The following is a 105,151-nucleotide window of genomic DNA, read 5'->3' as shown; positions in this document are numbered from 1 at the left end:
AAACTAGACTGGACTACTGCACTGGACTGCCCGTCAAATTTAAAATGCCTGTCAAGGTTTACCCCAAGATTCCTAATAAAATCTTAGATGTCCTTATCCGGGGTTTTTCAATATGTTCAGTTCAAGCCATGGATGCATGCAGTATTCCATTAAATAGCATAAGAGTTATAACAGGACGCCACTTTTCCAAGCTTTCCACGTGCACGCCATTAAAAAATCTATAACTTATAATTGCAAATGAGACAATCAATGAAAATTTGTACATTTTGGACCTGAAGTTAATTTTGGTACTAAATAATGCTCCACGATAATATCGGACTGGAAAGTCTAATAAAGAGTTTGTACAATCTGTTGTTCAATTTATTTGCAGGTAAAACTAGTTCTGTAAATTTGTTGAATACATAAGAGCCGTTCACTGTTACTTTATACTTACCAATATTTTTTTCTTAAGTATTTTAAAAAAATCGGTTGAGTATTGGTATCGGCCACAAGAGGCAAGAAAATATCGGGTATCAGTATCGGTTGTAAAAAGTCATTATCGTGCATCACTAGTACTAAACTGCTTTCTTTTTTTTATCAAGATGGCAGCCTCTTCCCGAGGTCAAAGTTTGACGAGGTGGTTGTAGACTTTTGACTTAACGCTTGCATCATGTACAAGAAATTTTGTTGAAATCGATTAAACAAAAAGGTAATTTTCCCATAATATGGAAAAACGTGATAATCGCGAAATCACAGGTTTTAGCTCAAAATGGCCGCCAAACCGTTGGCCGTGTCGCCATCCCATAATGATTTATACAATTTTTCCCCCGACAAAGTTATGTAGGTTTGTTATGCACCTTATGTCTAGGGGTGCGGGGCATAACATAAATAAGAAGGAAAATGCCCTAAATGCCAGAAAGTAAGCCCTCAAAATCACCAAATTTAATAAAGCTGCCAAAACTAATGTCTTTACAAATAATAGAAGCGTTTATTGTTCCAAATGTAAAGATGACAAAAGGTAAGAAAAGTAGAAAAAGAAATGACAGAGTCTGGCCTGTCTCCCTGAACATGAACCAAAACCGGACAAAACAGTCACAAACAAAATGGCCATTCACCCATACTGCTTTACAACATCAACAAAATATCCTGATGAAAGTTACACAATGTTTGAGAATGGTTCACACAAAAGCTCACCAAAAACTCATGACCTGAGGGTGTGCACGTGCCACTAACTTTACCACTGACCTTTCTGTCTAGCTCCCTTAAGCGTACGCCATTACTTAAATATATTGTTATTACCGACATGAGGAGGATTGAAGGCTTGGTTTGCCGACTGCGGAGTTTCAACATGATGAACGGAGCAGAGATGTCGCATCATGGAGGATGTACTGTCATTAAATGCCAATTCATGTTTGCAAATCAAACATTGCACCTAAAAAAGAAATGGAAAGAATAAAAATGATTCCTTTAAACTGACAGACATACCTATAAAACTGACATAATCAGCAATGGCTACTAATAAAATAGCGTTATTATAGCTTTATACCTTATTAGGTGAAATTAAGTTGAAATGATCCCAAGCCACAGAAGGTTTTTTACCGGGTGCCATGATGTTGATTTCATATTGCATACCTGAATGTGAACTTTTGTAAAATGGCATAATGTGCAATAAAGTTTATTTAAAAAAAAAAGACAAAACAAAGAAAAATAACAAAAAAACATTCTGCTTTGACAATATGTGATGATGTCATATTATGTCACATGATCTCATTTGACACAGATCTTCTTCCTCTTTCGGCTTCTCCCATCAGGGGTCGCCACAGCGAACAAGTCGCATGGTAAACTTGGCAATGTTTTACGCCGGATGCCCTTCCTGACGCAACCTTCTCAAACCGGGCTTGGAACCGGCACAGAGGTAGAGAAGGGAACAGGGAGCAGCCCAGAGTTGAACCCTGGTTTCACGGACGGAAGGTGCTGAAAACCAGCACGAGCTAAACCGGCTCCCATCTCATTTGACACAGATGAGGTCACATATCATACATGACTCAGATGATGTCACATGTCATCATACATGACTGAGATGATGTCACATGTCATCATTTGTCACATGAACGAAAACGGAAAAATGTCCTTAATATAGGCAATTTGCTCAATTCCATACTGACTGTGTCCATAGGGTTTTTGAGAACAAGAAGGTTGGAAAGAAAGACAATGGAGACAGGACATTTTCTGAGCGACATGATAGGTCCGGAGCTAATGGTTGAGAAACTGACTCATTATCTCAACCAAATGACAACGGATCAGTTGTGTCAAATCATTGCTGGAACTCCCAACAAGGCCACAAAAGAGCATGTTGGAGGCTTTGGGGAAGAGGTGATTACATTAACGTTGGATACCATGGTCAAGACAATGTTAGAAAACGTCTGTCACTCCGTGGCAAATAACTTGGCCAAAGAAATTAAGAGCCACCAGAACAAAATGGGTCTTGGTAAAAAAACTGTGGATAGTTTTAAAGAAAATTCAATTATCTACAGAACTGCCAATACCATTAAAAAGTGTTTGGAGAAACCCGCACATGTCCAACACAGTGGCAAAACTGAAACACACCGTCCAACGAGCGATGCGTCTTCTCCAAAACTCCGTCCAACGAGCGATGCATCTACTCAAACACTTAGTCAAATGAGCGATGCACCTTCCCAAAAGCTCCGTCCAACGAGCGATGCGTCTTCTCAAACACACCGTCCAACGAGCGATGCGTCTTCTCCAAAACTCCGTCCAACGAGCGATGCATCTACTCAAACACACCGTCCAACGAGCGATGCGTCTTCTCCAAAACTCCGTCCAACGAGCGATGCATCTACTCATACACTTAGTCAAATGAGTGATGCACCTTCCCAAAAGCTCCGTCCAATGAGCGATGCATCTACTCAAATACACCGTCCAACGAGCGATGCGTCTTCTCAAACACACCGTCCAACGATCGATGCATCTTCTCCAAAACTCCGTCCAACGAGCGATGCATCTACTCATACACTTAGTCAAATGAGTGATGCACCTTCCCAAAAACTCAGTCCAATGAGCGATGCATCTACTCCAACACACCGTCCAACGGGCGATGCGTCTTCTCCAAAGCTCCGTCCAATGAGCAATGCATCTACTCAAACACACCGTCCAACGAGCGATGCGTCTTCTCAAACACACTGTCCAACGAGCGATGCGTCTTCTCCAAAGCTCCGTCCAATGAGCGATGCATCTACTCAAACACACCGTCCAACGAGCGATGCGTCTTCTCAAACACACCGTCCAACGAGCGATGCGTATTCTCCAAATCTCCGTCCAATGAGCGAAGCATCTTCTCAAACACTTGGTCAAATGAGCAATGCGTCTACTCAAAATACATTGGTCAAGACCCAGGACAGACAAACTCAGACCCAAACCAAGGAACCTCAAAAAGTCAGTGTGGCAGTCCAACAACGAGTCCAAACACAGAACGGATGGACTCAAACATACGTGCACACACAAAACAAAATGGCTCAAACACATGAGGTCAAGACAGAAGTGGAAAGAGTCCAGACAAAGGAGGAAAAATCATCTGGGCTGTGGGTTGTAATGCAGAGCTTAAAGTCTAAGGGACATCTCAAAGGTTCCACAAAGGATGGAGACGAGGTTTCCCAAGAGAAGCAAGAAAAAGTCAGCAACGATGCTCCAGATGGGGATCTGACAGCAGCTGACAGTGGTGCACCTGCTAGAGGAACACTGTCTGCCACTGCAGTAGACCAAAATGACCAAATACAAATAGTCATTCAAGAGTCTATTAGAAAGTTGGTTAAGCTGACAACCTCAAAATCCAGCCGAAGCATCAGTGAACTTGAGATCCATGAGATCACTCAGCGACTTTGTGACACGTTTTGGGACACAGTTAAGGCAGAAGAGATCCTGATGAGCAAAATGGACATTTTGACAAAACTTCCTGAGCTTGTTTACAAAGATCTTAAGAAAAGATGGCTGAGTTCAGAAATTGTGTCTCTTCTGACACGTTTGGGCAAACAAGCAAGCGACAGAACCATTGTGTTAGTTTTAAAAAATTATCTGGTGAAAGAGAGTCGCTCCAAAAAGTGGTTGTCTCGGTTTTTTAAGAGGCAGCAAAAGGCATAAAAAGTACGATTAGTTCATTTTATAGTAGGACAAACATTATTCATTAGTTTAAGGGGGACAAAATAGACTCAGTAGGACAAACATTAGTCAATAATTTAAGGGGAAAAGGGATTTATTTCAGTGTAGGACAAACTTTAATTAGTTTTAGAGGGTAACCAACATACCATCTTGACCATGCCTCCATGCCTAAATGTATAAAAGTTACTACCATGTGATTGGCTAATTAGAGGTTTGTGTTAGACTGCTGGACAATGTGCTTCATAGGTTGATTAGCGACTCTTACAGTATACAAAGTAAAAATATAAATTTACAAAGCCTAGAACAATAAAGATTAATTCTAGCCGCGAGCGGCGTTGTAAGGTCGCAGGCGCTACCCACGCCTTGCCGCCCCAAAGCTAATGTAGATAAAAGTGCTAGCATTGCTCACTCAGAAAAACATTCTGCTTAAGATTATCATTTTGGTAAGAGCTACATGTGCTATCAACACAGCGAGCAATAGCGTAAAAAAATGAATGGGCTGAAAAACCATTCAACTCTATAAAATTAACTTTTCTGTTTATTTTATTTCTATTTTATTTTATCTTCATAACCTCCCCCCCCCCTTTTTTTTGGTCACCTGGGATAACGAACAGATCAACATCAGTTTTGGACAAATAGGAAACTGAGGTTTTTTTGCTAACCCCGCCCACATTCCTTAGGCGTCCTCATCCAGGGTTTTTCAATATGTTCAGTTCAAGCCATGGATGCATGCAGTACTCCATTGAATAGCATAAGAGTTATAACAGGACGCCCATTTTTGCAAACCTGTACATTTTCGACCTGGAGCTAATTTCGGTACTAAGTAGTGCTCCACGATAATATCGGATACCGATAATTATTGGCCGATAATGGACATTATGATGTCATGCCGATAATTCCGATAAGAAAAAAATTTGCAGATAAAATGGACCGTCGTCTCTCAGCGTCTGCACTAGAGAGCTCTGTCTGCAACATGGCGCAGCTCTCACCCATGTGGCTTATTTAACCGTGTGTGAGAACAACAACTCACTCGCTGTTTGCAAAATTTGTTCGACAGAAGTGTCACAAAGAGAAAAAAGGTCAAGCTTTAACACCACAAATCTCACAAGCTATTCAAAAATTCACCACCGCAGTGTGTGGAAAGAACATGAAGCTCCCGTCATTGATTGCGCTCATTCTGGAAAAACAAACAAACTGCATGGAAATAGCTGTCAGCGCCCTGCACTAGCATTGAGAGTGAGAGTTTTTTTTCTTCTGATGCAAATTTACTGGATGAAAAACATCAACAGCTAACCTGTCAGAAAGCAGAGATGCTACTTGTTGTCAGGAAAAATCTCTCATTGATCCAACCACAGTAAAAAACAACAAAACAATTGTAATTGTGGTGGTTTATTTCTTTTCATTCTGGTTTTTAAAATTCTTGAATGCCTATGCTTTTGAAAAGTTTATTTCTATGAGCAACCATGATTAACTTTGCACATCAGTTAAAAACTTTACAGTTGTTATTTTGCATTTCAGTTTCAAACAAAGCAATTGGTATTTACACTTTAAGATTAAACTATTTCTTTTTATATGTATTGAACAAAATACTTGTTACATTGGTATTTAAGTTAAAGTCTTAGTATTTGTTCTGACCATTGAAATGCACTTTCTCTGTTCACAGACGTATGACAGACTGGAAAGTCTAATAAAGAGTTTGTACAATCTGTTGTTCAATTTATTTGCAGGTAAAACTAGTTCTGTAAATTTGTTGAATACATAAGAGTATCGGTTGTAAAAAGTCATTATCGTGCATCACTAGTACTAAACTGCTTTCTTTTTTTTATCAAGATGGCAGCCTCTTCCCGAGGTCAAAGTTTGACGAGGTGGTTGTAGACTTTTGACTTACGCTTGCATCATGTACAAGAAATTTTGTTGAAATCGATTAAACAAAAAGGTCATTTTCCCATAATATGGAAAAACGTGATAATCGCGAAATCACAGGTTTTAGCTCAAAATGGCCGCCAAACCGTTGGCCGTGTCGCCATCCCATAATGATTTATACAATTTTTCCCCCGACAAAGTTATGTAGGTTTGTTATGCACCTTATGTCTAGGGGTGCGGGGCATAACATAAATAAGAAGGAAAATGCCCTAAATGCCAGAAAGTAAGCCCTCAAAATCACCAAATTTAATAAAGCTGCCAAAACTAATGTCTTTACAAATAATAGAAGCGTTTATTGTTCCAAATGTAAAGATGACAAAAGGTAAGAAAAGTAGAAAAAGAAATGACAGAGTCTGGCCTGTCTCCCTGAACATGAACCAAAACCGGACAAAACAGTCACAAACAACTTAGCTAGTCATGGGTTTGTACCGGTTGGGAGGAAACATAGTGCTAAACGCAAAAACTTAGAGCACCCGAGACTCCACGTTAGTAATAGGTTCTCCCCCCTCGGCGACACACCCGCTGAACACTCAACTCTGGTTATTGGCTCTTCTGAAGTTAGAAACGTGGAGCTCCCAGCGGCTACAGTCAGGTGTTATCCGGGGGCCAGAGTTGGTGACATCGAGGGGAACCTTAGGATGTTAGCTCAGAATAAGTCCAGGTTCCGGACAAAACAGTCACAAACAACTTAGCTAGTCATGGGTTTGTACCGGTTGGGAGGAAACATAGTGCTAAACGCAAAAACTTAGAGCACCCGAGACTCCACGTTAGTAATAGGTTCTCCCCCCTCGGCGACACACCCGCTGAACACTCAACTCTGGTTATTGGCTCTTCTGAAGTTAGAAACGTGGAGCTCCCAGCGGCTACAGTCAGGTGTTATCCGGGGGCCAGAGTTGGTGACATCGAGGGGAACCTTAGGATGTTAGCTCAGAATAAGTCCAGGTTCCGTCGAGTCGTGATTCACGCAGGCGGTAATGATGCCCGACGGAGACAGTCAGAGGTGGTTAAGTTAAACGTAACTTCGGTGTGTAAACTGGCTAAGACGATGTCCGACACTGTAATTTTCTCTGGTCCCCTGCCATCAGTGATGAAATGTACAGCCGCTTTTCATCATTTAACCGCTGGCTTTCTAGATGGTGCCCAGAAAACGGCGTTGGTTTTGTGGATAACTGGAGCGCGTTTTGGGGGAAGCCCGGTCTCATGCGGAAAGACGGCGTCCATCCCACCCGGGACGGTGCCGCTCTTCTTTCTAGAAACATTTCTGCTAGCCTTAGTCTGTTAACCTGACAATCCAGAGACGAGACCCGGGCGCAGAGCAGCAGTGGAAAACGCTCCTCTGGCACCGGCACTGGCACCGGCACTAACCCTTAGGGTTAGTGCCGGTGCAAAACCCATGCAGGGAAAGTCAAGCAGGTCATAGCTTTAGCTTATGTGCTGAAAGACAAATGAAAGGAGCGAGTCTTAGAAACCTTAAAGTGACAGACAGCAGTTCTCACAAGCAGAATTATGATGTCATTAAATGCGGTTTATTAAACATTCGATCCATTTCCTCCAAGTCCCTCTTAGTCAATGAGTTAATCATTGATAACAACCTCAGTCTTTTAGCCTTAACAGAAACCTGGCTCCAACAGGATGACTATGTTAGATTGAATGAAGCAACCCCCCCCCCACTTATGCTAACTATCAGAAATCCAGGATTTCAGGGAAAGGAGGTGGTTTGGCAGTAATATCAAAGTCTAGCTTACTTCTCAGCCCTAAAGTTAAAAATGCTTATAATTCATTTGAAAGCATCATATTGTCTTTAAGTCACCCAAACAGGAAAACTCGAAAACCTGTTTTACTCATAATTATTTATCGCCCCCCCCCCCGGCCCATTCAGAATTTTTAACTGAGTTTTCCGACTTCCTATCGACTATTGTCTTAGATTCTGATCAAACTATAATAATAGGGGATTTTAATATTCATGTTGATGAACCCAGTGACTGTCTAGGAAATGCTTTTGCAGCTTTATTAGATGATGTTGGTTTCACCCAAAGTGTGAATGAACCCACTCACTGTCATAAGCACACCCTGGACCTTGTTCTAACCCATGGTATAGAGATCAGCCAGCTGAGTGTCCTTCCTCTTAACCCCATCATTTCTGATCACTTTCTGATTACCTTCCAGCTTACACTGGAACATCCTTCTGCACCAGTGAATCAGAAACAGCTTAGAAGAACCTTAACTGACCGTTCTGTGTCTGAGTTTAAACACACAGTTCAGCCAGTACTTAGTGATATTCTGAGAAAATACTCTGAGTCCAGCTCCCATAGTATCAGTCCTAGTATAAATGACCACTTTGTTAATGATGCCTTACAAGCCCTCAGGAGTACACTCGATGCTGTTGCCCCCTTTGAAACCTAAGTTCGTCAGACAAAACCGAGTAGCACCGTGGTTTAACGCTGAAACTTATTCTCTTAAACAAGAAACCCGTAAGTTGGAAAGAGAATGGCGCCGCTCCGGTTCAGAGCAGTCTCTGGATATCTGGAAACATAGCCTATTAAATTATAAAAAAGCTCTGCGTAGAGCTAGAAGCCAGTACTATTCAACCTTAATATCAGAGAATGGAAACAATCCAAGATTTCTTTTTAGCACCATTGCTAAATTAACTCGCAGTCAGAGCTCAGTAGAACCACATGTTCCTGTTTCTCTCAGCTCTGTTGATTTTCTTACATTTTTCGACAGTAAAATCTCAAATATTAGACATAAGTTAAATCAAGTTATTCCTACTATCAGCCCAGAACAGGCTGAAGCGGTAGAAATGGAGGCATCCATAGAAACCTCTGTAACATTAGACTGCTTCACTGCTGTGGATCAAGTGGAAATAGCATCAATTATTACGTCCTCCAAATCCTCAACGTGTCTGTTAGACCCAATTCCCACTAGACTTTTTAAAGAAACTTTTCCCCCTAATTAATGATCCCATATTAACAATGATAAATGCCTCTCTGGAAACGGGTTATGTGTCACAGTCTTTTAAATATGCAGTTGTTAAACCTCTTCTGAAAAAGCCCAGTTTGGATCCTAGCATCTTGGCCAACTATAGACCAATATCAAACCTGCCCTTTATTTCTAAAATCCTAGAAAGAGTTGTAGTTAAGCAGCTTTACTGCCACCTACAGGACAACAGCCACTTTGAAGACTTTCAGTCAGGGTTTAGACCCCACCACAGTACGGAAACTGCACTAGTTAGAGTCTCTAATGACTTGTTATTGGCCTCAGAAAAGGGACTACTTTCTATTCTGGTCCTGTTGGACCTCAGTGCAGCCTTTGACACTATCGACCACGGTATTTTACTCCATAGATTAGAGCAGGACATAGGAATCAGAGGATCTGCTCTCCAGTGGTTTAAATCTTATCTGTCCGATAGGTATCAGTTCGTTAATGTAAATGGCCATTCCTCTCAGTGCACTCGAGTCAACTATGGAGTCCCACAGGGCTCAGTCTTGGGACCGATCCTGTTTACGCTTTATATGCTACCCCTAGGAAACATAATCAGGAAACACAGCATTAATTTTCATTGTTATGCCGACGATACGCAGTTATATTTATCCATGAAGCCTGACCAGAATGACCAGATAGAGAAACTGAACGCCTGCATCAGTGACATCAAGACCTGGATGACAATTAATGACCTCCTCTTGAACCCAGAAAAAACTGAGGTCATTATACTTGGTCCTAAAAACCTCAGAGATACTCTGTCTGCTCAGATAGTCTCCCTGGATGGCATAAGTATAGCCCCTAATTCCAAAGTTAGAAACCTTGTGTTGTGGTTCTGTTGAGCATGCCTCCTCCTTGGAGCCCAACACCTGCTGCTCATCTCTACAATCAGCACCTCCACACCTGCAGGCCATCACAGACTCTATTTATTCCTGAGGAGGATCTCCAGCCAGCGCCAGATTATTGTTCACTCTGTGGTAACAAGTCCTTGGCTTTGAACAATCCTTCACACTCAAGAGCAACTAAAATAACTTTTGCATCTCTTTCCAGTCTGCCTGCCTGCCTGCCTGCTTCCAGTCTGCCTGCCTGCCTTCCAGTCTGCCTGCCTGCCTGCCTATCAGTCTGACTGCCAATTCAAATTAAAAAACCTAACTTCTATCAGTTTGTGTCTGCACTTGGATTCAGTTATTCATTCCCCTCTCCCAACACCTTGGGGTTTTATTTGACCAGGATTTATCATTTAAGGCTCATATCTCAGGCTTGTACAACTGCCTTTTTTCACCTGCGGAATATTGCTAAGATCAGAAATCTACTTTCTAAGAGTGATGCTGAAAAACTCATCCATGCATTTGTTACGTCTAGACTGAATTACTGTAACTCCTTGTTAGCAGCGTGTCCTAAGAGTTCCTTAAGAAGTCTCCAGCTTGTTCAGAACGCAGCAGCTAGATTGTTAGCTGGAACTAGCAGAAGAGATCACATCACTCCTGTGTTAGTTTCGCTCCATTGGCTCCCAGTTGATTCTAGAATTAAGTTCAAGATCCTCCTGTTAACCTATAAGGCCTTACATGGAATGGCCCCGTCCTATATTAAGGACCTCATAGTCCCTTACCATCCAATGAGAACACTTCGCTCGCAAAATGCAGGACTGCTTGTGGTTCCTAGAATTAGTAAAAGTACGGTTGGAGGTAGAGCGTTTAGCCACCAAGCCCCTGTCTTATGGAATAAACTCCCAGCTCATGGAAGAGAGGCCGACTCAGTTTCTACATTCAAAGTTAGACTGAAAACATTCCTCTGTGGACAGGCTTATTGTCAAACTAGTTAGTATTCAGAGATTATTTAACTTAATGTTAATTTGTTTAAATTAAACTTAATAATAACTATTTCTTTTAAAAGGCTGCTAGAAGTTGAAGGTGGGGTAACTATGGTGCTCTGGGGTTCTGTCCTCTTTCCTTTTTTTACTTCTACCCTTCCTCTCCTCTATTCTTGATCATAATTTATCATTTAGTTCTCCATGCCTCTGTTTGGTGCAGTGCGATTCATGTATTGTCCCTCTTTTCCTCTCCCCTCCTGGGGAGTGGGAGTGCTTCCAGACTCCAGTTGTTTCATCCGTGCTCCTGTTCCTGACCGTTTACCTCGCCTCTGCTCCTGCTCCTACACCTGGCTGTGGTTCCTGTCTCCGGCTCGATTCGCGCCTTTGACTGTCCCCCCAACCACGGCTGGATGAAGCTCGTCTGCTGGACTTTTATATATGTAGTTGTAGATTTAGATAAGTTAATTCTTCTCTAAGAGTTCTGGTAAATCGCCTGTCCGTCCTGGGGGAGGATCCCTCCTTCATGTGGGCACCCCTGAGGTTTCTTCGTTTTTTCCGGAATCCGGTTTTTTTGGGAGTTTTTCCTTACCGCGAAGGGGGGTCTAAGGGCAGGGATGCCAGTATAGCTTAGTCAGTTTGTTAGTTCATTTTAGTATTTTTCTATTGAACTCTTTGTATTCGTGATCCTTTTGATTTCATGTTTTACTTCGAAGCCCATCGAGACGACTGTTGTTGTGATTTTGGGCTATACAAATAAAATTGAATTGAATTGAATTGAAAAATATGTGGGAATAACATCAGCCTTTATTTTGTCGGGACACGACTGTAAACACAAATCGACGTGGTCGTTTTTACGGTTTTGTAAGGAAACCGTAAAAGCTGGAAAGTTGGAAACATCTTCTCCTGCTGCTCTTATAGAGCTGCGGGGCCGATGGCAGTCTGAAGGCTCCCACAAGTAACAACGCATCCGCCCCTCATACACAAAACGTACAGTATTAAGTCCGATTGCTCGGCACAGACACGATTTGCTCCGTCCACCGGCGCAATGGGGACGAAGCGCTCCTCCTTGAAGCCGCCCTGGCCAGAGGTGTCGGAGTAGATAGGAAAGGGAGACAAGGAGCGCGCGGGGCGGGAGCGGAGCGCAGAGGCTTCTGACGCACGCCCCGCACTGAGGCGCGCGTATCGCTTTTCAGTCGCCGCTGCTTTATTTTACCGGTGTGTTTTTTAACCAGTCCTGTTACTCCCATAACGCTGCCGCGACACAAGCGGAAGGAGAGCTTTACCCCTTCACCCCTCCATGCACTGCTGCTACTTGCTCATTCTTAAACACGTACAACAGTATGGCGAGCCGGGCGTTGGCCCCGCCTTTAGCCCCTAAGACTCATGGGAAATGGGGAATCGCGGATGTAAATTTCCTCATCATAACTGAGGGATGTAATGTTGATTATATGGTTACTGTTTGTAATTTTATGTATGATACCTAGATTGTCAATAAGTAAAAAAAAAAGAAAAAAGAATGAAATAAAAACACCATAACTGAGGAACTTGTGAACAGAATAGAGGTCCATGCTGTTTGACAGATGTTGATACACTCAAATACATGAGCCAGAGGCAAAGCTGACTCCACCCACAGTGTGTTAATGAATTGCACTCACTCTGGGATGCTGGCTGCGAACTGTCAGGGTGACAATATCGCCTAACACATGCGCGGCCTGTACTCTGATGCGGCTTGTGTATGTATAAAAGCAGTTAAACACGTGAAAATGCGTGGAATTTACGGTATGTAGTTGTAGATTTAGATAAGTTAATTCTTCTCTTTGAGTTCTGGTAAATCGCCTGTCCGTCCTGGGGGAGGATCCCTCCTTCATGGGGGCACCCCTGAGGTTTCTTCGTTTTTCCGGAATCCGGTTTTTTGGGAGTTTTTCCTTACCGCGAAGGGGGGTCTAAGGGCAGGTATGCCAGGATAGCTTAGTCAGTTTGTTAGTTCATTTTAGTATTTTCCTATTGAACTCTTTGTATTCACGATCCTTTTGAGTTCATGTTTCACTTCGAAACCCATCGAGACGACTGTTGTTGTGATTTTGGGCTATACAAATAAAATTGAATTGAATTGAATTGAATTGAAACAAAATGGCCGTTGACCCCTACTGCTTTACAACATCAACAAAATATCCTGATGAAAGTTACACAACCTTTGAGAATGGTTCACACAAAAGCTCACCAAAAACTCATGACCTGAGGGTGTGCACGTGCCACTAACTTTACCACTGAGCTTTCTGTCTAGCTCCCTTGAGCGTACGCCATTAGTTATATATATTGTTATTACCGACATGAGGAGGATTGAAGGCTTGGTTTGCCGACTGCAGAGTTTCAACATGATGAACGGAGCAGAGATGTCGCATCATGGAGGATGTACTGTCATTAAATGCCAATTCATGTTTGCAAATCAAACATTGCACCTAAAAAAGAAATGGAAAGATTAAAAATGATTCCTTTAAACTGACAGACATACCTATAAAACTGACATAATCAGCAATGGCTACTAATAAAATAGCGTTAATAGTGTATTACCTTATTAGGAGAAATCAAGTTGAAATGATCCCAAGCTACAGAAAGTTTTTTACCGGGTGCCATGACGTAGATTTCATATTGCGTACCTGAATGTGAATTTTTGTAAAATGGCATAATGTGCAATAAAGTTTATTTAAAAAAAAAAATGACAAAACAAACAAAAAAAAAACATTCTGCTTTGACAATATGTGATGATGTCATATTATGTCACATGATCTCATTTGACACAGATGAGGTCACATATCATACGTGACACCGATGAGGTCACATGTCACACACATGACTCAGATGATGTCACATGTCATCATTTGTCACATGAACGAAAAACGGAAAAATGTCCTAAATATAGGCAATTTGTTCAATTCCATACATAGGGTTTTTGAGAACAAGAAGGTTGGAAAGAAAGACAATGGAGACAGGACATTTTCTGAGAGACATGATTGGTCCGGAGCTAATGGTTGAGAAACTGACTCATTATCTCAACCAAATGACAACGGATCAATTGTGTCAAATTATTGCGGGTACTCCCAACAAGGCCACAAAAGAGCATGTTGGAGGCTTTGGGGAAGAGGTGATTACATTAACCTTGGATGCCATGGTCAAGACAATGTTAGAAAACGTCTGTGACGCCGTGGCAAATAACTTGGCCAAAGAAATTAAGAGCCACCAGAACACAATGGGTCTTGGTAAAAAAGCTGCGGATTGTTTTAAAGAAAATTCAATTATCTACAGAACTGCCAGTACCATTAAAAAGTGTTTGGAGAAACCCGCACATGTCCAACACAGTGAGAAAACTCAAAAACTCCGTCCAACAAGTGATGCGTCTTCTCAAACACTCCGTCCAAGGAGCGATGGGTCTATTAAAAAACTCCGTCAAATGAGTGATGAGCCTCCTCAAGAAATCCGTCAAATGAGGGATGCGTCTTCTCAAACACTCTGTCCAAGAAGCGATGAGTCTACTCAAGAACTCAAACAAACAGAAAATGTAGACGAACAAACCGAAATTTCGATGAGTAAAATAAAAGTCCATACAGAAAATACAATGGTCAAGATCAAGGACAGGCAAACTCAGACCCAAACCAAGGAACCTCAAAAAGTCAGTGTGGCAGTCCAACACAGAGTCCAATCACAGGATGGACGGACTCAAACATGCGTGTACACACAAAACAATATGACCCAAACCAAGGAACCTCAAAAAGTCAGTGTGGCAGTCCAACACAGAGTCCAATCACAGGATGGACGGACTCAAACATGCGTGTACACACAAAACAAAATGACCCAAACCAAGGAACCTCAAAAAGTCAGTGTGGCAGTCCAACAAAGAGTACAAACACAGGACGGACGGACTCAAACATGCGTGTACACACAAAACAAAATGGCTCAAACACATGAGGTCAAGACAGAAGTGGAAAAACCACTAGGGCTATGGGGAAAGACATTACTCAGGCTCACAAAGCCTAAGGAGCATCTTAAATGTTTCACAAAGGATGGAGACGAGATTTCCCAAGTGAAGCAAGAAAAAGTCAGCAACGATGCTCCAGATGGGGATCTGACAGCAGCTGACAGTGGTGCACCTGCTAGAGGAACACTGTCTGCCACTGCAGTATCTGCTACCACGGAGACCAAGGGCAACTTTCACAAAGAGATGAATAAAGTTACTCTTCCAGAAGGATCAGAGTCTGAGAAAGTTCCCAAAGACCAAAATGACCAAATACAAATAGTCATTCTAGTGTCTATTAGAACATTGGTTAAGCTGACAGCCTCAAAATCCAGCCGACGCATCAGTGAACTTGACATCCATGAGATCACTCAGCGACTTAGTGACACGTTTTGGGACACAGTTAAGGCAGAAGAGATTCTGATGAGCACAAAGGATATTTTGACAAAACTTCCTGAGCTTGTTTACAAAGATCTTAAGAAAAGATGGCTGAGTCCAGATATTGTGTCTCTTTTGACATGTTTGGGCAAACAAGCAAGCGACAGAACCATTGTGTTAGTTTTGAAGAATTATCTGGTGAAAGAGAGTCGTCCCAAAAAGGGCTTCTTTTGGTTTTTTAAGAGGCAGGAAAAGGCATAAAAAGTACGATTAGTTTATTTTATAGTAGGACAAACATTATTCAATAGTTTTAGGGGGAGAAAATAGACTCAGTAGGACAAACATTAGTCAATAATTTAAGGGGAAAAGGGATTTATTTCAGTGTAGGACAATTAATATTCATTAGTTTAAGAGGAAAACTAACACAACATCATGACCATGTCTACATGCCTAAATGCATAAAAGTTGCTGCCTTGTGATTGGCTAATTAGAAGTTTGTGTTAACAAGCAGTTGGACAACATGCTTCATAGGTTGATTTGTGACTCATAAAAGGGTAAAAAAAAAAATATATATATATATATATATATATATATATATATATATATATATATATATATATATATATATATATATATATATATATATATATATATATATATATATACAAAGCCTGGAACAATAAAGGTTAATTCAAGCCGCAAGCGGCGTTGTAAGGCCGGCAGGCGCTACCCGCCCCCTGCCGCCCCAAAGCTAATGTGGCTAAAAGTGCTAGCATTGCTCACTCAGAAAAACAATTTGCTTACGTTTATCATATTGGTAAGAGCTACATGTCATAAGTTGATAGAAAATTCATTTTTCTATCAATACAGCGAGCAATACCGTAAAAAAATGAACGGGCCGAAAATCCATTAAAATCTATAAAATCAACTTTTCTGTTGATTTTATCTCCATAGCAACCTTTTTATTTTCTGGTCACCTGGGATAACGAACAAATCAACATCAGTTTTGGACAAATTGGAAAAAGTAAACTTTTGGATGTCCTTAACAACTGAGTTTTTTGCTAACCACACCCACATTCCTTATATGTCCATATCCAGTGTTTTTCAATATGTTCAGTTCCACCCATGGATGCATGCATTCAAGATTCACAGTACTCCATTAAAAAACATAAGAGTTATAACAGTATGCCACTTTTGCGAGCTTGCCACGCGCTCACCGTTAAAATCTACAACTTCTATTTGCAAACGAGACAATCAATGAAAATGTGTAAATTTTGGAACTGGAGCTTATTTGGTACAAGATAGGGTTCCACGATAATATCGGACACCAATAAATATTGGCCGATAATGAACAGTATGACGTCATGCCTTTAATTCCAATAATAAAAAAATTTGCAGATAAAATGGACCGATAAGTAAAAGCTTAAACTGTCGTCGCTTCCTCTCTCAACACTCTGTATTTGGTTATGCCAGCAAGGTGTCTGCTCACCCCGCCCATCCTGCAAGGTCTGTCGCATGGAAGTGACATCATCTCTCAGCGCCTGCGCTAGAGAGCTCTGTCTGCAACATGTCAGCTCAGCACTAAGCGGGTCAAAGACCAACGACTCACTCGCTGTTTGCAAAATGTCTTCGAACGAAGTGTCACAAAGAGGGAAGAAAGGTCAAGCTGTAACACCACAAATCTCACAAGCTATTTAAAAATTCACCACCGCAATGTTTGGAAAGAATACGGAGCTGCCGTCATTGCTAGCTCATTGCTAGCGCTCATTCTGAAAAAATAAATAGAAACTGTAGGGCCTGCATGTAAATAGCTGTCAGCATCCCGCACTAGCCAGCAGACTGAAAAGGCTAATAAAGAGTTTGTACAATCTGCTGTTCAATTTATTGCAGGTAAAATTAGTTCTGCAAATTTGTTGAATACATGAGAGCTGTTTGCTGTTATTTTGTACTTAATAATATTTTTTTCTCAAGTATTTGAAAAAATATCGGTTGAGTATCGGTATCGACTACAAGAGGCAGGAGAATCTTGAGTATCGGTGTCAGTTGTAAAAAGTCATTATCGTGCATCACTAGTACTAAAGTGGTTTTGTTTTTTTTAAAACAAGATAGCGGCCTTTTCCCAAGGTCAAAGTTCAACGAGGTGGTTGTAGACTTGTAGACTTAAGCTAGTGGCAAGTACGTGAAATTTCATTGAAATCGCTCGAAAAAAAGCAATTTTGTCATTTTAAGGAAAAACGCAAAAATCGCGTAATGTGTCGACGTCCCATAATGATTTCAATACTTTGTTTGGATATCCCCCGACAAGGTTGTATAGGTTTGTTGTGCACCTTATATCTAGGGGTGCGGGGCATAACATAAGTAAGAAGGAGATTACCCCAAATACCAAAAAGTACGGCCTCAAAATCACCAAATTTAATAAAGCTGCCAAAACTAATGTCTTTACCAAATAATAGAAGGGTTTATTGTCCCAAATGTAAAGATGACAAAAGGTAAAAAAATGTAGCATCTAACTTCAGGGTGAACCCAGGCCAAAATAATTAACAAAACATAGCTAACTCAGATGTCAAATGCTTCAGAAAAAAACAAAAGAAAAATAAACAACAGAGTCTGACGTGTTTCCCTGAACGTAAACAGGAGAAAACAGTCACAAACAAAATGGCCGTTCACCCCTACTGCTTTACAACAACAAAATATCCTGATGAAAGTTACACAAAGTTTGAGAACTGTCTACACAAAAGCTCACCAAAAAGCTTACACAGCCTAAGGCCTCACTAAAGCACTTAATTGTTGTCAATGGGGGGGAAGGAGAGACAGAGGCTACAGCCAAAAACTTCTTCCCCCATGGGGCAGTGGAGATGCCAGGTTTTTTAAAGTTCCATCCTCCAATCATGTGCAGCCACCAATCTTCCTCCCTCCAATCCTGAGCCAGCACCAGTCACTCAAGGCCACAAAGCCTTGTGCAGCAACCCAGGTCACCTGAAGAAAATAAAAAATACACACATACAAAATCCCAGTATCATCTGCAAACATCATAGTCCATGGTGATTCCTGTCTAACCTCGTCTGTCAGCCTGTCCATTTCTGTTGCAAACAGGGAGGGGGTCAACGCTGATTCCTGCGGCAGCCGAGAGGTGCGAGACATGTTCACATTTAAGATACAACAAGAAATCCCAGTACAAATGAACAAATATGGCAACAGAACAACAAATCACAGAACAAATATCTGAGTCCGGAAACACAAAGGCAAATCTCGGTGCAAATGACCAAATTTCGAATGACCATTACACATGAATAAATCCAGAAACACGACAACGAAAGCGGAGACACGGCTTCTAACGGAAAGGGGACGTTATAAATACATGAGACAGTCCAAAAGCATTTTAGAAATAAGCAGCGGGTCAGCAAGGGCAAAACAGGACAGCAGAAGATGGAGACAAAATTAACAAAAGCGAGCAGCTAACGGAAAGGGAATACCCTGAATACCTTGCTAACCATTGTTGGAATTTTTATTCAATTAATGCAATCAAAAAATGCTTTTGGACTGTTTCAATTTATAATGGACACATAAAGAAAACAGTCAAAAATAACTTTGAAAAAATCAGACATGATTTGGTCATTTGTACCGAGATTGTTTTTAGTGCCCCATGATTCGTTCGTTTGTGCGGGGATTTCCTTTTTGTTGTATCTTAAATGTAAACGTGTCTTAGTGGAACTCAGACTTGCATATGTCAGAGGATCCAATAACTTTGGGAAAGAACAGTTTTAAAGAGTAAATAATGAGAAGCCACTGCGACCGCTAGTGGGTGAGAGACTCTAGATCAGTGGCCCCCAACCTTTTTCATGCCACGGCCCGGTATGACGTCACACAAACTTTCGCGGAGCGGTCTTTTAAATATAGGCAGATGATTATTGTAGCAATACTAGGATGATGGAAGATCAAATACGTGACAAGACGAACCCTGTGCTTCTATTTTGACATGCTTAACAGTTGACATGGCACAGGTGTCATCATCCTCCCCCCGTCCCACAGTCATGGTACAAAAAAAGTAGTAGTCTATTAATGTAGCTTTCTTTTTTTTGGAAGTGGAAGGCTCCTCTGTCTCCTGGAGGGGCCTTGTCCCCTCGGCAGAGAAACTTTCCAAAGATGTTTTGTTTTTTTACTCATTTTTTTAGCTCCTGGGTTTTATTTTAGTGGTAACCTATCACGTGACCGAGAAGAGAGCCTTGGAATGCGTCAAAAATGACAAATATATACATACCATTAGTAAATGTGTCATGGCTAGCAGGCTTTAGCAGACCCAAGTGCTGGAACCCGGAAGTATACTCGGCAGACAAAGAAGTAAGTGGTAACAGGTTTTAATGTGGCAGCAAGGATGGAGTTTTGTCCCAGGTATTTTCAGAGGTAGCCAGAGGAGGTGGTTGGAGGGTCTTGGTGGCGTCAACCGTGTGATCCGAGTGAGGAGCCTGAGGAGCGATGGAACGAGACCAGCGAGAGGTAGGCGGCAACCCGGAGGGTTCCAGGCGAAGGCGAGATCCTGAGTGGTACAAAGACAGGGCAAATTAGTCAAAGGTGTAGCAGGCATGAACGAGAATCAAGACTAGGCCAGGAGATGCACCGTGGAAGTACAACGAACTAGCGTCGGTTACAGGTCCGAGGTCTCCTTAAGAGTCTGCAGGCAGACGAGGATGAGGAGGCGCAGCTGGTGGCATCAGTTGTAGCTGATGAGGGGGAGGAGTCTGCCAGAGGCACCGTGACAAAATGCTTGTTGTTGAATGTTTGTTTATTAGTCACATGTTTATTTACCCCCAGGGGTGTGTTCTCTCCCCTCTGCTCTTCTCCCTCTACACCAATGACTGCAGATCAGGAGCCCCCTCTGTGAAACTCTTGAAGTTTGCAGACGACACCACAGTCATTGGGCTCATCCGGGACGGTGATGAGACTGCATATAGAGGAGAAGTGGAGCGGCTAGTCCTCTGGAGCAGCCAGAACCACCTGGAGCTGAACCCACTCAAAACAGTGGAGATGACAGTGGACTTCAGGAGGAACCCCTCCACTCCCCCCCCACTCACAATTCTCAACAGCACTGTCCCTTCAACAGACTCACACAGGTTCCTGGGGTCCACCATCTCACGGGACCTTAAGTGGACTGCTCACATTGACTCACTCCGGAAAAAGGCTCAGCAGAGGTTGTACTTCCTGCGACAACTCAAGAAGTTCAACCTGCCTCAGGGGCTGCTGACCATTTTCTACACTGCAATAATCCAGTCTGTCCTGACCACATCCATCACGGTCTGGTTTGGTTCAGCTACCAGACACGACAGAAACAGACTTCAGAGAATCATCAGATCTGCTGAGAGGATTATTGGTACCAGCCTTCTCCCCATTCAGGACCTGTACCGATCCCGTGCCAGGAAGCGGGCTGGCAGGATCGTAAAAGACCCCTCCCATCCTGGACACTGCCTTTTTAGCCTCCTCCCGTCAGGGCGACGCTTTAGGACACTGCGAACCAAAACCACTCGCCACAAAGACAGCTTCTTCCCCCGAGCTGTCACTCTTATGAACACCTGACTCCAGACTACTCAAGGACACTGTACAATCACATAAACTGTCCAACTGGAATTACTGCTGCTGCATTTTTCATTTTTTATTTTTTATCTTTTCGTCTTGTTATTTCAATCTATTTCCTTATTCAGTTATGTTTATTTATTCATACAGCTACCTTACACTTACCTTCTTTTATATTATTTATCCCTTTATTATTTATCCTTCTACCTTGCTAGTTTGCACGAGAGCACAAGTAACCGAAGTCAAATTCCCTGTACATGTGCTGTACTTGGCAAATAAAGTGATTCTGATTCTGATTTGTACATTGTTGTTTAAATACTGATGATTAAAAACTACACAGTAAGATTACACAAAGATACTTTTGTATTAACATGTGAGGCATTTTATTACTAAGACAAAAAGCAGCGACCATCGTTTGTCAGGCTCTGTTAGCATGGCATTTCAAAGGCGCTGCTGGCTCCGTACGAAGCGCATGCCACGGAAAAAACACAGCTTCCTTAATGAGCTTGTATTTATCGGGCGAGAACCGCAAAGCTTATAGCAGGAGGACACGCGCGGGGCGGCTTCAATAAACACTCCGGTTGTCCAGAGTGGTTTTCTCCCGGGGACTTCACATGCTGCGGGCAGAAAGTCACTTTCTCATGACAGACAGAATTTGCGCTCAGTGCATTTGCAGTTTCTCAGCGCAGTGACGTATGTATTGAAAGATGTCGGATTGGCCGTTCTGCATGTCAATCAAGTCCCGTACTTCTCTGTAAGGATTTTGATTGGCTGGCGGATTGTTTAGAAGTACATTTCTTTTTCATTTATCTATTCCGCCTGCGATCTACCGTCATGTCCTACCGGTCGATCGCAATCGACGTAATGAGAACCCCTGAATAGACTGATGTAACAGAGAATTGGGCAATTTTTCTAAATAAAACATCTTTCAGATTCTGAAATAAATAAAACGGAAGTCATGCAAGTTATTCATTCATTCTGTGCGGCCCTGTCAGAATTACAAACTACTGTCCACACAAAGAGTCAAAGTGCTCTCAATCTTTATGTAGTTGTAAGGCAGAATGTGGGGAAAAATGCACCCATTGAAAATAATGTGGCAAGTCTGCAGCCTACAGTGCAGCAGCATGGCAGCCAGACATCACCAGACAGAGACTCCATCTTGAAAAGAGGTCCTCTTTTATAGGTGGTTGGCTCCACCCCTTGCCAAACAAACACAATTAACAATCAAAATCAAACATTTCCTAAAAACAAAAGAACAATTACATGCATTTTCCTAATTACCAAAGCAATAATTAGACAAAGAAGTCCAAACTTTAACAACATTCTTTAAACAAAAATGCAAAATAAAAAGAAATCATTTTGAATTTAAAACAGGCCTGTCAAAGGAAACCAAAACAATAGGTGGGTCCACTGGACATTCAGGATACAGGAAGTACTCCTATGAAATCAGGAAGTAAACAGATAAGACATAGAAAACAACCAAAAACAGAAAATAAATAAAGTGAATTGCAAGAACTGTTGGAAGTTTACAGCTATACAGTGTGTGCACCCACTGATGCTGTCAGAAGCAAATACACTTTATTTAACTCAAATCGTGACAGACTTGTGCTCTGTCACATTACTTTCCCCCTCTCCGAGCGCTGCCATTGTGGGAAATCTAGATAAGTAGTCTGCCAAGGTGTTGTTTCTTCCAGGCTTGTGGCGTATGCTGAAACTGAAAGGTTGTAAGGCAAGGTACCATCTCATGATCCTGGGGTTGTGATCCTTCATAGTATGGATCCATTGCAGCGCTCTATGATCTGACTCCAGATCAAAGTCACGCCCCAAGAGATAATATTTCAAACTGTCCAAGGCCCATTTGATTGCAAGCGCTTCTTTTTCTACAGTCGAGTACCTGGTTTCTCTTGGCAGCAGCTTACGACTTAGATACAGTACAGGTCTTTCTTGTCCTTCAGTTTTCTGGGTCAGAACTGCTCCAAGTCCAACGTCTGAGGCGTCCACCTGCACCAAAAAACGTTTCTGGAAGTCTGGACTGCACAAAACTGGAGAAGAGCACATGGCATTCTTCAAGGCATCAAAAGACCTTTCACAATCAACTGACCATCGAATTGGATTTGGTGAGGATTTGCGGGTGAGATTCGTAAGAGGTGTTGCCATGGTTGCAAAATGTAGGATGAATCTGCTGTACCAACCAACAAGTCCAAGAAAAGATCTCAGCTGTTTCTTGGTGCGGGGTCGTTCAGTCTTCTGTATTGCCTCCACCTTATCAACCATGGGACGAATGTTGCCACCGCCCAGTTGAAATCCAAGGTACTGGGTTTCCATCCTCGCCCACTCGCATTTCTGTGGATTGAGTGTTAGTCCTGCCTTCTCAATGTTTGTGAGAACATTTTTAAGATGTCTCTTGTGATCTTCCCATGAATGGCTAAAAACCACCACATCATCTAGATAGGCAGAACAGTAACTTTCACAACCCCTCAGAAGTGTATCCATTAGTCTCTGAAAAGTGGCAGGTGCTCCATGGAGCCCAAATGGCATCACTGTGAATTGATATAAACCCCCTGGTGTTCGAAAAGCTGTGTATTGCCTGGAGGCCGCTTCCAATGGAATCTGCCAATAGCCCTTACATAGGTCTAATGTGGTCAGATAGTGGGCTTTTCCGATACGCTCTACCAGGTCATCAACACGAGGCATGGGGTATGCATCAAAGCGGGACACAGCATTCACTTTTCTAAAATCAATGCAAAGACGCTGGGACCCATCCTTCTTCGGAACCATTACCACTGGACTAGACCATTCACTTTCAGATGGCTCAATGACCCCCAAGTCTGTCATTTTCTTGATTTCCTCCTTAAGAGAGTGTGTCAGACACTCAGGGATCCTGTAAGGCCTCTGTCGAATAGGTGCAGAATCTTTTAGATGGATGGTGTGTTGGACTAGCGAAGTCCTCCCTGGTCCATCCTTGAACAGGCCAGGTACTTGTGCCAGTAGATCCAACATCTCCTATTTCTTTTGAAGTGAAAGATGATCCAATCGAGGCTGCATAGAAGAAACATCTGGCATACAGGTAATAGGGTCATCACCATCGTCGTGTATTTTGCACACCATTAATGTCTGTTGAGATTGTAGTTGCTCACGGTCTTTCCACTCTTTCAGCAAATTGACGTGATATATTTGACTGTGCTTCCCTTTGTCTGGGTGTGCTATTTCATATGTTACTGGACCAACCCGTCTAATCACTTCATATGGACCCTGCCATTTAGCCAAAAGTTTGTTTGCCGTCAGCGGTAAAAGTATCAAAACTTTTTTACCTGGTTCCAACTCACGCTGACGAGCTTTCTTGTCATACCAGGATTTTTGGTCTCTTTGGGCTCTGGTAAGGTTCTCTTGTGCCAGGTCCCTGTACTTTTCCAAATGATTCCTCATCTGAAGTACATAGGACAGGATTCCCTCAGCCACTGGTTTCTTACTTGCTTCCCATTCTTTTCTCAGCAAATCCAAGGGTCCCTGGACTGGCCACCCGTACAGGAGCTCAAATGGGGAGAAACCTGTGGAAGCCTGGGGAACTTCTCTGTATGCAAACAGGAGAAAAGGCAACCATTTATCCCAGTCACGTCCAGTTTCTGAAACAAATTTACGCAACATCTGCTTGAGACTCTGATTAAATCTCTCCACCAGGCCATCAGTTTGTGGATGATATGGCGTTGTCCGGATTCCTTTGATGCCCAGTTCTTTATGCAGTAGTAACATCAGGTTGGAGGTGAAGTTGGTACCTTGATCAGTCAGGATTTCGCTCGGCACTCCTACACGAGAAAAAAGCTGAACAAGAGCATTTATTATTGCCTTCGTTTTGATGGTACGTAAAGGGAAAGCTTCCGGAAAGCGGGTTGCATAATCACAGATGACCAGAATATATTTGTTTCCAGAACTGCTTTTCTCCAGGGGTCCTACAATATCCATGGCAATGCACTCGAAAGGGGTACTAATAACTGGCAGAGGATGTAGCGGTGCTTGTTTAACCTTATTTAAACTGGTCAGCTGGCACTGAGGGCATGAAGCACAAAACTCTCTGACATCTTTAAACATACCTGGCCAGTAAAAGCGCTTTGCTAATCTTGCATATGTTTTTAGATGGCCCAGGTGTCCTGCCCATGGAACTGTATGAGCTAGGTGCAAAACTACAGATCTGCATCCAGTAGGCACTACCAACCGCTTACCTGTTTCTCCCTGAATATACAAAATATCGTTATCTAACACACATTTTGTATCTGTAGAGACATTGTCAGTTTCAGTTTCAACTTGATTATACAGAAAAGCCAAAGTAGTGTCAGTCAACTGCAAATGTCTAATGTCATTTGGTACATCCCAAACAAAATTCTGACATTGAGGTTTCTGTTCAAGAGATTCAAAAGACCCTCTATGCTTTTCTTGACGGCGTTGATGCCGTGTTTTCTTTTGGCCTTTGTAGCCGCCCTCAAAAAGATCACCATGAAGATCTGGAAGAGGTTCCAGCCCAGCCTTAACCTGAGACCTTGTGACTACAGCAACAACATTGGTCTGTCTTTTGTCCCCAAGTAAGTCCCACAAAAGAGGACAATCCCTCCCAATAACACAATCCACTGGCATTTTGTCCAACACTGCAACTTGCAAAAGAAATGCTTGATCATCCAGATCCAAAGTAACTTCAGCAGTGGGATATACTTTGCCATCTCCATGGACACACTCAATAACAGTTTTGTTCTTATAATTGAGAACATGGTCTGGTAAATAACATTTCTTTACCAAAGACTTGGAACTGCCGCTGTCTAATAAAGCAGTTAAATGAACACCATTAACAATCACTGGGTAGGAAGAAGCAGGGTCTGAACATGGATGTTGCAACTTAGTAACACTCATTTGTGGCACACAACAATAACCAGACATTTTGGGCTTTTTAAGAGGACACACAGAAGCTTTATGTCCAGGCTGCTGACAATAATAGCAGATTAAAGCCTGTCCTGCATTGTCACCACGAGGTGTAGTCTTACTCACGCCACTGCCGGTTCTCTGAGCCTCTGGTCTTTTGTCAACCGGCCGCCGCCCATCTCCAAGGGTGTGATGAAAGACCCGCTGCTGTGTCCTTGGGCCAGTTGTTCTGTGAGCATTAATGTACTGTGTTGCAAGTTTAGCTGCTTCCATCCCAGTTGGTGGTTCATGCTCCTTCACCCACGTGCGTATATCAGGGGGTAAGGTCCGAAGAAACTGTTCCAAGATGATGATTTCTCCAATATCTTCTACACCACGTTGGTCAGGCCTTATCCATCGACGATATAAACCCCTAAGACGATGATAGGTCTCTGTAGGCAACTCCCCTTGTGGGACATTAGTGTCTCTGAAACGTTGTCTATAGGTCTCAGCTGAGACATTAAATTTGGCCAATAAAGCCTCCTTGATATCAGGATAGGAGTCTGAGAGGTCCTCATCCATCGCTGAGTAGGCTGCTAGAGCCTTTCCTGTTAACAATGGTACAAGTCTGTATGCCCATTCAGTGTACACCCAACCCCAAGTCTTTGCAATCCTCTCAAAACGGAGTAAAAAATTTTCAATATCTTCCTCCGGCTGATATGGTAGCATCTTGGGGTCCTTCCGATGGAAGGGTGGTGGTTGCATCATGGAGGGTACAGCTGTCATGTCCATGTCAACTTCATCGCAATCTGTTCGACGATGTGGGGGCGCTGGTGTTGGGAGTGGCAATAAGGAAGCCTCACTCCTAACTGCGCGTGGAGAGTCACTTACATCTGATGCAGGTTGTCTCTGGGATTGGAGAACCACCCTCAGGTTCTTCAGTTCAGCCAACAAACCCTCTTCTCTGGTCCTCTGTGCGCCAAGGAACTGCTGGAGCATTTCCACCATCTTAGGCTGCTCCACATCTCCACTCGGGCCGGGACGCTCTGCTGATGGCCCATCGTCATCGGTTTCCCAGTCTGGTTCGACTTCCTCATCCTTCACCGCTTGACTTCTGGTTCGCATTGTGGGACGTGCGTAGCTCCTCTTTGGGCCTTTGCGGCTTGCCATATTTGGCCTCCTTCCAAGACACTGATCCCACTTCTGACACCATATGTCAGAATTACAAACTACTGTCCACACAAAGAGTCAAAGTGCTCTCAATCTTTATGTAGTTGTAAGGCAGAATGTGGGGAAAAATGCACCCATTGAAAATAATGTGGCAAGTCTGCAGCCTACAGTGCAGCAGCATGGCAGCCAGACATCATCAGACAGAGACTCCATCTTGAAAAGAGGTCCTCTTTTATAGGTGGTTGGCTCCACCCCTTGCCAAACAAACACAATTAACAATCAAAATCAAACATTTCCTTAAAACAAAAGAACAATTACATGCATTTTCCTAATTACCAAAGCAATAATTAGACAAAGAAGTCCAAACTTTAACAACATTCTTTAAACAAAAATGCAAAATAAAAAGAAATCATTTTGAATTTAAAACAGGCCTGTCAAAGGAAACCAAAACAATAGGTGGGTCCACTGGACATTCAGGATACAGGAAGTACTCCTATGAAATCAGGAAGTAAACAGATAAGACATAGAAAACAACCAAAAACAGAAAATAAATAAAGTGAATTGCAAGAACTGTTGGAAGTTTACAGCTATACAGTGTGTGCACCCACTGATGCTGTCAGAAGCAAATACACTTTATTTAACTCAAATCGTGACAGACTTGTGCTCTGTCACAGGCCCGGTACCAAATGACCCACGGACCGGTACCGGTCCGCGGCCCGGGGGTTGGGGACCACTGCTCTAGATGACAGGAGGCTCTGAGGGGCGTACTATGAGGACTTCAGCGAGTTAAGCCAGAGGGGCTCATGTGTGAGTTTGTGGGGGGCTGTGAAGGGAAAACATGAAGAATGTGAGAAGGATTTTCATTGATTTAGAAGAATGCATTTAATGCAAAAATGAAGTCAGGTGGACTTCCATGAACAGAAAAAAGTTTCCAATGTATCGGCCTCTGGATTCTGACGTGACAACGTTCCTCCTCCATCCTCCTCTGCTTGTTGCTCCTCTTCCAGAGGGAGCAGAGTTGAAGAGGACGTGTCCTCTCCTTCAGACTGAGCATGCTCAGAGTGTGAAGCTTCTCTGTGGTAGTGACAGACTGATGCATCTGCTGCTGAGCTGATAATCACAGCCGCCTCTTTCTGCAGAGGGTCTCGCTCTCTCTCTCCCCAAGTCAATGTGGTTGTCTCTCGCTCACTGGCAGATGGTCTTCTTCTCCCTCTGTGTCTCCATGATGATGTGATACGGCGCCGTGTCCACAAACAGACCTCATCGGAAATTCACTTTGATCTCTGTTCAAAGACAGGTAAGTTTTTGATCAGTGATGGACCAGAAGTTATGGCGGTGAAGAGCGTGAAGCTTCTGCTGAAGTGAAGCAGGTATTTTGTTTGACAATGCAAATTTATTTGTTTAGTTTGAAATTAATTCTGCCTCCATCAGTGTGAAATTTGAATGAAGTATTTCAGAATTCTGGATTTCATTTCTGAAGGTTTTGGGATTTTCTGTTTTTGTCACTGACTCGGTATCTGCAAAGCCAAACTCCCATGTGAACAGCACAAATAACAAACATTCAGAAAAACTGGCATTTGAATGCTGATTTATTTAAAAAATAAAATCTAGAGCAAGCGTTCGTTTAATCCCCCTGTGACCTGGCCCGGTCTTCTAAGTGTGACCTGTTTGTTTGCACTGGGGGTGCGTTTCCTCGCAGACTGCGGCACATTTACAGTCAACTCTGATCAGGCAGATTAAAGAGACGCTTCCCAACACCTGCTCGGGTTTCTCAGCCTGCAGATTCACACGTGTGGTTTCCAACAGAAACAGATTCATGGAAACGATTTTCCACCAATGAGTGCATTGATCTGACTCGACCACGGGACAGGAAGGGGTGTGGAGACAGCAGGTTGTCTTTGAGGTTTGGAGGTGTCCTGTTTTTTATGGGTGAGGGGTCACTAGGGTTCTTGAAAGGTTTCAGATCCCACTTTACTTAAAGTCCCATCAGTCCAGGAGCAGGTCGTCAGGTGGACTGAAGATTCTTTTGGAAAGTTGCTCACAAAGACAACTGCAGGGTCTTCAGTGGTTTCAGATGATCACATCTGCCCTTCTGGCCTTTTTAGAGACGTGTTAGTCAAAGTACACATTTTCTGAAAAGAAAAAAGAAAAGAACTTTAATTTAGGACAAACTTTGTTGTTTCCAGAACCTAACTAGACATTTTCAACCTTAGAGAACCTGTAGTGTCCGTGATTCTACGACGCTGTTATGGTATTAACTGCACACCGAATCATCTAGTCTTTCTCTGCACTTGTCATTCATTGCTGGTGTCGCCCCAGTAAAATGTTCCCCCAGACCAGCACCTCCAGCTTTATTGGCTCCTTTCCCACAAGGAGGCGTTTCAAGGAGCTTGGAGGAGCTCCGGCTTAGAGCAGCAATACAGCATAAAGATGAAGTTACACTAAAACGTGCAAAGATCGTTTACATAGAATAACAGAAAAACTGAAATAGAAAAAGCAAAAGCTTTTTTTTTCATGGACAAAAAAACAGTTCTGAATCATTTGTGTTTATTTATTGGGTGGGACATACATTACATTTGTGTAAAGCCTCTCCAGAAAAAGGAAAATCATATTCATAAAGACTATACTGTTACTGTGAATGCATATCCCTATTGATCAAAAATATTAAAATACTCAAAGGATTTAAACAAAATAGCATTTAAATACAACATTTTTGTGTGTGTGTTTTTTTTAAATACATCCTAGCTGACCAATTCCAAAAACTCATAGCTGTTTTTAAGCCTTTATTTAAAAATAATTGGTGTTCTGATGTAGAAGCTGCTGGAAGAAAGCAGGACTGTGATAAGGATAAGTTTGCGGTTACGTCCACGATGTTTTATGCCCACCATAGAAGAGGGAGCACGGTAGAACTCAAAGACATGACTGCAGTTGGTTTTTGTCTTGTAGGATGATGCTGAATGATCAGTGGACCATCATGAACAACAGCAGCTTGGATCTCAACAGCAAGCAATCAAACAAGCGCAAGGTAACAACAAAGACGAGAACTGCGCCACAGACTCACTGTTGGCCGGTGAGCTGCTGGTTTGTCCCAGACCACCAGAAGCAGAATGGTGGGAGGCCTCTGGGGAGATAACTACTGTTAATCTGGAGTTAAACTGTCAGATCAGAGAGTGTTTAATCTGCAGCATCTGTTGGCACCATTGATCTGCCCAAGATCTGCAGATTAAAAGCTGCAGGAAACACGAGATTAGCACAGATGGTCCTGTTCACAACGTTCCTTAATATCTGAATTCATAAATCCTCAGACATGAAGACATCTGGAACATAATAATCTGAAAGTGGCTGCTCCATAAAAAGGAGCTCTGAGGATTCAGTTCAGGCAAAGAAACCACAGCTCTCCCTGTAAACAGACACGAGCACGTACCTGCAGGACAATAGCAAAAACAAGAACTTCTTCAATGTCATGATACATTTCTATATGGTTTTACAGTAAATTCAGAAATTATTTAAGATCCAATTGTTACACATTGAAAAATGATAAGTATTTATGTGTTGTAAAGTGATCATTCTCACTGTAGAAAGTGAAACTCAACAATTTAGTCCATAATGACAAGATCACATGAGATCAATCAATAAAGGATGTTTTCAGTAGCCGTCAGGTTTCTGAAAACGTTGTTCTTTGTCTTTGTCAGGGCCTGGTTGGGCCTCCTTTTGCATGAATTCCAGAATCAGTGGCATGAAGGTGTTGAGCCTGTGAGAATGAATGCAGAAAAGTAATGGAAGGTTTGTTTGACAGCTGCCTGCAGAGCTCCTGTTTTAAATCGGGTGTTGCTCATCTCCAGTCCATAGATTGTCTTTAAGGTTCAGGACCGGCAAGTTTCCTGACCAAACAAGCCCAGGAACTCCATGGTCACTGCGGAGCTTTTGGTACCTTTGGAGAGGTATCTACGGCCAAATCCAAATTCATTCCCTACCATTTTGGTTTCTCCCTACCCCCACATTTAGCCCTCCAAGAGGAGAGATATGGAAAAATAGTGCCTTCAAGTAGGGACATTACTATGTGTGAATGACGTCATCAATAGTCACTGGTCATCTATGTTAGCGCGTAGCTGCCAGCGCTTGGAAAATACTTAACATTGGTTTTATAAATTTAAAAATTCTCACTAAAACAAAGAGTCATTACTTACATTTACATGTAAACTTCTGTCCTTCAGACCACACCCACATTAAGAAATGCATTTCTCCCCCATGCCACCCTACCGGGGGGGATACCCCGCCCTTAAAAAACAAGTCTGGACACTACTAAAGCTCCAAATGCCCCTACAATTGGAGCAGTAAGGAGGATCCAGAGGGGTAGAGAATGAATTCAGATTTGGCCTACGTATAACTCGGGTATCTATCGGGACTTGGTAGCTACCAAGATGTGCTGGAAGATGAAATCTGCACACGTCAGCAGAGAGTAGATTTCATGGTAGATGTCTGCATTAAATGGACTTCAGAAAACACAGTGGACGAACACCCGCAGTCAAAACATGTCTTTCTTCTGAAAGTAGTATTCAAACCACTGAGCAACAGTCCAGTTCTTTTGCTTTTAAGACCAGGTTAGACACTTCTGATGTTGTCTCTGGTTCAGGTGTTGATCAACAAGAGGAATGGGACATTTGTTGTCTATACCTAGCGTTTGAGTTACATTTATAAAGAAATGCGATGCACTGACTTTATCCTCACTCCACTTTTTGCGCTGTTCCTCTGAATTTTTGAGATGCTTTGTCTTGACAGTTCTCTCAAAACTGCAATTATTCCAGTTTTCTGCTCCACCTTTTCTCACAACATTTTTTCTTCCTTCTGGTTAAATACAGCACTCTGTGAAGATTCTTATCTAGCAAGGATGTTTTTTTGGTTTGCCCTCCTTGTGAAGGGTGTCGATGACTTTTGGACATCTGTCAAGTCTTTCCCATGATTGCACATCTACTGACCCAGACTGAAAGACTATTTAAAGGCTCAGAAAACCTTTGGAGGGGCTTTGACTGAATAATCTAATGAAGCTATGAAACCATGAGTGTCCTAGCACAGCTATTCAGTGTAAGGTACTCTTGTTGACGGTACAGCCCACAATGCCACAGAGCATGTGTGAGTTTGAACATCAATGTAAATGGTAAATGGCGCTTTTCTACCAACAAGGCCCAAAGTGCTTTACAGTCACAGACCCATTCACCCACTGGTGGCGGCTCCACTGCTGAACACTGGCGCCAAACTACCACCAGAGGCAAGGTGGGGTTCAGTGTCTTGCCCAAGGACACATCAACTCATGGGTGTGCAAGGCGGGAATCCAACCGGCAATCTTACGATCATGGGTCGACCGCCCAACCGCTGCACCACGGCCAATCAATGTGAACAAAAAAGATGTTAAGTTTCTGTTTCTTCTGTTTCCGACCATCAGAAAACAGGAAAATATATTTTCTCTTTTTTATTAAAGTGGTTAAAATGGAAAATATATATACATAATTTAACCTTTAATTCTGGAATGGCGGTGTAAAACCTAGAATCTAAGAGACCGTGCAGTCTAGGTGTTAGAATTTTAAAACTTTAAAGCTTGAAAAAACCATAAACAAGAGGAGAAACACAAAGTGTGACAACAGCCAATGACCTGAAAAAGCTGAACTGAAAACCAGAATATTGAATAAGGTACGGATGATTAACTTAAATAAAGACAGATGTGGATCAAATCGAATGAAGCCACAGTAGAAAAACACAAAACCTGAAAACAGAACTGAAAACAAGCCAAAGGGCTCCATCCTGTCCAGGTCATCACATCCTTTAACCTACATCTGTATGCTTTTCTTCAGAAATGCTGCAGGTTCCTGTTTTGGTTTGCGATTGTTCTAGTCGTCATAACCACGATAATCACAGGAGCAGCCATCATCCTGTATCTGAACCAGTACCCTCTGCCCTTCATCACCAAGTAAGCTCAGCAGTTAACTCTGCACTTCTCTGCTGTCCACTTCAGTTTTCACCTAAACTCATCTTAATGATAGGGCCAGAACTTCTTCTCCTTCCATTTCAACCTATCCCAAGGACTCCAGCGCCTTGGTGACGATTTCACATGTGACAGATGGAGAGCCCGTCAGCATCTTTCTGGACCCGAACTGTCCAGACTTCAGCCAGCACTTTCTGCGCTTCGAGGCCCTGCAGAGCTCACTGCTGCGAGTCCTGACTAAACACGGCGCTGACGACTGGCAGGTCGGGGGCTTCACCCAAAAGCTGGACGCAGACATGAAGGCCTTAACTGGTCATGCCCACAACCTGAGGTTGGAGGCTGATTCACTGAAAAGAGGTCAAGGAGTTCTCGACCAGCGAATGGACAGACTGCAGAGTGAGCAGAACCGCATCATTCAGGTCGGTCCCTCCGATCCGGAGCACAGAGAAAAGATACTTGAACAAAAACAGCTCATGAAGTGGTTTCTCTGCAGATGCTGGCTGACAGTCACACCAGTGTGTTAAAACTGGCTGAAGACTTCAGATCGTCTCTGCTCAGCCTGCAGGGGGAGACAGAGAGTCTGAGGAAGCTGAAGAGCGAGCTTGCAAACGACAACACACACACAGGTAACGCAACATGCAACAACACACAAACTTCAAACCTTACTCTTAGTGTTGGAAAAACTCATACAACCAGAAAAAGTAACTATACATCACGCACTGAGCTTTGCTGCCCAAATGGTGGAGTGGGATGTCATTTTTACGGACACCTCTGTCTGTTACAAATTGTTTTTGTATCTGTATGACAGCTGCTCGACCCAAAGACTGCAGCGAAATCATGGCGTCAGGATCCTCCGCAGATGGAGTTTACTCTGTGTTTCCCATTCACGACCCCAACGGCTTCATGGTTTACTGCGACATGAACACAGACGGAGGAGGCTGGACGGTACGCATCCAGACTCACACAGAGAGGCTGTGAGGAACAGACACTAAGACAGAAAAAGACCCAATGATGTCCAAGCATAATCCTGTCACTTTATTTTTGCATTGGCAACACAAACAAATGACTCTCATCCTCGTGCAAGTTTGTCTATCGGATACATTTTTAGAAGTTCATTAATAATCATTTAGTTTATTGAGGAAAGGGAGGTGTTCAGATGAAAGGACCTCATTGATTTATTCATCTTTTTGGAAAGCTGAGTTTGTTTGTTTGTTTGTTTGTTCCTGCCGTCTTCAAACCTTATCAGTATTAGACCTGATGAAGCAAGAATTTACCTAAGTGTGAGCAGTGAGACAATGTGTCACAGCTGTGGTCCCCTGATGAGCAGGTTAAAAAAAAGTGACCTAAATCTGTCTGGAAAGCCATTCCTGACATTTGGGACTCTGGAAAACCACAGTGAAAACCATGACTTATAAATGAAGAATACAGTAAGGAGCTGCAGAACTCAAAGGACTCCGTTAGGATCTGAACTTTGGATGTGGAGGAGTTACAGAGAGGGCATGCAACCATTAATAGACTGGTTAGGCAGCAACAAAGTCATATTGAGCATTGAGAAAACCCTAAAAAGAAAGACAGGAAGTGGTAGTTTCTAACCGGAACACAATGAGACAAACTGAGACTCAGTGTCAAACACCACACAGAGCAGGAGCGCCCTCGTGGCGAGCATTTGCCTATCTCAAAGTCAACTGCCTCCTTGAACATGATTCAATTCATGAACTGTCAGATAGTAGAGATGTGATGCTGGTGTGTGTCTGCAGGTCATCCAGAGGAGAGAAGACGGTTCCGTGAACTTTTTCAGAGGCTGGGAGGCCTACAGAGATGGTTTTGGGACAACTACTGGAGAGCACTGGCTGGGTCTGTGGCACAATCACTCACTACGTCTTTTGTCTTTGTGTGCCGTCTCCTGTCAGGTTCTTACCAGGGAGGAGTGCATAGGGACAATGCCCCCCCCCCACTCACCCATTTGTAAGGTATTAGAGCTTGCCCAGAAGAGAGCAGCATGGTTACCAGAGCTTAGAGGAAATATCAGATGTTTCAGAATCTGTTTCAGCTACTGGGGTTGACAGATTATGTTCTTATGAGGACAAATCCTTACTTAAATATTTATAGACATTTTACGAAGATTATCCAATAGCAATCCTTCCATTCATTTTTTAAACCCGTTTTTATCCCTTTTGGGGTCACAGGGGCTGCCGGAGCCTATCCCGCCCACTTGTGGGCAAAGGCAGGGCACAGGTTGCCAGTGTGACGCAGAGCCACAATCACACACACATATACACTCACACCTGAGGACAATTTAGAGTTTCCAATGAAACTATTAAGCATGTTTTTGGACGGTGGGAGCAAGCTGGATTCCCCGAAGAAAACCCACGCATGCACAGGGAGAACATGCAAACTCCACACAGAAAAGTTGGTGTCATTGGTGTTCTGGTTCTGGTCCCTCAGCCGGGACTTGAAGCAGGGGCCTTCTTGCTGTGAGGCAAGAGTGCTAACCACTGCTCCACTGTGCAGCCCTCAATAGCCATCAGTCATTAACAAAACAGGTTAAACACAAAGCATTCGTTTTTTGTTTCCCAACCCTAGAAAATCCCAGCCTGGAAAAAAAAAAGAATTTTATTTTGCTTTCTGTCAGTGTGACAATAAAGGCCAGTTAAAAGCATTTTTTAAAAAGCCTCCTGGTCCCTGTTCAGGAACTGTTCTGGCTTTGGCCCTTAAATAAGTGTCTCAAAGTTACATGCTATTAACTAGTCAATAAAAGTGAGTTGATCTGTGTGCAGGTCTACAGAGAATCTACTCCCTGACCAGGTCAGGAGGGTTCGAGTTGCGTATTGACATGGCTGACTTTGACAATGCCACGGCTTTTGCGTCTTACTCGAATTTCTCTGTGGGACGAGACTCTGTGAACCCAGAGGAGGATGGGTACCCGCTGACTGTGGATGGGTACTCTGGGACTGCAGGTAAGGCACAGCATCACTGTATGATGTACTGGCTCACAGAACTGCCACCAGCCTCCCTTCGTCTCTTGCAGGTGATTCTCTCCTGAAGCACTCTGGGATGCGTTTCACCACCAAAGACCGTGACCAGGATCAGTCAGAGAACAACTGCGCAGCGTACTATCAAGGTGCATGGTGGTACCGTAACTGTCACACCTCCAACCTGAATGGGCAGTACCTTGGAGGAGGCCACGCTTCCTACGCTGATGGCGTGGAGTGGTCCAGCTGGACCGGCTGGCAGTACTCTCTGCGTTTCACAGAGATGAAGATACGGCCAAGAAAGCCAGAGTCCTGAACCAAACCCAATCAGGATCTCAGACCCTTACTTGTCCAGAAAGGGAGACGGGCTCTCTGCTGCCCTTTCTCCAAAGACCATGTGTGTTTTTTTTAAAGAATACTTGTTTTTAATGATGTACAGATTTAATTGTTTTTGTGTAATTGTGTGTCTGCTGGTTGTGTAGCAAACTGAAGATCCAGTCATGACTGTAAAACTGAAGGCTTCACCAATAAAATGTTTGTCTGACTGTGTTGTGTTTTTATCTGCCTGGAGCTGGCTGGTCTGTCAAATCAAACTAATTGCCTTGAAATGAAATAAAGAAAAAAATCAACAACAAATTTGAGCATTTTGAAAGGTTATGAGGACCTTCCGTGAGATTTGAAAAAAAAACCTCTTTCAATAATGTTAACATGTCTTATTTCAGCAAACCTTAATTACAAAAGCTTCAGTTTAGAGGTGACATGCATTGTGTGTTTTTATGTGACTGTGTCTTTGCCAGCGTCCGGCTGTATTGCTTAAACTTCAAACAGGTGGATGACACGTTCCTGTCCTTTGACCTCAGGTGGTCTTAGCATGCTAGTACCTTTTCTATTCAGCATGAACATCTGGTGGGCTCTTGCATCCAAATGCATATCGAGGACTTTAGTGGATCCCTTTCTCCTCGTTTCTTCAGGTTCCATTGCAAGTATGGTCCTAAAAGAACCTCTCTTTAGACTATATTTCTGCAAGTTTTGTTTCCCTCCAAAGAAGCCACTTGGCATAAACTTACAACAGGTCAAATACCTCTCCTATCCATTTCATGCATGCATAAGAACACATACATGTTAATGATACAATTGATGAACAGGCTGCTGTCTCCATGGGACTGAAACCTTTAATGCAGGTAATAAGAGCTTTGCAAAATAAAAGTCACAGTTTCTGGAGGAATGTCTTAATAAGTAATAAAGGAGGTCAAACATTTGTGCTTTTTGTAATAGCTGGTGGACATTTTCCAACTCCTTCAAGCCTTAAAGCGCAATTCACTCTTCCTTACCCTTTCACACACACACATTCAATCCCAGCGGAGCAGCACTGTTGGGTTCAAAGTGTTGCTCAAAGGCACATCAACACAAAACAGCAAGCAGAGCACGAGCCTGACTTATGATCCAATGATCAGAGGCTGTCCACTCTACCTTTGTACCATAGAGTAGCGCCTTATCCGAATTGGTTCCCTACCCCTACGGCTTCTCCCGATCCCTACATTTAGCCCTCAGAGCGGAAAGTTATAGAAAAATAGTTTCTTTTCTAGACGTTACCACCACTCAATGACGTCATGAATAGTCACCAGTCATCCACGTTAGGGTGTATCTGCCAGCGCTCGAAAAAATTCAAAAGTCATTGCTTGCATTTAAATGCTAGCTTCTTTGCTTCAGAGCACACGCACATGAAGAACTGCAATCACCCTACCAATGGAGGGATGCCCAGCCCTGTACTGCAATGGCTCCGCCTTAAAAAAAAAAAACAGGTTCGGACACCACTAAAGCTCCAAACGCCGCTTTAATTGGAGCAGTAGGGAGGAGCCAGAGGATTAGGAAATTAATTTGGATTCATTTAAGGCCCTATATAATGCTTTTCTTAAGCCTATATAAATATATATTATAATACATAACCTTTGACACACTAAAGAATCATTGTTTGCTGAAATTAGTTATATTCGCAGCTCATTTTCTTACCCGAAAGTAATATGACTCGATCACTGAGGCTCCGCCTTTCTCTCCTTGTGGGTGCCGCCCATTTCATGATGTCACCCTCAGCAGCGTGTCTGCACTTCTCCCACTAAAACAAACATCCAAACTTTTGCAAACATGGATGTGTGTATCGTTCATATGAATTGAAAACGTTTAGCCGATCACCACTAGCTCCATGGAGAAAATGTGTGTGTGTATTATCCTGGGGGCGGAGCTGCCAGCTCTCCCTGAAAGGGACGATTCCCCAATTTGTGATGTCACAATGTAAAGACCCCCTCATAGATTGGGAGGGGCTGGTGCCAAGAGAGCAGGGTTTTAGAGGAAAACTTCGATGCATGAGTGGATCAAAATACCACTTTGGAGTTTCTTCTCATTAGGAATTTACCTTATTGTACACTTAATGGTTAAAAACATTGATTTTGCGTTACTATAGGTCCTTTAACGTTTATAGAAAACATCTCATGGGGTCATTGATGTGTTGTTCACCATTAGACTAAGAATGACCAAACATTTTTACAATAACACAAATCCACCAGGGGGGTATTCCAGGAAGCATGTTTAAACTAGCCTGACTTTAACCCTGAACTCTGGCTGAAATCCGCCTGAACTTGCTTACTCTGGGTATCTCGGTTCCAAAAGACCGGATATGAGTTGGCATAATTACACTCGACTTGGTAACCCTGGGTTAATGCAGGTGCGCCGCATGTACATAAAGACATTCTCAATGGATCGCCGATTTCCGGAGTCACCATGGAAACGCGTGGTGAAAAAAAAGAGAGCGCTATACTTCAGTGAGACGGAGTCTGAGATTTTAATGACGGCGTAGGAAGAATATACGTCCATCAAAAAAGTAACACGGCTGCATCATCAGCAAAAGAAAAAGTTTCTGCTTGTTGTAGTAGAAGAACAGACAAAGTAAACGGACGAGTTTCTGATCTTATTTCCATTTTCATGTGACGCATATATATATATATTAGTAATTAATATTGCGATAACGATATAATTTGCGGTATATAAACAATTAGCAAAACAACCAAAAATATGATTCCCATTCCATTACAACAGCTTAAAAATTATACTAGAAATGACCCTTGTTGACATAGGAGGCGAACATACAACATAATAGGGCGCCATCCGATTAGTTAACGTGAAGGGGTCCATCTGATTGGTCAAATGCAGAAAGGGATTCTTTCGATCCATTAAACACTTCAAGCTGCCATAAGATTGTTTGGCCACATCTAAGGTAACCATTTATTGCAAATTTGCTGTCTTTTGCGATATGCATATTGCACAGCTAGAAATTGCGATAACGATAAATTTGCGGTATATTGTGCAGGCCTACTTCTATTGGTAACAAGTAATTGAGTTAAATTTATTCAACCTAATTTCTTACGTCTATAAAACTCAATAGTTGTTAATACAACTCAAATTTACATATTTATTTAACTAAATGTCATATTACTCTAATTAAAGTAATTTTTTTTTCCTTCGTAATGAATTAAAATTCTTGAACTCTCATATGTCTAAATTTGAGCCGGCAGATCTTCATTTTTATAACAATAAAAAGAACAAAACAGTATAACCTGCAAGCTTTCATTCATTTAGAAATTTTCCAACATTATTAATATACCAGCTGACTGTAGGGGAGCTATATAAACTCATCATCCTCTCCCTCCCTCTCCCTCATGGTGCAGAGACCTGTGCAAAGTAGGTCAAAATAACTCGGCAAAACAGGGTAAAACACAGTAAAACAGCAAAACAACTAAACACATTTGGTCAAAAACCCACACTTAAACCCAAATCCGTCCAGACAGGCAAAGGGAATGGTATCCCACAATCCCTTGCAGTGCCGATCTAACAGCAGCACCAAAGTTACACCTACTTCATTGAATTAATTTGAATGAAAGTAAAATAACTGTCTGAAAACTACGTGTTATTTTTAAACTGACTTAACAAATAAAACGATTTTTAATTATCTTAACTGAAGCAAATAATTAAGTTAGATCAAAGTAAAAAAGTTTCTCTTTCCAACATCCATATGTGGTCTTATCACCCTCTCATGGTGGAAAAAGTATTATCTGAGCTTCTTCATCCACTAAATCATCTTCAAATGGACACGCCATGCTGCTTCACCTCTCTGAAAACAAACTAACCTTCAACTAAACCTGCTCCAGACCAGGTTATGTTCAGAGCATGAGTTGCCATGGCAACTTGACATACCCTGAAACATACCTCCATTTCTGGAACCGAAAGCTGAGGTTATCCACTTCCTTAGCCTCAAACTTACCGTGGGAGCTAGCAGAACCTGCTCTCTGGAATACCCCCCTGTTCTTTTTCTGCAATAACAAACATTTTGATCAAACTCGTTCCAGCATCATGTATGCGCAGGCGCGACAGAGAGAGGGGGGGCTCTTAAGGTATAAACCTGGACAGTATGACTGCTGCCAATTAAATATTGGCGGATCTGCTTCTTTGAGTTCTTGAAATTATACATCTATTCCTTAAATAAAACTTGTGCTCGCGCAGCCTCTTCCTAGACTCACAACGGCGCTCACCTCGATATTAAAATCAGTGAAACGTTGAAAGGGGCTCCGGCTGCAGCCGCGCAGCAGCGTCATGACGTCATCACGCACACGACGCTGGTAGAAAAAAAACCCATCCTCTGATTCGCGGGAAAATGAAAAAAATGGCGCCGGCGAGAGTTTGAAGCTCGGAGCCGCCAAACGGAGGCAGAGGGAGAGGAGAGGCACAGAAAACGAGGGACGGCGGGACACTGCTGCCGCGCCAGAGGTTCGGTATCCCCGTTCGTCCGTCCGTCGGGCTGTTACCGGGCCGAATCGGGCTCCGAGCTCCAAAGGACTGAGAAGGGCGTGATTGGATCCGCCAGAGAAGAGGTGAGAAGATGCCCTGCGTCCTTCAGCAGGTCTGGCCCGCCCGGCTCAGCCTGCAGGGGAACTGTCTGGCGTCAGCGTGCATTTATATATGCAGAACCGGTGCTGGTACCAAAACGTTTTAAACATTTAGTGATGCATGACCCGCCAGCATGCTTCGGGAGTTTTCCGTTAGTGTGAGCTGTCACGGATGTCAGGGTGCGGTAGTTTATGCGGTTGTAGGTCAGGTAAGGAAATTAGATGGGAGGATGCAGTGCGCATGCTCTGTGGTGTCAAAACCGCACAAACAGTTCAGGAATGAATCACAGCCACTAACGGCCTGTCTCTCTCTCTCTCTCTGTTCTAAACCAGCGTCTCTCTCCCTCTGTCTCTCCATCCATCTCTTTGCAGGATGTTTGAGGACTTGATCGAAGCTTTCTGCGGTCTGGAGCCTCAGGTGTCTCCTGGGGGCGAGGGGAGCCATAGTGGGACATTGGCAGAGGTGGAGGGGGCAGAGTCCAGTCTGAGTGTGGGGCAGTTTGTGCTTTGCCATTGGTCAGACGGACTGTACTACCTAGGAAAGATACAGAGGGTAAGGTTTGGCTGCAGACTCACCTGTCCGTGAACGCGGGGACTCTTCTGTTCTTATTGGCTGCTTTAAGCTTTTTACCTTCTGACAGGTGAGCCCCCCCAGACAGAGCTGCTTCGTCACATTTGAGGACAACTCCAAGTTCTGGGTCCTCTTGAAGGACATCCAGCATGGTGAGTCAGGCGGGCTCACCAAATGCTTGAAGCAGCCTCTAGATGCTCTCTGTGTGACTGAAGGATGTTTTCATTAGCGCCGCCACATTTAGAGATCATTTTCTGATTTATTTCTAAAGCGTTTGCAGTGGTCTTTTAATGCTGATGCTGCTGCTGTTTTTAGCCAAAATCGACGTTTTCTAAGACATAGTTTCTGCAGAGCGGCAGGAAATCATTAAAACTACCGGTACACGTCTTAACTGTGACTGTTGGTGCAGAGCAGCCCCGCCCCCCTTCCCCTCCCTCCCTGTTGCTGTCCAACAGGGAGGGCTGCATTTTTTTCTTCTTCTGGTTCACAGTGATGTGAAAGGAAAAATAAAATTCAAAAGTGCAATTTTGGGCTCAATTTTCTTTATAAATGTCATCCATCATCAGATAAAAATGCTCCAAGAAAATCTTAAAGGAGCCAAAAATACAGTTTTTCAACTGAGTGAGTCTTTAGTACGGTGGCCCTGAAGGGCAGATCACCTCACTCCACACAAAAAATGTCAAAATCACAACAATAACCATAGCAAAACAAATATTAAAAAACAGCATTACATTTGAGAAAATAAAACTAAATTTCAGAAACGTAAAAAATAAAAAACCTTTTAGAAAAACCAAAGTCATTTCCAGAAACGAGATAAAATGTTAGACAAATGAAACACATTAAGCTTAAGCGTAGGAACTCTGGGACGTCACTGATTGATTTATTTTTTCAAACGTGCCTTCAATGGCCCCACGCTTTTATGATTAGTATGGAGCATATCCAGAATCGCTCTATGCTAAATAACTTTGGGTTGAACAGACAGACAAATCCAATCAGCGATATCCCATAGTACATACCTTATCCAGTTTCTCCCTCGCCGCGTTTCCGTTAGGGCTGTGACGATAACCGCATCACCACGGTAATGAGATTATCACCGTGATCATCTCATCACCTTGTTGTTTTTTTTTTTGAAAGCTCTGCATATGGTGCGGGATTTGAACTATAATAAACACATTCATCTTTGCTGATAATTTGTTTTTTCTGTGAGTCCTGTGTTCAAACTTCAAGAGCTTCTGGGGGAATTTCTATTGTATTCATTTCCATTACAAGCTGCGTGCGTTCTTGAGTAGTGTGCGTCACGACCGCCTGCCAGAGGATTGTGTGTGTGTGTGTGTGTGTGTGTGTGTAGGGGAGGGGAAGCAAGAGTCCCGACACCGCGACTCCTGCTGCTTCATCACGGCGGTGATCAAAATCCCTCACTGTCACAGCTGTACTCCAGAGCAGGTTAATAAAGAATCAGTCACCGTTCTTCTGGGGGAAACCTTTCATTACTGTTCTCCTTCACTCCTAACACCAAGCATGAACGCGCGCACACCCCCAACACGCTTGTGCACTCTCACTCACTCTTTTGCTGCTCCGCTCCTTCCTCTTACACACGCAGCGCGCTGACACACACACACACACTCATTCTACAACACCTGTATACCTTAATTTCTGGACTATAGAGCGCACCTGGTTATAAGCACCATTACATTTTTAAAGGATAGAACATTTTGTACATACATAAGCCACACCTGTCTATAAGCCGCATGTGGCCACATTGAAACATGTGTTGTAGAATGAGGATGTTTGTGTGCTGAAACCACACGCGTGTGTAAGAAAGAGGGGGGAGCGCGTGCAGCAGAAGTGTGTTGGGGGTGTGCGTTCATGTTTGATATACAGAGTGAAGGAAAACTGTAATAACAGAAGATTCCCCTCCAGAAGAATGGTGAATGATTCTTTATTAACCCGCTCTGGAGGCTCTGAAGGTCCGAACAGGGAAGTGAACCCCGAAGGAAGATCCGCCTTCAGCGGAGAGGATCTCCCTGCATTTTCAGACCACCGTCAGAAAGAAAAAAAGTAATGCTGGAAAGTTTCAGCACGTGATATATTTCCAAAGAAAGATGGTACACAGGAAGAGTTTTCAAACTTTTAATAACATACTTGAGCTTTGCTTCCAAACAGTGACTGTAACACTGCAGTAACACGGCAGTAACAGCACTAACAGGGCTGGTTAAACAAACATACCAGTAAAAGTCATTTTGAATGCTTCCTTTTGTTTTTGTTTTTTATTTGTGTTTTGGTTTCTGAAATTATGTTTAGATTTTCAAAATGTAACACAGTTAAAATTATTATTATTTTCTTTTTAATTGTGGTTGCGATCTTTAAAATGTGTTTGCGTGGATTGGATGACGCGATTCGTCGACTTCAGGGCCACCGTACTTTAGTTCAGATGGAACTAGCTTTCAGTCCTGACATCAACTGTTGAAGCATTCCTGAACGCTCACTTAACTGTCTGTTGCTGGAGCAGCCATCAGTTTGAATATTTCTGTAATCGATACACACTGTTTAAGCTTTCAAATGAATCTCTGCTCCAGCAGGGTGTGAGGACGTCAGTCGTTTTCAGGTGTCCTAGAAGATGGTTGCCAAGGAAACATCAAGTTCCTCGTGGAGCTTCTCTTTCCGTTTTTAATCAGTCACAGACAGGAGAAGATCCTTCATGCTGACATGTGTGATGCCCTGAGTTGTTATGTCACGTGCTTCTGCCTGATCACGTTTCAGCTGGAGTGCCAGGGGAGGAGCCTCGCTGCTCTGTGTGTCGCAGGGCGGAGCCAGACTCTGACGGCCAGCCTAAGGTCAACAACCAAATCCTGATTTGTGGGAAGTGCGGCATCGGTGAGCATGGCGTTGTCTGAGTTCACACCTTCACATCTGTAGAAGGGGGCGACGTGTTCGGTGGGCGCTCTCGCCAAATCCTAAAGTTAGTGTAGGTCTCTGCGCCAGCCCACAACATCAGTGCGAGTCTGTGCAGGTGAACACACCTGAAGGAGGCGATGCTCTGGTTTACCTGCTTCACATCATTCATGCTGACATGGGAGTCAGTGGGAAATTGCTTGCTTTAATAGACCTGGTAGTCATTTGAGAAACGTCTTGTGTTGGCTTCACTTTGGGGAGTAGTATCACATGATCCCATGTTGATCCAGTTAACCTGGTCATAAAATCGCCTGTCTCTGTGTTTGCCAGGCTTCCACCAGCTGTGTCACATTCCTCCAGTAGAGGGCAGCAGCCTGAGCCCTTGGTTCTGCAGACGTTGCGTCTTTGCTCTGGCTGTTCGGGTAACGCCTCTTCCCAGTGCTGCATCAGCATGTTCCCACAATCCCCCTCTCCGTTGTCCCTGACCCGTTCCCTGTCGTCCTCGCAGAAAGGGGGCGCTCTGAAGAAGGGGCCGATAGCCAAAGCTCTGTGTGCCATGAAGCAGGTCCTGTCCTACAAGCTGGATTCCTTGGACTGGGACTCTCAGCATCGGACCAATCAGCAGCAGTGTTACTGTTACTGCGGAGGCCCTGGAGAGTAAGGCCGACCGCCCGAGAGACCGGCGTGTTGTGAGTGCCAGGTGTTGTCTGACTGACGTGTGTGCGTGTGCAGGTGGTACCTGAAGATGCTGCAGTGTTTCAGGTGTCAGCAGTGGTTCCACGAGGCCTGTACTCAGTGTCTTCAGGAGTCCATGATGTTTGGAGACAGGTGATCCTTCCTGCCCCCCCCCCCTGCTCCGTCCTCCTCTGTGTTCATGCTAAGGGTCTGCTGTCCTTCCAGGTTCTACCTCTTCCTGTGTGCGGTGTGTAACAAGGGCTGCGAGTACATCCGCCGTTTGCCCCTCAGGTGGGTGGATGTGGTTCACCTGGTTCTCTACAACCTGTCAGTCAGCAGCAAGAAGAAGTACTTTGAGCTTGATGAGATTCTGGCCTTCGTATCGACCAACTGGGACCACTTGCAGCTCGGAAAGGTAAACAGCAGAGGAACCGAAGAGACGCTGAGCTGAACCAGAATCTGATTCTGATTCTGATTCTGATGTGATCCTGCTTTGAGTTGTGGTGTTGGTTGTCAGCTCTCTTCTTATTTCTTCAGCTGTCTAACACTCCTCCTGCAGACAGGGGGCAGCACCTGCTGGATGCTCTCAATAACTACAAGAGCAAGTAAGTACCGACCCCGCCTTCCTGACAGTTCATCTGTGCGTCTGCCGATCCAGTAAGTATCTACATGCGTGTCCTCAGGTTCCTATGTGGGAAAGAAATCAAGAAGAGGAAGTGCATCTTTCGTTTGAGGACCCGAGTCCCGCCCAACCCCCCCTCCAAACTCTTACCCGAGCATGCTCTGCATGACGGGGGGCGGGGCCGGAAGACGACCTCGGTCAGGTAGATTTTTTTTTTTTAACTTTCAAGCTACCTGGAATCGTTTTTGGGATGCTTGGGGGTCGTGGAAATCCATCTTTGTGTTTTTGTGTTTTTGCTTCAGTAGTTCAGCTGAAAGGAAGAGGAGAAAATCCAAGTGGCTTCTGGAGGATGCTATCCCTAATGTAAGCCGCCTCTTTCTCTAAACCCTTAAAGGAGAGTCTTTGTGCTTGAGTGTCGCTGTTCCCCCCTGACCTTCTGCAGAACGAGTTGTCCTGCAGCTGGACCTCCAACCACCACATGGCCAACATCTTTGACTTCACTTTAGATGAACTCCAGAGCCTGAAGAGGTGAGTTGAGTAGAAGGACAGGTGATGGGTGACCCCTGAGGTGCAGATCCCGTGCGATTGCTTCCGTTCTTCTCCAGCAGCTCCAACAGAACCGTCAGCATCGACCAGGATTCTACCGACGCGTCCACCTCGGGTTCTGCCACCACCAGTGCCTCCTACCGCCTCAAGTAAGACGCTTTCCATCAAAGCTCTCAGACCTGATGGAGGAAGCCCCTGACTGACCTGCTCTCCCTGTTCTCAGGAGCAGAGTGGGCAGCAAGAAGAGAAAGTTACCTAGCAACAGCTACAGCCAGTGGGCCAATCGCAGTGAGGTGGACGAGGAGCCCGCCGAGACAGCCGAGGAGCGAGCTGCTGCTCCTGACGCTCGCCTGAACACGGAGCTGCCGCACTTTCTGTCTGACCCCGCCCACATCGCGTCAGACTCCTCCCTCCTTCATTCCTCCATCTCCTCGTACTTTGGCAGACTGAGCAGTGGGGAGAGGTACCAGGTGCTGGCTCGCCGTGTCACTCCTCAGGGGATGGTCCAGTACCTTCTGGAGTGGGAGGGAACTACACCCTTTTAGGACTTGACCCCCTCACCTCGTAGAGCCTTTGGTTCCTCCGCATCCCCGCCAGCCCTGCTCAGCTGCCTGTCAATCATCTCAGGGGTGACAGGTGTATCTGTGCCAGCAGCCTGTCTGTCTTTCTATTGATCCAACTGAAAGTCCGGCAAACCTGAACTTAGAGAAGTTTTGCTGCAGAAATATCAGGAGCTAGCACACACAAACACACACACACACCTGCATTCCCGTGTGGCTCTCAGGCTGGTGTGGATGAAGACGGCATCAAAGCTGCTCTGGAACCGTGAAAACAGTATTTAGTGGAAGCCTCCGTCATCGTTCAGCCAAAGAAGCAGTCGGAGGCCAAGCGTGCGTCTTCCTGTTGACGGTGTTAGTGTTATCGGGAACTGAAGTTCGGTCGTTTTCCGTTAGCGGCCTGTTAAACTGTTGCTTTTACTGTAGCTAGTGTTGCACCCCCCCTTACCCTAAGCTGTCAAACAGCAAACTGAGCCCCCCCCCCCCCCCCCCCCGTTCTCCCTCCAGTTCTGGACCTCTCGGTTCAGTTCTGTCACGTTTGAACAGAGAGCCCATTGTTTGTCTGCGGCGTCAGGGTTCAGGGTTCGGACCGGAACCCGTCTGGGTTTGGTTCGGCGGGTTCCCGCCCAGCAAGCCAGCCGGTTCCACTGTGTGACCCCCCCCCAGCCTCCTGCACTGCACACACATCCATTATCTATGCAAACACCAGAAGCTTAGCTCCAAGCTAACGCAGCCCTTTGTTCTGAATGAGAAGTGCTAACAGTGCTAACAGTCTCTGAGACTTAAACGTTCACCGTGTCACTTTAATGCTGCAGCTCCTCCCGCTGCCATGGTAACCATGCTCTTCTCCCATTGGCCTGTTTGAATGGTTGTTGTGATCACATGACTGCATGTTTATCTCTTGTACGAGCAGCTGACCAGCCAGCGTTTTGGAATTAAAAAAAACAAAAAATCTGACCTTTGACCTCTGTGTTTGTGTTTCTGTGAGAATGAGTCAGTCTGGTGTCGGCCAGACTGAAGACCTCAGAGGATCTGGACCCACTTTTAGGGTCCAGGTCGGACCTTCAGGAGCCCGGGGGGTGCAGGTCCTGGAAAGTGCATGACAAGTATGTGTGTGTGTGTGTGAGTGTGAGTCAGTGAGAGTGCAACAGGTGATAATCTGTTAATCCCATTAAGGTGTTAAACAGCACATGAAGAAGAGTCAGTTCATGTGTGCTCCTGCCACACGGAGGGTCTGCGCAGACAGACGGGGCCTACAGAGAATGTGAGACCCCCGCAGCCGGGACGCAGTTTCCATCCGCCGTGAGTCACCAGCCGTCCGGGTTCGGGTCGGCAGAATGCGCGAGTGTGTTTCCGGCATGTCACGGATGACGGTGGCGTGATCGTCCGTCATCTGCGACATGTCAGGCGTGTGTGCTGCCCTGTTCTGTTGTCCTGCCCCCTGTCTTTTCACCGCTCCTGCTGTGCCCACAGGTGTGGCTTTGTGTCTCCACCTCAGGTGTGTCGGCATCAGGACGTCCTGTCCTCATGGAGCAGCTGGTTAAACACCTGTCCAGGTGTCAGCACCTGGGCTGGATGAATGTGATTGGTAAGGCAACTAGGGGAGGAGAGAAGAATCCTCCGATTTCTGATTCTTTTCATGCGGAGATGGCCTGTCAGAACTTGGCCCGTTGTACTCATCGTCTCACGGAGGAGTTTGGGGCTGAAGACGTGTCGCCATGGTTACAAAACGTCAGTTCCTTCAACAGTGTTTTGTCGCTCAGGCCTGGCGTCATGTTTCTATGGCAAAGCCTGTGCTTGGAAAAGAGAGGTGTTGTTTTGATGGTATCGTCTGTCCATCCATCCATCTGTTCGTCCATCCATCAATTGTACTTTGCCGGAGCCCAGCCACCGTTGAGCAAAGGCAGGGCTCATCCTGGACAGGTCAAAGATGAGCACCACCAGCTGGAGACCTTTATTCCAACACCAAAATTCAAAACGCGGATTTCCAAATCAAAGCGCTTCAAAAGAAAAGGAGATGCTGCTCCATAGTAACCATGGTAACCGTGCTCTTATCCAACGTTTCTGAGATGCTTTGGAAATGAGCTCATGTGGATGAAAGCCAAACGTTCTGTTGTCATAAAATATTGCGTGGTGGTCGGACGTTTTCCACTGGATCTCATTTTGAAAGCTTTGGATTTAGTAGAAGAACAGAGGAAGTGGCTTCAGAATTCTGAAGTTCTGTCAGAACTGTGACGGGTCACAGAACTCGGGAATCACTTTAGACCCAGAGGAACCACAGAATTTAAAGTCAATTATTGGGCTCAGCATGGAATAACAAATCACTGAAAAGCTTTCAAAATAAAAGCCTGTTAGAAGCATTCAATCCAGCTTTATTAATGTGAGCATTTTAAAACATCTGAGCCAAAGTTCTTTGCAGACGTGAACAACACGGTTAAGTTAGTTTGGTTAGTTACTTACGGTAGTTGGGTAATTATTAAGCAGGATATTTACTTATTTGTTTAGTTAGTTGTGTAGTTTAGTTAGCATGTTTAGTTAGTTTATTCAGCAAGGTTACGTGTTTGTTCAGTAAGTTTAGTTAGTTTGACATGGTTAGTTAGTTAGATTAGTAAGTAGTTGATAAGTTACAATTTGAAATTACTTGGTTACTTTGCTTACTTTTAGTTGTTTAGATATTTAGTAAGTTAGCCTAAGTTAGTGGGTTAGTTATAAAAGTTTGGATAGTTATCTATCTGGTTAGCTACCTAAATGGTTAGTCAGAAAGATAGTTTTTTGTTTAGTTAAGTAAGTTGTTTTCTGAAAAGTTTGTTTCATTAGTCAGTTGTTTTGTTTAGTAAGGTAGTTAAGTCGGTTAGTTTAGTTAGTTGTTAAGGAGGGTTAGGATCAGGGCAGAGGGTCATGGTCACCATGAAACGAACCCACAAATACTTTTGTATTCAATCTTTTCTGATGTGCTTCTTTGTTTTTATCACATTACAATGACAAAGTTTGATGTGTCGGATCACACAGCTGTGATGCTCCAATGTCACAGAGTTGAAGAGCGCCTCCATCCATTGGCTGTCCTGCGGACGGAAGGCGGAGCCTGACATTTGGACCAAGATGTTCTGCATCCTGACCAACTCCCAGCTGCTGATGCTGGACGACCTGGAGGTGTGAGCGCACACAGAGGCATCTGTGCCGCTATGCGGGGCTGCTGTGTGAGCGGATCCTTCGGGAAGATGGGTTGAATCTTTAGGATCCACTTCCAAAAAAAAGGAACTTTGGTTTACATGCAGATTCCTCACATTAGCCTTGAAAATGGGAACAGAAGTGAGAGGCTGGAATTCAGATCCTGGAGCTTCTGGGTGGCAGTAGAACTATCACCTGATCTTTTGGGGGGGGGGGGGGGGGGGGGGTTGTACATCAAACCAGAAGAAAGTCACCAAAGTGTCTCCTAAAAAAAGTGAATCAATGCCCTGTCTTTTGAAGCTGATGCCCCCATCAGAGCGGATCTCCTCCTTCAGGGTCTGAGCCCACTCTTCATCCTCTTCTTCAGGTTCATCCTTTGCTGCTTGCTGAGAGGGCGGAGACTTGCACAGTGTGGTTGCTGCGATACACCCTGCATGTGACCTCAGCCCCGCATCGTCCCGCCCACAAAGGTGAGGAAAAGTAGTTCAGACCTCCAGAGGTCGTGTAGCCCCAGAGCTGGACGGACAGGCAGACATTTAGACAGACGGGGACATTTGGACGCACCATGGATGCAGACTTTGAGGACGGTAAGAGGAGAAACTGGACTTGCTTTGTTTGCAGATGCAGCAGAGATCAGAGCCACTGCTTAATCTCGACATGTCACAAAAATAATCTCATAATCTTACAGCTGAGATTGGTCGTCGTTGCAAAACAGACGGTCTTGCAGGTCAGCGGTCGACCAAGTGTGTGTTCAGGTGCCCGGATGACCTGTCGAAGGGTCACGGGTCAGTTTTGGACTCTCAGGTGAAATCCAGGCCGTTTGCGGTCATAAAAGTGGCGTTTGCTTTGGACCAGCAGCAGACTGCAGCTTCGATTTGCAGCAAAAGATGGAGACGTGGAGAGTTCAGACCGCCTCCGTCTGCCTGCACTGTCTTTAGAAAAAAGGTTCTCCTTGAAGCAGGTTGAGCAAAACACCTAGCAGAGCTGTTTTTGGAATAAATGGATGCAATTTTGACCATCATACCTGCATGGTGGGGTAGTGGTCTACACTCTTGTCTCACAGCCAGACACCGCTGGTTCAAATCCCAGCTGTGGCCCTCCTATCTGCAGTTTGCATGCTCTCCCAGTGCATGTGTGGGTTTTCTCTGCAGTTCAGAAACAAAAAATGGTTTTGTAGGCGTGAATGCGTTTGTTTGTGCGCCTGTGTGTGTTCCAGTGATGTTCAGCGGTTATGTCCAGGAGGAAGCGACCTTTACCCCTCAGTAGCTGGGATAGGCTCCAGCATTCCTGGGAATATGGGTTTAGAAAATGGAGGAATTACTGATTTTTAAAAAAATACGAACATTTTTTAATTTACTTTACCAGTTGGTTCATAGTTTACAACCTTGGTCAGAGAAAATGTACCGATTCCAAGGAAAAGCTACAAAACGACTCATTTGACAGGTAAATATCCTGTTCGGGGTTTCATCCTCTAATCTATATTTGAATTCTCTGTTTTGAAGTCCTTAAAAATTCTCTGAGGCCAACGAGATGCAGCAGCAGCTTGGGGTAGAGGAGGAAGGTCCAAGACTCTTCAGGAACTTGTGACCAAATTCTGCAAAGTTCAGGTGGCCAGCTGGGTTTCAATAGACTGTCGTCGGGCAATTCTGCTGGATTTTAAATTCTCTGGAGTTTAGTCTCAAAATCATCTGATTGGTTACAAATTAAGAAGCACAAATTGTGATGAGCTTCAAAATAGTTTTTTTTTTTAAAAGGAAGCTTTCAACCAATAATAATACTATTAAGTAAATAAAAAAGCACAAAAAAGCGTTGACTTGGCCCAAAACATAGATTTGTGGAGAAAATCAACTGCAAGAGCAAAAAGGAGGAAGATGCTCCTCCCTCTTCTTCTTTTTTGCTGTCTCCTCCTGCCTTAGGGTGCATCGCCCTTTGACCTCACGGGAGGCCTGATCTACTGGCCAATGAATGATCAAATTGTCACATACAATGAAAATCTGCGCACAAGGTCAGATCATTTTCATGTCAATTTTTAATCCTATAATAAAACAGCAGATGTGACAGATGTTCTGGTAAAGCTACAGACCTGTGGGGGGAACCATCTAAAGTGAAGGCAGTTCAGCAGAAGCTTTGATATAACCTCAAAAAGAGGCTTTCTATGTGTTTGGAAAGGATTCTGTATAATTAGACTCACAGTTTGGTTTGGGAAATTCAACCAGAATTCCCCATCGACACCATTTCATGTCGGATATCAATCTGGTTTCAGGACAGAGAAGTACAGAGACATGAATGAATTTACACTCACAGACGTTTGGTTCTGGTGCTGCTGGATCTGAAGGCATTTGACCCGCTTTGGAGTCTGGTGGGCTTCTCAGGAACTGTTCTTAAGTGGTTTGCTTCTTATCTCACAGATCAACACTTTTATGTGAGTGTGGATCCATGGGCCTCATAGAATCCTAAGTGGGGTTCCCCAAGGATGCGTTTTTGGCCCGATTTTTCTTTTTATATAAGTTGGCTGTTGGGGATGTCATCGGGAGACACGGCGTTGGCTTTCCTGGTGACCGTCAACCTATCAACACTTTTATTGTATTTTGGATATAAAGTTGTGGATGGCAAATAACTTCTTACAGCTCATCCAGGACAAAAGAGAAGTTTTAATCGTCGGTCTCAAAGACGAGATAGAGATGATTTGACCCAAACTTGGGGATTATAAATCTTCTCACTGTGCGAGAAACCTGGGTGTCCTTTTCGACTCTGACCTACATTTTAGCACAAACGTTAAAAATCTTGTTCTGAGTGGATTTCATCATCAGTCCGTCCATTCCTCTCTTGCCAGCACAGAGGGGCTGATGCGTGCTTTTCTGTTCAGTCGTGTAGATTACTGTCATGCTCTGCTCTCTGGTTTACCTAAAAAATCTTTATCGGACCACAAATGTTACAGAGTTCTGACGAGGACCAGGCGGCGGGATCACATTACACACCTTTTAGAATCGCTGCATTGGCTCCATGTGTGTTTCAGGATTTATTTGAAAGTTCTCTTAACAATGATTGTTCCTGCTTTGGTCAAACTGGACGAGTTGTTCAACAACAGGAACTATTGTTAAAATCAGATGAAGGACTTAATTTAAACCACTGACTGTACTTTGGCGTCTATGTAACATTTCGTTTGTTGGTTTATTAGGGGCAGAGCGTCTGCCTCCGATTGGATGATTGCAGGTTCAATTCCCGCCCCGTGTGCCCATGTGTCAAAGTGTCCTAGGGCAAGCTGCTGAACCCCACGTTGCCTCTGGTGGTTATAGGTTGGCGCCAGTGTTTGACAGCAGAGTCACCATCAGTGTGTGAACGGGACTATGAATGTAAAGCGCTTTGGGCCTTCAAGGAAAGTAGTAAAGCGCTAAACAAGTACAGGAAATGCCATTTAGCATTTATTATGGGGTTAACTTGCTGGGCTCTGCCAGCAGAGGGAGCCGTTTCCTCACTGTTAACATTCCTGAGTCTCAAACGCATCTGAACAGGTCCTTATCCCTTGTGCTATCCCAGTGTTTTTCAACCAGTGTACCGTGGGAAATGACTCATTCACTGATCTAAAAACATTTCCAATCTCCAGGATTTCAGCTCTGTGTTCATCCAAAAAGGCCCTGATAAAACACTGAGTAGTTATTTGTGTTTATTTGATTCTATTAAAGACATTTTGATAAGAATCATGGTACCCCGATTTAACCACAGTTTCATCTCTGTTTTCTGAAAAGTCCCGCCCCTTTAACTGCCTCCACCAATCATTCTTGGAGGCTCAATCACATGTCATCAGTCTGACCAATCAGAAGTGGTTAAAGTCTTCACTTCCTTGTTCTGATTCTGCTCATAAAGTCTCTCAGTTCCAACAAAAATACCAGCTAAAGCTCGTCTTTAGCGGTGTAGCTTTCCACAGAATCCGGTGTCAGACCGTGGAACAAGAGAACAAAACCATGAAGCTCAGAGATGAGTCTGTCTGACATCACTACATCTCCCATGATGCATTGGGTTAAAGTGACAGAGTCTCAGCGTACAATGAATCTTCGTTTTTAAACGTCTTAAGGCCCGTACACACCGGGACGAATTTCGCGCGCGATTTTCGCCGACGTTTAACGCCTCGTGACTAAACAAAGGGCACCAATGTGAGTGTGCACACCGACGCGAAAAAACGGCACGCGTCAAAGCGTCAAAAAAAAAAACGCCTCGGGTTTGTTTTTGTTTTTTGACGCGTCGTGTCGAAATCTATTCGACCAATGAGAACGGCGCTTTTGCACACGTGTCTGGAGCCTCTGAAGTTACAGTAAAACACAACTTGGGGGCGCTCAAACACAAAACTGCCTTGCTGAGCACACATACCAGCGAAGAAGATAGACGCCAAGTTGCATCTACACTGCTGCGAAGAAATAATGACGGACATTTTAAAATATCCCCGAACCAAGCACCAGTTGGAGCTACTGGTGCTTGAAATATTCATGTCTTCTTTGTATGATTCTGACAAGCGCGTAAATACTTGCTCTCTTCTTCTGAGTGAAAAGCGACTTTAAGAAGCGTAAAGTTGGGCAGCGCCACCTTGTGTACAGGAGTATTTCTGTTTACATTAAGCGCCATCTAATGTCAGGGAATGAAATTACATGTTCGCTCGGCTTATCGTCAGCGAAAATCGCCTGGGTGTGAACACAAAAAACGTGGCGAAATACGCTGGCGAATAACAGCTGGCGAATATTCGTCCAGGTCTGTACGGGCCTTTTAACCACAACGAACACACAAACAGTTTTTAAATCTTTTAACTTAACTTTTATTACATCTTTTAGAAAAAAACAGCTGCAACTTCCAGCTTTTTCTGCCACAATTATCACAGAAATGCATGTGAGATCATGGAGGGACTGTACATCAATACAGACTATGAGTTTCTCTTTTTTTTTTTTTTTCGGATGCTGGTGTGTCACGGGATTTTTGTCAAGGTTAAAGTGTGCCGTGGCTCAAAAAAGGTTTAAAAACACTGGGCTATCCTATGGGGTCAAGACGACCATTGACATGTTCTCCCTACCATGACAAAGGTGGATAAAGGTGGAAAGATTTCATGTAATCCATGGACACCAGTGAAGATCACAAATCATTGAAGAAAAAAGGTTCAGAGCTCTGTCTAGTGGGTCTAGATGACCCCACTCCCAATGGTAAAGTGCCTAGGATAGCACCAGGATTAAATGGTATATTTAACCCTGGTGCTGAGCGCCAGATGCACCGGGTGACACGCGTGATTCCTCCGAGTGCTCCTCTGCCCAAAAGCCAGCAGAGGTCCAAGAGGATGGCTGGAGGAAGTCAGAACCGGCTCATAAGCCACTCGTCCTCTTCTTGCTGTCTAAAGATGCGTTCACTCCGAATTCTTCCATTTTCCACATCTTCTAAGAGCGCAAGATCAGCCATTGTGCGTCATTACGCATTGTGATGGGGCATTTTATTTCCCTCCATTTAATTACATCTGACAAGCTACAGATGTCGGTAATAATCCACGTGGAAATGGGAAATTGATCAGCAAATGTAATTTCTTGTTGCTTTCTGAATGGTTGAGACATACGCCATACATTGTTTTATCAGAAATAAAACAAACTAAAGGCATATGCATGAATACCATAATTCCATAGCTTATGAAGAAATGTTTTACTATGAAAACAACTTTCCCCAGTGGACAATTAATATGTCTGTCTGTCTGCACCTATATCTGCTCCGCCAGACGGACACATTAACAAGAATATCAGTTTTGTACATTATTTTGTTCTGTTAACTATATTATTTCTGAGGATGAATTGCACAACATGCCAATATTGCAGAACATATTTCACTTTTCTTTTTGCAAATAAGTGTTCATTTGAATTTCTGTTGTAATTTTTTTTTTGTTTTGTTTGTTTCACTGCTGATCGATCAAACGGGTGTTGGTGTAGCTGTTAATTGTCAGACTAGCTTTGTGACATCTTCATGTTATTTCTGAGAGGCAGTATTGTCATTTTCACGTGTTTCTTCCATCTGCCGACGGTGTCGCCGTTTCTCATTTCACCCGTTTTTGTGCGTACGCCTGGGTCAGAGCTTTTTCCCGTCAAGTTTGCTTTTTATAAATATCAACTATTGCGTAGAGAGTGGCATACGCCTTCTTTTGTGCGTACGCAACGTTTATAAATGAGGCCCCAGGTGACTGACTTGGCCAGTCAAGAATTTTCCACTTCATTGCTTAAATAAACTCCTGAGTTGCTTTGGCTGTATGTTTTGGGTCGTTGTCCATCTGTATTATGAAACGCCGCCCAATCAGTTTGGCTGCATTCACCTGGATCTGCGCAGACAGGGCTGCATTCACCTGGATCTGCGCAGACAGTATGTCTCTGAACACCTCAGAATTAATTGGCCTGCTTCTGTCCTGTGTCATGTCATCAATAAACATTAGTGTCCCAGTGCCACTAGCAGCCATGCACGCCCAGACCATCACACTGCCTCCACCGTGTTTTACTGATGATGTAGTGTGCTTTGGATCAGGAGCTTCTCCACGCCTTCTCCATACTTTTCTCTTGCCATCATTCTGGTAGAGGTTGATTTTGGTTTCATCTATCCAAAGAATGTTTTTCCATAACTTTTTTAGATGCTTTTTAGTAGGGCTGAACGATATGAGGAAAACTCGCGATATGCGATATTGGTGATTAATATTGCGATAACGATATAATTTGCGGTATATAAACAAATAGCAAAACAACCAAAAACATCATTTCCATTTCACTGCAACAGTTTAAAAATGATACAACAACTGACCCTTGTCGACGTAGGAGGACACAGCTCGATGTCGCGATAACGATAAATTTGCGGTATATTGTGCAGGCCTACTTTTTGCAAAGTCCAATCTAGCCTTCCTATTCTTGAGGCTAATGAGTGGCTTGCATCTTGCAGTGTTCCCTCCGGATCTACTTTCATGCAGTCTTCTTTTGATGGTAGGCTTGGATATTGATCCGCCTACCTCCTGGAGAGTGTTGTCCACTTGGTTGGCTGTTGTGAACGGGTTCCTCTTCACCATGGAAATGATTCTGCCATCATCCACCACTGTTGTCTTCCGTGGACGTCCAGGTCTTTTGGCGTTGCTCAGTTCACCAGTGCTTTCTTTCTTTCTCAGGATGGACCACACTGTTGATGTTGCCACTCCTAATACTGTAGCAGTTTCTGGTTTCATGGTTTTTGTCTGTTTTCTCATCTTAATGATGGCTCCTTTCACCTGCATGGAGAGCTCCTTTGACCGCATGTTGTCTGTTTACAGCAAAATCTTCCAAATGCAGCATGAGTCCTCTAATCAACTCCAGGCCTTTTATCTGCTTCACTCATAATGACATAACAAGGGAATTGCCCACACCTGCCCATGCAATAGCATGGAAGTCAATTGTTGAATTACTTACCAGCCCATGAAATGAAGGGATTGTGTTAAAAAATTCTTTAGTTTTTCACATTTTTATGCAATCTTTTTGTTCAACCCATGGAATAAAAGCTGAAAGTCTGCACTTCAATGGCATCTTAGTTGTTTTATGTAAAATTCACTGTGGTAATGTACAGAAACTAAATTAGAAAGAAACTGGTGAAGTAAGAATTTACTGTAAAGAAAAATTTGAAAACGTTCTTCAAATTCAAATTAAACCCGAACTTTTTCTACATTTTTATGGTTGTGAATTTTGATTAAGTGTCATCTCTACAGCTGCTGCCTGCTGCAGGTTGTCATGACGACGCCTGACACCAGCAGTTACCATGGTAGCAACTGCAGTGAGCAGAAAACCACTGCTGGGGACTACACCTACTCCCATGATGCTCTTGTGTGTTCCAGATGGTGCAGACAGGCGGCTGCGCAGACAGAGCATGCCCAGTGGTCCAGTCACGGACACGCCCACCGCCAGAGTGACAGTAAGACCCCCCCCACACACACATACACACACCCCTCCCCCACGAGCAGCCTGTGGTTTCCGTGGTAACAAGAGCTTAGTTGCTGTCAGCTTCGGATCAGCTGAACGGCTCCACCTGCAGGTGAGATGTGACATCACAGCAGAGACAGGTGTCAGCGTCTCTTTCTGCACAGCTCACATGATCAATAAGCATTTATCCCGGACATTTCTGTGGAATGAGCAGCTCAGCATCTCATCTAAGTTTATTCTACAGGACAAACTTCACTCAGATAAAGTCCACTGACAGTCGGAGGTGTTAGGAGTAAAAAAACGCTTCAGAGCATTTCTATGGCGACAGCGTGTGTTATGGAGAAACTGCATTGACTCATCAAGCAGCAGGAAGCATCAGCGTTCTCCTCGTTCATGTCTGACGCCAGGATCCTGATCTGTCGTGATCCGATCAGGATCCTGATCTGTCGTGATCCAAACAGGATCCTGATCTGTCGTGATCCGATCAGGATCCCTGATCTTTCGTGATCTGATCCGGACCCAAGATCTGTCGTGATCCGATCAGGATCCTGATCTTTCGTGATCTGATCCGGACCCAAGATCTGTCGTGATCCGATCAGGATCCTGATCTGTTGTGATCCGATCAGGATCCTGATCTGTGGTGATCCGATCAGGATCCTGATCTGTGGTGATCCGATCAGGATGCCGATCCCTCGTGTTTGTGTAGAAGAGAGGGATCCTGATTTCACGATCTCCGTTTCCTCCTGCTTCTCCTCAGGGTTTTCTGTCCCACAGACTGAAGCAGTCCCTGCGGCGGACCCGCTCTCAGCCCAAACTGTCCCGGCACAGAAGCCTGAAGACTGAGCCCATCAGCAGCACCGACACCAGGTAACTCCTGCTCAGGAGGAGCACAGAGCCTCCTCAGCACCTCCATTGTGATGGATGACCATGCCTGTTGTTCTGACAAACCTGTTGAACTTGAACACCAAGGGCCCTCGGTAAAACCACAATCTGGGCCAGCCTTTGGGTCTGGTTAGGGCCTGGTCCTTTGGGGTGGAACCCCTCTGAACCCCCTTGTTCTTTGCTCTGTGGGGGTGCTGTGTCTGCAGCAGCCCCACCAACACGAACACCGGGCCCTCGAAGGCTCCGAGCTGCAGCTCTGGGGGACTTCTCATGGAGCGTACACGTTCCTCCAGGGGAGGGGCTGAACAAGGACACGAGGAGCGTGAAAAGGAGATGAGGGGAGGAAGTAGGGCAGCTTCACTGCAGGGGAGGGGGGACTGCTGACAGAGGGGGAGAGAGAGACAGAGACGGAGAGAGCCGAGCCTGCGATGCTTTGTAGCATCCGCTAGCAGACAGACGGACAGACGGAGGGACAGACAGGTCCTCAGCCCTTCCAACAAACAGCATCAGGATTAGCAGCTTCTCCATCTTTCTCCTCCTCCTGCTCCTGTTTGCAGCTGAGGGAGGACATGGCGTCATAACCCCCCTCTCCTCTGCTCTGCTCTCCTCCTCCTCCTCACTCAGAATGCTCGGTTAGTATCTCTGATCTCTGGCTCTCATTAAGCGTCTTTGTCATCTGAAGTCTATGCTGCAGTGTGTGTGTGTGTGTGTGTGTGTGTGTGTGTGTGTGTGATGGGGGTGCATACACGGTGGCGTCCTCCACCTTATTTGCATGTCCATGCATGCTGCGTTTCTGTGAGCGTGTTGTGTGTGTGTGTGTGTGTGTGTGTGTGTGTGTTATCCAGGCTGCAGTCTCCACACACAGCTATCCTCCTCTGTTAGCATGTAGCTACGCTGGACACACAGTTAGCCAGGATGTTAACCTGATCATGTTCAGCGACACACACACACACACACACACTGTTAGCATGAAGGAGCTTGTTTAAATGGAGAGGAGGTGATGAGCTGACATCTGGGGTTGTGTTGGGTTTGCAGGTTCTGGTTCGGCGTGACAGTAGGAAGGCTCCAGACCTGTCACGGGCCAGAACCCAGCCTGGATCAAACCGATCCGCTTCCTTCTGTTTCTGCTGGCTGCAGTTTTCCTGATGGTTTCACGCGTCTGTCTGCTGCTGCCATGTGTCACAGGAACAACAAGAATCTCCTCATGGTGGCTGAATGCCTCCTCATCTGCCTTTTGTGTTGCTGAAGCGGTCAGAAGATCTCTGCGAACCTTCGTGTCTGTGTGCTGGAACTCCGCTTCCATTCCAGCTTCAGCCGGACTCATGTTCCTGTGGCAAAACTGAGGAAAAGCAGGCCAGAGTCCATCAGAAACCTGGTGATAAGCAGGATGAAGATGGCCTCCAGTGACAGTCCTGGTTTTTATCTGGGCTGAAAAGGATATCAGCTGAAAAACTGGCTTCTCCGTTTGGAGTAAAGCGGTGGTGTCAGCTTGCCGGTGAACATCTGCCTCATTTGTGACAAAGATCCGTGCTGGTCTTTGAATGGCTTCGTTTCCTGTTAGCTTTACATTCCCTAAGCTGAATCCTGAATCCAGACTCAGACCCTGAAAGCAGCTGCATCAACACCAGTTAGCATTAGCTCGTTGTGTCTGTGGTTTTCTAGTGACGAGCGTTGGACAGACGTGGAACGATCCGCACGGACACGGTGAGGGAACTTCAGTCTTTAAAAAAGGAGTTTGATTTAGGTTTTCACAACCATACTGCTGGCTTCCTTTCACTTATTCACACCCAACTTAGTTTATTAGTAACAAGTCGCTACGGTCTCAATGTTCTAACCCGGTCGGTCATCAGAACCTCTGGGTTCATTTTTTCTTTTTTTTGAAAGGTCTCTGGCATCAAAAGTCCAGTTTAATGCAGCTTTTGTTGTTGGCTGAACTCCTCCTCTGTAAATTGTTTTTCGATATTTTCCCCCAATGTGTTGCTCTGGTGCTAATCCCCACATTTAGGACTCTGAATGGACAGATAATGAACCAGAATAAAACCTGGAAACAATATTAGCTGGATGACACTGAGCCGCTCTGCTCCTCTGAGTAAGAACTGCTGGAGCACACAAAAGAGGAGAGCTGCTTATGTCATTGTTGATGCATTCATGAAGGTTAAAACTAGGATCCTAAAATACAACTATAGGAAGATCTGGTTTCCTGTGCATCCAGAGGAAACGGTAACCTGAAGTGAAGAGACTGTGCCCACTGCAAAGTGAAAGACGGCCTGAGCAAGGCAGCATCTGCTGACTCGTCAGATTGGAGCCGGGTTCATCATCGTTTCCAACAAAGAAAGAGTTAGAATTTTAATTTTAACTGCAGATTAAATTGTGTTGGCGTTTACACTGCGGGTTCTTTTCAGCATATCAGTCTGTAGGGATCCACCACTTCAAAGGTCGTCTGACACGAAAGAATCTGAAGCCAGGTCAGTTCATCAAGTGACCACTATTTGGAAAATTACACCAGTAAGAACATTCCCATTTACTGCAATCAAATACGTATTTCAAGTTGGGCACAAACGTGATGTGTTTAACGTATTTTTTTTATATCCAAGCTGGGGTCCTCTACCAGAGGCCTGGGAGCTTGAGGGTCCTGCGCAGTATCTTAGCTGTTCCTGTTCTTTTCTGGACTGAGAGGTCTGAGGTCTTTCCAGGTATCTGTTGTAGCCACTCCTCCAGCTTGGGGGTTACTGCCCCGAGTGCTCCAATTACCACAGGCACCACTGTCACCTTCACTTTCCAGGCTTTCTCCAGTTCTTCTCTGAGTCCCTGGTATTTCTCCAGTTTCTCATGTTCCTTCTTCCTGATGTTCCCATCGCTTGGCACTGCCACATCCACCACAACGGCTTTCCTCTGTTCTTTATCCACCACTACAATGTCTGGTTGGTTCGCCATTACTATCCTATCAGTCTGGATCTGGAAGTCCCACAGGATCTTTGCCCTCTCATTCTCTACCACCTTCTGAGGTGTTTCCCATTTTGACCTTGGGGTTTCCAGTTCATATTCTGCACACATGTTCCTGTATATTATTCCAGCCACTTGATTGTGGTAAATGGCGTATACTTATATAGCGCCTTTCTTCCTACAAGGACAAAGCGCTTTACAGTCACAGACCCATTCACCCAGTCACACACACATTCACACACACAGTCACACACTGGTGGTCGCTCCGCTGCCAAACACAGGCGCCCGCCTACCACCAGAGGCAAGGTGGGGTTCAGTGTCTTGCCCAAGGACACTTCGACTCATGGGCGTGCAAGGCGGGAATCGAACCTGCAACCTTACGATCATGGGACGACCGCCCTACCGCTGCACCACGGCCGCCCAATTGATTGTGGCGATCCATGTATGCTTTCCCTGCCAGCATCTTACACCCTGCAGTTATGTGCTGGATTGTTTCAGGCGCCTCTTTGCACAGCCTGCACCTTGGGTCTTGTCTGGTGTGGTAGATCTACACCTTGGGTCTTGTCTGGTGTGGTAGATCTACACCTTGGGTCTTGTCTGGTGTGCTAGATCTGAGCCTCTATGGCTCTGGTGCTCAGGGCTTGTTCCTGAGCTGCCAGGATGAGTTCTTTAGTGCTGTCCTGTAGGCCAGTCCTTTCTAGCCATTGGTAGGACTTCTTGATATCAGCTACAGTTACAGTGGGCTGGATTTGGAATGGAACCCTCAATGTATGATGTGTCAGCTGCTCCCCATTGCCCTCCTGTAGCTCTGCCCCTTTTGCCCGGGTCTTATTTTTGCCATTGAGCTGGCTTCTCAGGACTTGCCTTACTCGTTGGAGGTATTTAGCTGTTGCAGCTTTCCTTGTTGCCTGCTCCAGGTTGCTATTTGCCTGCGTAATTCCAAGGTACTTGTAACTGTCCTCGATGTCTGCTATTGTTCCGTCTGGGAGTGAGACCCCTCCTGTGTGGACTACCTTGCCTCTCTTTGTCAACATCCGGCTGCATTTCTCGAGCCCGAATGACATCCTAATGTCAGTCCTGTAGATCCTGGTGGTGTGGATCAGGGAGTCAATGTCACACTCTCAATTAGCATGATGTCATCCACATAGAGGAGGTGACTGATGGTCGTGAGTCTGTATCCATAGCCTGGCTGAGGAGAGGCTGTGAGAGGTTGTTGGTTCAAATCCATGGTTAGGTTGAACCGAAGACTTATAATAGGACCCAATGCTTCACACATTAAACTAAACCTTTCATGCTGAAAGCACATTTTTGAATGCGCGTTTGGCATGTTGTGTTGACACTGGACTGTTGCTACCTGAAAGGCTTGGAGCCAAATGTCAAAGTGGAGCAAATTTCATGAATCTTGCTCCAGGCCTTTTCTTTCACAGCTCCATTCCGATACATGAAAGACTTGGTGTCATAGAATTCTAGCCGGGCACAAACTGCAATTAATACTTTCTCCTCCATGATCAGTTTTAGATTTGTTGGCACTTCCACAAATTAAAAGGGATGCCATCCATATGTCATGACCAAATCCGAGTCCATAATTGGTCAAAGTACAACCTGATGCCCGTTTTTTATGTAGAGCTTAAAAACAGTATTAAAAGTGTGAGTAGTAAAGTGTTAATGAGGGAATTTACAACGCAGAGGGCGATGTGAACATCGGTCAAGAGGTTGGATTGGGTTTAAACACCAAATGATTCCTGAGTGTTGCTGCAGCTGACCACGCCCGCCAAGGTTAGGGTTTCACACACCCTGGAACCTGAACAAGTGGAGGAACAGAGATTGTTCCAGATTCTGAATCGTGGGGTCAAAGTGTGGAGAGGGTGGCGACAACACTGTGCTGACTGCTGCACTGAAAGGGTTACTTCTTTTGGTGGAGGCAGTATGATGTGGGGCGACCTCTCCCTTAATGGAAAAACAAGGTTTTTTATCATTGGAGCTAATCTCTGAGTCCGCAATCCGCGGCAGTGCCGTATCTTCCACAGTTTGCTGGCACTGACAGTACAGACGTGTCGTATAAAGGCTCAAGATGCCTCTTTGATGCCAAAAACAGCATCTCATAGAAAGAACAGGATGAATAAAATCAGCCACAGGAAGGAAAAGATTGGAGCAAACACTAAGCAGCAGCTGCCTTTGGTTGTCATAGAAGCTCTGCCTCAGTTCATCATCTGGTTGAGGAAAAAGGGCTGCAGAGCAAAGGGAGGTGGGGCTTTGACTGATAACAGTTTCACATTTGTGGGACTCATTGCTCACCTGCTCTGCATTTCTGGTTCAGGGTTGTGTTCAGTTGTGTTCAAACAAAGACATTTTAAGGCGTCTTTAAGGACGGCTAAAGCCACTGCTGCCCTTACAGCTGGATACAGGCTGAAAAAGCCGGGAAAACCAGTACGAGGGAAGCCGGTAGGCTGCACTAAACATCCAGGTCGTAGAACGCACAGCGAGCCCGTAGAGTCAAGATGTTCCTGCACATTTTGCTACAGGCAAGCTGCAGGCTGTAGTGAACACTTTCACAACACACAAGGGGGAAATGGGTGAGATGTAGGCGTGTTGTATAGTTATTTCTTTTTCCCACCCCCAAAATCCTTCCAAGGGGCCTGTGCGTATGTGCATACTCCTTGCGCGCTCCTTGCTACAGCCTGACTGTAAGACATGAGTGAAGGAGACTGTGTTGTTTGTGTGGACATCCTAGCGGCGTCCAATAAGCACTTACGTATGGATCACCTGCACCCCCTGTGTGTGCAGCATTTGTGCAGCCAGTAAGGAGTCAGTACTCACACCTTACTTACGACTACAGTACAGACGCCGTGCGACAGCATCACTACCGTAGTATATCAAAAGTGCGCGGAACATCTATTAGCCTTATGAATGCTTCACGATACTCTTACAACAGTCTGAAATCGGTTGCTGCTGCCTTCCTGCCACCCGCCTGCCGCTGGACTGCCAACACGCAACCACCGCACGACTGAGGCAACAATTATCTTATAAGCGTTTAATTTGAACTCTTTCTCTGTGGCTTCCGGCGTGTAATAATGTGACTGCCGCCTCCTGATTACCTATGCCAGCGCGTGGCGATGTAGCTGATAAAACAATCATTTAGGTGGCTGCACGGTGACATTTTGGCTTATGTGAGTGTTGTTTTAGAAGACTTAAGGAAAAAGGATCACACATGCATCCTAAAATGCAGGGTAGTGATGTCAGTCATTTGTGAAGAGCCCCGCCCTTTTCTGAAACCGACAACTCATGAGAAACTTTCACAACTCCGTCAGACACTTACAGACTAACTGAATGTGTGTTCCAGGTGTGTGATGCGGCGGCTGCGCTGTGGTAGCCAGGAATCGTTGCTAAGCACCGGCTGTGTGTCATCGCTTGAGTTCAAAATGGACCAATCAGTGATCATCAAACCTGTTCACTCCTCCCTGCTGGGGCAGGACTACTGCTTTGAGGTAACACCCTCTACTCTCTGTGTGTACCACATGGAGCTGCCCCAGCTGTTGTCACGGTAACCGCTGTGCTCTGTGACCCCAGGTGACGACCTCCACGGGTACCAAGTGCTTCTCCTGCCGGTCAGCAGCTGAAAGAGACAAATGGATGGAGAACCTGCGGCGAGCCGTCCACCCCAACAAGGACAACAGCCGGCGGCTTGAGAACGTGCTGACGGTGTGGGTGATTGAGGCCAAAGATCTGCCCGCAAAGAAAAGGTAACGGCCCCTAAAGTTACTGTCCGTGGGCCCTTGTTGGATGGAAGCATTACCTGTGAACCAAAGGGTTGGGGGAGCAGAGACGGCATAAAATGGACCTGTGCGTATCCGTTCGTTTACATAGACCTTTTATTGGAAGCGGTTGCTTGAACGCGCGTCGCAGAGGCCGGTGTGAACGTAGCATAAGTCTGGACCTGGAATATGTGTCGGCAGTCCTTGCCTTTAGAAATTGTTCACAGGAGCAGAAGAGATGCTCTCTTTGTTAACTTTGGTGGCGTTTGCAGCCATTTGTGCATGAAGTTGCGTCGCCTGCCTTTCAGACGGGCTAAATATAGATGCACAACATCCACAGCAGTCCTGCTCCGTGTTTGAAAAATGTCATTGCAGGTGCCACGTTGATGTTTTTGCATCGACTTCACACTTTTCTTTTTTTAAACTTGTTTGTGCATCAAAGAAACAAAGAAGGCTGATGAGCCTGATCAGCGATGGCACAGCAGCTACTCACAACCTCATTAAGAGTATGTAACTCAATACAGAGATGTTCGGTGACAGTTGTTAACCTTTAGAGACGTCCCGTCAGCTTTCACTGAGTTGCAAAGAAGGTTTGGTGGATATTTTTAGGCCAGTGCCTTTCCTGACACAACCCTGTCTTTTTATCCGGACTGGGGACCGGCACCGGGAGACTCGGGCCCCCTTGTGGCTACAAAGTTAGACAGCAGCGTTCAGGGTCCTGCTGAAGGAGCCACACTGGGTGAAGCTCTTTGTGCCTCCTGGGTTTGCCCGTCCACTTCTGTCCACGGCCCTTTAACTTTAAGCACCTATTTGATATGTGCTCTTACACATATAAAAGACAGAATTTCTTAAATAATCGATTGTGTCACATGAATGTCTCCATCCCGGCTGTCTGTCCCGTTCGAGGCGGTAATGAGGCGGGTCCTGTGCTCTGCAGGTACTTCTGTGAGCTCTGTCTTGATGACAGCCTGTACGCCAGAACCTCCTGCAAGCTGAAGACGGACAACATCTTCTGGGGTGAGCACTTTGACTTTTGCAGCCTCCCCTCCGTCAACTCCATCACGCTGCACCTGTACAAAGACACCGACAGGAAGAGGAAGAAGGACAAGAGCAGCTACGTCGGCTTGGTCAACATTCCTGTCTCCACGGTGACGGGCAGACAGCTGGTGGAGAAGTGGTACTCTGTGAGCACGCCCAGTACAATCCGGGGTAGGTGGGACTGTGGCTGCACCCATACCAGCGACTAAGAGGAGATGTTGGACGAGTGCAAACCTGTGTGGTGGGCTTTTCCAGGAAAGTCTTCAATTCCGAACGTGCGGGTGAAGGCTCGCTACCAGAGTATCATCATCTTACCGATGGAGCAGTACAAGGAGTTTGCGGAGTACATCAGCTCCAACTATCTGCTGCTCTGCTCAACTCTGGAGGCCTCCATCAGTCTGAGGGCCAAAGAGGAGCTGGCTGCCGCACTCGTACACATCCTGCACAGCACTGGCAAGGCGAAGGTAGCTCCGCCCACTCCACCTGCCAAAACCTGCTCCCTGACTCACAGCGCTGCTCTACTGAAACCATCTTACCGCCTTACTTACTGACCTTTTGTCCCCAACTGCAGGACTTCCTGACGGACTTGATGATGTCAGAGGTGGACCGTTGCCGCGACAACGACCAACTGATCTTCAGAGAGAACACCCTGGCAACGAAAAGCATCGAGGAATACCTGAAACTGATCGGTCAGAAGTACCTGCAGGATGCACTCGGTACGAAAGACTTGGTGCCTTCATGTTCGATTCATGTCTGACGTTCAGAGCACGGCTGAATCTGCTGGTCTGTCTGCGCCACCAGGCGAGTTCATCAAAGCTCTGTACGAGTCTGACGAGAACTGTGAGGTGGACCCGGCTCGCTGTTCCACCTCTGACCTAGCAGAGCATCAGGCTAACCTGAGGATGTGCTGCGAGCTGGCTTTCTGCAAGATCCTGGACTCATACAGGTAAACATGGGCGTGGCGTGGCGCTCAGTCCATACCTGTACAAGCTGGCACACCTTTCTGCAGCACGTGTCTGCCTCCACCCCAGGGTCTTCCCTCGGGAGCTGAAGGAGGTGTTCGCGTCGTGGCGTCAGGAGTGCAGCAACCGCGGGCGGCCGGACATCAGCGAACGCCTGATCAGCGCTTCGTTGTTCCTGCGCTTCCTGTGCCCCGCCGTCATGTCGCCGTCGCTCTTTGACCTGATGCAGGAGTATCCAGACGAGCGCACGGCCAGGACGCTGACGCTGATCGCCAAAGTGATCCAGAATCTTGCCAACTTCAGCAAGTACGGCACTGTTTTTTCTTCTGTGTGGCAGTGGAGCGTGTTTGTTTTCTGTGAGGGCGGCTGCCGGCTCTGACTGTCACCTCCAGTTTTACTCCGTCCGTTGCACGGCTGCTCACCAGGTCCATTCATCCAGAGCTTTTCTCTCATTAATGGCTGTAGAAGCAGAACGGAACAGAAGCGTTCCAGCCTCCTGGTTGACACGGACTAACTATTGTTGCAGGTTCGGCACTAAAGAGGAGTACATGCTGTTCATGAATGACTTTGTGGAGCGGCAGTGGAGCAGCATGCAGCGGTTCCTGCAGGAGATCTCCAACCCGGACGGGTTAAACCACACGGCCGGCTTTGACGGATACATCGACCTGGGCAGGGAGCTGTCTAGCCTTCACACTCTGCTGACGGAGCTTGATCAGGTGAATCATCTGACGGAGCGGGAGACGGATGTTCAGATGTTCTGACCTCAGCTGTCTTACCGCCCGTCTGCAGTCGTGCCTGTCGAAGCTCAGTCCCCTTCCTCGGATCCTGAGAGATGTGTCGGCGGCCCTCGCCAACCCAGGAGGCCTGGCCAGCACTGGGGCGGTGTCCTCCTCATCCCCAGAGCGACAGCGAATGGTTTCTCCTCCCCCTCTGTCTCCGCCCCCTCTGTCTCCGCCCCTGTCTCCTCCTCTGGCAGCCTGTAATCCCTCTGTTGGCCTGCAGGGCGGCATGGCTCTGGACGGAGGGTAAGTATTAAAAAACAAACGTTTTTGTGTGAGGTAGAGCAGCTCAGACCAATCACGGCTAAATAGGGTGGAGCTTAAGAAAACACCTGATTAAGGGGAGTTCAGTTTGTTTTGAACCAAATGAACAAATAAACCAGAGCATTTTCTATAAAAAGAAAGCTTTACATTTAAAGGGAGAGAAGGATGACTGCTGAAAAGTCTGCCTCTGATTGGCTGAAGCTGAAATCCTTTCCTTGTCATGGGTAGGAAATTGGATGGACAGTGGGGGTCATGGAAGGGACATGGAATAACACCTGAGCTTCCATAAGCCCAGTCACACGGCCACTACGTACATTTTGCACATTTTCCACGTATAAAACGTCGGTCTTCCGTGATCCGTGTGTGATATGCATATTTCATGAGCGTTTCTTGCGTTCGTCGATGTGCTCAGATGTCTGTCGAGGGTTTCAGCTGACAGGTCTTTACGTAAATTCTGTTTTGGGCTGTTCAGAATGTTTGGCTGGTTGAAAATTACTCAGTTTATGCATATTTTACGTAGTTTATAAGCAATTATTATGTAAACCTCACGCAGCTGGGCGAAAGTTTTGCTAAATCGTTACACAATTTTATGTCTTTCCACGACCGTTCCACGTATGTCTAACAGACTTTTCATGCATGAACCACCGATGTATAACTTTTATATCACGCATACGGTGCACAGATCACGTTACAGTTATATATTGATGCATGAATCACTAATGAACTGCAGATAAACATCACAATAATCACACGCTTCATGTTCTGCGTTGGTTTATTCATGATGCATCAACTTTTCTCACTTTTTCCACATAGATTCATGTCTGACCAGTTTTCATTCGTGCACAAAATGTACGTAGTGTCTGTGGGAAACCACTGTCTCAGAACGCCACAGGCTACACCACCCAGTGTCCAGATGAAGTAACTAACTCCACCTAATCTGACAGAAGCATTGACGCACAACACGCCCACAAAATACTTCAACAGTTGTTACAAACACATGAGAAGACAACAACTTTTTGTTGTTTCACTGATTTACCACAAACCACCGTCCCAAAATATACAATGAAGAAGGTTTTTAGTGGAGACACAGTGACGTTCATCGTAATAAATACATGCACCTGTGTTTGTGCGCACGTGTGTGTTTGTGTGCACGTGTGTGTTTGTGCGTGCAGTTTAGTAGACTTCACCCGACTTCCGTCTCCAACTCCAGAGAACAAAGATTTGTTCTTCGTCACGAAGGGGTCGAGCCTGCAGCCTGCATCAGGTGACCACTCACCTTTGACCTTTGATGCCTCGCAATGAGTTCTATCGCTAGAGAAGACACGCCCGCTTGGGAAGCCTGGACGACGGTGGCGGAGCGCAACGCCATCTTAGTGAGGTCATCGGCGCCCACATGACAATGCTTTCTATAGCCTTTGGTGGGATCTAAGTAGCTTTCATATAATATATATATATATTTATATATATTTATACATATATATAGATATATTATTTGCGTCAGGAAGGGCATCCGGCGTAAAACATTGCCAAGTTATCCATGCGACTCATCCTTGTGGGAGGGTTGTTTCGCTGTGGCGACCCCTGATGGGAGAAGCCGAAAGTGACAGATATATACAATATATAAATATATATATATATATATATACATCATTTGTTGTTGTTAAATAAGAGAAACAGTCAAAAGCTCAAACATTAATGAAAAATGCGTAGTTGCAGAACTCCTTACAAATAAAAAAATATTACAAAGAATGTTTAAAAATAATTTCTAACCATTTAGAAGTGTTAGGCTTCTGTGACATGTAATTTGAATTATTTAGAAAAGCCCATTAATAAGCCAATAATAATAATAAATAATAATAATAATAAATCAATAAAAAGTCCAAAAGTCAACATTAGATTTACCCTAAAACAAACAAAAAACAATAGATTAACTGACTCATGTGAGTGATCAGTTTGTGTGACAGATGCTATGGTGTCGGGTTTCTTCTCTAAATGTGTTTCCACCAAAGGTTCTGAACATATCCAGACTGTATTACTAGTTGGTTCCACAGTGATCCATCTGGATTAGCTCTTTTTATTGCTAAGGTCCACTTTTTCCTGAAGTTTGAATCCATTGGAAACCTGCAAGAAAAGTTCAGTCACTGAGTCAGAAATGTATAAATCTATATTACTATAATAGTCTAGTCCTAGTATACTGTATATAGGTTTAACACAATAAAGTTTACATTTATGTCGAAAGCAAATTATCCGTACATCATGCAGCATGTTGATAACAGCCCTGCAGCATCATACATGTCAACATGTGTTCTATTAATGAAGCCCCTGCAGCATTAAAAGAAAAAATGATAGTCCTTACCTGTGAAATGTTATGCCTTTCTCTTTCTTGGACCAATTTCTCCGATTTTATAAGTTGAAACCCGGACAATGAACGGGTGTTCTGCAAAAAATGTGTTCACATGCACTGCAGCAGTGACTTGACCTCACCAAGATGGCGGTGCTCTCCTCCCATGAGGAACCACGTGATGTCTCCTCTAGCCATAGAACTCAGTGTCTCTGCACGCCTGAGGCTGTAGCTTCTAACCGCTGTTAATGATGTCACTTCCTGCAGGCATGCGAGGCTCCCCAGCTCCAAGTTCCTCATACTCAGAACCCAACGAGACCGAAGCTGGGTTTGAAATGACCAACGGCGGCCGGAAGGACGGGCCAGAGCTCAGCCACGAGAGCCGCAGTCTGTCTCTCGTGGACCTTCAGGACTCCTCCCCCAGCGAGGTCCTCGATGATGTCCAGTGGCAGCGCAGGACTGGGCTCCTCCCACTCTCCTTTCAGAATCCTGTGTACCACATGACCACCACATCGCCACGCCAGCCGCAGCAGGCGGACGCCACGCCCTCGGATGGTTCTGTGGGGTCGCAGGGAAACATGGAAGACAGGAACGCCATGGCAACCAAGCCAGCTTTCCTCACGCAGATGTCAGTGGGGCTGGGGGGCCCAGAGAGAGGGGAGCGGATGTCAGCCATGTCCAGCAGCAGCAGCGGGGAGGAGTACTCCAGACGAGCCCTGTCTCTGACAGACACACTCACAGGTACGAGCGCGCCTCCGCATCATCCCAGCCGGAGTGTGGTCATGTGACTCTTGTGGCTCCTCCCCCTGTAGGCAGCTCCGTCCCTCCTCGGCAGAGCTCTTCTGGTCCTCAGAGGCGCATCGATCAGCCTCCTCCGCCCTCCTCAGCCCCACCCGGGCCTCCCCGAGGCCGCACACCTCCCAGCATGCTCGGCGGCGGAGGCTCTGCCTACCCGCCGCGCCCCGCCTCTGGCAGCATCATGTCATCGAGCCCCGATTGGCCGACCGGCGGCCAGTCTCGGCTTAGGCAGATGTCGTCATCCTCCAAAGGAGACAGCCCCGAGAAACAGCGCTCCACCGCCAAGGTAGCCGAGCTGTTTCCATGGTGACCTCCGGTTGCTGGACATCTCACCGGCGGCGCCTAAATAACTCTCTGACCCAGTTCAATAAATGTCTGTAATATTATCCGGTTGTGTTTTCTACACATACCTGACCTGTTTCGACGTCCGTCAGGTATGTGTAAAATAATCCAACCGTGTCTGATAACAGAAGAACCTAAAAGGTCAAGTCTCTGACCTTTCAACTGTTCACCCGTTCAGCGTAACTCCAGCTGATTCTCCACTTCAGAATCCGCTTGAGTTACGCTGAATTATGCTGCCCTATCGGTGTGACGACGTTCCAAATGTCGGTGTCTCACCCGTGGACCTCACCTGCGGATCCCATCCGAGGTGGTGACCTGTCTTGTTGGCCTCGGTGGCTGTCGGGGTCAGCCACTGAGGCGGTGGTTGTCATGGGAATGGCATCACTGTTGCCGTCAGCTGGAGTGTTTCCGCCCTTGTGAGTGTGTCTCTGTGGTACATCGAACGACAAACGCGGGAAACACTTCAGAATGACGCATGACACGCATGCACCGCCAAAGACCCAAAGTTTGTGTGCGGAAAATGCTCCAAACGGACGTAGTTGTCGGTGTGACACGGCCTTAAGGACGTTCGGGTCAGGCGTACCCGTCCGGGTTCTAGATCAGGATTCGTGGACCGCTAAAAGCGTCTTTTGTGTCTAGGCTCCTTCTCCGTGCGCGCTGGACCGAACTGCCGCCTGGCTGCTCAACATGAACTCGGCCTCATCCTATGGCGAGGCGGAGGACGATCGCCATGACGACGCCCTGGTGGAGAAGGTAAAGGACCGGCCATGGTTGACGTGCCGCAGCTCTGCGGGCTCTCATGCGGTTGTGTGCGCGCTCAGTACCAGCAGGAGATCGCGCTGCTTCAGGAGAAGCTCCGAGTGGCGGCGCTGAGGCAGGAGGAGTGTGAGGCCCGCCTGATGGTCCAGGATCAGCAGAACCAACGGATGCTGCAGGAGTACCAGGTCTGTGGCTGGGCTGACCCACCACCAGAGGCATGGCTGCAGAAATCACACGGGCGTTTCTTTTCAGGCTCGCTTGGAGGACACAGAGAGCAGACTGAGGAGGCTGCAGGACGACAAAGACCTGCAGATGAACAGCATCATCAGCAGGTGAACAGCGCTCCCAGCACCTCGCCGGCCGCCGCCTGTGGACGTGTCTCACGTGTGGTGTGTGCAGGTTGATGGCCGTGGAGGAGGAACTGAAGAAGGATCACTCTGACATGCAGGCGGTGGTAGACTCCAAGCAGAAAATCATAGAGGCCCAGGTGACTGTGTGTCTCCCTCCGCCTCACTCACCTGCTGCTCTCACCTGTCCTCACGGCGTTTACGTTGCTCCTTTTCGCCTCCTAGGAGAAGAGGATCGCCAGCCTGGATGCAGCAAACACGCGCCTGATGGCAGCGCTGACCCAGCTGAAGGAGCGATACGCCGTGACATCCCAGAGGAACGGCTTGTCTCCTAGCAACACATCGTCTCTGCAGATCACAGAAAACGGGGAGTTTCGTAACTCTGGGAACTGCTGAGCGACCTTCCTGAGCTGTGATTGACTGACTTCCAGAACTAATGATCCACTCTAAAATATCTAAATCATTACCAGTAATTTCCCCCCCATCATTTCAGCAGTTCTCAGCCCCTGAAGTGCCCCTTCCTGATGAAAGGTGACCCCCCCCTCCAGCTTTTGTTTTGCATGTTCCTCCACAGGCAGCCCATGACGTCCGGCACCATTTCTCCTTCTGTTTGGTAGCTCCTGTAAATATCCAGAGCTGTCTGATAGCTGCTCCTCCTGCATGAGGCTCTGGCCTTTGGTAGTTGAGGGTAACAGACACGGGCACGTGCGTCTGCAGCCGCCGGCTGCCATCCTTTAAGGTACAGAAGCCGCTGGACCGTCTTCAGCAACGGGAACGTGTTAGACTAGCTCTAAGCCTTCGAGTGACTGTGGTGACCTCTCCGGGCTTCCGTAGCGCTCAAACGTAGTCTCAGTGGATCAGAGGAGCTCCTCCAGAGTTAGAGGTAGTTTGTGTTATTTCAGAGTTTTAATGTACACACCAGATTTTATTGTAAATCAGTAAGAACTTGTGAAGAGTTTGTGAACACACACGCACACATGTACACACACAAACACGGGTCTTTCTATAGTTGTAAGGTTTTCCACTGAGACAGACATTCCTCTGCTCTTAATCCTTCAGTTCTGCCCCTAAAGGCTGTGTCTGCATAGTTTCTGAATGTCCCGGCACAGCCGTCCAGCCGTAGGAAGACGCGTCCGAACACACCGTCTGTGCTCACTGTGGCTCTTGTCTGTATCCCAGATTCTTGTGTTGTTATTTATCTGCAGCCGTATTTATAAGATGACTCGCCTAAATAAAAGAATACACTCTTACTTTCTTCAAAAATTCTTTGGTTTATTGGAAAGGGCCGTTAACGAGCCAACGTGACGCCGCAGATGTAACACAGATCCGTGGTTCCGTGTGATGACAGGAAGGCTGCTGAGGCGCCGTGACGGACAGACGGACGGACGGCGTCGTCTTCCAGAACCGCTTTACTGGCTCAGTGCGTCGTGGGTCCAGTAGTCTGTGTTCCAGCCCAGGAACCAGCCGGTGAAGGTTGGTGGTTCGAATCCCTGCTTGACCTTCACGATGGGCGTCCGTGGGTCTCGATTGGCTGGGTCGCTCTGAATGTAGCGCTCGGCTGCAGAAAAAAATAAAGTTTTTTAAAATGTTTCTCCCTTGTTCATGAATCGTTTCATCTTTTTTAAACTCCTAAACCCTTCACTAAAAATGTCGTTTTGAGGTGTCGAACACGGCCACTAATGTTTGGTGTCAGCACTGCCGTCTGTGACCAACGAAAGACGCACAAAGAGAACGGAGCTGGAAAAAATCAGAGTCGGTGTGTGAACACTAAACCTTTAAAGTGTCCTTTGTTCAGAACAATCTCTTTTACTCGACGCATCAGCAACTTTGATGGCAGAGTCGTGTGAGTGCACCGCTGCAGACTTGGACTGTACAAAAAGATGCGGGGGCCCTACATCGTAGTCATTCTTTAAAAGGGACGTGTAGATTCTCGGACACTGGCCGAGACTCGCCATCGCAGCAAATAAAGGGAGCAAATGCTGCGAATAAAAAAGCCAACTTCACATTTATCCAAATAACTTTTGTTACCAAGGCCTTAGATTATTGTCAGCATAATTATTAATGATAAAAACAACCACAGCTGGATAGTAGCATTTAGTCGTCAGATGTGTTCTGGTCCCAGACTCAGTAGCTGTTGTTAGGCGTTTGTCTGCGGTAGACTCTGCTCTGGAGTCGGACCGTGCGGTGGTGCATGGAACTGTGGTTTGCTGCATGTTGGAGCAAAGCTGCAGAACTCTGTTCTGCTCTCGTTAGTGTCTTTCTGCACTCTGGGTGAGCCGAAGCTAACGATAATCCCCTTCCGTTGTGGCTTTTTTATTCGCAGCGTATCATTACTTTGCAGCAGCGTCTTTCTATTCACAGCAGCGTTTCTGTTTGTTTGCAGTGGTTCTTTTTTCGTGAGCACAGCTCCTTTTTTTTTTCTGCTGCGATGGCGGGTCTTGGCCTCTGTAATCTCATTAGTCCAGATCAATTTTTTTTAAAGTAATGAATAAAAAAATTATTTAAAGGAATAAAAAGATAAATCAAGTTGTCCAAAGTGGGACTTAAGAGGGCAAGACAGGCCTGAACGGTTCTGTGAACTGAGAAGATTTCTGCATGTATGCACATGTATGCTCAATGTTGCCTTCGTCTCATGTACCATCACTGGTCACAACGTTTGACCTGCTCAGGTGCTGCAGGTTTGTCCGCGTCCGTGGAGGCTGCAGGTACATCATGGGGCTCGTATGGTCACCTCAAAGGAGGTCCTGACAGTGGAGCGTACCATTGTCGTCTGGGTGGTAATATGTCCGTCGGCGTCCTGACGCCCCTTCTAGTAAGGTGCACAAACTGAATCATACTGACCGGAAGCACGGGGTATGCATGTGCCCATGAGATGCCCGTGCACGTATCCCGTGAACAGGACTAACGGGCTCCTGCTGCAGTCTGCGCGTTTGGGGATTAAAATAAAAAACCCGAAGGACACGCCTGCGCCTCACCACATGTATGCAGGTGTTCGCTACCAGCGGCGGTTCTGGCTAGTTTGGTGCCCTGTTTGAAACAGTGGAGGGGGCCCCCACCTTCTCCCCCCACATTGTCCTTCTAGCAGCATGTTGACACGGTAGTTGGGGCATCTTAGTACAAGGTTCATTAACTTTACATGGAAAGGGGCGGTTTAGCCCAGAAAAACTCCATGGAACAAAAACTGTCAATGTTTTTTGTTTTTGGGCGCTTCTGCCCCCCCTACAAGATTGCGCCCTGGGCGACTGCCCACAGGAAAAACCGCCACTGTTCACTACGACCTGTCACCTGCAGCATCTCCACAGAAGAAAATGTGGATGACAATTTTGGCTCCATGGGTTCATGGAGGGGGTTAAAATCGTCAAATGTCCCGCGGACCACCGCGTGCCCCGTATGGAGTTTTTCCCCCCATTTTTTGCCCACAGACGGCCCGTTTCCACCCAGAAGGGCAGCTGTGACTTTTGTTTGTGTGCTAATCCCACCTGATGCCAGAGCCTCCGCCTTTTCTTCGTCCAGAGCCTCGTTTCCAATCCAGAGGAACACCTGCAGGCAGAAGGAAGGTAGCAAAGAGGACGGAGCGCCGTTCTGTCCATGACGCCAGCAGAGACTTACCTGGTCCCAGGTATCCAAAAGCATCACATCGTCTGGAGCCAGGTCGTCCTGTGTGAGTTCGCCTGGAACCTCCTCTATCTGAGCGCAGGAAAACACAATCAGGACGTTTGGTGATGGACAGTCCCGTCACGTGACCACGCCGACCCACCGTGAAGTTTCCAGTTTTGTTAGAGCAGGCAAACAGACGAGGAGGGTGAACGTCCATCTTGTTGCTTAACCGGGGCGTGTGGCAGTAATCTCCCTGACCCCCCAGAGCCTCCCAGAATGCACCTGTTCCCACAAAGAAACATGTCTATTAGTCCATGCAAACTGATCAGGTTTGCACGGTCGACTTCATCAGACAACGGCCATACCCTCCTCCTCCCCCTCCTCCAGTGGGGTGGGGGTCACACTGAGGATCTCGGCAAGTTCTTTGGCCCCCTTGGCTTCAGCTGAGCTGCTGTTCTTCCCCTTCCACGTCCAGGATCCAGAGTTTGACACCAACAGAAAGACGTCACTAGAGTTCAGAGAGGAGGAGGATGGACCCACCTGGAGGGGGTGGGGGGGTGGGGGGGTAGAGAAAAAAGCCTGGAGTCAATCTGGCCTCAGCTGCATGTGGTCACTCTGACAGGGCAGCAACGAGCCGCAACAACTGACCCTAATGATAGCGACGGTTAAGAGCAATGAAGGTTTCTTCCATGAATCCATCCGTCTGATTCCAAACCTGCTTTATCCGTTCACGGGGGTCACAAAGTTGCTGGAGCCTATCCCAGCGTTGGTTGAGCAAAAGTGGGGTTTACCACAGAGTTTGTCTGATCTGCCCTACATCAAGGTTGAGCTGTACCACACTGGTGGACTTGAGGCTTCTAACAGCCTGGGGGCGGGCCTCCCACTCATGACCTTCACAGACTGAGCATTCAAGGGTTAAATGGCGAGGACTTTGTGCAGATCAGGCGGTTCAGGCTCCTATTGGATCAGAGGAGGTGGGATGGACTGAGTGGTGAGCTAGTGTCAGTTCGGTGTCTCACCTCCACAGCTCTGGTGTCTCCTGCGGGATTGGCTCGGACCTGAAACAGGCGAGTGTCTGCAACCTCAGACTGGCCGCCCTCTCTGGAAGTCCCACCCTTGTACACCACCATTGGTTGTCCCTTGAACAGAGTCATCAGGTGGGCGGGCTCTTTCCCCTGAACCACACGCACCTGCACACAGACACGGTCTGTGGGAAGAAGTCTCAGAAAAATGACGTTTGGACTCCTGCGTGTCCAGAGGACCTCACCTGAACAGCACCACCTCCAAGTTCATCGTCCAGCTGCACAGCCAAGAGGGCAGATGCCCCAACCTCATCCTGGCTGGACTCCGCCCCCTGCCTGAAGAAAGACCAACAGCTTATTCGCTATAAACGAGACATCTCCACTGTTGCATGAAGGGACAACGCCACTCTAAAGATTTCTAAAGACCGCCAACAGTCTGTGAGGAAGTAGTCCTCTAGATGATCATGGATGGGCCACTCACCACATGTAAATGATGTGGCCGGTTCTGCTAGCATGCTGGTACTGATACTGGATAATGTAGCTGTCTCCTCCATAGAATTGACCAAAGGTTTCTGGGTTCACTGGAACTTTATCGGACCCCTCGATCCGCCAAATCTGCAAAAAGGCCGATCAACAAACAGGCTGGATGGAATTCAGAAGAACATCAGAACCAGCGCTACCGACGAAAACGCCATTACTGACAGGAGTCTCTAAGGCGAGAACGGGAAGTTCATCTGTGTTCAACCTGAAACATGATGAGGTCTGTCGCTGTGTTTCCATCCACTATGAAAGTGCACATTTTGAATTTGCGATAATAAATGTGCCAAATGGAAATATGAGCATTTTGAAAAAACTCACATTTTTGCGCTCGGAGGACGAGTTTTTTGAGACGTGTCGAATTTGACATATTTATATATAAACTGCAATGAAATCATGTGACCAACAGCCGGATGGCGATGAGCAGCACCAGATCATCCAAAGCTGAGCGTGTCGTGTGGAATTGTTGGATCCACAGCTCCTCTGGAAAATCACCAACCACCATTTCCCCAAAACGGCTTCATCCGTAGCCCCTCCCACGTGTAAGGAGCTCGCCGCTCCACGGCGTGAAGAATACGCCGACGTCTCCTTTGATAGATGATGATGAACGCTAGCGCCATGGCAGAAATGTGAACGGATCTGCTGTCAATCAAAGTGTTGGTCACATCCGTCACCGTGTTTCTGAATGACTTGGTTTTTGTTTATTCGCATAATTAGGATTTAATGGAAACAGTGTTGTTGTTCTTTTTTGATATTTCTAGAATTTCAATAAAGTTTTGCGTGTACGCGTGATGGAAACGCAGCCAATAAGATGATGTCATCATGAGGAAGTTCTGCAGAAACCTCCACTGAGCTGCAGAGACACAAACAAGCGTTTGCGTAAGACTTCAGAAACTTCTTGTTTAACTGGTTTGACGTGAATGCTCTCAGATCCTCTCTGTTTTTGTTCTCTTCACTCCCCCACCTGAGGGCATCAGCCTGTCTTTCCTGTATGTATGTGACCTGGTGTCACGTTCCCCTGGAGCTGATCCAGACAAACACGGAACCCCATCACGCCAAAAAGCTGTGAAGAATGAGACCGGAGTTGTGCTCACCTGTTTCTCTCCATCACCTTTGTCAACCATTCCATACTGGGCCGCCATGGAGTCTGACTGGTGGAGCTTGGTCACGTCGAACGGCACCTGTCCGCTCAGAAAAGTTACGCTTCCGCTGCTTTTGGGGACGTTGGACTCGGACGCCGAACTTGTCAACTTACCTTCTCAATTTTTGCAATCTTATTGGACATATAAACTGTTCCCATGCCGACGGTGTCCTCCCGATTCCTCCAGTTCTTGAAGAACTGTTTGAAGAGGGGCGTCTCCCCCATCTCAGGCAGGACTTGGATCTGGGTGGCGACACAGGAGTCAGATCAGGTGTCTGGGACAATGAGTGGACATGAAACTGATACCACAGATACAGCTTCACCCTTTTTTACCTGTGTGTAGGGGTTGTAACCCATCTGACTGATAAACGTCTCTGCGGTCTTCAAAACAGCTAGACGCTCTTCCTCATTTGCATCCTTGCCTGCACACATGTACTTATTAAGTCAGGAAGACGTGCGTTTCCTCCACGAGCGCGCTGCAGCTGCTCTGACCTTTCCAGAGGAAAATCTGTCCGTTGGCACCATTGTCCAGGACGAAACAGTCACTGGACATCAGAGCATCCTGAGGGAAAGGGTTCTCCTCCGCTACCACCGTGACCTCCACGTCCCCTCCAGCATTGGACACCTGGGAGGAAGACGGCAGGCCAGTTTTTCTCAGGAAGCCAGAGGAGAACGTCCTGCTCACCTGGTGGGTGGGGGCCTCACCTTGTAAAGCTTAACTGCCTTCCTGTTGGAGGCGTCTGTCTGTGTGTCGTCGCTCTGACACTCAGGAAGATCCGGTTTCTCCCCCAGAACCTGAACACAACACAGCAGGTGGTCGGTTGACGTCTCCTCACCCGTTTCGTGTTTTTCTGGCGCCTCTGCCAGTCGGTGCATAAAACACAAAGCCGTCGGGGTTCATCACCTCTATCATCTTCTTCGGTTCTGATCCTTCATCACAGGTCACGATCTGTGCCCGTCCACATCTCTCATTGTCCCGGATGTCCCTGGACACCTGTCAGAGAGTCAGTCAGTCACCTGATGAGCTGTCATGCCTCAGACTGATGTTGCTTCTCACCAAGTTGGCCTTGAGTTTCTCAAACCGGTTGCTCTTGCCACCAGACCACTGGATGATCTCCTGCAGGAACAGCACAGACGGAGTTGAGCACTAGCTCAGCTGTGCGTGTCTCACCTCTGAACCTGTCTCACCTCTCCCAGGTCCAGAATGAAGGTGTCTCCCTGATTAAAGCTGTCCCAACTGACAGGAACCTCTGTTGCTCTGACCACACGTCGACCTTTGACCTGAAGCAGTCGCTTAACCTCCACATCATTGGTCGCCACATGTTTGAATCCGGAGGCCACTCCCCCTTGCTGAGTTAGCACAGACAGGAAGTGGCATCACCATGGCCGCAGACATGACAGGAACGGGACGGCTGGCCGTGTGTTTACCATGTATGTGAGGCCTGTTTTGAAGTACCCACTAAAGGTGGTGGACTCGTGACCCTGGACCTCGCGGTACTGGATCGGTGCTCCGTCCAGGAAGTCGTCCATCTGGACAGAAAAGATGGCTGCTGCTCCACTTTCGTCCTGAGAGCACTCTGAACCTGCAGTGAGACCAGCCAATCACACGAAGCCAGAGTGTTTGCATCGTTCCGCTGACGACCCCTACCGCTGCTTCAGGACCGGTGGACTCTTTCCTACAGCTTCCTACTCAGCTCAGAAGTTTTTGCTCCAGTTTGCTGTTCCTTACAGCTCTTTGACCGGTGCTGCTCAGGTTCACACTCACCCTGCCAGTAATGGAGGTCATACTGCAGCTTCCCTCCACGGTTGCTGGTGCTCTTCAGGACCAGGTAGGCATCTCCTGTATAGAACCGTCCAAACAGGTTCTCAGGAACCGGAGCGAGATCCATGTTCTCCACTCGCCACACCTGAAGCCCAGCCTCCTTGCCCGCACGTTTGAACTGTGGATGGTGGACCATGATGCTACCTGAAGTGGGAGGAGCCACAAAAAGGATGATGTCATTAAACGCTAAACGATTTGAGCATCTTTTCCTTTTTTTAAGGTCGAGGGGTTAAACCAGGCGAGGTATGCTCGCCCTGCATCCGCCTCAGGGAGAAGGAGAGTCCGAGTTTTTCAGTCTTCCCGTTGCATTTTACACGAGCTTCAGCAGAGACCAAACCCTCTTTTGAAGTCACACCCGTCATCTTGAGCAAAAGAAGCAAACCTTATATGTCTGATATGAACGGGAGCAGAAACTGATCAGGGCGACCTGCTCTGAGCAGCGGCTGCTGGCGTTTGCCTTTTATGGCCGTTCTTCTGCAGAATGACTCAATACTTCAGAACAAAGCATGTCTGCTTTGAGGGAAGAACTGGTGTTTCTGTGAGGCCTCAGAACCACCAGCAAACGGAAAAAAGACAACACACCGCCAGGCTCAGGTGTGTCATGGAGAGAAGAACAGAGAGGCTCTCCAGTTCAGGTAGATGACCTTAGAAAGCCACGACCCTGCAGCTCAACTCACCCTCAGCGTCTGTCGTGTGTTCGTCCTCGGAGAGAAGCTTTCACAGACTGACGACAGGAAAGGGGCAGCAGGTAACTGGACCTGTGAAACCGGCCCCACCCCTTCCCCGCAGCACACAAGACACGCCCACCTGACACAACAGCTGCTGCCAACACCTCGCCTGCACATGACTCACACACACCAACATGCATGAAGCCGGCTGAGCACACAAACCCACCACACACAAACAGGCCCGTGCAAGATGCAACACACACAAACAGCCTCCACCCTGCAGCTTTGTGGCTCCATCAGACAGAGGAACTCCCTCCAACATGCACAGGTCTGGTCACAGGTCTCTGCACTTCCTGGTCTGTGTGTTGCTTTAAACTCACAAAAGAGGAAACCTTTTCCGTGTCTCAAACATCCAAAGTCTGAAGCCAAAAGCAAAGAATGTTAAGTTCAGTCCAGCAGCTTTAAAAAAGCTGAACTGAGATCCGACATGGAATCAGTTTATCAGGAGAAACCTTTGGACCAAAAGTAAATTCCTGTGGTCACCCAGCACTGTTTTAAATCTGCCTGAAGGAGATTTAAGTGCTGACATGTCTGCCCCCTCAGGCCTTGCTCTGTGACCGAAGCCTGTAACCCACAGCCCATCCCTAAAACCGCTCGCTTATACTATACAGTAAAACATACTGGATTCAGAACGGTGCTTTGTTCTCATGTTGTATTGTTCTAAATGATGTGTCTTTGTATTGTATTCTGCAAATGTTAAATAAAAAACATATACATTAATAAATATATCCGGCTTCTGAAGCATCAAAAACCCGGAGAACCAAACTCCTGGAATTTGACCGAAACAGACGATTTCTGGTTAGAAAGAGGAAAAATCGACAATTAAAAAAAAGAATTTCAAGGTTAAAATTAAAGTTTTGAAATTAAAAACTGAACATTTAAAGCTGAACAAAACAAGGTTATATTGGACTTACAGTAATCTTTGTTCACGTTTTCATTGTTTGTTTGAGGTTTTCTCCATTTAGAGTTTCAAAACCAGTTTTTAGTTTCAACTTTTTTTTAGGTTTTCCAAACTTTTGGGCCCAATTTGGTTCTACAAGAAACGCAGTGAAACGGATCTGGACCCACAATAGTGTGAATGTGACACAACAGTGACAAAACAGTGTGTCACAGCTTCACACAACAACAACACAACAGTGTGTCACAGCTTCACACAACAGCAACACAACAGTGTGTCAAAGCTTCACACAACAGCAACACAACAGAGTGTCACAGCTTCACACAACAGCAACACAACAGTGTGTCACAGCTTCACACAACAGCGTGTCACAGCTTCACACAACAGCAACACAACAGTGTGTCACAGCTTCACACAACAGCAACACAACAGTGTGTCACAGCTTCACACAACAGCAACACAACAGTGTGTCACAGCTTCACACAACAGCAACACAACAGTGAGCCACAGCTTCACACAACAGCAACACAACAGTGTGTCACAGCTTCACACAACAGCAACACAACAGTGTGTCACAGCTTCACACAACAGCAACACAACAGTGTGTCACAGCTTCACACAACAGCAACACAACAGTGTGTCACAGCTTCACACAACAGCAACACAACAGTGTGTCACAGCTTCACACAACAGCAACACAACAGTGAGCCACAGCTTTCACACAACAGCAACACAACAGTGTGTCACAGCTTCACACAACAGCAACACAACAGTGTGTCACAGCTTCACACAACAGCAACACAACAGTGAGCCACAGCGTTCACACAACAGCAACACAACAGTGTGTCACAGCTTCACACAACAGCAACACAACAGTGAGCCACAGCGTTCACACAACAGCAACACAACAGTGTGTCACAGATTCACACAACAGCAACACAACAGTGTGTCACAGCTTCACACAACAGCAACACAACAGTGTGTCACAGCTTCACACAACAGCGTGTCACAGCTTCACACAACAGCAACACAACAGTGAGCCACAGCGTTCACACAACAGCAACACAACAGTGTGTCACAGCTTCACACAACAGCAACACAACAGTGTGTCACAGCTTCACACAACAGCAACACAACAGTGAGCCACAGCGTTCACACAACAGCAACACAACAGTGTGTCACAGATTCACACAACAGCAACACAACAGTGAGTCACAGCTTCACACAACAGCAACACAACAGTGAGTCACAGCTTCACACAACAGTCTTTACTGTCGGCTCATCTTTGATCTCTGGAAAACGGAAGCGGACACGTCGCAGTTTTATTTTGAAAGTACAGGCGGAAGCGGTGGTTGGAGCCGCGAGGAGTGTTTTCTCGGGTTGTTGGTCAAAATGTGGTGCTGCTGACCCGGTTCGGTCGGGTGTTCGGGGAGGATGGAGGCGTTCGGCAAGCTGACCAGCATGCTGCTGAACGCGCTGGAGACGGTGAGTGCCGGTCCGGCCAGCCCGGCGGGTTCGGGTCGGGGGAAAACTTTGGCAAAGTTCGGGTCCGCGGCCAAAAGTTTGGTCCTGCTCCGGTCCAAAACCCGGAGGAGCCTCCAGCAGCGGCGCGGACCGCAGACCAGTCAACGGTCCCGGGTCTGCGCGTCCTGCCGCGGGGCCGTGAAGCTACATGCTAACGTTAGCTGTGTTGTTGTTCACGGTGACGGCGCCGATCACGTGACCGCGCTGTCACACCTGAGCCCTGTGGTTCTAGAGGAGAGTCGGTGGGTTCTGCTCGGTGATGACGTGTTGAGGCGTGCGCGCGCGCTTGAGTGGGACTAACCTGCTGTTCCTGTTTGGGATGAAATGTTGAAGGTTCTACCTGAGCACAGGTGCGGACGCCAGTTCTTCAGGGTTTCAGGAGCTTCTCCAGTTCCAGCCTGTCTGGGTTCCTCTGGGGTTCCACAGGGTTCCCCATTGGGTCTGCTTCAGTTCAGCGCAGACAGTCTCTTCTCTTCCTTAATGGGTCTATTTCACAATGGAAACACAATGGAAACACAATGGAAACACTGGAAAACCCAGACTAGACGGTGCTGCTCAGTGGAATCAAAGCTGTTTGGTTCTTTGTGGTTAGAAAAGTGTTTCATATTATCTATTCATATTTATTCTTATATATTAATATTATTTATTCTTGTTTGAAGCGCCGTAAAAAACAGGTTATCACATAAATCAAATCAAACTTTATTTGTATAGCACTTTTACTACTCAAGTCACTCAAATCTAAAAGAAAAAGAAATGCCGACCCCCCCCCCCCCACACACACACACAAAATGATAAAAATGATGCAATGTAGAAACTTGGCTTTGTTCTGATGCAGGGAAACAATGTTTTGGGGACCACATCAGTGACCCCCCCCCACTCTAGTTCCCAGAGTACACTACCACAGGACCCCCCCAGATCTAGACAAATAGCCAGGAGGATCCCAATGAGGAAGACACTGGAGTTATAATATGGAAAAGGAATCAAATAACAATTAACATAGATAAATAACCAAAGAAGTAAATAAATAAACCTTAATAGATATAAAATGGTAAATGTAAATGAAGATATTAAATCTTTATATATACATAGACATATATCAAATTAATAAAAAGAGAACATAAATGGTTAAAATATTAACTAAGTTCTTACATTTTAACTAAAAGTTAGATTAAAAAGGCGGAACTTAAAAACATGAGGCATGCTGGGAGGCGGTTCCACAGGCGAGGTCCATTATAACTGAACGAGGCCTCGCCGTATGTTTTAGTTCTGACTTTTGGGAAGGCCGGTACCAGAGGACGTCAGGGTCCACGAGGGCTCACACTACCTGTTTAGTGAAAACAACACATCCCTCACTGTGGTCCAGCCTCAGCCCTTTGAAGGCTTTTGATTGGACGTCACTTTGTTTGCATCACATGTTCATGAAGACGAACAAAAGAAAAGGAACTGGCAGTCTGCTTCCCCATTGATGTGATAAAAAAGAGTTTTGTCTGCATCCTTCACATCCCTACTGTTTGATCTGAACAGCTTCTGTGACCCCTCCCTGCCAGATGTGGGTGGGCTGGTTCCACAGACGAGGCTGACTGAGTCATGGGGTCAAACGACCGTTTTTACTGTGACTCCCTTTATTTTGAAGGAAGTCGTCCATCTCCTGTCTCCAGCGGAACCCTGCTGCTCCTGTCCTGGTTGGATACATTTACACCAAACCCTCAGGGGGTTCCTGGTTAACGCATCCTGGGTCCTTTCTGCGTGGCGTTTGTGTGCCCTTGCCTTTGCCCTTCGGTGGCTGGGATAGGCTCCAGCAACCCGTAACCCTGACCAGGACAACGTAGCTTCAGATAAAGGATGGAGGGATTTTGATAAGGTTTTTGTTCTTGAACTTGTTGATCCTCTCTCTGACTCGGACCAGCGCGTTTATAGCTTTGTGCCTGGAGACGGGACCTGAACACATCACAAAATACAAGGATATTGTTCCACCAATCACTCCTACATCTGTCTGTCCATCAGAGGGAACCCACGGCGGATCTGCTGGACTCGTTTGTGGATAACTGGAAGTCCGTAACTAACTACTACATTGAAACAACAGGTGAGTGGCTGCTGCTCTGACTTTTGCTCGACACACCGGCGCTGAACTTGATGGGTTTTCGTCTGTCTCTTGGTCCAGATGACAGCCGACCTGTAGGACAGACGGACATCCCCTGGCGTCTCAGACAGATGTTGGACATCCTGGTTTATGAGGAGAAACAGCAGGTGAGTGAGCTGAGGGTTGGAGGGCTTTGGCGTCCCTCAGCATGGCGGAGTGCTGCTGTTTTGTGTTGACGCTGCGCTTGTGTCTCCAGGCTGTGGAGGACATGGGACCTTGTTTGGAGTATCTGCTGCAGCACAAACTGCTGGAGACTCTGAGCACTTTGGCCAAGGCTCAGGTAAGCTCAGATCTGGTGTGAGAACTCAAAAGAGCTAGTGATCAATTCAGATGGGGAGGATTCTGGCAAAGATTAAGATCAACTTTATTAATCCCCGTAGGGAAATTCAGTTGTAGTAGCAGCACCATGAAATAAGATAAATATGAAATATACAGTGAAGAAATGTACATGTACACACATGGCTACCAGATGAGTCTAATGGCGGATGGCAGGAATGACTTCCTGTACCGTTCCTTAGCACCGCGGGCGTGAGTGAGACTGCTGCTAAAGCATGGGAGGGGTTGTCCATGATGGTCCACAGTTTAGCCAGCAGTCTGTCCCCCACCACCTCCTCCAGATTGGCAAGCTTGAAGCCAACAACAGACCCTGCCTTTTTGATGAGTTTATCCAGCCTGTTGGCCTCCTTTGCTTTGACGCCAGCGCCCCAGCACACGACGGCAAAGAAGATGGAGCTCACCATGACCGACCGGTAGAACATGTGGAGCATCCTGCTGTAAACATTGAAGTACCTGAGTCTCCTCAGGAAGTAAAGTCTACTCATGCCCTTCTTGTAGACCGCCTCAGTGTTTGGGGAGAAAGGGGGGGAAAAAGAGAGAACAATCAGCAACGGTTGCTGTGTTTGTTTAAGGCAGAGTGAAGCAACATTCGGTCAAAGGTCAGGGATCTGCTGGGTCTCTGCCTAATGTTGATCCACTTCAGATCTACTTTCCTGTGAGGGAATGTCCTTCCAGGTCGTCCATGGAAGCCAGCTAACTAGACGCTTTGATGTAAGGACTGGTGTACATCACGGATGCCTCTTACCTCGGTTTTTGTTCTTGGCCATCAGCTGGGTGACTGAAAGAAAAACAGCATCCAGTGGACCCTCTGGTCACAGCTAAATGACCTGGACTCACACAGCTGACATTAAAAAGCATGACACAACGTCAAATGTTGCATCCTTCCCTTCCCACGTTGGCTCCATATCCACACCAGAAGGGCAAAATCCTTAAGATCAACTCTTCCAACCCAGCGCCACTGAAGATTGGTGACAACAACCTTAGAAGAAGTGGAGACCTTCACGTATCTAGGAATTATGGTCAACCAATGTGGAGGAATGGATATGGACATAAAAACCTGCATTGGAAAATCAAGAGCACAACAGCATGTGAAGATCCCACCTCATCACAAAGAGCACCACGATTCACCTGTTCAACCTGAACATCAAGTCAACAAAAACCACCATCAAGAGATGACAGACGTCCATCAGTTTCAAATCCACTGGGCGAAAGAACGAACCACGCGCCAATGGAAGACGACATCCAACATCACCCGTCAGACCCTGAGCTGGAATCCCTCAAGAGAAGACAAAACGAGGGAGACCAAGGAACATGTGGAGATGCACTAACTAACAAACGCACGCACCATTGACTGTAAAAGAGAACTGGACAAAGTGGCCCCTCCCCCTGGCGTTCCAAACAGGAAGTACCTGCTGGTTCCGTAAAGGCCAAAATCCTGTAGACCTCTATAGAGAAATAAACAGGTGTTACTAAGTCAGTCATTCTATTGGTCAGTAGAACCATTTTGGCTCTGATACCTTTTTTTTAAACATCTTCTTGATCATCTTTATTTTTTTCCACGATATTTTTTCTTTATTGCAAGTTATTCAAATTATAAAGTAACCAATCAGATTCAAATTATAAACTGAACAATCAGATGCCTCAGTAAAAGCATGTGGTGCCCTCTGGCCCCAACCTCTAACGTTTGATGGACAGATTCTACTGAGCTGCTTTCAGTAGGAGGGGTGTGGACGAGCTCACTCCCTGAGGGGCGACAGTAGTTGTTGCCATAGAAACGTGACTCAGACCGAATCGGACCGATCCCTGACGACTGGCTCCAAATGGCGGAACCCGTATCACGGAAAAATGGCGACTGAATTAGCTTCATTTTGCTGGAGCCAAAAGTAAGGTGTCTCACCTGCTCAGTCCAGTTCCTGTTGCAGTCAGAGGCGCTCATTCGCTCGCTCAATTGCTCGCTTTAAGCTCGTGTCTGGACCTAAACTTAGGAAATGTTCTGTTGGGAGGGTGTTCCTGGCTTTGGGTTCTGGATCTCAGGTTCATGTTTTTGTCTTTGGTCACGTTTGAAAACTTCTTTTGATAATTTTACAGAGGTTTCTTTTTTCCACTGGTGTTCAGTGTCTGGTATCTGGCTAACATAAGTTCCCTGAAAAGACTTCTTAGTCGGGTGGGGATCACGTGTGGATCAGACCGGTCCAGATGTAGATCTGCAGCAGGAACGGTTCAGCATTCAGCCTCTAAATCCCTTTTATTAGCATGATCTGAGACGACCTGATTTGGACCGATGATGCTGCAGACATGTGTGGTGTGGGGGCTCAGCGTTGTTTTCTTCTCCTCCTCCCCAGTATCCTCCTGGGATGCTGCAGCAGGTGCTGATCTTCTTCTGGAAGCTGCTCTCTCAGATGCAGAAGCCTCTGCTGCAGCTGGTGAACGTTTACAGACCTGTGCAGGTAGTTCCCACACATTCACAGCTCATCTGTGGACCACTTCCTCACTTTGCCCAAACAGACTTTTGCTGTAGACCAGGGGTCGGGAACCTATGGCTCGCGAGCCATATATGGCTCTTTTGATGGTCACATGTGGCTCGCAGACAAATCTTTAATTATACTTTTTTTTTTTCATTAGACAGGTCCTTCTCGGGCCGATGCGATGCCAGAGGCGCGCAGTAGTAGCGGTGCTTGGAGAGAAAAATCTGCGCCACCACTATAAGTTTACAATTATCTATTATTTCACAGAGTTTGTACCAGCTGGAAACCTGTGAATTGCAGTGGCTAAAACTGCGCGCTCCCGTCTCTGAGAAAGAGTGCGCAGATGCGGAGACGGGATGTGTGAAGAAGAAAGCAGAGGGTGGGGCTGAGGTGTTGTGGGGACTGGCAGCAGGTGAATCGCGCAGGGATTGTAAAAACCTAAAACCCGCTGCCCGTCACTCACTGCAGCGTGTGGGTGTGTGTTTGGCTCCCCGTCTGCATGTGATCAGTCTTTGTCACATCTACAGAACATTCAGACCTACGATGACGTTTAACGTCTCAACGCCTGCATGAAGCAGAAACTCGCCACGTATCAACCAGACTAGACCATCAGCAAAACTACTACGAGAAATACTCATCATTTATTAGCAACAGCATAACAATGTTATTAAAAAGAATCCACAGACTTATTGTACTTTAAAAATGTTGAAATTACATCAAATGCACACATTCATTTGTATATTTAGTTTTAAATATATCGTTGCTTACTGACTTGGACTGGGTGGCTGTTGGGCCGCGTTATAAGTTCTGGAGTTCCTTAAACGCATCAAGCAGAGATCTGATTGGCTCTCAGTTCTGTCGCTCAGCCTGTTGTTAGGTAATTTGGACCAATGGGGTTCAGCTATGGGCCGAATAAGGGAAATGGGAGGGCTGGAGCGGGAGCAGGTGAATATAAAGTTCGGAGAAGCGCTCTCGTCTCGTCTCGGCGGGAGAGATTCAGGAGTTGCTGAATTAATTGTACGGCGTTCGTTGCGGTCTGCAGTAACCGGAATAAAGAACCTTAAAAGAGGTTAAGTCTCCGTGCCTCAGTGTGGGAAAGGGACGCTACATTATTGTATGGCTCTTTTGAAATTACATTTCAAAATATGTGGCGTTTATGGCTCTCTTGGCCAAAAAGGTTCCCGACCCCTGCTGTAGACTGTAGGCCTGGAGATGCACACACATTTGATCCCAATTTCTTTCCACCGTTTGGACCATGGGTGCCCAAAGTAGGGCCCGCGGGCCAAATTTGACCCACCAAATGTTGTCTCTTGGCCGACCAAGTCATGCCTGTAGAGGCCGCAGGGTGTTTAGTTAAAACCTCTTAACCTTTCCCATCACTCATGGAGCGACAACGGCAGTAGCAAACGGATAAGAGGCATTTTAAAAAATATGGGAGGAGGATTATTTTTCTCCAGAAATCTCTTCTCAGGCTGTTTGTCTTTTTTGTCAGCAGTCCGTGGCTGTACTGAAAGAGTACAATATACGCCGCCACTACGAGACTGAACACACAGTTTTATCCAAACACAGAGGCGAGGCGCAAAAGACAAATTCTAGGGAGTTCCAATCTAAACCTCTGTCACACTAAGCCACCCTCATGATGCCTCGGCAGCACAGGACAGCGCCTCATTGGATAGCTATGAAAGTTTGGCGTTAATTGCAGAGAATGGAGATCGAGAGAGAGATTCAAAGAAAAATGTTACTAACATTTTAGTCTCACTAATGTGTGTTACCTTGAAAAGTACCAAATACACAAAAATAACAAACTATATTATTTATTATCTGTTTTTATTTCATGACATGCTAAAAATTATTGTATTTGTCCCACGGACTGGGATCACATTTAGATCTTGGCCCTTTGAGCGAAAAAGTTTAATAACCCTGGTTTGGACTCTGAAGACAGTCCAGCAGCTTCCAATCTGCTTTGTGATGGTCTTTCAGCAGCAGCTGCTGTCTTAGTGGGATGGAGTTGAATTCTTCCTATTTCTGCCTTCATCTGCACCAACCGTGTGTCTCTGAATCAGCCACAGATCTCTTCATAGTACGATGATCACGCTAAAGTTTTCCTGAATTATCCAAAGTTTCCAGACCTTGTTCAAGTATTTCACGCTTTCAGGATTTCAGCAGCAGAGATCCTTTTTCCTCCCTCACTGTTTGAAAATGTTGGTCTGTGTTACGCCCCCATTGGCAACACCTGCAGTAGCCTCCACTCCTAGGCCGTCGCCTACACCACCTCCAACTGACCTCTCCAGCCAAGGTCTGCCTGCGGGTTGGAGCATTCCCTGCTCAGACAACAACTGCTCTTTAAAAAAAGGCTCTTGGTTTCCAAAGCCAACAGGTCACTGACAAAAAAAACATCAAGTTCTGGCCCACAAAGAAAAACGGCCAAACAAGTCTACCCAGTGAACATAAAACTGTTAACCAAAGTCTCCAAATGCAATCAAATCTGAACTAAACCTAAATATGAAATATGAAGAAATTATAGAAACCCAAGTGGTTAACGATCCCGGACGAGCCCCCAATTATGTAACGCCCCCTTCCGTGTCTGGGGGTATCTAGGGGGCAGAACATAAAAAAGTAAAGTTTTTGGCTACCAAAGTTTAAAATCAACAAAAACACTAAACAAATGTCTCCATACAAAAGTATAACAAATTTATTCACAAATAAATAAACAATCAACAAGAACTAAAAGTGAAGCAAAAAGGCTTCAGGATGAACCAAGGCCAAAATAACAAACAGAACCCCAAGTCCAAAACAAAATGGAGAAGAGAGCCAAGCTGCAATGGAGACTGGTTGCAGCCAAACCCCCTCCTCCCAGACTGGAGGTCCATGTGGTGCAGATTCCTGCCGTGGTCGCCTTGTCCCTGAGCTGCCCTCCTCTTACAGAAGCTGATCCGCCTCTGTGGGCTTCCTGGTTCCCTCACACAGAAGGAGGAAGCTCAGTTCCTATTTGCTGTCTGCTCGGCGGTCAGGAAGGATCTGGAGGTGCTCGGATACGTGCTGGAGGTCAGAAAGCGCTCCAGCCTTTGTGTTTCCGTACCTGCAGCGTCTGAGCCTCTCACACGTTTCCTTCAGCCTCCGGACCAGCAGCTCCGCACACCGGCGTCCAATCAAAACCCGGCGCCGCTCCTCCCCCAGTTGGCCGAGTCCAACCCTGTCCCACCAGCTGCCTGCCGGTCCAGTCCTGTGTTCCCAGAGAACGGTCTCATTTGGGCTCTGATGAAGCTGACCAGCAGTCAGGTCAGTTCCCTTTGTTAGCTGAAAGGAGCCGACCTTTGGGGTCGTTTGATCTAAAATTGATAGAATGTTGAGGAATGTTGTAAGCATTTAGAATTCGAATCAAAAGCAAAAAAAAAAGGTGAAAAATTCTCAAACTGAATCTGTTTGATGGATTTAATTTCATGAGAGAGATTTCAAAGTCACTCAAAGACGTTTCAGTCGCCAGTTTTAGGACAAAAAGCCTTCTGGAGGCGGAGCCAGCGAGACTCAAAGCCATTTACAGTGGTGGACAAAATAGTTGGTTCCCCTCAGTAAAAGAAAGAAAGTCCACAATGTTCACTGAAATGACTTGAAACGTTCAAAAGGAACAATAAATCAAAAATTTAGTGAAGATTAAATGAAATAGGGCTGGACAACACTGATGGTCCCCATAACTTCATATTTTGTTGCTCAACCTTTTGAGGCAATCACTGCAATGAAACGGTTTCTGTATTTGTCAATGAGCCTTCTGCACCTGCCCACAGGTATTCTGGCCCCCTCCCCATGAGCAAACTGCTCCAGATGTCTCAGGTTTGACGGGTGTCTTCTCCAAATGTTTCAGCTCCTTCCACTGATGTTCAATGGGATTCAGATCTGGGCTCATAGAATCCACTTCAGAATCGTCCAACGCTTTTCTCTGAGCCATTCTTGGGGGTTTCTGGCTGTGTGTTTTGGATGGTTGTCCTGTTGGAAGACCCATGACCTGCGACTGAGACCAAGCTTTCTGACACTAGGCAGCACATTTCTACCCAGAATGCCTTGATAATCTGGAGATTTCATTTTACCTTCACAACTTCCAGACCCCCTGTTCCAGATGCAGCAAAGCAGCCCCAAACCAGAACTGAGCCTCCTCCATGTTTCACAGTAGGGACAGTGTTCTTTTGGTCGGATGCTTCATTTCTGAGTCTACCAACATAGAGCTGATGTGTCTTACCAAAAAGCTCCAGTTTGGTCTCATCTGTCCAAAGGACATTCTCCCAGAATGCATTTTTGCAAATTCCAGTCTGTCTTTTTGATGATTTCCTTTCAACAGTGGTGTCCTCCTTGGTCGTCTCCCATGAAGTCCACTCTGGCTCAAACAACCACGAATGGTGCGATCTGACACTGATGTACCTTGATCTAGGAGTTCACCTTTAATGTCTTTGGAGGTTCTTCTGGGCTCTTTGGATACAGTTCCAACTATCCGTCTCCTCAATTTGTCATCAATGTTCCTCTTCCATCGTCCAGGGAGGTTGGCTACTGTCCCGTGGGTCTTAAACTTGTGAATAATATGTGCCACTGTGGTCACAGGAACTTCAAACTGCTTAGAGATGGTTTTATAGCCTTTACCTTTACCATGTTTGTCTATAACTGTGTTTCTGATGTCCTGGGACAATTCTCTCCTCTTTCTGTTGTCCATGTTCAGTGTGGTTCACTACTTTTCACCAAACAGCAACGTGACTATTTGTCTCCCTTTAAATAGACAGACTGACTGATTCTGGGTTTGAAAACAGCTGTGATGTCAATCAAAGGACATACCTGAGTTCATCATGACCCCCTGGGCAATTAGTTCTCAGTCTTTTATGGAGGAACCATCATTGTTGTCCAGCCCTATTTCAGTAGTTTGTTTAATTTTTTTTTTTATAATTCTGTTAATCAACAACTCAAAAGTAATGGCTGATTTTAATTATTTAATTTTCAATACATTGTAATTTATTGTTACTTTTAACGTTTCAAGTCATTTCAGTGAACATTGTGGACTTTCTTTCTTTAACTGAGGGGTACCAACTATTTTGTCCACCACTGTATTTAAAATCTATAGATTCACCAAATCAATGAATCAAGTCTTTTTGAAACAGAACCACATAATTTTTGTGTTTTTGATGCAAGTATTCCTGAAAGTCACTAATATAAAAAGTGTTTATCTTCGTCAAATAAATTACTAAAAATACGTTTAAAAATTGTGAAACAACTGGAGAAGTGATGGTGTGAATCCAAATGAAAGGAATGCCGTATTTGGCATCCGTGTCCGTTCTGCTCACACACGGCTTCCTGCCTGTTGAGGTGTTCACGCTGCTGTTTCAGAGGGCGTCGGTGCGCCTGAAGGCCCGCCAGAGTCTCCTGCTGCTGTCCGGCCTGCCGGGGGGGCCCTCCGCCGAGCTGCTGAGCGCAGACACGCAGCTGGCCGAGCTGCTGGCCGGGAGGCTGCAGGAGCTGCACGCCCTGCTGCCTGCAGACACGCTGGATGCTGCAGCGCTGCAGAGCTGGCCGCACACGCCCTGGAGGTACACGTGCACGTGCACGCCGCGGGACATGGAACGGGCTTCTGGAATATGAGAGCCTTTGATAGCAAACAATAAGCTCTGACGGGTGATGAGGATTTCTGCAGCAGTGTTTTAATATCCTCAAAGCATATTCAATAAGCACTTCATCCGTGTTACTTGGTAAATAATTAGCACAAATATTAATAACTTTAAATAGGTGATAAGAACCGGATTATGTGTGAAAAATAAAGTGACGTGAAACACGAGGCGTCGGATTCAAACTATTTGACAGTCGCGTTACATGACGTGTCACATGTGTGTGTATTGTATGTATTCACACAAATATTTCTGTTTAAGAGCAATTTTAAGTAATTAATGGTGTCATTTTGTTTGTGGGTCAATTCCTCCTAATTATTTAATGGGAATGATTTTGCTGTGAAAAGCCTCCAAAAAAGGTCAAAGTAAAGCAAAGAAAAATGGCTTTATGTAGTTTTTTATTACAACTGTCTTCTTTTTTTTCTATCCATAACAATTTGGGAAAACATAAAAAACCATCAGGTCCATACGGAGCCCCTAAAGGGCCATTGATAGAAAATAAATGGAGGAAAAAAAAAGTTAAAAAAAATTTTTGAAGTAAAAAAAAAAAGAAGAAAAAAAAACTAACTGGTGCGCACCAGTTAGTTTCAGGTGCGCACCAGTTAGTTTCAGGTGCGCACCAGTTAGTTTCAGGTGCGCACCAGTTGGTTTCAGGTGCGCACCAGTTAGTATCAGAAGATATCAGATAGTCGACTTGCTTGCTCATTGTGCACCAAGTAGCTACAGTTGTCTTTAGAATGGCTAAAGTTGAGGATACAGACCTTGTAAACTTTCTGAAAACACGAAATATTACTGACTATGTCTTAATGTCACCTGAAACTAATTGGTGCGCACCTGAAACTAACTGATGCGCACCTGAAACTAACTGGTGCGCACCAGTAATTTTTTTTCTTTTTTACTTAAAAAAAAATGTTTTACTCCCAAAAAATTTTTTTTTACTTCAAAAAAATTTTTTTTTCCTCCAGTTTTTTTTTTTTTTTCATCAATGGCCCTTTAGGGGCTCCGTAGGTCCAGAGTCTCTAATTCAAAATATAAAAAAAGAGGAAGAAGACTTCTGAGCAATCCAAAAAAATGACCTGGAACTTCTTAATAATCCTACAATTCCTGTGCTGATAGACTTTATATTCCACAGTTTATTATGACAACAAGACGGATAAAGAAAGGAGAGAAGACAGGAAGGAAGAGATGAGGAGACTATTGGGTTGTTTTTGGAAATACATTTTTCTTTATCATCTGGACAAAAACACGTGCTAGGAGGCTAACCTTCCCTCTGAAGTGATGCTCTGTCGTCACGACGATCACTTTCCTCAGAGAGGAAGTCATGTTACCATGACAACGTGACGCGCTGCCTTTAAAATAGTACGCTTTTTGTGATAAACGATTGAAACTTAAAAAGATAACGGGACTAAAGTCCGAATGACGGATTCAACATTCATATTTTTGTAAATGATCGTGGTACGAGGGGGCTCACGCCCTCCAGGTGTGCCTGATCAGACGTGAACACGTGGAAATAAGTTTAATGCTATTAAAAGATGTAAAATGTCTGTAACAGATTCATGGCGATTAATGCGATAATTTGACACCTCATTGTAATGCAGAGAAGATGATGCCAAGAAATACCGGAACCATTTTAAGAAGGACCGTCTCTAATAAACGTGATAGATATGTACAGTTTTGAAATCAGTTTTCACGCACACACACACACACACACCCACACACACACACACACACACACATCAACTGTTTGTACACATAGTTTCCATGGTGGTACGACTTTCTCTCTCTGTGTGTGCAGCGCAGACGACAAATCCGAGTGTGCAGACGACCTGCGCAGTTTCTTCATGTGGCTGGACTTCCTGGATCAGCTCACCTCAGAGGCTCCACAGGTAGAAACTGCTGCAGGTTTCCAGATGTTTCTATCTTAGCCGAGCTTCTTTTGGAGAGTCAGTGCGCATGTTCTGCAGCTCAAAGGCCCCACCGCTGTTTGCTGACTTTAGGGTCGGTGGGTTGATTCCCGACTCCCCGGTTTAGGTCAAGGCCGCATTTCCATCAGCCGTCTGCGCACGCCTCTTCTTTACGATGTTCCACTCGTCCTGGTTTGTTTCTGTTTATGCTTCAGTGCCGTCTCACCGTGGGACAAACGCAAACACCTGTGGCTGTTTTCAGGAGGGTGTTGTGGACCAGCGGTCCCCAACCCTGGGGCCGCAGCCCCGTACCGGTCCATGGGTCATTTGGTACCGGGCCGCACAGACAGAATAAAAAACTTACATGACTTCTGTTTTTATTTATTTTGGAATCTGAAAGATGTTTTATTTTGAAAAATTGCCCAATTCTCTGTTCCATACGTCTGTGTCACTCTTGACGCAGGCCAAGGCGCTCTTCTGGGTCACATGACAGGATACCGCTAAAATAAAACCCAAGAACTAGCAAAATGAGTAAAAAACAAACATCTGGAAAGTTTCTTGGCCAAAGTGGAAAAGAGCCAGGAGACAGAAGAGGAGCCTTCCACTTTAAATAAAGAAAGCTACATTTAACAGACAGTTCTTCTTTGTAGAACCATGAGTGTGGGGAGGGGGAGAGGAGGATGTACGATGTCATGCGTGTCAAAATAAAAGCTCAGAGTTCATCTTAAAGACCGGGCCGTGAAAACTTAGTCGACGTCATACCGGTCCGTGGCGTTCTAAAGGTTGGGGGCCGCCGTTGAAGATGACTTCCACCCAAACGTTTGATGTCTCCATTCGGGACAGCGAGGCGTCGGCTCGGCCTCTCCTCCATCTGTTGGTATTTTAACGACATTTTAATGATTTAAAGGTGAAGGACAAACAGTTAATCGGGGCTTTGAGAGCTGATCGGTTGATTTTCCGTCGTTCTGAGGCGTCTTCCTCCCACGCTGAGGCGTGGTAGTAGAACGGTGCGGGGACCTTTTCCGGGTTCGTCTCTGCAGAGATGCTGCAGGACGGCGTCCTCTCTGGATGTTTCTGTATCTCTGTGTGTGTTTACAGGTGCTGGCAGTGAAGGTGGCTCGGTGTTTTCATCAGGCGTGGCTCCTGAGCTCTCTTCATCCTCAGCTGATTCACACGTAAGTTGATCTTCATCATCATCGCCTCTAAGATCAGGCCGTGATTGTTCTGCTTTGTGAGGAGGCGCATTCACTCAAACACACGAGTGTACACGCACACGTGAAGTGGGGGGTTCAGTGCAGATCTGCTGTGGGGCACGCGGCCTGAAGGGGGCGGTACTCACGTGTGGGTGTGTGGTTCAGGTGTGAGCAGGTGGTCTTGGGCTCCACCGCCGTCCTCTGCGCCGTTGTCAGACTGCTTACGTCCTCGTCTCTGTTGGATCAGCTGGTCCACTTCCTGCTAAAGACCCCGCCTCTGATGCCTCTGCTGCTGCAGCGCTGCGACCACATCTCCGATCAGGTGAGAGCCGACAGGTGAACGTCACACCTGCAGGTTTGAGTGTCCAGCTAAAAGACCTGAACCCGCCTGTGTCCTCAGATTAGCATGACGTCTCTGTGTTTGGTGGAGGAACTCCTACAGAAGCCCCACAGGGACATTTTGGATGTTCTGGTGTTGAGTTTTCTGCAGAGTCGCTCCTACCTGTCGGTGGGTCAGGAGGACCGAGCCGTGGACGGCAGCGAGAGCGGCGAGGACAGCCAGTAAGTGCAGCAATGACTCCCCCTGAAATGGAGGAAGCTGGACCTGAAAGCTGTCCGCTGTCCTTCAGAGACCTGGAGGACGACCCCTTCTTCTCTGACACCCTATCGGACCCGCAGCTCCTCCCTCCTCCTCTTCCTGACTCCTGCACTGCTCCTCCTCCTCCTCCTCCTCCTCCTGCTGGACTGGGATCCACTGCAGACATTGTTAACAGGTGACTCCTTTCAACCATGATGATGATGATGATGATGATGATGATGATGAAGCAGCTGTGGTTACATGGATGTCAGGGGGACAGGCCTCTGTCAGTTCTGTCCCTCCTCCTGACTTCCTGCTCCCCTAGACGCAGGAGTGACCTCGTCTCACTCCTCCTTTTGCGCAGACGTCTCAGCAGGTCTGGGGTCAGAGGTCAGCTCCTCGTGGGGCAGACCTCCCCCCTGCTCCTCTTCATGCTCCTGCTGTAGTTTCTATTGGAGCTGTTTTCTCCGACAACAGAATCTGCTCCTCCGACCTGGAGAGGGCGCCACAGACGGGTCAGAACATGCAATAATGAGACGACGGGTGTGTCCAAATTGGAGGGTGGCGTCCTTCAACAGCCGCTGGGGGCCGGATGTTTAACGGCTGTGAATTTGGACGAGTCCAGCTGTTACATCTGCGAATGTCCTGTTGCCTAGCAACCGTGAGTTCCGAACAGAGAGGACGTGAATTTGATCCAACTTTTAATCTTGTAAGTGTAATTATTTTCAACTCCGGGTCCCGCTTCACACTTTGGTTGCAATGCATCTTGGGATATGGATACATAGAAATCGGGGGAAAAGGAGGCCGTATCCTTTGGCCGCATTCGAAGGAGTCGCTGAATTCGGACAGCACTTGTGGCAGCGCTGTGACGTAAGCAACCTTGGAATGCAGCCCAGGACGAACGCAGCCCTCCAAATTGGACCCACCCACTGCCTTCCAAAGTCATGTGACCACAGCTGCTGGCGAGGACGGCCGGGCGTGTCCTGAAGCCTGACTCTGCTTGTGTTTGTAGTTTCCTGTGTCTGGTTCCTGTCCAGGTCCGATCGTCCCAGCTGCTGCAGGAGGGAGGCTACGAGTCCTACGTCCACGACGCACACACACTGGTCAGAGCGTGTACACGCACACACACACACACACACACGTCTGTTACCACGGGGATGGCTGGTCCATAGGGGACTTGGGTCATTTTAATGCTGGTTCTGATCTGAGAAAAAGTCCACATAAAACTTTCATCTTTTGTCAGCGCAGTGATGTCATGACCTCACATCACTCTCCTCCGTAAAAAACAAACCAAAAAAAGAGAACAAAAGCCTGCAGACCCCACAGAGGCTCACTAAGACATGGCCCTGAACCCCCACCTTGCCAACGCTGACCCTTTTGTCTTTGATTCTGTCAATAGAAACGTGTTCATAAAGACAAAGTTCTGCACATATAGACCACAATGCATTGCATCTGAACAATTTTTGCAAAGAAAATGTATATAAATGTAATTTTTTAAGAAACCATCAACGTTTTTATCTTCAGAAGACAGTGGACTCATAAATAATGGTCGTAAAACGCTCACATCAATTAGATTTTAACTTTGTGAAATCGCATCCATTTAATGTCCTTTTACGCGTCTCCTCAGATCAGAAACATGTTCAGCAGGTCGCAAACTTTATTTGAAAGAATCTTCATTCTCTTTCTCTGGATTAAACTCAGACTTTGTGATGAAGATCCAGCCGTCAGAGTTGATGCTACCGACCGGACTCTAATTTTAGCTGAGTCAGACTTTTAAGGTGTGATGTAAAAATAAAGAAAAATGAAAGGACGCAGTTATTTTCTAAATATAAAAATAAACGTGACTCCACCGTGTCTGCAACGTTATTATCTGCGTGTTTGAAAACATTCAAAGTCTGGCAGAGCAGCTTCTGGTTTCTGAGACAAAATAAATCCGTATTTGATGAAAACTCCTGGTTTTGTCTGGAAACAGCAGCTTTGTGTTTCTTAAGTCGAAGTCTTTTCTTCAGTTTCCTCGTTGACTCATTTCTCCCCAAACATGTTTTATTGTTTGGATTTCTTTAGATTTTTAGCCTTCTAACTTAGCAGTCCTAGCAGCTGATCAAAGTCATGTGACGCGTCAAGACAGGCGGATGTGGGGAACAGAATCCAGTAGTTTTCCAAAATAAAACTTCCTTTGTTATCAAAAAATAAACAAAAAAATAAACAAAAAAAAGAAGGAAATGCAGAAAGGTACTAGAAAGAAATATCTTGCAGCTCCAGCAAATGCAATTTGCTCCACTTCCTGTTTACCTGCACGTTTGCACAGGCAGCAGGTGAACGATCCAACTGTCCCTCATGTTCAACAGAAACCCTTTACTTGAAAAGTATAAACGCTCAGAAGTTAACGACGGTTATCGCAGACTGTCAAAAGCCCATCCAACCACCGGGCGGCTGACCGGTACCGGTCCATGGGTCATTTGGTACCGGGCCGCACAGACAGAATAAAAAACTTACATGACTTCTGTTTTATTTATTTTGGAATCTGAAAGATGTTTTATTTTGAAAAATTGCCAGATTCTCTGTTCCATCCGTCTGTGTCACTCTTGACGCAGGCCAAGGCGCTCTTCTGGGTCACATGACAGGATACCGCTAAAATAAAACCCAGAAACTAGCAAAATAAGAAAAAAAAAACATCTGGAAAGTTTCTTGGCCAAAGTGGAAAAGAGCCAGGAGACAGAAGAGGAGCCTTCCACTTTAAAAAAAAGAAAGCTACATTTAACAGACAGTTCTTCTTCGTAGTGCCATGAATGTGGGGAGGGGAGAGGAGGATGTACGATGTCATGCGTGTCAAAATAAAAGCTCAGGGCACGTCTTGTCACGTCTCTGTTCCTCCTCCATGGTAACGTCGCTACAGTAATCGTCCGCCGCATCTTAAAGTCCCGTTAGTAAAAACGTAGTATGACGTCGTACCGGTCTGCGCCGTTAAAACGGTTGGGGACCACTGATCTAGACGATACCATTGATGCGATGGCGGACTTGCACGTTTCAGACGTGAACACGGCGTCTGCCAGGTGGGCGTAGCAGCAGAGCAGGTGTGCTAAGGCTGTGGGTCTTCTCAGGTGACCCAGTGTCAGACTCTGTCCCTGTCCTGGGACTGGCCACAAGCCCTTCCCTGCCCTTCAGGAGAGGAGGCCCACTTCTTTGAAGGCCCACTGTTGAAGGTCCTGTTCGACCGGCTGGGACGCATTCTGGAGCAGGTACCCTAACCTCTACAACTGCTGAACTGAGCTCACGCCGTTCACCTGCCTGCAGCGACTCACCTGTGTGTTTGCAGCCGTACGAGCTGAACCTGCAGCTGACGGCGGTTCTGTCCAGACTGTCGGCCTACAGCCATCCTCTGCTGCACGAATACCTGCTGGACCCGTACATCCCCCTGTCTCCCTGCTCCAGGTCGCTGTTCTCTGTCCTCATCAGGGTGAGTCACCTTGACGGCTGATCTGAGAGCAGTCAGACGTCTGGGTCAGGCTGATCCCGCTGTCTGTCCGTCAGGTGATGGGTGAGATGATGCAGAGGATCCAGAAGATTCCAGACCTGCCAGACCGACTGTTGAACACCAGGAGAGACCTGCTGGGAATGAGCCACAACAATGGGTACCTGTCTACCTGCCTGCCTGCCTGCCTGCCTGCCTGTCTGTCTGTCTGTCTGTTCAAATCAAACTTTATTTAAATAGCACCTTTCCTATAAAAGTGTAACACAAATTGCTTTACATTAAAACAAAACACAATAAATAATATGACAGCATGCACAAAAATTAAAATAGAGCCCCCCTCCCTGTACGTACACACTTCCCATCCCATAATTGATGGGGAAAGACAATGAGAAATAGGAAAGAGGCACAAAAACTAGATGTTTGTAATTGGAAACGCAAATAATATTTGGAACCTCCCTCTCTGTGAATAGCTGCATAACCAGCCAGATGCAGCATCACAGGCGGGGGCCAGCCTCACCATGGGAGGGGGACAGCCTCACCACAAACGGGGGCCAGCCTCGCCATGGGTGGGGGACAGCCTCACTATAGGCGGGTGGACAGCCTCGCCATGGGAGGGGGCCAACCCCACTATATGCTGGGGACAGCCTCACTATGGGTGGGGGCCAGCCCCACTATAGGCAGGGGACAGCCTCACTATAGGCGGGTGGACAGCCTCGCCATGGGAGGGGGACAGCCTCACCACAAACGGGGGCCAGCCTCGCCATGGGTGGGGGACAGCCTCACTATAGGCGGGTGGACAGCCTCGCCATGGGAGGGGGACAGCCTCACCACAAACGGGGGCCAGCCTCGCCATGGGTGGGGGCCAACCCCACTATATGCTGGGGACAGCCTCACTATGGGTGGGGGCCAGCCCCACTATAGGCAGGGGACAGCCTCACATCACAAATCAATCCTGAAGCATACGGGGGGCCAATGCAGGGATTTTAAAATTGAGGTGAAGTGAGCCCGCATTCTGGTCTTGTTGAGAACTCGAGTTCTGGAGAAGCTAAAGGTTCTTAATGTTAGTTTTTGGAAGACCGGCTAGCAGGGCGCTACAATAATCAATTTACTGATGATAAAGGATGCATTAGCATCTCCGTGTTAGCAAGACAGAGTAGTGGGCGGACCCTAGCTAGATTTCTAGGATGATAAAAAGCAGTTTTGACCACATATTTTATATAAGGGATAAAAGTTATCTTAGAGTTGAACAACACCCAGGTTTCTGACTGTTTCTGGATGACTTCATGATGGTTCCTTCAGCTTCAGGTTAGGTCTGTTCTGTCTGTATTTTCTGAGCCGATAGGCCTTCAACGAGTAATATGGCATTGATGAAGATGATCAGATAAGCTCAGAGATGTTTGGTGAGACAGACAGGTGACCTGTGTGCTCTGCCTGACCCCTCCCCTGTGGGCGTGTCCCCAGACAGGAACACCTGACGTTGCTCAAAGGGATCATTGTCCTGGAAGAGTTCTGTAAGGAGCTGGCCGCCATAGCCTTCGTCAAGCTCCCTGTGGAGAAGGACTTACCTGCTTCTCCTGGATGTGGCTCTGATCGACCTCAGGTAGAAACCTCTACCGATACCCCCTGATCAGGTGGCAGGACGCACATCTCCACCCTGAAGGTATGACAACAGCCACACCTAAATAAACCCAGCGTGGGTTTCTGTTCCCACACGCCTGCCGGTTCCTGCTGCATCACTCCTGATTCAGCGGATGATCTCATCAAGACGCATCTAAATCCTGGAACTGTTGTTCCTCCGAACCCAAAACCTTCAGCAGGTTCTTATAGGCTGAACAGAACCAGGATCAACAGCAGAACGGGAGGGACTTCCAGCTCCGGGTTTGTCGGTTCTTCCATACTGACAGACGTTTACTGTTGGATGAGGCCAACCAGATCAGTCCTCAGAGCAGAATCCACCTCTTCATTCTCAAAGAAATGATCAAATATGGAAGCAGAGAAGAACTCCGGCCAGAACCTGAGTCCCACTGGAACCTGGATTGACCCTGATCCGGTATCTGCACCATCTGGAAAACGAATGTTTTAGCCTGTTAGGGATATTTATTTAAAGTAAGAGAATTTTACATATGATGTGGAGGAGCTGAGATCGATGGCGTGTTGTGTTGATGTTTGTCACGTCCACCAGAACGGTGAGCTCCGATGTGTCGGACGTGCAGCTCTGGCCGCGAGAGATTTTTGTTTCCAAGATGTGTCAACAATAAAAACTAGACAAATTAAAGATGTGTGACTTGATGTGACTGTTCCTGAAGTATGCAGACCTGGGAGATGTTCAATGTCATAGCTTTGGCCTTTTCATGTTTCTCTTGGTCTTCTTTGTTCTAACTTGGGCACCAGATGGTTTTGTCCTTTTCATTTTATTGGGCTCACAAAAATACACAAGTTAGCATCTTCTGACACCAAGGACCGCTTAGCATCGCTTCAGCTTGGCCTCGGGCTAAACCAATACTTATTATAGTATTTTGAGAGATTGGAATTGGCTTATAAAAATACATTCATGGTGAATGCAGTCTTTAACGTGGCGTGAAAGTAGTTTAAGCCTGGGATGATTGTTAGACTGATGCCGAATTATTTGACTTATGTTCCAAAGAGCACAGTGATGGGCGCAGGTTTCAGTGTGGTGCAGTAGGGGGCGCCATTTAACACTTAAAATGGAACCTTCAAATACCAAGAATGGAAATACTTAATGATTTCTTTTTCCCCTCGTCCATGCCGCCCCCTGGAAAATTCCGCCCTGGGCGACCGCCCATGTCGCCCATATCAAAAACCGCCACTGTGGGGGAGACATCTGAACACACAGTTAGATTTCACATGGTTTCAGGTTAAAGGCTCCTGATTGGCTGACGGTGCTCAGGAAGTGTTGCTGCAGCGCCCCCTGTTCTCTGTGAGGGAACTGCAGCCTTTTCTCTTTTCTTTTCACTTCGATTTGATTAAACACTCAGAAACACAAGTTTAAGCCTGATTTTCTTTTATCCTTGTCCTCCGTCGGCAGAAAGAACACTATTTACATCCGAGTGTGTATTTATGTCCTCACTGGGTCCATATGTTTCCACTGAACTGATGAGGCGTTTTCCAGCTGAGGGATCTTCATCACCTAAACCCTAATATGTCCTAAAATGGGCAAATGGGTCCGACTAGCAAGCCTGTTGAAAAAGCACAATCCTGTGGTCCTGCCGC

The 105,151-nt window shown here is 46.0% G+C and overlaps 5 protein-coding genes and 1 long non-coding RNA gene across 17 annotated transcripts; 4 read left to right on the top strand and 2 right to left on the bottom strand.

Moving 5' to 3' along the window:
- The first annotated feature begins 27,957 nt into the window (after nucleotides 1-27,957).
- fibcd1a (fibrinogen C domain containing 1a) lies at nucleotides 27,958-36,364 on the top strand. Of its 2 annotated transcripts, none has more exons than XM_011479728.4 (9): nucleotides 27,958-28,167; nucleotides 29,817-29,895; nucleotides 32,717-32,832; nucleotides 32,906-33,266; nucleotides 33,341-33,473; nucleotides 33,656-33,792; nucleotides 34,605-34,701; nucleotides 35,625-35,804; nucleotides 35,876-36,364. In XM_011479728.4, the coding sequence occupies exons 2-9, from the start codon at nucleotides 29,818-29,820 to the stop codon at nucleotides 36,133-36,135; spliced, it is 1,362 nt and encodes a 453-aa protein (XP_011478030.1). In that variant the 5' UTR covers nucleotides 27,958-28,167; nucleotide 29,817; the 3' UTR covers nucleotides 36,136-36,364. The 2 variants fall into 2 exon arrangements, with proteins under 2 accessions (XP_011478030.1, XP_078808247.1); XM_078952121.1 differs by having other exon boundaries at nucleotides 28,116-28,240.
- On the bottom strand, nucleotides 28,865-40,500 carry LOC111947939 (uncharacterized). The gene is made up of 3 exons (XR_013657898.1): nucleotides 40,400-40,500; nucleotides 40,132-40,180; nucleotides 28,865-29,002 (listed from the first exon to the last, which is right to left on the bottom strand). It is a non-coding gene; the product is annotated as an uncharacterized LOC111947939 (long non-coding RNA).
- phf19 (PHD finger protein 19) lies at nucleotides 40,485-47,573 on the top strand. Of its 5 annotated transcripts, none has more exons than XM_023958868.2 (14): nucleotides 40,485-40,738; nucleotides 41,126-41,306; nucleotides 41,395-41,476; nucleotides 44,085-44,198; nucleotides 44,547-44,638; nucleotides 44,725-44,873; nucleotides 44,949-45,044; nucleotides 45,117-45,306; nucleotides 45,429-45,496; nucleotides 45,575-45,715; nucleotides 45,816-45,876; nucleotides 45,956-46,041; nucleotides 46,122-46,208; nucleotides 46,283-47,573. In XM_023958868.2, the coding sequence occupies exons 2-14, from the start codon at nucleotides 41,127-41,129 to the stop codon at nucleotides 46,602-46,604; spliced, it is 1,668 nt and encodes a 555-aa protein (XP_023814636.1). In that variant the 5' UTR covers nucleotides 40,485-40,738; nucleotide 41,126; the 3' UTR covers nucleotides 46,605-47,573. The 5 variants fall into 5 exon arrangements, with proteins under 5 accessions (XP_023814636.1, XP_078808246.1, XP_023814637.1 ...); XM_078952120.1 differs by having other exon boundaries at nucleotides 40,492-40,738; nucleotides 45,819-45,876; XM_023958869.2 differs by having other exon boundaries at nucleotides 40,492-40,738; nucleotides 45,819-45,876; nucleotides 46,119-46,208.
- Nucleotides 47,574-47,829: 256 nt separating this feature from the next.
- Nucleotides 47,830-74,191, top strand: dab2ipa (DAB2 interacting protein a). 2 transcript variants are annotated; one of them, XM_023958863.2, is made up of 23 exons: nucleotides 47,830-47,918; nucleotides 48,115-48,204; nucleotides 49,648-49,766; nucleotides 50,152-50,254; nucleotides 57,637-57,713; nucleotides 58,479-58,588; nucleotides 64,887-65,031; nucleotides 65,114-65,286; nucleotides 66,236-66,507; nucleotides 66,592-66,800; nucleotides 66,908-67,052; nucleotides 67,138-67,282; nucleotides 67,368-67,604; nucleotides 67,825-68,014; nucleotides 68,088-68,323; nucleotides 69,514-69,605; nucleotides 70,950-71,423; nucleotides 71,495-71,766; nucleotides 72,462-72,575; nucleotides 72,644-72,766; nucleotides 72,834-72,913; nucleotides 72,981-73,068; nucleotides 73,154-74,191. In XM_023958863.2, the coding sequence occupies exons 2-23, from the start codon at nucleotides 48,144-48,146 to the stop codon at nucleotides 73,322-73,324; spliced, it is 3,636 nt and encodes a 1,211-aa protein (XP_023814631.1). In that variant the 5' UTR covers nucleotides 47,830-47,918; nucleotides 48,115-48,143; the 3' UTR covers nucleotides 73,325-74,191. The 2 variants fall into 2 exon arrangements, with proteins under 2 accessions (XP_023814631.1, XP_078808238.1); XM_078952112.1 differs by lacking the exons at nucleotides 47,830-47,918; nucleotides 48,115-48,204; nucleotides 49,648-49,766; ... (1 more) ...; nucleotides 57,637-57,713; nucleotides 58,479-58,588 and adding an exon at nucleotides 58,921-59,235.
- Nucleotides 74,180-84,215, bottom strand: gsnb (gelsolin b). 6 transcript variants are annotated; one of them, XM_078952113.1, is made up of 21 exons: nucleotides 84,082-84,215; nucleotides 82,537-82,570; nucleotides 82,397-82,462; nucleotides 80,991-81,191; nucleotides 80,654-80,808; nucleotides 80,414-80,575; nucleotides 80,283-80,342; nucleotides 80,130-80,219; nucleotides 79,931-80,020; nucleotides 79,718-79,850; nucleotides 79,559-79,647; nucleotides 79,340-79,468; nucleotides 79,179-79,265; nucleotides 78,029-78,162; nucleotides 77,793-77,883; nucleotides 77,545-77,715; nucleotides 76,891-77,065; nucleotides 76,686-76,807; nucleotides 76,538-76,615; nucleotides 76,408-76,468; nucleotides 74,180-74,486 (listed from the first exon to the last, which is right to left on the bottom strand). In XM_078952113.1, exons 3-21 carry the CDS (start codon nucleotides 82,422-82,424, stop codon nucleotides 74,338-74,340), a joined length of 2,205 nt encoding a protein of 734 aa, XP_078808239.1. In that variant the 5' UTR covers nucleotides 82,425-82,462; nucleotides 82,537-82,570; nucleotides 84,082-84,215; the 3' UTR covers nucleotides 74,180-74,337. The 6 variants fall into 6 exon arrangements, with proteins under 6 accessions (XP_078808239.1, XP_078808240.1, XP_078808241.1 ...); XM_078952114.1 differs by lacking the exon at nucleotides 84,082-84,215 and adding an exon at nucleotides 81,725-81,771; XM_078952115.1 differs by lacking the exon at nucleotides 82,397-82,462.
- LOC101175573 (FHF complex subunit HOOK-interacting protein 2B-like) lies at nucleotides 84,004-104,195 on the top strand. Its single transcript, XM_023958866.2, has 18 exons — nucleotides 84,004-84,158; nucleotides 86,202-86,280; nucleotides 86,359-86,444; nucleotides 86,534-86,617; nucleotides 89,016-89,120; nucleotides 92,064-92,183; nucleotides 92,253-92,417; nucleotides 94,500-94,699; nucleotides 96,570-96,660; nucleotides 97,777-97,853; nucleotides 98,037-98,193; nucleotides 98,272-98,432; nucleotides 98,501-98,644; nucleotides 99,461-99,551; nucleotides 101,550-101,687; nucleotides 101,765-101,905; nucleotides 101,980-102,080; nucleotides 103,382-104,195. The coding sequence occupies exons 1-18, from the start codon at nucleotides 84,108-84,110 to the stop codon at nucleotides 103,545-103,547; spliced, it is 2,157 nt and encodes a 718-aa protein (XP_023814634.1). The 5' UTR covers nucleotides 84,004-84,107; the 3' UTR covers nucleotides 103,548-104,195.
- Nucleotides 104,196-105,151: the final 956 nt, after the last annotated feature.

This window comes from Oryzias latipes, chromosome 9, assembly GCF_053564925.1.
Source record: "Oryzias latipes strain Hd-rR chromosome 9, Olatipes_Hd-rR_3.1".
In the NCBI taxonomy this organism is placed as follows: Eukaryota; Metazoa; Chordata; class Actinopteri; order Beloniformes; family Adrianichthyidae; genus Oryzias; species Oryzias latipes.
This window is presented reverse-complemented; position numbering and strand designations above follow the sequence as displayed.

Bases quoted from the DNA above. Each gene is read 5' to 3' on its own strand.
- fibcd1a (XM_011479728.4), top strand. From the start codon at position 29,818: ATGATGCTGAATGATCAGTGGACCATCATGAACAACAGCAGCTTGGAT. The intron at 33,267-33,340 runs GTCGGTCCCTCC...GTTTCTCTGCAG, and splicing joins AGCAGAACCGCATCATTCAG to ATGCTGGCTGACAGTCACAC. The intron at 33,793-34,604 runs GTACGCATCCAG...GTGTGTCTGCAG, and splicing joins CAGACGGAGGAGGCTGGACG to GTCATCCAGAGGAGAGAAGA.
- LOC101175573 (XM_023958866.2), top strand. From the start codon at position 84,108: ATGGAGGCGTTCGGCAAGCTGACCAGCATGCTGCTGAACGCGCTGGAG. The intron at 97,854-98,036 runs GTAAGTTGATCT...TGTGTGGTTCAG, and splicing joins CATCCTCAGCTGATTCACAC to GTGTGAGCAGGTGGTCTTGG. The intron at 99,552-101,549 runs GTCAGAGCGTGT...GGGTCTTCTCAG, and splicing joins TCCACGACGCACACACACTG to GTGACCCAGTGTCAGACTCT.
- dab2ipa (XM_023958863.2), top strand. From the start codon at position 48,144: ATGGAGCAGCTGGTTAAACACCTGTCCAGGTGTCAGCACCTGGGCTGG. The intron at 50,255-57,636 runs GTGAGGAAAAGT...TGTGTGTTCCAG, and splicing joins GCATCGTCCCGCCCACAAAG to ATGGTGCAGACAGGCGGCTG. The intron at 65,032-65,113 runs GTAACACCCTCT...CTGTGACCCCAG, and splicing joins GGCAGGACTACTGCTTTGAG to GTGACGACCTCCACGGGTAC.
- gsnb (XM_011479743.4), bottom strand. From the start codon at position 82,520: ATGCTTCAGAAGCCGGATATATTTATTAATGTATATGTTTTTTATTTA. The intron at 79,648-79,717 runs GTCAGAGCAGCT...ACATGTGTGCAG, and splicing joins ACAGATTTTCCTCTGGAAAG to GCAAGGATGCAAATGAGGAA. The intron at 77,066-77,544 runs GTGAGACACCGA...CACCCCCTCCAG, and splicing joins GAGACACCAGAGCTGTGGAG to GTGGGTCCATCCTCCTCCTC.
- phf19 (XM_023958867.2), top strand. From the start codon at position 41,127: ATGTTTGAGGACTTGATCGAAGCTTTCTGCGGTCTGGAGCCTCAGGTG. The intron at 45,307-45,428 runs GTAAACAGCAGA...TTATTTCTTCAG, and splicing joins ACCACTTGCAGCTCGGAAAG to CTGTCTAACACTCCTCCTGC. The intron at 45,877-45,955 runs GTAAGCCGCCTC...GACCTTCTGCAG, and splicing joins TGGAGGATGCTATCCCTAAT to AACGAGTTGTCCTGCAGCTG.